The sequence below is a fragment of the Hirundo rustica genome, chromosome 17, assembly GCF_015227805.2.
Source record: "Hirundo rustica isolate bHirRus1 chromosome 17, bHirRus1.pri.v3, whole genome shotgun sequence".
Taxonomy (NCBI): domain Eukaryota; kingdom Metazoa; phylum Chordata; class Aves; order Passeriformes; family Hirundinidae; genus Hirundo; species Hirundo rustica.
In genome coordinates this window covers 13212669-13352902 of record NC_053466.1, presented here as the reverse complement: position 1 = coordinate 13352902, position 140234 = coordinate 13212669, and the positions used below count along the sequence as shown (strand labels likewise).

Sequence of the window (140234 nt, the reverse complement as noted above, 5' to 3'; positions counted from 1 at the left end):
AGGACAAGGGGAAAAAATTTGTGCTTATTATTTAATTAGGGCACATTTTGGGGGCTGTTTTGGGGCCGGCAGCTTTTTAAAATCATTGTTGGTTGTTGTCGTTGATGTTCCCATCCGCAAGTTTTTGGTCAGTCATTTTTCATTGTCTTTTTTTTAGTTAGTTAAGTGAGTCTTGGTGCTGCTCCCTCCTCTCCCACACATCCCATGCACCCATTTAATGACTGCATGGGATATGTGGGAGATTAGACATATAGATTATAGATTATAGATACAGATCTGTGGAATTAGATATATTAGATATATAGAATATATCTGTATAGAATATAGATTTATCTGTCTCTCTGTCCATCTACCACTCTTTTTATCTCTATTTATCCATCTGCGGTGTCAGTTTGGTTTCTTTTATCAGATCTAATTTGTAACTTCTGTTTCCTCCTGGTACCCAGAGGTTTCTCCAGCTCAGTGCCTCTGCTGGCTGTTCCCTCATTAGTGGGAAGATCCGTCCTTAAAAAGGTTTGCACCAGTGGGCTGTGGCTGCTGCAGCCCCTCCTGGGGCTGGGGGTGTTGGTGGCACCCGGGGGAGGCAAATGCCGGCTGAGAACCGGATTTGGCACAGGATGGAGCTGGGGACACACTGCGGCACCTGCAGGAAGGAGCAACACAAGAGTGACACAGCCTTTGGGGAGAGTCAAAGAGAAAAAAAGAGCCTGCAAGGAGAAGGAGGTGGGACAGCAGGAGATGGGGCTAGAAAGACTTGTGGATGAAGATTGGCTGAGCCTGGACAATCGTGGCACTTGGTGGCTTCAGGCAGCGTGGGAGTAGTGGCCTTGCTCTGCTGGGCTGGGTTAGCAAAGTGCTGCAGAGCCTCTGTGCCTAAACCAGAAACAGAGCCCATGAGGGGAGGCTTCAGCCAGCCCTGAACAAAGCCTCAGGAGCGGGAGGAGGCAGCTGGTGCCGCTCAGTTCAGGTTCTCTTCTGTGCAGGATGGACACAGCTCTGCTCCCCTGAGCTGTGGCACAGGAGGTCTGGAGATGTCCCTGAGGCAGTGACCACGGGACAGGGAAGCACCTCTCATTTCTGGGGGAACTGGTAGGTGGGAGCCCCTGGGTGGGAGCTCTGAAGGGTATAGGAACTCAGGGAACCTGGCAGGTGTTCCAGGAGAGCTGCCCCAGCAGGAGAATGATCCTTTCCAACTTTCAGGAAAGTCACAAGTTCACTTTGGCTACAGAGGAAGCTCCTGCCTGAGCTCTTGCACAGGAGGACACTCACAGGAGGGGGAAGGGCTGGGAAAGGTGGGATGCAGAAGCACTGTCCCAGGATGCAGGTGAGGTGTTGGGAAAGCCAAAACTCACCTTGAACTGAAGGCTCCAAGGGATGCCAGGCATGACTATGGAAAGGGCAGGAGACTGGGAATGGGCTGGATCACGGAGTGAAAGGGACGCAGAGGAGGCTCAGTCAATGCCTCCTTTCCATCTGTTCCCATTGGCAAGGACTCCCAGGACTCTGGACTTGGAGAGGGGTTTCCAGGAGAACAGCTCTCAGCAGCAGAGGGGGATGAAGTCAGGAATGCCTTGCGGAACCCAAACCCACCTCAGTCCGTGGGACAAAGCAGGGTGGTGCTCAGCAGGCAGGTACCAGCACTGTCAGACCACTGCCGCTTCTCTGGAAGGGGAAGGAGCTCAGAGAAGACCCCCAGGAGGTGCAGGGAGCCTCCTGTCACAGCCAGGTCCGGAGGAGGGGCTGCAGGAGGAGCTGGAAGCACAGCCTGCTCAGACTCCCTCTGGAGCAGGACGTGAAGCTCCAGGGCCTGGAGACCCTGCACTAGGTGCTGCCGGCCCCGAGCAAAGCTCACCTTGCAGAGCCCCTGGGGGCATCAGGAGGGGGCAAACAGCGTCACTGCCACAGCCCGGCGCTGGCACCAGGGACAGACCAGGGCAAAGCCTGCACTTTATAGCACGTGTGAGACCTCTGGGTGATGGAAAAGAACCAGGTGGGATTTGTCAGGAACAAATCATTGCAAATCAGAGCCCTTTATTTGACTGTAACTGGCCCAGTGGATAAAGAGAAGCAATAGATGTGGAGTGTCTTGGCTTTAAGGCTGCTAACAGAGCACAAGAGGGTGTTCCCTGAGCAAAGCAGGGAAACAGACCCAGATTTCACGAGAGGATGGTGGTGCAAGCAGGGGAAGGCTGCTCCCAGAGAGCTCCTCCAAAACTCTGTCCGAGCAGGAGGGCTGCTCAGACAGGGCCAGCCTGAGACTGATCCTGTTTCCAGCTTTAATTCCTGGTTTACAGGATGGAATTGGGAGGCTGAGCCCTGTGAATAATGCCCAGCTGGAGAGAGGGGCAGGATTCAAACTAGAGTGGCTTGGATGAAGTGCAAATGCTCTAAATACAGTCACCTAAAAGGGGCTTTGGAGAGGATGGAGCCAAACCCTTCTCAGGGCTGCATAATGAGGTTTAACAGAGAGCGGGCATGAGCTGCAACTGGGAACATTTCCAGGGAAATATTCTTCACTTTCAGGAGCAGAGAGGTGGGGAAAAGCTCAATCCCTGGAAACTTTCCAAACCAAAACTGAGAAGCCTGGTCCAGGTTTAGAGTTAGCCCTGCTCAGTGCAGAAGAGGGAAGGAGAGGCCCCTGGCAAAGGAAACCTTTCTATTATTCCAAGACAACGACTCAGCATTTGCCACCCTCAGCTGCTCTGGGCCAGGTGGGACACTGGGGCTTGGAGCAGACTGGGACAGTGGGAGGTGTCCCTTCCCAGGACAGGGGTGGCACTGGATGGGCTTTCAGGTCCCTGCCAACCCAAACCGTTCCAGGACTCCAGGATTCCACAATTTAGGGCCTGAATAGCCCAGGAGAGAAGGAGCAGCTGTGCAGAAGGCAGAGACATTTCAGAGGAGCTGAGAGAGGAAATCCAGTGCCCCCCAAAAGGGACAATCCCTCAGACTGGCTGCAGGATTCTGTTTCCTTCCCGAGGGAAGGGATCCTGGTCCCTGCTCTTTGACTAACCCTCTCCAGCAGATCTAACAGCACCCCTGCTTTGGAAGGCCATGGGTGAGTGTGAGTGGATTCATTATCCCAGCAGAAGATGTTTTCTAGGCTGTTGCTCCTGGTTTTCACACGTGTGAAGGTTTTAAGTTGTTTTCCCTATTTGCATGACAAATATCTTACCATTTTTGGACACAGAGCTGTGTCCCCAGACTTTTCTCAGGCTGAATGCAGCTGCACAGCAAAGACTCTCTCCCTGAGCCCGCTTCTCCCTGGGATTAAACAAAGAAATTTTCAGTAATGCACAGATACCTCTCAGGTAGATATTTTATTTTACTTTCCACAGTGCTCAGGATTGTCCACAGGGAGAAGAAAGGGGAGGGGAGGGGAGGGGAGGGGAGGGAAGGGAAGGGAAGGGAAGGGAAGGGAAGGGAAGGGAAGGGAAGGGAAGGGAAGGGAAGGGAAGGGAAGGGAAGGGAAGGGAAGGGAAGGGAAGGGAAGGGAAGGGAAGGGAAGGGAAGGGAAGGGAAGGGAAGGGAAGGGAAAAGAGAAGGTTCCTCGCTGGGCTGGACCAAAGGTGCAGCTGGGTTTGGAAAGGCTCCCTGGACCTCAGCAGGAGGGCCAGAGAAGCAGAGGCTCAACCAGCTGCACTTGGCTTTGGGCTGGAGAGCATGAAGGAGCCCTGGAGTGGGATAAGGGGCTGAGGGGAGGTGGGAAGTGGTGGCTCAGTGCTGTGCTCAGGCGTGGCAGGTCTGGAGGAGCAGCCAGGCCTCTCCTCCCAGGGCTCCACCTTCCACCACCCTATTTCTGTTCATATTTGCCTGGAGCAGAGGGCAGATAAATTCCTGGTGAGCTCTTAGAAAGTTATCCATGTTGGGACTCGGAGTCGCCTGCACTGAGGGACATCCCACTTTTAGTGGCAGGGTTGGACATCAGTGCCTGTGTCCAGGCAGGCTGTCTGTGACAGCCCTGAGCTGCCAGGGATCTCACTGACCTCCATGTCGAGGGCTGAGACAAAATGCTCTGGCTCATCCTCACAAGAGGCAAAGAGCCTGACCCCTCCAGGAATCCATTCCTGCCTCCCATCTTGCTCACACACCTCCAGGTTGGCTGTTGGAGACTCAGCCCCAATTAATAAATCCCTGCCCAAGGTCTCGGCTCCTTTTCATCTTTTCGTTTGGCCAAAAGGACAACAGCAAACTCTCCAAGGTCCTGTGTCAAACCCTGGTTGATGCTTTATCTCCATTTCCTTCCCTCACTAAACAGTGGTGAGAATAATCCTGGATTTACACAGCCTTCCCCATATTCTCAGAATAATGGAATGGGTTGGGTTGGAAGGGACATTAAATCCCATCCAGTGCCACCCCTGCTATGGGCAGGGACACCTCCCACTGTCCCAGGCTGCTCCAAGCCCCAGTGTCCAACCTGCCCTTGGGCACTGCCAGGGATCCAGGGGCAGCCACAGCTGCTCTGGGCACCCTGTGCCAGGCCCTGCCCACCCTGCCAGGGAACAATTCCTGCCCAATCTCCCATCCAGCGCTGCCCTCTGGCACTGGAAGCCATTCCCTGTGTCCTGTCCCTCCAGCCCTTGTCCCCAGTCCCTCTCCAGCTCTCCTGGAGCCCCTTTAGGTGCTGGTGTTCTCCTGAAGGAGCAGAGTTGCAGCAAGGAGGGGTGGGTGCCATGTCCCCTGCAGGCTCCCAGGGACAGCTCAGCTGGCCTTGGCACAGGGAATTTGCTTCCCACCTGAGGATTACAAAGGAGGTTAAGGAGGTTTAGAAACATTTGGCTGTGGGAGTTTCTTTAAATCTTTTGTATTCTGCTCCAACGGTGCTTCTCTCCGAGAAGAACGAGCTTCCCCCATGAAAAAAAAAAAAAAAAAAAAAAAAAAAAAAAAGAGAAGGTCAGGCCAAGCTTGTGCTTGGATGAAATCCCTGGAAGAGCTGGGCTGATTGTGCAGTTCAAATGCTGCATTTGCCTAAAACATGGCCTCTCCTGACAGACTTTTGCACGGATTCAGGAGCTTAAACTGTATTGCCACCGAGGACAGGTGCTCTGAGAGGGTCCCCAGCGCTGGGAGGGAGCATTGCACTGGGGCTGCAGACCAGCAGGCACCTCCTTTGCCTTAGTCACTTAATTCCTGCTCAGTGCAGGCAGCCAGCAGCAGTGTGGGCTGGGAGCTGCTCCATTAACATTCGCTGGGCTCTCTGCAGCGGGCACAGAAAGAGCAGGGCAGGGACAACGTAATTAAAGGGCCATTCATTCAAATGTTACATTTCCATCTCCTTGAGTGCTATCAGGAGCTCTGGCTGGGCACAGGACGCCAGTGCTTGATTAAATGTTCAGCTGTGACCGTCTGGCAGCCGAGCCTGGGAACGATCCTGGCCCAGCAGCTGGGTCCGAGCAGGTCCCAGTCAGTGCTGGGATGGGAACGGTGTGGGAGCGACCTCCTCAAACCAGGCACAGATGGGCAGCTGGGGAGCTTGGAGAGGGAATGTGCGCTCAGAGGGGGAGGTTTGAGAGGATTTTCACAGATTCACAGAATGTTCTGGGCTGGAAGGGACCCAAAGCACCACAGAGTCCAACTGCGAATGGCCCCTGTGGGGATGGCACCCACTGTGGGTTATCAGCACTGACAGCTGAGCCAATCCCAGCTCATCCATGGACAAAAGCTGCACTGGGTTCCACCCCTGGTGGAATCATCGCTGTGAGAGGAATCAGGATGGCAGCCTGAGCTGAGCTGGGATGGGCAGAGGGAGCTCCCCAGCTCTGCCCTGGCTCTCTGCCCATCCCAGGCCTTTGTGGGGATGGAGCCAGGACATCCCACGTGCACAGGGTGTCCCAGTAGGGCCTGAGGGGGCTGATGAGGTCAGGGAGATGCTGTCAGCCCTCCACACGGGGCTCAGGGAGATCCCCAGCAGCTCTGTGCTCCCACCGGTGTCCAACCCTGCCACGACACAGCGGGATGTCCTTCAGCGCGGGGTGACCCTGAGGCTGAACGGGGATCCTTCCCTGAGAGCTCACTGGGGGCTCATCTGCTCATCCCAGTCCTTGACGGGGATGAAGACAGGGCATTCCCCCCGCAGGGTGTCCCAGTGAGGCCCCAGGGGCTGGAAGGATCGAGGAGCGTTGGGAACAGGGCTTTGTGCCCCGTGCTGACTCGGGATTTTATTATTACCCCACAAGGCGGGCACAGGGAGGGGAACATACCCCAGCCTCCCCAGGGCACAGAGGGCTCTGGCCACCTTGACAGGTCCCTGCAGCCTCTCCAGGCTGGCTGCTGGCCCAGTTTCACCTCTCCAGAAGTGCCTGCAGAAACAACCATGGGCATTGGTGTCCTGGCGGCATCAGGCTCCGGGTGCTGAGAACCAGTCGGGATTCCTCTGGAGCTGACCGGGCCACGCTCATGCTGGTGGGTGCCAGGTGATTTCTCAGCTGTGGTGGCTCCTGCCCAGGGTCACATCAGCATGGACACAAGGGCACTGCCTGGGAATCTCCCCAGCTATAAAATCAGAGGCCTCAAAGCAAGCGAGCACTGACCGTGTCAGGAGGCAGCTGAGATGCAGTTGGTGTTTTCAGCTGGAAAAAAGACACCATGGGAGTTCTTCAGCTCACAGAACATTTTCCCACTTCCAGGCTCCGTCCCAGGGATACAGGCAGTGACACATGGCTACCTTGAGTCTCTGCTGCTCCAAGAGAAGGAGCTGGATTAACAGGAAACACCCCCTTGACTTCTCTGTCATCCCCAAGAGACACAGCTCTGCTTGGAAGGGCAGGGGGCAATGCTGGGTGCACTGCTGGAAGCAGCACAGTGTGTGGGGAACGGTCCCATGTGGGATCCAGCAGGAACCAGAGCAGACACCGCAGCCACTTCATAGCTCCAGACACTCTGGGTGACAGCATCCCGGGAGGGCTCAGGCTGGAAAGGGTCTCTGGGAGTCACTGGGAGTCACCTGGTGCCACCTCCCCGCTCCAGCAGGGCCATCCCAGAGCAGGGGCACAGCGCTGTGTGCACACAGCTCTGCCACAGCCCCAGCCAGGAGAGCCCACAGCCTCTCTGGGCTCTGCTCAGCGCTGGGCACTGCCCAGGGCACAAGTTCTGCCTCCTGGGCAGGGCAATTCCTGGGCTCAGGGCCATTGCTGCCCCTGGCTCTGGTGCCATTGCTGGGCCTGGAGCAGAGCCTGGGCCTGCTCTGCCCTCCCTGCACACAGGGACAGACAGACAGACAGACAGGGACACACAGGGACAGACAGACAGACAGGGACACACAGGGACAGACAGGGACACACAGGGACAGACAGACAGGGACAGACAGACAGACAGGGACACACAGGGACAGACAGGGACAGACAGGGACACAGGGACAGACAGGGACAGACAGACAGACAGACAGGGACAGACAGGGACACACAGGGACAGACAGGGACACACAGGGACACACAGGGACAGACAGACAGACAGACAGACAGACAGACACACAGGGACAGACAGACAGACACACAGGGACAGACAGGGACACACAGGGACAGACAGGGACACACAGGGACAGATAGGGACACACAGGGACAGACAGACAGGGACACACAGGGACACACAGGGACACCCAGGGACACACAGGGACACACAGGGACACTCAGGGACACACAGGGACACACAGGGACACACAGGGACACACAGGGACACTCAGGGACACACAGGGACACACAGGGACACACAGGGACACTCAGGGACACACAGGGACACACAGAGACACCCAAGGACACCCAGGGCTCAGGGCCCCTCTCAGCTGAGCTCCTCTCCAGGCTGAGCAGCCCCAGCTCCCTCAGCCTTTCCTGGGCACGGAGATGCTCCAGGCCCTTCCTCTCCTCTGCAGCATTTAGGTACTGGAAGGGGCTCTGGAGTCTTCCAGAACACCCCCAGCTCTCCCAGCCTGGCTGCAGAGAGGGGAATAAAGAGACCTGTCTGCAATTTCTACACACCACACAGAGCTCAGGTCTGCCACGCCAGTCCTGCAGCCCCCCTCAGCACAAGGGAAATTTTCCATTCGAACTCCTCTAGGAATCAATGTTTCCAGGCAATCCAGGGGCAGACATGACCTTGGTGACCTGAAGGACGGAGATCAGGCAGGTGAGGAACACAAGGAGCTTACAGAGTGGCAGAGAGAAGAGGAGCTGCTGGAGTCATGGCAGGGTGATGAGCAGGGTGGGCAGGGCCTGGCACAGGTGCCCAGAGCAGCTGTGGCTGCCCCTGGATCCCTGGCAGTGCCCAAGGGCAGGTTGGACACTGGGGCTGGGAGCAGCCTGGGACAGTGGGAGGTGTCCCTGCCATGGCAGGGGTGGCACTGGATGGGCTTTAAGATCCCTTCCAGCCCAAACCATTCCGTGGTTCTGTGATTTTGTGACACTCAGCTCTTGATCCCGCTTCCCTGCACACCCAACCTCCCTGCTCCCTGCCTGGCTGCTCACAAAGATGGGAGAGGCCTCATTATGCTTAGAGCAAAAGGGGATCATGCCTTTCCCAATGCCCCATTCAGCCATCAGGAACTGGGCGCTGCAGGAGCTGAGCACCAGGAGCTGCAGGAAGTGGGCACTAGGCACTAGGCACTGGGCACTGGAGGATCCAGGCACTGGGCACTGCAGGAGCTGAACACTGGCAGCTGCAGGAACTGGGCACTGGGCACTGGAGGATCCAGGCACTGGGAGCTGCAGGAACTGGGCACTGGGAGCTGCAGGAACTGGGCACTGGGAGCTGGAGGATCCAGGCACTGAGAGCTGCAGGAACTGGGCACTGGGCACTGCAGGAACTGGGCACTGGGAGCTGCAGGAACTGGGCACTGGCAGCTGCAGGAACTGGGCACTGGGCACTGGAAGAACCGGGCACTGAGAGCTGCAGGAACTGGGCACTGGGAGCTGCAGGAACTGGGCACTGGGTGCTGCAGGAGCTGGGCCCATGGGATGCTCTTCCCCGCTATTTCCCCAGTCCAGACACGTCCCATTGATGGCAGCCCAGCCCCTCCTGCCCCCCTGCTTGTGCAGTAAATGCACAAGTGCCCCGAGTGCCCGCGTGTTCCCCCAGGAGCGGAGCTCTGCGCTGCCCCGGTGGTGCCAGGTGAGCAGCAGAGCAGCAATGGGCTGGAGCAGCCTGCAGCAGGCAGGGTTGGCTTTGTGATGAGCACCCAGGGAAAGCTGAGCACCTTACACAGGGCTCTGGGTGGCCACTCCTACATGTGGCCTTCCTTAGCAGGAACTTGTAAGGGGCAGCTGCCTTTGCCTGGGTGAATTAGGGAAAAAAGGTGTGACATGAAACCTTCTCACAGTGCCACCGTTTTCCACCTAGAGCTGCATTCTTTCAGCAGGGACTGATAAAAATAATGGGCAGGTGACTCTCCTTGCAATTTCTTGGCATTTATTTTCAATGTCCTTCACTGCTTCACTCCCCAGAGTGCTGACAGCAGCGCTCACCCACTCCAGGCAGGTGTATTTACAAAGATTTTCTTTTGAGGACCAGATATTCAAGGGAAACCCTCCAGGAATTAATCTAACTGGGCCAAACACTCCTGGTTTGTGCCACTGCAAACCTGCAGAGCCGCCAGGAGATAACTCATGTAGTGAAGGTAGAGCTCAGCTGAGGAAAGTTCAGCCCCAGATCTGGGCTGTGCCTGGATTTCCTCAAACTCCACATTACAAAATAGAGTCTGGAGCCCCAGGAGAGGCTGAGGGAGCTGGGAAAGGGCTGAGCCTGGAGAAAAGGAGGCTCAGGGGGAACCTTGTGTCTCTGCACAGCTCCCTGACAGGAGGGGACAGCCGGGGGGGTCGGGCTCTGCTCCCAGGGAACAGGGACAGGAGCAGAGGGAACGGCCCCGGGCTGGGACATGTTGGACATCAGCAGGAATTTCCCCATGGAAACGGTGCTCAGGCCTTGGCAGGGGCTGCCCAGGGAGGTTTGGAGCCCTCATCCCTGGAGGTGCCCAAGGAAGGCCTGGAGGTGGCACTCAGTGCTCTGGGCTGGGGACAAGGTGGGCATTGGGCACAACTGGGACTCAGCGGGCTGGGAGGGCTTTGCCAGCCTCAGGGATTCTAGGAAATTGTCTGCGAGCACTCAACACATCCAGGGGGAAAAGGCCAGTGCCAGAGACATCTGAGGGATTTATTTGGGAAAAAATTCCTTGTCTTTAAAGCCTGGTTTTTCAGCAGCAATTTGATGTGGATTCATAGAATATCACCTTATAGGTGACCAGGCCAGAGAACTCCAGTTCCACCCTTCCCTTTCTAGGTCCATGACCAACACCCAACTCAGCCTGACAACGGCGTGGCCTCCAGACCCCATCTCTGCTCTTGTGCCATGGCAGTGTCTGACACGGCCCTCAGCCACTGCCAGTGTCCCACAGCTCTGCCTCCGGTGTCCCTGGGACCTTCTTCTCGTCCTCAAGGAGGTCAGGTATCTGTTCCACTGACCTCAGCCTGGGCCATCCTCCCCAGACACCCCACAGTTCTTCCCAGCAGCATTCATTCCACCTCTGCCCCCACAGCCTGGATTGCACATCAGGTCATGTCCCCACACTCACTGACAGCTGTCCCCAAGCAGGGACAGCTCCCTCTGCTCTGGGACAGGGACAGCACCCAGGGCACGGCTGGAGCTGGGCCAGGGCAGGCTCAGGCTGGAGATCAGGAAAGGTTCTTCCCCAGAGGGTGCTGGCACTGCCCAGGCTCCCCAGGGAATGGGCACAGCCCCGAGGCTGCCAGAGCTCCAGGAGCCTTTGGACAGCGCTGCCAGGCTTTTCTGTTTCTCTTGTGAAAGCCCAGGAAAACCTGAGAGCTCAAATATTATTTTTTTTAAAAAAGTCCTCATTTTTGATTAAAACTTCTAATTAAATTGAATAAGATTTTTTTTCAGAATTTTTTCCAAATGACCTTGAATTTTACAGATTTTTTTTTTTCTTCTGACCTCTTTCCCTCCTTCCTCCCCTGTTCCTGAGCCCCGCTAAAGATAAAGCCACTTCCCAGCAGCCGCAAATTTCCACTAATTTAACTCCACTAATTTAAGCTGTTTAAACTATTTGTAGGACTCCTGTTGACTCTGCTGATGGCAGCAGCCAGGGGCCCTGAGCAGGAAATGAGCAGCCTGTGAGCACCACGCACCAGCTGGGGAGCAGCTTCTGCGGGAGACTGGGGAGGGCCTGCATCCGTCTGGGATGCCAAGGCCAGACCATAAAAGCTCCCTGCTTGGAGCCCACCCTGGCTGCTGCTCAGCCCCCCCTTGCCAGGGAACTCCTTGCTCCTCCTTGCACCCCAGCAGCCCCCCAAGGGCAGGAGATGGGACTGAGCCTGGGTTTGCAACTTTGGTTCAATTGATGTTGGGTTAATTAGCTTGAAACGCAAAACATTGGGTTGGTTTTTTTGTTTGTTTCTGTAATTTTGTGGATTTTCAGCGAGTTCCCAGTGGCACAGTTTGCCCACAACTCCTGGGAGGCACCTGGGGTGGTGCAATCAGTGCTTTTCTCCCCTGGGATGCCCAGTGACCACTCCACGACGGCCCCAGCTCAACCCAGTGCCAGGAAAAACCCTCGAAGTGCTTGCAGCACCAGGGCTGGGGTTTGAGTCCCCCAGGAGAGCAGCACAGCCCAGCAGAGGTCACACCCCACAGCCCCTGGTGTCCCCTCCAGACTGAGCACTGCTCCCAGCCCTGCCAGGTGCCCCCTGGGCTGCTCCTGTCCGTGTCTGACAAACAGCGCTGGTGTCACTCCAGTGTTTCCTGGCTCTGGCTCCTCCTGCAGCTCCCTGCTGCTGTCCAAGGGGCCCAAAGCCAGGGCTCTGTGTCCCTTGTCCCCTGCCTTTAGACCATCCGATGGCCAGGTCTCCAGGGTTTCAATTCCTGCTCTACACAGCAACCTGCCCCAAAAGTTTTAGGTGATCTGCAGGAGACATCCCTTGACTCCAGGGCCTGGAACTGCCCCCAGCCTACCCCTGTTCCTGCTGTGTGCTCCAGGTGACATCCCATGGGCTGTTTATTCCCAGAGCCAGCTGATCCCTCCCCTCCTCCTGCTCAGGATGTCCCAGCTGGTCAGAGTCAGGGTGCAGGATGGATTGGCAGGGCAGGGCAGGGCAGGGCTGAGACCTGGCCAAGTGGGGGAGCCCAGCAGGGAAAAGCAGGATGCTTTCCCAGCCAGCAATCCAGGCTCAGGAGGCGTCCCTGAGGGGCACAACGGAAAATACGGATATCTGACTCATTGCTGGTGGAAATAACAGCAGCAGGTATTGTTATAACACATTTCTAGATCCAGGTGTGATAGAAGCCTTCAGTCAGTGTGGGGAGAGAGACCCTCCTCTGCTGGGAGCTGTGGGAATGGGAATCCTCTGATGGGAGAAGGGTTATGAGGCCCTGGCACAGAGCAGCTCTGGCGGCTCCTTGATCCCTGGCAGTGTCCAAGGCCAGGCTGGACAGGGCTTGGAGCAGCCTGGGATGGTGGAAGGTGTCCCTGTCCATGGCAGGGGGTGGCACTGGATGGGCTGTAAGGTCCATTCCCATCCAAATTTTTCTGTGATGCTGTAAAGTTAAGAACACCACACACCTGGAGAGCCCAGAGCAGTTTCTCACCTCCCTGCACTCCACTGGACCACGGGAAGTGCCCTGCCATGGAAAGATCATCAGCAGTTGCAGATAAAGTAAGTCCCATTATCCCTTAAACGTCTCCAGGCTTTATCTTGAGATGGCATCTGTGTAAATTTGTGCTGTTTGGATCGTCACTAAGCTGCTCTTGGGCAGTGCCAGGGGTGGGTGATGCTGCAGGTGAGAGGCAGATGCCCAGTGTGACAAAGGCCAGTTCCTGTGACCCAAGAGGACGAGGCTGAGGCACTGGACAAGCCCTGAGCCAGCCCGTGAGCAGAACAGAGCCCTGGAACACACTAAAGTTTCCCTGCTGTGCTGTGTGATGGTGGGTAAGTGGAGAGAGCCTGCAGCCCCAGATTAGATTAAGATTATTTGTAAAGGCTTTTTCTTTACATATGTTTGTCCTTGTGCTGCACAGCTGTGGGCAAACCCTCTCTGAGCTGCTAATCCCCTGCACAGCTGTGCAGGCTGAGGTGCTGCTCCTGCCAGGCAGCTCAGAGCATCCTCCTTCCTGCACTTGAACTCCAGCAGAGCCTTCTGCTCAGCCTCTAGCCTTTCCTTGGGTCCCCTCCCGTGGGCTTGGACTCCAGGGATGCCCCAGGTGCTTTGGGGTTCTTCCCCCAGAGGGTGCTGGCACTGCCCAGGCTCCCCAGGGAATGGGCACGGCCCCGAGCCTGCCAGAGCTCCAGGAGCCTTTGGACAGCGCTGCCAGGGATGCCCAGGGTGGGACTGGTGGGGGGTCTGGGCAGGGACAGTGTGATATATGTGCTAAAGTTAATTCGTGTTATCAAATTATAAAGGGTAAATGTTCACTGTATAAATATGAGTGTTAAAGATTCGTTCAAACTAATATGGGTAAAGGTAAAATGGAAAAACCAAAATAAAAGAATTTCCTCAACTCGGGAAGCACGGGAGGGACACAAGGAAAGTATGATTGGAATTACCAGAAAGGGGGCCTAGAAACTATCGCTGCCGGGAATCCCTGAAAAGATACAAAGGACAACGGAAAACGGAGATACAAGTCCGGAGACCGAGATAATCACATCAGATGGATATCTCTACTCGTCTCCGCCGAAATTAACATATCCACGACACACCCGGGCTCGGCCATCAGCTGCATTGTTCCACCCTACCGGTCCATTCAGACTCCCGATACCGGGACTTGAATAATTAATGAAGACGCCTCGGAGAGAAGAACGTCAGAATCCCGGGCTTCACTCCGCGATCCAGTGTAGAAAAAGAGGTGGCTGGAGACCGAAATTGTGAACTTGGGGGGATAACAGACTGGCAGAGTCTGATATCCGTGTTCACCCAGCGGCGATCCCAGGCTCGACGCTGTCCTTTTAATTGTGGCTTTCTGAGACTGATATTTTGTCTCGCAATAAAATTCTAAATTTCTGATAAATTGAATCTGGTCGATTTTATTTATAACAGACAGGCTGGATGATCCTTGTGGGTCCTTCCAGGGAAAATATTCTGTGATTGTGTGATTCTGTAACCTGACTCCAACAGGAATTCACAGGATCACAGAATATCCTGAGCTCAAGGGACCCCCAGGATCATCCAGCCCAGCCCCTGTCCCTGCCCAGACCCCCCAGCAACCCCACCCTGGGCATCCCTGGCAGCGCTGTCCAAAGGCTCCTGGAGCTCTGGCAGCCTCGGGGCCGTGCCCGTTCCCTGGTCACTGTGACAGGAGTTCTCCCGTGCTGGTTTGCAGATGCTCACCTGGAGCTCTGTGACCTCTGTGACCTCCTGCCTCTGCCCTGCTCTCTGGCATCTCTTCCCCCGAGTTTGCCAGAATTCCTCAGTGGTGCTTTATCACTTCAACGGCTGCTTCAAATGGAACATTTGCTGAATGCTTGCGATTGGACTCAGCTTTGGGGTGGTGCTGAATTACGCTCTGGTTTAAACTTCAGGTGAAAGGAGAGTGAATGTGACACACAAAATATCAGTGAGGTTCCTTCCCTACATCCATGGAATCATTAACTTGGAAAAGGCCTCCAAGATCAAGTCCAACCTTCGATGGAATCTCCCCATGGTCACTAAACCATGTCCCCAGCTGCCACTTTTCATTCTTCCACCATTTCCATAGGGACTCCACCACTGCTCTGGCTTTCCTTGGTCGAGTTCCCTCACTCATTTACCTCTCCAGACCCAGCTGAGAACTCCCCAGAGGAATCTCGAGCTCTTGTTAAAACACACGGGTGGCTTTGGCAATCGCTGGCCCGGCTGAGGTGAGCCCTGAGCCTGGAGTCCCTCCTAGGCAGCACAGCCTTGCAGGAAAGGTTTGTCACACCCCAAGGATTCTGAGAACGGTCTGTCTGTGGGGATTAGAAGAGCAGGACGTGGGTGACTGTGCCTTGCTGGGCATGAGGTGTCCTCTGGAGCCTTGGGGAGCCCCCAGCTCCTGTGTCCTGCCCAGGGGCACTTTGCCAGGTGGGATTTGGGCAGAACAGTAAAGGGGTGAGACACCTGCAGTGACAAACCCTCTCTGGCCCCTCTGTCCCGTCCTGCCTGTCCTCTGCATGGGAAATGCACCCTTAAATAGCTGAGAAGCCCCCTTGACTCTGTGCCCAAAACCACGGTGAAAGAGGCTCCATCTTTCCATCTCTGACAAATCGATACTGTCTGGGCACTGGAGATCCCAGCTAAATGAGGCGCTAATTACTAATTTAATAGTCAGAATAAAACCCTCTCAGGTTGTAAAGAGAAAAGCCACTCCCCCACAAAGGTGAACACAGCAGTGAGCAGAAAGATGGGCTAAAATACAATCCAAGAATCAGAGCATCTTAACAGAGTCTTCCCAAAAAGCTGAAGGCACCTCTCAGTCTTTTCTGTGCTCTGGTTCCTCTGTTTGTGATTTCTTAGATCCAGCAGCTTCCTGTTGAAGCCAAAATTTATTGCGAGGGAAACATTGATAACAAAAGTTCAAGTGCTGCAGTCAAAATCTGTCTTCTCTTCTTGGAAAGCCCTTGCAAAAAACCCCAAAAACCCACCAATGACAAAATGCATAGAAATAAAGCTAAGAAATGCAGCATTTGGAGCCAGAAAATGAAAGCTAAAAGCTGTGGTTGCTCTGCATCTTAATCTGACTGCCCTGGCTAAGGTTTCCTTTTCCATTAGTGCATTATTTAACAGCTAAAATGTAAGAGAGGATGGGAGCTGACAGGGAGAGCCTGTTCTGGAGTGGTTACAGGGCTGTGCTTCCTCCTGCACCTGCAGAGCTCCCTCCAGCTTTGATGGATCACCAGGAATGTGGGAGCACCTGGGGGTGGATGCAGCGGTTGGACATGGAATGGGGTGGGAAGGGACAGCCAGGACTCCTGGGGTGTTTGGGCTCTGGAAGGTTTTAGCTGTAGGAAGTCCAGCCCCTCCTGGGGTTGTCTGTCCTTCCTGGGGCTGGAACTCATAGAAGGATCACAGGATCCTGGAATATCCAGAGCTGGAAGGGACCCACAGGATCATCCAGCCCAGCTCTGCCCTGCCCAGACCCCCCAACAGTCCCACCCTGGGCATCCCTGGCAGCGCTGTCCAAAGGCTCCTGGAGCTCTGGCAGCCTTGGGGCCGTGCCCATTCCCTGGGGAGCCTGGGCAGTGCCAGCACCCTCTGGGGAAGAACCTTTCCTGATCTCCAGCCTGAGCCTGCCCTGGCCCAGCCCCAGCCGTGCCCTGGGTGCTGAGCAGAGCTCAGTGCCTGCCCCTCCTCTTCCCCAGGAAATTCCTCCTGTGGACACCTGACCTGCTTCTCTCCGTGCTGTGCTGCCCCTGGGAGCTGAGGAGTTCTGGAGAGCGATCCTAGGACAGGGTTCCTGTCAAACTGGAGAGCAGGAGATGCTGCTCTGACAGGTCCCCTCCGTGCTGGCCTGGCAGCCCCACTGCAGCCTCCAGCCCTCACCGTGACCCTGCAGCCAGGGCCGGGGAGGAGGACTGGAGCTCCTGCCCTTGTTGTTTGGTGCCTGGCACATTCCCAGCCGTTCCCGGAGCACTGGCATCCCTGCATCGGCTCCATGTGCTGGGAGATGGAGTCCCCAGTGCCAGCACAGGTCTGCACACCGGCTCTCTCCACCGGGCTCAGCAGCAGGGCAGGTGACAACTCCGAGAGCTCCTCCTGTGCCTATTTCTCCCTGAGAGCTGCTCTTGCCTCTCCTCTGGGCTCTGCCAGCCCTGCCAGGCAGGAGGCACAGGGTGGGTATCGACGTGCCCCGATATTCATGGCCCCATAAAGCTGTTTTATGGTGATACAATAACCCTAAACACGGCACTGTTGGCAATAGAGGGTTCGCAGTTCTGAGTGCTCTGTCCTCGGTGAAATAAATGCCTCCCAGCCATCAATAGCGGAGCTGGATGGAGTCAAGTAAACAGCGGCTTTTCAATCCCTCTCCCCGCCGTAGCTGCACAAGGTATCAATATATCTATTGGAGTCCTTTGTGAGCAAGACATAAATCTGGGCGTTTGTTTGCCGGGAACAAATGTTTTATTATTAGCAAATTGTAAAGCAGGGGCGAAGCGCTCTGCTAACAAGTGCCCGATCTGCAATGCTAATGGCAGCTGGCTCCAGCTCACACTCACGCCCCTCCTGTAAACACCTCCGTGGGAGTGAGCAGCATCTCCCGGTGACTGATAGCCCAGCCTTCCCCTCCCGCTCCTGCTGCCGCCTCAGCTGCCGAAAATAAGCTCTGCACTCGCTTCAGGCCTGGCAGACGGGCACGGGGAAGAGCTGGGCAACGCTCGCTTACTCTGAGTGGCAGCGGAGCAGTTTGACATCTTGCCAGAATTCCTGAAAAAGGAAGGGGGAAAATCCATTTTCTTTTTTTTCTTTTTTTCTTTCTTTCTTTTTTTTTTTTTTTTTTCCCCAGGCTGTTGTTCTCGGGAGTGAGCGGGGGAGCTGTGTTTGCCAGGAGTTGCGAGGCTGGCAGGCTGCTCACCACCCATGTGGGGTGGGGAACATGCTGGGAGATGTTCTGAACGTGCTCAAGGGCTCTCCAAAATCCTAAGTGATCAGAGCCTACTTCAGGACGCGCTGCAGTCGGGACACCTGGACAGCACTGCCAGGGAAACCCGGGGGACACCACGAGCTGTGAGCAGCTTTGGGAACTTCCCGAGTCCCACTCATCCTTCAGAGGTGCTCAGCTCAGCCCTGGATCCACAGGAAAACCCCCTCGGTCTTTCCCACCCCCCTTAGAAGGGGAACAACCCCAGGGCACTGCCACAAGATCCTGAAACTGGAGGCTAAGTGAGGTTCCCTCCTGCTTTTCTACTGTCCAGTGCATCACCATCCTTGTCTAGAGGCCGACCCAGCCATGAGCATCAGATATTCCATCCAATTGAGAGGGGAGAGAGTGCTTCCACCGTCAGCCTAAGGGCTGGTGGGATGCTCAACCCGACCTAAAGACTTCCCTGTGCTCCTGGAGCCCATCTGCCCTTCCCAGTGGCACTCACGCTGCTGCCATGCCAGGCGCCCTGCAGCAGTGCAGCTTGCAGAGCTCAGACATTCCCAGCAGCTCCTCGGCAGCGCCGCAGAAGGCTCCCACCACCCACTCCTGCCAGGGAACAGCAAACACAGGCAGATATTTGCAAGCTCCATTCGGAATGCTTTGAAACAGCTTCTCGAGTCAGTTTTGGTAAAGCTCTCAGTGATCTTCCTCACTCTGAGAATGTTTTATATTTCAGAGCACTTTGTCACACACACAGAGGAAGGTGCCCTTCAGAGGTGGCTTCTCTGTTGCTTTAGGGTGACATCAAATTGTCCACGTGATTCACAGGGCCTCTGGAGCTGGAGGAAGAGCAGCCCCTGACACGGAAAGTCCTTCCACACTCAGGCAGTGGTGCAAGATCTTCCCAGGCTGCAGTTTTCCAGGGCACAGCCTCTCTCCACAAGGCTCCACTGGAGCACAGCTGAGCATGGTCCCTGCAACAGCTGTGGGAGATGGAGGAGTTCCCAGGGGCTCCTCCTGCTGCTCTGCTGGGAACTCAGACAGTCACAGGTGGGACTGAGCAGACACACACACCTGGGCACCTGCTTAGTCCCATTTTCCTGCCCTCTGCCTGTTCTGAGGTGAGCAATTGCAGGTGAGGAGCTGAGGCTGGGTGGGATTGAGCCTCAGCCAGGCTCCTTCATGGTGTAATGGTTCTCCTTTGGCTCCCAGTCCTCGGGATTGCCGCCCAGGGGAAAATGGAAGTGGCAGGAAAGGAAGAGCAGGACTGTGAAAAGTGAGAAGGGCATTGGGGGGACATTAGCCAAAGGACCAGCTGGGCTCTGGGCTTGGAAAAACCTCAGGAGGAGGGATAAGGAATCCCTGCTGTCCCTTACCACGGAGGTAAGGTCGTCTCCTCCATACCTGCCTTGTTCCTGCACTGCTCCCTGAGCATCACTCCTGACACAGAGATGGAGCTGGGACAGGGCCTCAGCTCCATGGCCCCATTCCACAGGGAAAAGTCGCGTTCATCCCTGTCCATCCTCCCCAGAATGCCAAGGGCAGCAGCACATCTTCCACACTGCCTCTGCCTCCAGCCCATCTGCAAACCCCAGAGCTGCAGTGCTCAGCAAAAATGGCAGGCTGGATATCAGGAGGAATTTCCTCATGGAAAGGGTGCTCAGGCCTTGGATGGGGCTGCCCAGGGGGGTTTGGAATCTCCATCCCTGGAGGTGCCCAAGGAAGGCCTGGATGTGGCACTCAGTGCTCTGAGGTGGGCATCGGGAACAGGTTGGAATCAATGACCTTGGAGGGCTTTTCCAGCCTCAGTGATTCTGGGATTCTGTGAATAAAGCCAAGGTTCTCACTTCCAGCAGACTCTGGGCAAAGCCTCCAGCCCCGCAGGAATCTCTCATGGAGAAAAGAAGCCAAAATTGCGGTTCCTGCAGCATGGAAATGCTCAGGGCTGTCTTGCCTGGCACCTGCAGCAGTCTCAGCCTCGTGCTGGCTTTGCCTGATGTTCCCAGAATCTCACAGATCCATGCACAGAGCCCATGGCAGCAGCCCTGTGCCAAGCCCTGGCAGAGCTGCCCTTGGAGGGGACAGAGGTGACAGTGGAGCACAAAGCGATGCTGTCTCGTCAGCCCGTCATTCCCAACCTCACACGGGGTCCAGTGCAATTCCTGCCTCCCCTGACCCTACATTCCCGAATTCCCGGGCGGTGCAATGCAATTCCTGCCTATCCTGATCCTGCATTCCCGAATTCCCAGGCGGTGCAATGCAATTCCTGCCTCCCCTGACCCCGAATTCCCGAATTCCTGGTCAGTCAAATGCAATTCCTGCCTCCCCTGACCCCGAATTCCCGAATTCCCAGGCGGTGCAATGCAATTCCTGCCTCCCCTGACCCCACATTCCCGAATTCCCAGGCGGTGCAATGCAATTCCTGCCTCCCCTGACCCCGCATTCCCGGGCGGTGCAATGCAATTCCTGCCTCCCCTGACCCCACATTCCCGAATTCCCGGGCGGTGCAATGCAATTCCTGCCTCTCCTGACCCCGAATTCCCGGCCAGTGAAATGCAATTCCTGCCTCCCCTGACCCCGAATTCCCGAATTCCCGGCCAGTGAAATGCAATTCCTGCCTCCCCTGACCCCGAATTCCCGAATTCCTGGCCAGTCAAATGCAATTCCTGCCTCCCCTGACCCCGAATTCCTGGCCAGTCAAATGCAATTCCTGCCTCCCCTGACCCCGCATTCCCGAATTCCCGGGCGGTGCAATGCAATTCCTGCCTCCCCTGACCCCACATTCCCGAATTCCTGGCCAGTGAAATGCAATTCCTGCCTCCCCTGACCCCACATTCCCGAATTCCCGGGCGGTGCAATGCAATTCCTGCCTCCCCTGACCCCGAATTCCCGAATTCCTGGTCAGTCAAATGCAATTCCTGCCTCCCCTGACCCCGAATTCCCGAATTCCCAGGCGGTGCAATGCAATTCCTGCCTCCCCTGACCCCGAATTCCCGAATTCCTGGTCAGTCAAATGCAATTCCTGCCTCCCCTGACCCCGAATTCCCGAATTCCCAGGCGGTGCAATGCAATTCCTGCCTCCCCTGACCCCACATTCCCGAATTCCCGGGCGGTGCAATGCAATTCCTGCCTCCCCTGACCCTGCATTCCCGAATTCCCGGGCGGTGCAATGCAATTCCTGCCTCCCCTGACCCCGAATTCCCGAATTCCTGGCCAGTCAAATGCAATTCCTGCCTCCCCTGACCCCGAATTCCTGGCCAGTCAAATGCAATTCCTGCCTCCCCTGACCCTACATTCCCGAATTCCCGGGCGGTGCAATGCAATTCCTGCCTCCCCTGACCCCGAATTCCCGAATTCCCGGGCGGTGCAATGCAATTCCTGCCTCCCCTGATCCTGCATTCCCGAATTCCCGGGCGGTGCAATGCAATTCCTGCCTCCCCTGACCCCGAATTCCCGAATTCCTGGTCAGTCAAATGCAATTCCTGCCTCCCCTGACCCCGAATTCCCGAATTCCCAGGCGGTGCAATGCAATTCCTGCCTCCCCTGACCCCACATTCCCGAATTCCCAGGCGGTGCAATGCAATTCCTGCCTCCCCTGACCCCGCATTCCCGGGCGGTGCAATGCAATTCCTGCCTCCCCTGACCCCACATTCCCGAATTCCCGGGCGGTGCAATGCAATTCCTGCCTCTCCTGACCCCGAATTCCCGGCCAGTGAAATGCAATTCCTGCCTCCCCTGACCCCGAATTCCCGAATTCCCGGCCAGTGAAATGCAATTCCTGCCTCCCCTGACCCCGAATTCCCGAATTCCTGGCCAGTCAAATGCAATTCCTGCCTCCCCTGACCCCGAATTCCCGGCCAGTGAAATGCAATTCCTGCCTCCCCTGACCCCGCATTCCCGCATTCCCGGGCGGTGCAATGCAATTCCTGCCTCCCCTGACCCCGAATTCCTGAATTCCCGGGCGGTGCAATGCAATTCCTGCCTCCCCTGACCCCGAATTCCCGCATTCCCGGGCGGTGCAATGCAATTCCTGCCTCCCCTGACCCCGAATTCCCGCATTCCCGGGCGGTGCAATGCAATTCCTGCCTCCCCTGACCCCGAATTCCCGCATTCCCGGGCGGTGCAATGCAATTCCTGCCTCCCCTGACCCCGCATTCCCGCATTCCCGGGCGGTGCAATGCAATTCCTGCCTCCCCTGACCCCGCATTCCCGCATTCCCGGGCGGTGCAATGCAATTCCTGCCTCCCCTGACCCCGCATTCCCGCATTCCCGGGCGGTTGCAATGCAATTCCTGCCTCCCCTGACCCCGCATTCCCGCATTCCCGGGCGGTGCAATGCAATTCCTGCCTCCCCTGACCCCGCATTCCCGCATTCCCGGGCGGTGCAATGCAATTCCTGCCTCCCCTGACCCCGCATTCCCGGGCGGTGCAATGCAATTCCTGCCGTGGCCGCACAGATGGCGTCGGGCCGGGCCGTGAGCGCGGCTCTGCGGGGCCGGCTCCGTGCGAGCGGAGATGACCACCCCAAAATGTCGTGTTCGGACAGCGCTCAGCGCTCCGTGACCCGAGTGATTTCTGTCCCTTTCACGCCCGGCGCTGCCGCTCCTAAAATCCACTTCAGCGCTGCCAGCCAGCATCGTCCCCTGCTGTAAAATCCCTGTCTCCATTACAATCCCCGCGTCCCTCGAAATCCCCGCCGGGGGCTGTGACCGCTGCCTGCTTGAGGTAAGCGCAGTGCCGCAGCTCTGCTGGGCGCTGTCCCTGCCCCGCTGCCCTCCCGTGTCCCCCGGGGCAGCGGGGCCGGCCCCGGTGCCCTGCCAGGCTCCCCCGTCCCTGCCAGCTCCCCCGAGGGCTGCCCCGCTGCCTCCCTGAAACTCGTCCTGTACTTTACTTTGAAAGCAGCAGGGAGTCAGAATTCCGCCCACTGTTCCCTTCTATTCTTGGCCCTCCGCTTCCCTCACCTCCCAACCAAAATCTGTTCTCCTTCTGAAAATGGCTTTGATTTTCTGACGGCGAGAAAGCAGCTCTCCCACGGGGGTTGTGGGGCCGTGGGCTGGCACCCCCGAGCAGCCCGGGCCGGGGTCTGCCCTTGCCCCCCCCGACCCCTCTCTCCAGCCACGCTCGGCTGCCCGGGGGCAGCTCTGCCTGGCGGCAGCCGTTCTGCGCCTCCTCCGATCCCTGCTCGCTGCTTCTGTCGCCTGCTTTGTGCCAGCTCTGCTAAATTTACGGGACTGTTGCTGGGAATTAGCGCTTTGTCCACGTTTTCCTCCCTTCGTGCCTGCGATTGCCGGGCGGGCGAGGCGCAACGCGCTGCTTGTCCCCGTTCCAAGTGTCTCTGTCGAATCAACAAGGACAGATTATTCATCTGCTGCGGGAGGCTAATTGCAAACAGCCAGGGAACAGGAGATTGTTTGCTCGTGAAGGAATGGGTAGCGCTGGCCCTGCGCCGTTTGGCACCGTGGGTCAAAGCCCAGCTCACCCCTGAGCCCTGGTGCCAGCTTCTGATGCCTTCGGGCTCCCGCGGACAGGGACGCTGCTCAGCGAGGCAGCAGCACGGCCCCAGCAGCACCTGCAGGGCAGAAACCCCTCCAGCTCACAGCCAGGCACATCTGTAACACCTGCAGCAGCTCCCTGAGCCCCGAGCCCGCACCGGGGGGAATCCTCAGGTGCTCTTCAGGGCTTTGAGGTGTCTGGAATACAAAAACCCCCAAACCGGCATCCTTATGTTGCCCATTTTACATCCTTAGCCCAGAGGTGGCACAAAGAGCAGCCCCAGGGCAAGCAGGAGCCTTGTGGAGGCTCCCCCGGTCCGGGAATGTGGAAGGGTTTGCGGGAGATGTGGTTTGTGTGTCATTCTCACAGCATCCTCCAGCACTCCCGGTGGCACCTCGGCTCCACACATTTGTGGCAGTCACCCTGCAGCAGCAGCGTGGCCTGAGTGTCCTGAGTTCCATCAGGGAACCGGGCAGCACAGCCAGCGCTGGTCCTGCAGGACGTGGCCACAAGGGCGTTGGACTCCCAGCTCTTGGTGCTGCTGCCAGGGCTCTGAACCAGCAGCTGCTCTGCAGAGAGTCAAGCTTTCGACGAGAGGAGCTGATTTCCATGCAGCCTTCCCACAGAGCTGCATTCTGTTTTCCTGCAGCCTTCTGTCTTTTCCTGAAAACCACTTGCTTTAGGGAGCTACGTGGGCACTTTGCTTTTCCTGGGGACACTGCAGGAGCAGTTCTCAGCTGTCAGTTCAGTGTCTGCGCTGCTCTGTGCAAGGGTGGAGGGTGGAGGGGCCACCAGGAGGTGGCCTAATCCCAGGAGCTCTTCTAGGCTCAGGCCGCTGCCAAAACCACACCTCCTTCTCACTGTACTGAGCGGGTTTTTTGCCAAAATCCTCAATTCTGTGACTTTCATTTGCCACTTCCCCTGTGGAATTGGGTGCCCAAATGTTCCCCTGCCCTTTGCCAGCAGAGCAAAGCCATGGTTTTGACAGGGATGTTTCTAAAGCCTTCATTAAGAGATGGTTGAACAGCGCTGAGAGCATTTTCTTGGGGTTATTTCTTTAAGCCCAAATAGTTCATGCAAAGCCTTGAAAGTCGCAGCACATCCCCTGGAAAACCTCTGTGGTCCAGAGCAGCAATAATGCCCCAGTAATTCAGTGGCTGGTGAGCAGGGTTAGCTGGGCTCTTAACACCAGCAGCTCCAAAAAGCCAAACCCTGGCATTTTCTGGATCATGGGACAATTTGGGACAACAATTGCCAAACTGCATCAAAGACAAATCCACCAGATTTCAGCTGTTCCAATATTCCTGCACTCCCCTGAATATAGAGCAAATTTCAGGGCAGACAAAAAAAGCTTTGAAAAAGTCCAGCTTGCCATTGGTTCTCTCCAGGTGATGTCTGGGGTCAGGTTCAGTTTAAAACCTCCTTGGAGTGTGAGCAATACTTTGCTTCTCCAATCTTCTGCCCAGTTTGGCACGGTCAGCACTGGAAGATTCTGCTGTGAACTTGCCTTTCCCTGCAGTCCCACTCATTACATTTTCAGGAAAACGCACACTGGAAACGTATTTACTTGTTTAATTCCAACAATGAATTAATCTTCTTTAATTCTAAAGAAGACAGCCTCACACCCCTCTGTGAAATGCCTCAACGTGCTCCAGTCCATTCTCCTGCTTCCCACGGTGAGTTTGAAGACTTGGGACTGACTAAAAGGGCTAAAAACTAACGAGCCAGACTGTGGTACCTGGAGATCCAGAATGACAAAGCTGCTTCAACCTGGCCTGTCCCAGCTGAAGATCCTGCCTAGGAGGACCCAGGAGCAGCTCAAGCCAATCTTCACAGAGAACTGAACAAGTAATCACTGCTCTACCCCAGCTTCCCATCTTGCACCTTCCTCCAGCTCCATATGTTTCTCTTTTCCATGTGCAGTATTTTGCTCTTTAGCCAGTTTCTCCAGCACCAAGCCATGCCAAGTGCCCTGCCAGCCCCAGACTCAGCGGGGAGCTGTGCAGGGAGTGCCACCCTGGGTCCCTCACATCCCTCAGGCACAGCCTGCTCATGGCTCCCCTTGCCTGGGGCCTGGGGGGTTCCTCCTGTTATGCCCCCAGGGATTCTCAGGCTGTTCTTGAGGATCTCCTTCTTCCTCAGGGCAAATTTCTCCTCCTCAGGCTGTTTGGAAGGTTTCAAAGGGTGGCTGGGAACAGTTCCTGGTGCCTCACACCACGCCCAGCCACTCCAGTGCCCTTACCCAGGACTGCCAGGCCATGGTTGGCACATCTGTGTGTCCCACACGGTCTGGTCCAGCTTGAAGCTGTGATTTTCCTCCAGCCTGTCCTGCTCCCCTCTCCCTGTGTCCTCTCCTTCTCCCATTCCCCATCCCACACCTGCTTTGCTTCCTGCTCCAGGGTGTCTCCTTTTCCTCCTTGCTGACGGCAGCAGCAAAAGGGGAAGAGTTCCATTTTTGGCCTGGAATAGATTTACCTTCAGTGCCCTCGGACAGCCCACGGAGCCGGTGGCAAATCTCCATCAGTGTGGGGAGAGGAGCTCCGGTGCTGATGGGACACCCTGACCTGTCTCACGTCCCTGTGCCTGCCCCAACACAGCTCTGCCACAGGAGCATCCCCGGAAGTCTCTGCAGGCCCCGGAGATTTTCAAGTTAAGACATGAGTTAGAGGAGTAATCCGAAATGAATAATTTATTTTGGTGAATTTTCCTTCCCTCTGTTTACAGATTGTCTCAGAGCAGATTGCAGCTTTCGCACCTCGATTCATTATTGGAAACTATTTGCAGATAGTTCCCGGTCTGCAACTCATTTGCTAACTCTGCTGGGAGCAGTGCAGATCTGAAAGCAGAGCTGTTGTGACTGGTCAGGTGGTGCTGCCATGCTCTCATCCCTCTGTGAGCTCTCGGTGACGCTCGGGATGGGGCTGCAGGCGCGGCTGCTCCCGGTCACTAATTCCGCGCTCATTTTCTGCCAGCGCTCTCCAGCAGCCTTCCTGCAAGTCCCTGCAGCTGCCAGAACAGCCAGGGGCCTCGGGAGAGGAGGGGCCAGCCTTAAAAACACACAAGTAAACGGAAAACAAACAAACAAACAAAGTGAGGAGGAGAAGCCAGTCCCAGCAACTCGAGGCGGAGGAAGTCTGGGCAGCGATGTCCATCCCCGGCTCCACCCCAGTGGAGACACCGCTGGATTGGAGGAAAACACAAAGCTGAGCCCCCAAATAGCCCACGGGTAACACGTGGGTTACAGCCCAGCCCAGCCCACCGTGTGCTGCCCCTGGGAACAGCAGTGCCCTGGAAGGCAGAGCCCAGAGCAGCGACAGCACCTGGCAGGACCTGGCGGGTGACCCCAGCTGGGTCCTACTGCTGTGGCTGTGCTGCCTGTAATCAAAAGAGGAAAACTCTTTGTAGCAGTGCTAAAACAGTAAAATGAAAAGCAGACCTTTAATTGGAAGCTTCCAGGAGTTCCAGTGGTCATGGGCACACCCATTTATTGGATTTTTACAATTTGTATAGGTTTAACAAATTAGCATATCTGAAAAATGTTGTCCAATTAGAAGAGCAGTTGGTTCATTTTGCCCCGCTGGAGTTGGTCCAGGGCTTCTTTGCCCCAGTTCTCATTGTGTCTTCTCAAATTCTGATTAGAAAATGGAATGTTCTTGTAGGTCCTCTACTTGAAAATAAGACAAAAGAGTATTTCAGGGATGCGTTAGAAGGTTAGCTTCTTACTCTGACGTCTAAAAGAAAGGACAGGAAAAACAACAGGAGCTGTATAATCATGTGTTAATGGTCTACAAAGCCACAAATAAAGGAAAAATATACAGAAAGCAAAAATCTTCGGGCATCCACGGGGCTGGAGCAGCCATTGTGCAGCTGCTGCTCGCAGGACTCTTCCCACTCCTTGGCACTGTGTCCAATGCACTGCTGGGGTGCAGGGACACTGCAGACTGTGCAGGATGTGCTCACCAGCTGGGGCTGGAGGGTGCTGGGAGGGCTTTTCACCCCAGCACCTGCATGGTCGGTGTCCTGTGGGTGCCTGCAGGTCGGGCATTCAGGCAGGGATGAGAGTGGCCAGTGCACACGTGGAGAGGCCACGGCTGTGCTGGGTTCCCAGGCCCCTGGCATGGGCTGGGGGCACACTCAGCATTCCCAGCCCAGCCCAGCCTCCAACGCCCATGGAATGCACAGAGCTCCCCCGGCCCAGCTCTGTGGAGGGGCAGCTTTTACTGCCAGCTCTTCATTCGGGTTTTGCTGCACTTTTCCCACTCCCCTTGGCTCCCCCTGCATGTGCAGAATCTCTGGGGTGGGTTGGCCCCAGCTGGGCCGAAGCTGCTTTATCAGTGCCCTCTGCCACTGGAAAGGGGAGAGAAAATAAAGGGAGAGGTAAACACTGGGAGAGATCCCTCCCTGGTCACCATCACAGGTACAGCAGCCTGAACTTGGGGATATTGATTGAATTAATTACTAAAAAAACAGAGCAGGACAATGAGAATAAAATAAATCTTAAAAGCAGCTTTTCCCATCTCTCCCTCCTTCCTGTTCTCTCTGCTCTGGAGCCAGGCTGGGAGAGCTGGGCGTGCTCACCTGGAGAGGAGAAGGCTCCAGGGAGAGCTCAGAGCCCCTGGCAGGGCCTAAAGGGCTCCAGGAGAGCTGGAGAGGGGCTGGGGACAAGGGCTGGAGGGACAGGACACAGGGAATGGCTTCCAGTGCCAGAGGGCAGGGCTGGATGGGAGATTGGGCAGGAATTGTTCCCTGGGAGGGTGGGCAGAGCCTGGCACAGGGTGCCCAGAGCAGCTGTGGCTGCCCCTGGATCCCTGGCAGTGCCCAAGGCCAGGTTGGACAGGGCTAGTGGAAGGTGTCCCCCAAACCATTCTGGGATTCTCTGCCTGTTCCCAGCTGCTTCACAGTCAGTGCAAAGCTCAGGGCAGCTCCAAGCCCAGCGGCAGCCCTCGGCCTGGTGAGGCTGCAAAGGGAGCAGCTTTCTGCAAGAGACACCTGAATAAATCTGCAGCCCTTCCTGCACAGCCTTCTGAAGGATTCCTGGCACATTCCAATCTCAGCAGCAGCATCAGGACCAGGTGGGAACCTTTAACAGAGGGGATTGATGTGTCAGGCTGGAGCGGTGCTGGGATGATTTACGGGAACAACTCGTCCACACTGACCCCATTGCTCAGGCAGGAGAGGCCTGAAATGTGAGCAAAATCACGGAGCAGGAGCTGCCAGGGCCATAATTCACTCCTGGAGAAGCAGAGCCAGGAGGATCGCTGGTGGTGCAGGGGTGGATGCACTGACAGAGGGGGAGCTTGTCTCTCCCTGCCCTGCCCTGCCCTGCCCTGCCCACCCAGGCTCTGGGGCAGTTTTTCATGGCAGGAGGAGCAAAGCAGCCCATGGAACAACACAGACACTCGGTGCCTTTCCCTGAGCTAACGAAGTCTGGTAATGAGCTGAGCAGCTGGCAGAGATGGAGTGCCCTGCCCGCCTGGCTGGGGCCAGGCAGAGCTCACAGCAGGGCCCAGGGTCAGCAGCAGCTCCCTGCCGTGTCCTGTGTCCCTGCACGGGACCCAGGGGTGCCCAGCCACGCCTCTGTTCCCTGGGCACTGGGCTGGCCCTGCCAGGAGCCGGCCCCAGGCAGCCTCTGGGCTGCTCTGGTACCCAGGGCAGAGCTGACTGCAGGGGAGAAACCAGACCTGGCACATCCCCTGTGTGAGCAGGGAGGGACCCCCAGGGATCATTGATCCAGCTCTGTCCCTGCCCAGACCCCCCAGCAATCCCACCCTGCGCATCCCTGGAGCGCTGTCCAAAGGCTCCTGGAGCTCTGGCAGCCTCGGGGCCGTGCCCATTCCCTGGGGAGCCTGGGCAGTGCCAGCCCCCTCTGGGGAAGAACCTTTCCTGATCTGCAGCCTGAGCCTGCCCTGGCCCAGCTCCAGCCGTGCCCTGGGTGCTGTCCCTGCTCACCACAGAGCAGAGATCGGTGCCAGTCCCTCCTCTTCCCCAGGAAATTCCTCCTGTGGACAGCTGGGCTTGTTCTTCCTGTGGGAGCTGAGGTGTTCTGGAGAACAATCCCAGAACAAAGTCCCACCTGCCACAACTTCATGTCAACTGCTAAGATAGTTATGTGTAAAATATCTGTTATAAATATTTGGTGTGAGTGTAGAATGACTTGGTCTCGGGACTGTGTTCCGCTGGAAGAGTCTCTTCGCCAGCACAGAACTTCTCTGCCCACTGGAACGCATCAGTTCAGGTCCTGAAAATGGAGCAGGAGCTACTCTGGGTGCCTGGATAACTTCTGTCAGCACAGATCCTCCTGGTTTTCTCCCCTGGCCGAGGAGCCCTGCTGATGCAGAGCCTGGCAGTGCATCCCAGCCTGCGGGGGCCGTGTTGCAGCTGCTGGAAATGTCCAGGAACGAGCCGTGGTCTCGATGCCCTTCACTGAAGTCAACAGGTAGAAGGTGTCAAACATAAACTTTATCACTAGTGCAGCCGTGGTGAGTCTGGGGAGCCCTTTTAGTATTTGAGAGTCTCCCCCATGGTGTGCCCATGCCTGGCCTCAGAGCAGGTGGAGGCTGCTTTAAAAGATCCTCAGTGTCTCTGCTGGGTGACTCTTCCACGGGCCCAGAGGCGGTTCTCCACTGCAGCAGGTGACATTCCTTCAGCTCCTGATCGCCCAGGCCGCTCCATGTGCCCACGTCCTCCTGTCTGCTGCGAGCACAGGCAGTGCCAGAACTTGGCAGAGTCACAGCACAGAGGCCCAGGATGGTCTGGGTTGGAGGGGACCTTAAACAGCATCTTGTCCCCCTTCCACTAGAAAGGGCAAAAAACCTGGTCATTTGGTGCCCTTTTCTGCCTCCCTGCTCCTCTCAGAGATGTTTTCAGGTGCTCCCAGCCACATCAGACACAGGACAGGTGTGGCCACAAGGCTGTGGGGGGAAAAAAGGTGAAAAGCCTTCACTGGACCAGAGCAAGGATACACTTTATTCAATACTGCGGTTCAGGAGTCGATTCCTTTAGGCTCTGTTAAAAAGGAAAGAGGTGGGTATGAGCACAGCAAAGGTCAATGAATTCCCATTTCATGTGCCCTCTCTATTTCCCCACCTCTCTCTGCAGTGCTCACAGTCCCAGGAATGTGCCCCGAATCCTTTGGGATCACCGGGTTGAGGAGAGCAGGGAGGGACGGCACTTTGCAAACACGGCTCCAGTGCAAAGGAAGAGAATTGATCCCAGTGTGATTAAGCATTAGGTAGAGAGGAACATATAATTATCCAGTCAAAGCAGGGTGTCTTCATCTCGAGGAACACTGGCTTCTCTCCAGAGCTACTCCCACTGCAACTGCAAGCACCCCAGGAGATCTCCTGCTTGGGAGACCCCTCCTTCACCCAGTCCTTGCTGGAATGCCACATGAAGGAATGGGAAGTACAAACGTCCACTGTGGAGCATCACTGCATGCCAAGGTCACAGCCCCACGCTGCCCCACGGTGACCTCTGTAACAACTGCTGGGCCAAACAGCCCAAGGAGGTGCAGGAATCTGCAGGAAGAGTCAGCCCTGGCCCTGTACAGATGTGCTCTCTGCGTTTCCAGATTAACCTTTCAGAAATGTCAGCCAAACGGCCGCCGCCTCCCTGCTACAACCTGGAATTTTCGGGCCTGTGACTAGAGCTTCAATTAACTCCTTCAGAGCTCCTGCTCACCTTCCAGCCCTCTCCCAGGAAATTCCAGCTCCAGGGTCCTTTCTTCTGCAGCTATTTTGATGCCCCACACGTCAGTGACCTCTCTCTCCTGCTACACCACTTGGGATGGTGGAGTCAAAGGGCACTGCTGAAACAGGAGTGCTTGAAAGTTCAAAAGGGAGGAGCAGCACACTCCGAACCTGTGCTAGCTGGGCTGCCACTGCAAGAAGAGCAGGGCAGCGTGGGATCATCCTCCCTCCCAGAAGATGTCCATAAACCAACAACAGAGTGTGTTGCAGCAGATTGCACAGGGATGCTCCTTGTCTCTTCCCAGACCTCACCATCCTGGCATTCCCAGAAAACCCTTCTGTTCCTTCAGAGCACACCTGCCATGGACTGGCCGAAGCACCCACGAGTGACCCAAGTGTCCCAGCTGTGTCCCAGCTGTGTCCCAGCCGTGACCCTGTGGGCACAACGCTCCTCTGGCAGCACGTTCATTAAGTGCTCTCCTGTTCATTAAATGTGTCCAGGCCTCCTGGAAAATCCAGGATGGGCAGGATACAGCTGGGAGTCACCCCAAGCAAACAGAGGAAAGGGGGCAGGCAAGGCAGAAGGGGTAGAAAAGATCAGGGGATGCCTGAACTGAGCTGGAGGTGTGGGAAGGAGGAGGATTGGGATCTCTGCACCTTTTCATTCTGGAGGAGCAGAAAGAGTGGCCAGAGGGAGCCCCATCCCTCCCCAGGTGCCACCTGCCCTCTCCAGGGTGCTGGAGGAAGGAGCTGCAGGCCCCAGGCTGTGCAGAACTGCATATCTGCACAGTTAGAGGCTGTCTGGACAGTTGTTCTGGATCCTTTTCAGATGGGGTTTCAAGGACCTGCCCACAACACCGGGATGGGAACCAGATGAGCTTTAAGGTCCCTTCTAACCCAACCCATCCTGTGATTCTACGATTCTGAGCCCAGGACCGTGGACCAGCTGAGGCTGTTGGCACAAATAAAGCCCACACTGAGTAAATCGCCTCCATCTGCCCCAAGTGTCCAGCTGGGTGCCTTGGGTAGAGTTTCTTTTTTCCACGGATGACTGTGGGCTGGGTTAGTGTGAGGCACCCACAGCCTCTGGGTGTGGTGAGAGGGTTACTGCACGCAGGAGAAACTGAACCCTGACTCGCCTTGCGGTGATGCCTACATGGAAGTGTGGAAACTGGGCAGGCCTTGGAGGGATGTGGTTGTGACACCAACCCTGAGGGCAAGCTGGAGGAGTTGGCCAATATTGGGGTGACCAACCAGAAGTGAGGAATGAAGGCTCAGTAGCATTTCTATACCTGGTATATACATATGTATATATATATATACACACACACACAGGTAAAGATAAATACACACATTGTAGAATGCCAGAATGGATCGGGCTGGAAAGGACCTCTAAGCTCATCCATTCCCACACCTCCCACTGTCCCAGGCTGCTCCAAGCCCCAGTGTCCAGCCTGGCCTTGGGCACTGCCAGGGATCCAGGGGCAGCCACAGCTGCTCTGGGCACCCTGTGCCAGGCCCTGCCCACCCTGCCAGGGAACAATTCCTGCCCAATCTCCCATCCAGCCCTGCCCTCTGGCAGTAGAAACCCATTCCCTGTGTCCTGGCACTCCAGTTCTTGACAAAAAGTCCCTCCCTGGCTTCCTTGAAGCCCCTTCAGACCATGGAAGGTGCTGTGAGGTTTCCACACAACCTTCTCTTCTCCAGGCTGAGCAATCCCAACTTGGAGCCTGTCTCCATGGGGGAGGGGCTCCAATCCCCTAAGCAACTCCCTGGCCTCCTCCAGCCCTGCTCCCAGGGTTCATGTCCCGTATGCTGGGGGCATCGGGCCTGTATGCAGAGTTCCAGGTAGGGTTTCACATGGATACAGACATATCCACACATTGTCCATGGATCTGGTGGCAGCTGAACCTCTGACTAGCAAGGAACAGTCACCACCTCCCCATATTGTGGATGTTCAGCTTTCCCCGGCGCAATCCTTTCCTCCTCCTTTCCCCACTCAACAAATGAGTTCACTCAATAAAAATCCATCTTTCTGCTTCCCAGATGGGATGGCTGCAGCTGGGATCTGCCTGTGCGGGAGCCCTTTCCCTGCAGGACAGGGAGGGCCGCTGTAGGGCTCAGCAGAGTGGGGATCCAGCTTCACCCTGCTTCAGCTACAGTGTAACCCTCGTGTTCTTTGGGTAAACTGAGGCAAGCTACCGTCCTTCCTGCCCGCGGGAGAGTGATCCCAAGGGGCAGGGACGGCGAGAGGGCTCCGCCACAAGCTAGAGCTCTCCTTCGGGCTGTACCCGAAGGGCTCTCGGACATCCTTCCCTCGGTAAAGCAGCAGCTCCGCACCCGCAGCAGCCGAATCTGGTGAGGAAGAGGAGGCACCGCGGGTTGGGATGTCTCTCGCCGCCTCCCCGGTGCGCAAATCCAGAGCAGGGGAAAACACCCGCCGACGTCTCCGGTGCCTCCCGAGGGGCTCCGAGTCGCGGCCCCCGCGGTCCCCGCGGCTCCCGGGACGGTGCGGGCGCGGCTGCGGCGGGAGGTGGCGAGGAGGGAGCGGGCCCGGTGCCCGCCGCCGCCCGGGCGTCCCTCTCCTCCGCTTCCTTTAGGTGGCACCTCTCCTCCAGGAATGAGGCTCCCGGCCCGGCGCAGCCCTGCCCGGGCCGCGGCCGCGCACCGCGGGGGCTCCGCCGCGGAGCCGCCGCCGTCGGAGCGGCCCCTCCTCCCCTCCGCCAGCCCGTGCCCGGCTCCCCCGTCCTCCCGCTCACTCCTCCAGCCAGTAAATCCGATCTAGGCTGATTCCTCTCACGTCAAACCACATGATCCCATAAAACATTCATCGCCTCTCCATCCCCGCTCGCTCCCGGGATACAGTGCAGCCGGCTCCGCTCCCCGCCGCGGGATCCGCCGCAGCCCCGGCCCCGTGCGTGCGGCGGGCGGGCGGGCGGAGGGAGGAGGAGGCAGGCGAGGCGAGGCGAAGCGAGGCGAAGCGAGGCGAGGCGAGGCGAGGCAGGGAGGGGGAGCCTCGCCTGGATGCTGACTCCAGCTCGGGGGCTGTTCATTCCCCCGATGAGCGAGGGCGCCGGCACCGGGAGCGCCCCCCCCTCCCCGTGCGCCGCCGCTCCCCGCTCGGGCTGAAGTTTGGCACCGGGATCTGCCCCGCTTTCCCAAGGATTGTACCGCTTGCCGCTCCGCTTTGCACCTCCAGACGTGCCTTCCCCGGCTCCTAAGATGAAGAGGGCGATAGCTGAAGGTAGGTGCGCCCCGGTCCCTCCCCGCCGCCGCGGCTCCCCCGGGCAGGGCACGGCGGCCGCGGGCCCCAACTTCGCCCCGCGCCGGGAACTTCCCTCGCTGCAACTTTTTGTTTTCCCGTGGCGTCTTCGGAAGCGGCCAAGGTCCCACGAGGGGAAGAGGGGCCGGGGGGCCGGGAGAGGCGGCGGGGAGGGTGCGGGGGGAGCGGGAGCGCCGCGGCTGCGGGAACGGAGCGGAGGCGAGGCCGGAGGGGGAGCGAGCACCGGGCACGGCTCTGCTCCAGCCGCGGAGCACGGCAGCGGCATAGAAGGAGGGCAGCGGGCTGGAAAGAGAGCAGCGGGGTGGAAAGGGAGCAGCAGGATGGAAGGAGGACAGAGGGATGGAGGGAGAGCAGCGGGATGGAGGGGGAGCAGCGGGATGGAGGGGGAGCAGCGGGCTGAGCCCCCTCCAGCCGCCGCCCAGCCTCGGCTTGGCTCAGCTCGGCCTTGGGGTGACCGGGAGAAGTTGGTGCTTCCGGGGGAAGCGCGTCCCCAGCCCGCACCCCGCGGCGGAGGGGGCCGGGACGGGCAGGAGACAGGCTGGGGCAGCCCGGTTCCCCCGCTCGCAGGAGGAGCTCCGGCCCCGCTCCCCGAGCCCGTCCCGCTCGCCGTGCCTCAGGACGGGGAAGTTCGCGGAGGGTCCGGGCGACCCGAGGGGACAGCGGGTCCCCGGGTGCCGTGGGGGCTCCCCCCAGGATCCCCTTAGGATCCCCCCGCTTGGTGTCGGGGAGCCAGAGGTTGGGAAGGGCTGGGGGTGCAGGGGCTGGATCCCCTTTCCGCTCGCTCGCTGAGCCGGGGATGAGGCACGGAGCTTGCAGCCGGGCACGGCCGGAGGTCCGCGTGACCCAGCCCATTTCCACGGACTTTGGCGATAATCTTGTCTTCCCGGCCCCGGTGCGCGGGCTGGGGCTGGCACAAGGCTGGCACGGGGCTGGCACAGGGGCCGGTGGCTGCGGCGGCTCTCGGAGCCCCAGGTCCGGCCGTGCCTTGGCCGCTTGCGGAGGCTCCGGGCTGCGGCCCCGGCTCGGGAGGGACGCTCGCTGCCGGGCTGCGGGCTCAGCCCGCTCGAGAAGCGTGTGCCACCCGGGTGTGTTTGCTGGGGACCCGGCCCGCGGATTGCAGTTTTTAACTGGAGGGATCGGCCCATCGTGGGAGCTCCGGGGTTGGCCAGGTGCTGGGCAGGGGAGATCCGGGCGTGCGGAGCCTCTGGCTGCTCGGACTCCGCTGCCTTCAGCTCGCTTCCCGTTCCCCTCAGCGACGGAGATATAATTCTCTTTTCCTTTCTATTTTGGAGGGCACTCTGATTTATTTGTGACGATCAAAGGACACATCCAAGCTGTGAGCCACACCGCACACCGCCTCCTTGAGAGGCTTTATGCCGAGCTGAAGCGTGAAATGGCCAATTTAACCCCGTTTGGGGAACACCTTGGGAGCAGGCTCCGGTGCCAGCTTCTCCCGGGCCCTGAGGGGATCCCGATATCCGAGCCTCCATTTGCCGGGGCCGTAGCGGGCGCAGGGGTTGCCATCGATGCGAGCCCGGCGGCTCCGTGGCCGTGCTCAGCCCGGTGCCGGGCTGTGCGGGAGCTCTTTGTCACCGCGGTGCTGGCGGTGCTGGCACACACCAGTCCAGGTGCTGGGCGTGGTGCGGACACGCCGATCCCCCCCGCTCCCATCCCCGCCGCTGCTGCGGCGCTGCTCGCTCTGACATTCCCGGCCGCCGCCAGCATCCTGTGGAACAGCACAGGGCATAATGAAACAGAAAAACTGTGTTACAACGGCTTTATTTATAGAGCGAGGCTTGGAGGAGTCTGGGGTTGAATTATTGGCTTTTTTTTTTTTTTTTCCGCTGCAGTTTATGAATTGCTCCTGTGAGAGGCTGAGGAGCCTGGCTTGCTGGCAGGTTTGGCTGGAGAGCCCTTATGAACCTGGGGGGTTCTGTTTAGCTGAGTGTCCATCCTGCTGGATCTGGACTACATTTCCCACTGTGGGCTGCCAGGATGCTTCAAGTGCCTCGTAAGCCAGAAATAGCCACCAGGGGCAGTTGGATGTGCAGAGCTTTCCCTGTTCTCAGCACTTGCTGCCTTATTAACACGATTCATTTTTACTGAAAAAGGCCTTTCTACGCTTATTCTTTTTTTTTTTTTTTTAAACCCGAATACACACCCCTGTAATATGAGAACTACATCAACATCACCGATGCCAGAGCAGCTCTTTTTTTTTTTTTTTTTTTCCTCTTGAGAGAAAACAGCATTCATTGCATTATTCTGTATTTCCTGTCTTTATAATGTAAATTTTTTATCAAGGGGCTGCTGCATTTTCAGGACCTTGTCCCCCCCCACTTCCCAGCAGGCGGCACAGAGCTCAGACCTGTATTCCATGGGCTCATCAAAGGCTGTGTTTGGAGAGGCTTTCTAAAGAGGAATGTGCTTAAAGAGGAATTTTAGGGCAAAAAGGTGGAGGTGCTGTTGCACCACTCGGTGCCTGGGCATGGAACTGGTGCTGGCGTCGTCGTTCCCTGCTGGATCTGGGATGTTTTCCCAGACAAAGCTGGGCCAAGGAGGAGTTAATGAGGAGCAGTGAGAAAGTGAGGAGGGCTGTGGACAGCACATGCTGAACCAGCCAGGTCCCTCATGAATTCCCTCCATCCCGAGCTCAGGAGCTCCGGGCTTGGCATGGGAAATGCTCTTGGGAGCCTGTTGTGTCCATAAAGGAGTGGGAAGGAGAGGGAGTCACTGGTGGGAAGGAGCAGGGGGACAGTTTGCTACACAGCATCTCTCTCTGCTCTGCCCTGCTCCCTGCCCTGCTCCAGGGCCTGGAGAGTGGTTGTTGCTCCGTGCCCTCATCCTGTGGAGCTGGAAGCTGGCAAGGGCCGTGGGGATGCACAGCTGAGATCCCACACTCCCTGTGCCTGTCCCTGGCTGCAGACACGGGCCCTGTGCTGTGCAAGCCTCTTCTGACCCCAACAACGACTTTGGCCATTGAGCCTTCCAAAGGAATAACCCAAATCCACAAAATCCAGCAGCACAGATGTGAATTTTCCACATTTTTTCCCCTGGGAAGCAGCGAGGAGCCCGTGAGCTGGGGGCAGGGAAGGGAAGGATGCTCCAAGGTTGCTGCACCCCTGCACCGCTGGCTGAGGGCACTGGGGCCTGCCCTGGCAAGGGCTGGCTCTCCTTCCCTTCCTACCCTCCCCAGGCAGGTGGAAGGAGAGGGAAAATCGCCAGGGCCTCCCCACAAAGCAGGGGGAGGACGATTGCAGAGAGCCGAGCTCTGATCTCTGCTCGGAGCCTGCCCTCGGCCTGGCACGGCTGGAGCTGCGGCCTGGCAGTCACCCCACACGGAGCAGCAGGGAGCCGCTCTGCTCGGGCGTGCTCCTCTCCCCCTGGGATTCCCAATGCTCTCTGCTGCTGTCACCTGCATTGAGACGAACCCCCGAGTGCCAGGTGCCTCTTCTGATGTTCCTAAAGAGGTTCTGTCTCCGTGCAGGAGGCACAGCCCCAGTGGATCGGAGCATCCTGCACCGCCGCACAGAGGGGCTGTGAGAGGCGGTGTTTCTGGGGGTTTCTGGCAGGGCCTGTCCCTCCTGGCCACGTGGAAAGCTCTGTGCTGTGTCCCGGAGCCAGATGGATCCATCTGGGGTTTGTGAGTAGCAGGGTGTCAGGGCTTCTCCATCACAGACACAGGCTGGTGTGGGAGGGAGGAGTGAGGCTGGTGAGACAAAAAGCCCAGCTTCTCCTCCCCTTTCCTGCTGTGGTTGCAACTCCTGGAGGTTTCCAGAGGCTGAGGGAAAAGGGGACAATTGGACTGAAAAGTCTTAATCAGCTAAAAGAGGCCGGGGGCGGATCCTGCCGTGCGTGCGCAGAGATTCCGAAGGAACTCGTGCAGAGTTTGCTCAAATATGCAAACTCACCTGAGCCTGAGCTGTGTGTGACTGAGCCTGCTGGCACACACGGGGTGGGGCGTGGAGGGGTGGTTACCCTTTACCCTGTGTGGTGCTCAGGGGTGTGCGGGCTCAGGGCACCGGCTGACGCGGGGGGTGCTTCCCTTCGCTGTGTGCAGCCCTGCCCGCGTGGGCAGAGCGCACCTTGTGGTGTGGCACACACTCTGACCGCGCTTGGAGTGCTCCTGGAAGGCCTCTGGAGTCTGGTCTTGGCCCTGCTCCTGTCTCCTTTGTATCCTTGAGCAGGTCCATGAGCCTTTCTGTGATGTAGTCTCAGCTTTTCCAGCGCTGTCCCTCGGAGAGTGATGCTGAGTTACGTCCCAAGGGACCCAGGCTATGTTTAAATTCAGCCAGAGATGAAATGTGGAGCTCTGAGCAGTCACTGGTCGCCTCTTCAGCAGTGTCACAGTATCAGGTGACGAGGCTGATGATCTCCTGAGGGCTGTTGCTGCATCCACAGCAGGTTTGTCTCTGGGCTGGCCCACCTTCCTCCCAGCCTTCACACTGCAGCTAATCAACAGCACCAGCAGATTTTACAGCATTTATTGTCCCTCTCCTGCAACCAGGGGATTAGAAAAGCACTTGAGTTTTATTTGGAATCCTCCCTGGTTGTCAAGGAAAGCAGAAGCACGCCACAAGTACATGCAAAGCATCAAGGAGACTGGAAACAAGAAAACACAAGCACTCCAGTGCTGGGATTTTTAGTTCAGTTTCTGAAGGGCCCAGCAGCTTGAGGCATCACCCTGATGACTCTCAAGTAGCAGTGTTGGGCCTGGTCTGCATGGGGCAGGGACACTCAGGGTGGCAGCAGGGACACCCAGGGTGGCAGCAGGACACTCAGGGTGGCAGCAGGGACACCCAGGGTGGCAGCAGGACACTCAGGATGGCAGCAGGGACACTCAGGGTGGCAGCAGGACACTCAGGGTGGCAGCAGGGACACTCAGGGTGTCAGCAGGACACTCAGGATGGCAGCAGGGACACTCAGGATGGCAGCAGGGACACTCAGGGTGGCAGCAGGACACTCAGGATGGCAGCAGGGACACTCAGGGTGGCAGCAGGGACACTCAGGATGGCAGCAGTACACTCAGGGTGGCAGAAGGACACTCAGGGTGGCAGCAGGGACACTCAGGATGGCAGCAGTACACTCAGGGTGGCAGCAGGACACTCAGGATTGTAGCAGGGACACCCAGGGTGGCAGCAGGACACTCAGGGTGGCAGCAGGACACTCAGGATTGTAGCAGGGACACCCAGGGTGGCAGCAGGACACTCAGGATGGTTAGCAGGACACTCAGAGTGGCAGCAGGGACACCCAGGGTGGCAGCAGACCCTTGCAGACACTCTCCTGTCCCTGTGTTTGCTCTGCTGGCTGCTCCTGGGGACAAGGCCCCTGGCCAGTTTTATGTGGACTGGTCCCAGACGCCCCAGCCTGGATTCCCACATCGATGGTAATTAAATAGAACTCCCCTGGAGCTCTCTAGTCCTCAGATGCACCTTGTGCTGCAAGCCTTTCCTGACACCCTGCAGGGGCAGGGACCTCTCTGAGGACACACACACCTGGCCAAATTCCCCAAATCTTGGAGGTGCTGGTGGGAGGGTCCAGAACAGGGCTGTTGCACCTCATGTCAGGTCTGCTGGGGATTTCTCTATCCAAGCTTTGGAAACCTCCAACAATGAAGCCTTGCTGGCTTTTCTCAGGACTGGAGCTGATTAGAAAGCTTTTTCTGATGTCTGAACTGAACCCCCCAAGCTGTGGTTCTTGGCTGCGGCTCCTTGCTGTGTCAACTGGCCACACACAGGTGTGTTGGGCTGTGCCATCCTTTCAACCTGGAGGCTGGAATTAAATCTCCCTTCACCTTCTCTTTGTCAGGCCCAACCATCATAATTCCCTCTGCCTAACCCTGTAGCACATACTAGGACATGTATTAGGAAGGAATTGTTCCCTGGCAGGGTGGGCAGGGCCTGGCACAGGGTGCCCAGAGCAGCTGTGGCTGCCCCTGGATCCCTGGCAGTGCCCAAGGCCAGGCTGGACACTGGGGCTTGGAGCAGCCTGGGACAGTGGAAGGTGTCCCTGCCATGGCAGGGGTGGCACTGGATGGGATTTAAGGTCCCCTCCCACACAAAGCACTCTGGCACTCTGTGGTTCTCTGGTTCTATGACATCCTATAGGCTTCTGGTCATCTCTGGTCATCCTGGGCTGTGGCAGCCCTGGGGCGGCAGCAGGAGCAGGGCAGTGCCTGTCCCCTGTGCTGGGGCAGCTCTGGGACCCTCCTGACAAGAGAGACCTGGAGGGGCTGGAGCGTGTCCAGGGAAGGGAACGGAGCTGCGAAGGGAATGGAGCCCCAGGAGAGGCTGAGGGAGCTGGGAAAGGGCTGAGCCCCAGGAGCAGAACTCCCTGCACTTCCAGTCCCAGTCATGACAATATTACTTCTTAACCCCTCTCACTCACCCAGAAGGCTCTGACATTCGGGTACCCAGCACGTGATTTATCTCTTCATGGTGCTGAAGAGTTACTTATCCGTGAGTCAGAAACATCTGAAGGAGTCCAGGGTTCCCACCCTGCAGATCTCCAAATCACCTGTGGAATGGGATTTGTTCCCTGTGCTAGTTGTAGCCCAGACAGCCAAGGACAGGCGCTGGGCATCGGCTCCTTCTTCCTTCCAGGATCTGCATCCTGAGGGGATCCAAACCCTTTTGCCCCATGGTGCTGGTTTTGCTGGAGCTGACTCACAGAAACTCCCTTGTCCGGCCTTTGTGTCCTTGATCCGTGGAGATCTGGAGAGCCTTTATTGTCAGCTGTGCTCTGCTCCCCTCTCCAGCTGCAGCTCCACACGGAGGTGGGAACAGTCCAGAGAAGGCGAGTCGCTACAGCAGTGGAGGGAGGCTCACTGTCTGGATGGCAGCCTCCAGCCCATCCCAGCTCGCTTCCATCCCGTGGGAGCTGGACACATCCCCTCCGCTGGCTCTGGGAATCCTGGTGCCTTTCCAGCACTCTGTGCTTTGCTTTCTCTCTCCGTGCTGCACCTTCCGCTGGAAACAAAGGGATGTTTGCATTCCAGTCTGATGCTTCCCTTTCTTCCCTGAGCGCACGGGATAATTACAGTGCTTTACACTAATTGATCTGTTATTGGTGATAATTCTGATTTACACGGTGCTTTAGGAAGGGGCATTTCTGTGGAAGAAGTGATGCTCTAATGCCACACTTCGCAGTGGCTTCTGATGTGTCACCTCACCTCCCGTGAGCCGCTCGTGGGGGAAACGGGTTCACTTTTATTTTTTTCTTAAAAACCAATCTTTTGCAAGAACCATCTGGCTGCTAAATTCTCCTCCCGGAGCTGTGCGGTTTGCTGGGAGTTCATTTGCGTCTTTAGCTACTAAAGAGGAAGTAAAAGTGACTGATTAGTCTGAGACTGGGACCATTCACATCAAAGTGACAGATTTTGCAAGCTGGATTTGGGGAAGTGTTTAAAACTGGTGTGTTTTCATTAAATTTTGAAGACTGTGGGCAGAACTGCGCTCTCGGCGCTGCAGCTTAGCGCTCAGCCCTGCACCCTGGGTTGTTATATCACTGTGAATTGTGGGGCTGTTCAAATTTGCCACTGCTTGCTTTGATGACTTTAAATATTGATTTTAATTGTGCGTCTTCCTTCAGGCTGTGAGTGATGGTGGGAGCCACGGACGATAATCCCTGTGCACAGCGCAGCCTGGTGCCCCGGGAGGTGGGAACTCAGCCTGCCTCTTCAGCAGAGGGGAGGGAGAGGAAAGGAAAATATCTTTGGAGCCCCCAAATTCAGCTTTCCCTGGGGGCTTTGTCAGGGATGTGCCATGAGCTGCCGGGCTCTCAGAAGCCCTTTGCAGGTGCTGGGGTAAGGCTGGGAGGGATCCACACTCTGCCCTGTCTAGAGGGGTCCTTGGAAAGCCTAAGAGCAAATCCAGAGTTTGGGAATGTGGGATTTGTCTCTGCAAAGAGAAGTGGTCACCTGGAAGCCACCAGGACTTGTGGGACTTGCACTACAAGGATCTGGAGGGACAGGACACAGGGAATGTCTTCAAACTGACTGGGAGTGGGTTTACATCAGGTATCAGGAAAGATCCTTCCCTGGCAGGGTGGGCAGGCCCTGGCACAGGGTGCCCAGAGCAGCTGTGGCTGCCCCTGGATCCCTGGCAGTGCCCAAGGCCAGGTTGGACACTGGGGCTTGGAGCAGCCTGGAATGGTGGAAGGTGTCCCTGCCATGGCAGGGGTGGCACTGGATGGGATTTTGAGGTCCTTCCAGAGCCAAACCAGTCTGGGATCTGGGATTGCACATCCCTGTGGCACTGGTGTGTTTTCAGGAGCTGTGGGAGCTGTGGTGGGAGCAAATCCCTCTCCCTGTGCCCAGGTTCCTTCCCAAGCACACATCCTCGTGGAGGTGGCCCTGCTCAATGCTCTCTCTGGCCGTGCAAACACGGTTAGCATTGGCTTTACACTAGAGGGCTGTCTGTCCCTTTCCCTTCAGAGAGCATTCCGTGTGCCGGGAGCGTTCCTGTGGCAGGATCCCACACTCTGACAGCCCCGTCCTGTCGGGCGGGGAGTGTGCTGCAGGCTGGTGTTTGGTGCTCAGCTCTGCTCTCTGTGCTGCTCAGAACATCCCTGCCCTGGGCTGGAGCCACCTCGGAGCTGTTTCTGGGTGCAGTGAAGCTCTCTGTCTCTGGCCAATGTCCAGCTCAACAGGAAGCAGCAGTTTCCAAACAGATTTCCCTCCCCTCCTGTTTTTCCAGAACTCTTCTGCTGGCAGGAGTAGAGCACTCTGTGGTAACACAGGGATGCTCCGGGTTCTCCTGCTCCTGCCCTGCACTGCTGAGGATCTGCAGCCCTGAACATCTGCACATCCAGCTGTGGGGTGACTCGAACAGGAATTGCTTTGGAAATGGCTTCTGGGGGCTGGAGGAGCCTTCAGTGTCCCAGGGCAGAAAGGGATTTGGCAGCTTCTGCCTGTAAGTTCAGCTGGGACGGCTCCTCTGGCTCTCATGTCACCTGCGAGGCTGGGACCTTTGTGGGGACATTGCCACCATGAAGCCTGGCTGCTTTGGTCCACTGCTGCCATGTGTTTCATGGAATCACAGAATCTCCTGAGCTGGGAGGGACCCCCAGGGATCAGTGATCCAGATTCTGTCCCTGCCCAGACCCCCAACAATCCCACCCTGGGCATCCCTGGCAGCGCTGTCCAAAGGCTCCTGGAGCTCTGGCAGCCTCGGGGCCGTGCCCATTCCCTGGGGAGCCTGGGCAGTGCCAGCACCCTCTGGGGAAGAACCTTTCCTGATCTCCAGCCTGAGCCTGCCCTGGCACAACTTCTTGCTGGTTGAATTTGATTTATTTAATTGTGTCGCCACTCACCTTTAACTCAGGCAAGGACAGAACCAGCTGAGGCTTGCCTTTGCCTGACAGACATGGTTTGAATTCAGGCCTTCCTGGATAATTCCAGCCCCAAACACAACCCCTCGGCGTCTCCCGTGTGCCTCGTGCCAACTGCATTCGTGGCACTGCTTTTTCCTGTCCCTGGATGCCTGAGCAGTGAAAGTTTGGCTCAGCTTGGGCAAAAGTGATAATTGGGAGCAGCCAAGTCCGTGGGCCCTGCCCAAGGGTCTGCTCAGTGAGCAGGGCTGGGGGGAGTGGGGAATGAGCTGGGATGGCCTGGAGCAAGTGGAGGGGAGGCACTGGTGGGTACTGGGAGCTCTCTGGGGCTGTGCCCAGCACACACTGAAGTGAAGAGCTTGGCTCTTTGGCACAAGTCGATTTATGAACTCCCGGCTCCTTCTCCCTCCCTCAGTTTGTTCCTAATGTGCCCTGAGGGAGGAGGGGCTGATGATGGTGAGCTCTGGGTGGTGGCATTGACGCCAGTGATGGTGGTGGGACACCGCTGGGCCATGGGGACCGGGACATGGAGGTGCAGACCTGCATGGCTGGGACAGCAGCAGGAACAGCAGGGGAGCAGCTGGGGGCTGCTGTCCCCTGGGCCCAGCGCAGTGGTGTCCCCGGGCCAGGCTCCGAGATTTGCTGCTCAGGGTCACTGCTGCAGGTGGCATCTCCTGGCTGTCCCTGTCCCGTCCCAGGGACAGCTGGGGGCTGTGGGCAGGCAGAAGCCTGAACCCTGCTGGCACGGAGCTGCTGTGCCCTGCCCACGTGCCAGCCAGGCAGGGTGGCTCAGGGATCACAGAAACATGGAATGGCTTGTGTTGGGCTGGGCTGGGAGGGAGCCTAAAGCTCCTCCAGTGCCATGGCAGGGACAGCTTCCACTGTCCCAAGGTGCTCCAATGTCCAGCCTGGCCTTGGGCACGGCCAGGGCTGAGGCAGCTGCCCAGGCTGGGTTCATGGGCCGCATCTCCCACCTCAGCCTGCTCCCCCACATTTGCACAGCTCTGTGCAGAGCTGCTGAATCCCCCACTCGGCTGGGTGCCTTGATGTTTGTGCCTTGATGTTTCAGGTTTGAGCCTCGATTTCTGACATCAGGGGGTGAAGTGAGCGGAGACCTCAGCTGGGCTTGGGGGCAGAGCCTGGCTGAGGGGCTGAAGGCTCATCTTCAGGTGACCTCCAAGGTGATATCTTTGGGTTTGGTATCACCCACGAGCCCAAGGAGACATCTCTCCCAAGTTTTTAGCAAGACCCAGTTTCTACCGCGACACAAATTTTGGTGCCGAGGCCCTGGGGGCAATGTGGGACCTGGAAATCAGACAGTGGTTGTTTAAATGTAATTCCCACTATCCCAGCACCACTCCCATTTTCCTGAGGCTTCATCCTCTGCTGGGGGTGGAGTGTGGTCCCAAAGCCCTGGGAAGGGGCTCTGTGAGGGGCTGGGGGTGCTGCTGGCCTGGGATCATGTCCAGTCCATGTCCCCTTCTCTGCCCGGCTGGAAGGGAGCTCCAGGGAGAAGCACAGTCAAAGAGAGACATTGGTGACACAACAAATGACCCCGAGCCGCCTCTGGGGGCCGGCCCAGCGAGCCTCTCCTTGGCCATGGCTCCTCCGTGGGAAATGCTTTGCTTTTGCTCTGTTTATTTCTGGCTTTCCTGGAGTTTCTAAAGGCTTACAGTTAATCCTGAGCTTTGGGGTGGCCAGCTGGGACGCAGGGACAAACTCTGCCTCAGAACTCGGGGTCTGGTCATTTTCTGGGGACCTTGGATTTACTGGGAGCTTGGAAAACTTGACCTGGGGACACCTGGGGTGTGTGAGGAGGGACAGGGGAAGGCAGGAGGGTTGGAATGGGCTGGCCTTTGGGTATCTTCCAACCTAAACCATTCTGGATGTGTGATTGTGTGATTGTGTGATTGTGTGATTGTGTGATTGTGTGATTGTGTGATTGTGTGATTGTGTAGCACAGTCACTCCGTAGCTCAGTGACTCAGTGACATGACTCTGTAGCTCTGTGATTCTGTGATTCCATGACACAGTGATTCCATGAGAGAGGTCCCTGTGGCTGCAGCCTGCACAGGGAAGGGGACGAGCTGCCCCTTGGCTCTCCCTCACCAACAGGGCAGGGAATGTGCTCTCCCCAGGGAGGAGCCCGTGGGGAAGGGAACCAGATGTGTGACACTGTGCACACCTGGGGCTGTGTGTGACACTGTGCACACCCCTGGGGCTGTGTGTGACACTGTGCACACCCATGGGGCTGTGTGTGACACTGTGCACACCCCTGGGGCTCTGTGTGTGACACTGTGCACAGCCCTGGGGCTGTGTGTGACACTGTGCACACCTGGGGCTGTGTGTGTGACACTGTGCACACCCATGGGGCTGTGTGTGACACTGTGCACACCTGGGGCTGTGTGTGTGACACTGTGCACACCTGGGGCTGTGTGTGACACTGTGCACACCCATGGAGCTGTGTGTGTGACACTGTTCACACCTGGGGCTGTGTGTGTGACACTGTGCACACACCTGGGGCTGTGTGTGACACTGTGCACACCTGGGGCTGTGTGTGACACTGTGCACACCCCTGGGGCTGTGTGTGACACTGTGCACACCTGGGGCTGTGTGTGACACTGTGCACACCCCTGGGGCTGTGTGTGTGACACTGTGCACACCCCTGGGGCTGTGTGTGACACTGTGCACACCTGGGGCTGTGTGTGACACTGTGCACACCCCTGGGGCTGTGTGTGACACTGTGCACACCTGGGGCTGTGTGTGACACTGTGCACACCCCTGGGGCTGTGTGTGACACTGTGCACACCCCTGGGGCTGTGTGTGACACTGTGCACACCTGGGGCTGTGTGTGACACTGTGCACACCCATGGGGCTGTGTGTGACACTGTGCACACCCCTGGGGCTGTGTGTGTGACACTGTTCACACCTGGGGCTGTGTGTGACACTGTGCACACCCATGGAGCTGTGTGTGACACTGTGCACACCTGGGGCTGTGTGTGACACTGTGCACACCCATGGGGCTGTGTGTGACACTGTGCACACCTGGGGCTGTGTGTGTGACACTGTGCACACCTGGGGCTGTGTGTGTGACACTGTGCACACCTGGGGCTCTGTGTGTGACACTGTGCACACCCCTGGGGCTGTGTGTGACACTGTGCACACCTGGGGCTGTGTGTGACACTGTGCACACCCATGGAGCAGGCAGGGCATGGGCACAGCTGCACTGGGAGCTGCCCTTGGTCTGTCATGGGACACGGTGAATATCAGCGTGGCGTGGGCACACCGCTCCTGAAGGGGAATGGGTCATGGCTCGTTTGTCACCCAGGAGGGACGTGAAAATCAGGGACATGGATCAAAAGCAGTGAAACATAATGGCTGTGCTGAACACAGCGTAGGGACAGGCTGTGCCAGGCGTCTGGGCTGTGGGCAGCACTGCATGGGCACTGTATGAGCCCATGGGTTTGGAGCTGGAGAGAGCCTTCTCCTTCCTCCTTCTCCTTCTCCTTCTCCTTCTCCTTCTCCTTCTCCTTCTCCTTCTCCTTCTCCTTCTCCTTCTCCTTCTCCTTCTCCTTCTCCTTCTCCTTCTCCTTCTCCTTCTCCTTCTCCTTCTCCTTCTCCTTCTCCTTCTCCTTCTCCTTCTCCTTCTCCTTCTCCTTCTCTCCCACGTCTCTGGGAGGATGTGGGAAGGGGGATAAAACCTGCGTGAGGAGGAAATGGAAGGTGTAGATGTAAATCGGTGCCTCCTTCCTTGGGGAATTACAGTTCCTTATCCCCTTCTCTCCTAAAAGACCAAAAATTCTGAGGACATGCCAAGAGTTTGGCATGGTCTTGGCTCAAGGGGCTGCAGCTGCAAAGGGAGATGGAACAGGGGACGGTGTACAGGGGACAGGGTGGTGACAAACGGCACAGGAGAGTGTTCCATGGGCAGGAAAGCCCTCCTGGGCACCAAGTCCACGGCAGGTGCAGCAAGAGCCACGTGTTTGTATTTTCAGGAGACCATCCAGCCTGCAGCTCTCCCACCTCTGGCAGGGCTGCAGGAGAGCCGAGGCTTGGAGAGAGCCCTGCTCCCTGTGGGAATGCAAGGAGGGGTCACCACCACTGCCCACCAGAGCAGCTCCTCCTGCAAAACCAGCAGCTGGTGCCCTCTGCCCCTCTGGGGACCCTGTGCTCTCCTCAGGTGACAGTTCTGGGCTCAGGGGCCTCCTCAAACCCTGCTCCCCCTCAAGCATTGCCACCTCAGTCTGTGTTCCAGAGGAGCTTCCAAAGAGTTGAGACCAGGAATGGGGATCCCTCAGAGCATCACACAAACACCTAGAGGAGCAGCCAAGGCTTGGAAGGCAGAAGGTGATCGGAAGTGGTGGATCTGGAATGGTCTATTAACAGTTCAGTGGTGCCAAAGGATTGAAGGATGGACTCCATGAACTCGGAGGTCTTTTCCAGCCTCAGTGACCCTGGGGTTCCATGACTGGGGGGTCCTGTGCTCGCCCTTGAGGGGACCCTCTGCACTTGCCCCCATATGAGCTGCCCCAGGGGTCCTCCCTGTGCTTTGGGAGCTCTAGGCTGAGCCTGAGCCCTGTCCCAGAGAGCCCTCTTTGCTTAGCCAGAGCCACCCTTGCCACCCTTCCCTGCTGGGCAGTTCACTCCTGGATCACCTGGATGTGTAAGCACTCCATGAGGTGTGAGATGGGAGCACTGTGCTGCGCCTGGGGCCTTTGGAGCTCTGCTGGTCAGGGCTTTGGGGCCTCCCTGGACACCCTGCAGTGCTGCAATCCCAGGAACACTGTTGGAAGCAGATACTGTGTTAGGAAATGTAGAGGTGGCTCCATGGCCCTTCCCACGGTGCATCCACGCTGTCCCTGCCAGGGGACAGGGAGGTGATGGTGGCTCCAGGGCCCTTCCCACGGTGCATCCACGCTGTCCCTGCCAGGGGACAGGGAGGTGATGGTGGCTCCAGGGCCCTTCCCACGGTGCATCCACGCTGTCCCTGCCAGGGGACAAGGAGGTGATGGTGGCTCCATGACCCTTCCCATGGTACATCCACGCTGTCCCTGCCAGGGGACAGGAAGGTGATGGTGGCTCCATGGCCCTTCCCATGGTGCATCCACGCTGTCCCTGCCAGGGGACAGGGAGGTGATGGTGGCTCCATGGCCCTTCCCACGGTGCATCCGCGCTGTCCCTCCCAGGGGACAGGGAGGTGATGGTGGCTCCATGGCCCTTCCCACGGTGCATCCACGCTGTCCCTCCCAGGGGACAGGGAGGTGATGGTGGCTCCATGGCCCTTCCCACGGTGCATCCACGCTGTCCCTCCCAGGGGACAAGGAGGTGATGGTGGCTCCATGGCCCTTCCCACGGTGCATCCACGCTGTCCCTGCCAGGGGACAGGGAGGTGATGGTGGCTCCATGGCCCTTCCCACGGTGCATCCACGCTGTCCCTGCCAGGGGACAGGGAGGTGATGGTGGCTCCATGGCCCTTCCCATGGTGCATCCACGCTGTCCCTGCCAGGGGACAAGGAGGTGATGGTGGCTCCAGGGCCCTTCCCACGGTGCATCCACGCTGTCCCTCCCAGGGGACAAGGAGGTGATGGTGGTTTCCTCCTCCCTGCCCTGGGCTGTGCTGCAGAGGCAGGGCCACAACCATGTCCCCTCCACTGCCCATAGTCCTTGCTTTGCTCCCCCACAGAACCAAAGGCTACTGTGGAGAGTCACAGAAACAGGGAATCATTAGGGCTGGAAAAGATCTCCAAGATCATCAAATCCAACCTCTGGCCAACACCTCCATGGCCGCCAAATCATATTGTGAAATCCCACGTCTGCTCATTTTTTGATGGTGATGGGATGGTGACTCCAGCCTGTACCAGGGCATGACCAGGCTTTTAGGGAAGAAATTTTCCCTGATTTCCAACCTGAACCTCCCCTGGTGTGTGTTACAGAGACAGAAATCACGCCTCGAGTCCTCTTGATCATAAAACAGAACAGCCTATTTTATGGGAGCCTTCTTGTAGGGTGGGTTCAGAACTCCTGGGTCCAGACGCTGGTCTGGGTTTTACACTGCCCAGCTCCGTGTCCAGGGGTGTGTCTGCTTTTGGACTGAACATGATTGGCTGAGCTCTCTGCTTGGGTTTGAATCCAACCTGTCCCTGCCTCACCTGAGGACTTGTTTTACTTTAGGCTGGTTGAGTTTGGGTCTCCGATACGTCCATATCTCCCTGGTAGCTGCACGCCGGCTACAGCCGTGACAGGGGAGCAGCTTGAGGCCATTTCCCCTTTCCCACTTGCCCAGGAAGGTGCCTGGTGCCACCTGAGCCCTGCTGGCACAGGCTGTTGGTGCTCCCGTGCCCCAGGCTGGCAGCAGCTCCTCCTGGATGTCTGCCTGGCTCTCCGGAGCAGCACAGGGAATATGCAAATTTAACCTTTGCATTCACTGCGCTGTTCTTTTCCCGGGAAATGTCACTGGGGGCACCAAGCTGGGATCGCCTGCTCCTGGGAGTGGGGGAATGAGCTTCAGTGGCGTGTGCCTGGTTCCTGGGGATGATCCAGCAGGGAGCTGGCTCCTCCAGGGAGCCCTCAGTGCTCTGGGAGCCGTGGGAGCTGCCCTGCCCTGCTGTCTGCAGGGATGGGATGGGATGGGATGGGATGGGATGGGATGGGATGGGATGGGATGGGATGGGATGGGATGGGATGGGATGGGATGGGACAGGTGGAACATTCTGGTGACTGGAGCCAGTGACAGAGGGAGGGTTGTGTCCCTCGTGTGCCCATGGCTGGGGGAGCTGTCAGCAGTGACACTGCTGCTGCTGCTGGGAGAGGCTTGTGCTGCTTGGGAGCCAGTGCTGTGCTCCAGGGATGGATCCAGAGGGTGCTGCTGCAGCAGGAGGGAGCTCCCTGTTTACTTGGAAGGGAATCCCAGCTGGCAGAGCTGGCAGTGGCTGGTGGGACCAGCTCAGTCCCAGCTCAGCCTGGGCTGAGGTGAAGGGTTGAGTTTCCTGGGAGGCACCTGTGGGACAAACAAAAGGGAGGATTGCAGTGGGGGCAGGACTGACTGCGGGGAGGAGAGGAACTTCAGCACCAGAATAACCAAAGCCTTTATTAACACCCCTGAAGGTGCCACCACGTCAGCTTCGTGGCTTTTGGCAGCTCCTGCCAGGGTGGATGTGCTGATCTCCACAGCATTTCCACCATTCTCATGGAATAATTCCATGAGTCCGCTGAGGAGCAGCTGAGGGAGCTGGGAAAGGGCTGAGCCTGGAGAAAAGGAGGCTCAGGGGGAACCTTGTGTCTCTGCACAGCTCCTGACAGGAGGGGTCAGCCGGGGGGGTTGGGGAGGATGAAGCCAGAAAGCCCTATAAATATGATTGCTTAGATTCTGAGAATGTGAAACCTGTAAGTGAGATAGAATTGAAAGTAAGTTTTGATGTTTGAGAGCTACTGGATGTCTGGGAAAACAGTGATGTGACCAGCTGAAGGTCACCTGCAGCCAGACCCAGGTCAAATGGAATGTTCTGTCTCACCCCCAATGGTTCATCCCACACCTGTACCCCTCCCCTGAAGTATCAGGTATCTGTAACCCCATTGGCACAAGTCCTGTTCCAGCCCACCTTGAAGACCCCTTATCAGGGGGCTGCGAAGGTGGCTTGGCCTCTTTGCTCTTTCCCCTCTCTCTCTTTGCCTGGCACCCTTTCCCGAGGACTTTCTTCTCTTGGAATTTCCTCTCCCCTACTCCCAACCTCTCCCTTCCCCCACTCCCCAGGCCTTGCCACGAGCTGCAGCCTGGCAGCTCAGAGCAAGGCCTCACATCCCTTACAATAAACCTCATCTTCTAAAACGTAACTTCAGAGATCTCTCGTCTACATCCATCCACACCATCCTGGAGTCTGCAGCAAAGCTTTATCTACACAGGGGGGTCGGGCTCTGCTCCCAGGGAACAGGGACAGGAGGAGAGGGAACGGCCTCAGCCTGGGCCACGGGAGGCTCAGGGTGGAGATTGGGAACAATTCTTCTTGGAAAGGGTGGTCAGGCCCTGGCACAGCTGCCCAGGGCAGTGGTGGAATTCCCATCCTTGGAAAAGCTCAGAAAGCTGTGTGGATGTGGCACTGGGACATGGGCTAGTGGTGAACATAGTGCTGAACATGCTGCTGCTGGGTTAGGGGTTGGACTCAACAGTCTCAGAGGTTTTCTCCAACCCAGATGATTCCGTGACTCCTGTGGGCTGTGCTGGCTCCAGCTGTGGCTTTGGGCAGGCAGAGCACACCCAGAGTGTTGGATGACGCCTTTTTCTGACCCAGAGATGGGGCAACTGAGAGGCATTTCAAAAACTTTTATTGCATTTCCAGTCTCATACGAAAGGTGGGACAGTGCAGATATTACAATTCACATCATCACAACCAGAAGCCAAACTATTTACTTAAGTACAATACATTATAAACGTTTTTTGGCCTATCAGCTTTTGCCACACAATGCTGCTGATGCCCTAAAGCCAATTATCTGAAATTACCCCTCATGGTTCCTACTACAATGCACCTTTCACAGTTCTAGCTCTCCAAAGTATCCAGTCTATCCAGGCCATCCTTTGAAACGTGTTTCCAGTTCCTTTTCTCTCTCAGCAATGTCTGTCCTATCCCATGGCATTTCTGAGTCAGCATTCTTTGCCTCAGAATTTGCACACAGATACACAAGGCTGTGTGAGCCTTCTGTCAGGCTTTGGGAATTCTCTGCAAATCCATTTCCCACACTGGAGAGCCCCATGAGCAGCTCGGGGCGGGTGGCCCTGGTGCCGTGTCCTCTGCAGAGTGACTTCAGCTGCCACTTGGGGTCTGTCTGTGTGTGGGACAAACGCTTGGGGTCAGCAGGGCAGGAGCTCTCCAAGGACAGGACAAGGCTCTCCTCCAGGAGCAGCCTGGGCAGCTCTGCACCAACGGGATCCTGGAAAACCAGAGCAGGTGCCTTCACGAGCAGCCCCAAATGAGCACGTCCATGTGGTAGGTTCCAACAGGAGAACATTTCCCAGTTCCCAGAGGGGTTTTGGGAAGCAGTAGAGCGTAAAAAAGGGTTTTGAAGCAATGCCATATGCCCTGGAGGTGCCCTTCCCAGCAGCCTGAGCTGTTTGGGATGGCACTCACACCTCCAGAGGCTCTGGGAGGAGCGTGGAGCCCTGTGGATCCCCGATCTGCTGTGCTCCTGCTTTTTGGCTGCTCATTAGGAGCAGGTCTGTAGTAATTCCCCACGAGACTAAACAACTGCCGATGGCAAAAGAGTCTGCTCTCTGGCTTCAGATGGGATTTTACAGCTCTTATTCTCAAGTCCTGCCTGCTTTGCTGGACTGTCCCGACGGCTCCCCGGTGCCAGAGAGAACTGGCCCCTGCCCAGTCGGGGCTTTTCCCCCAGAGGCAGGGCCCAGGGGCAGGGCCCAGAGACACCACACAATAAGGGAGAAGCGGGAGGGGAACAGAGCTGGGTTACATTTCAGTGTGGGGGACGGGCAGATCGTAGGACAGATACATAGAAAAAACATGACAAATCTGATGAAATGTAAACCCAATTCATGCATTACAACACAGGTCGGAGCTGTGCTGTGTGTGCTGCACTTCTGTACAGTCAGATTAGAGCAATTACAAATCCATCATGAGGTGTATCCAAATCTCCTAAGTTAATAACCAATAAACTCATCAGTCCCTGGCAGAAGGACTGGGAGTGCTGGAGAGGGATGCAGGACAGGGATGGGCATGGAGTCATGGAGCAGTGAGAGCTGGGGGAGCTGCTGGCCCTCAGCCCCAGGAGCCAGGCAGCGACACAAAGGGAGCGGGGCAGGATCCACATGGGAAAGGTGCTGCTCTCAACAGTTCATCAGCAAATTCCAGAGCCCTTGGATCTGCCAGATCATGGAATACTCTGAGCTGGAGGGGATCCCTGAGTATCACCGAGTCCAGCTCTGAAGTGAAGGGTCCATGCTGGGGCTGAACCTTGGTGCTGTCAGCGCCACTGAGCCCACCCCTGGGGCAGAGAAAGCATCCCAGGCTGTCCTGGCACTGGGGATGGGAGCGGGGAGCAGGGCAGGGATGGGCTCCCGTTCCTCTGGAGCCCGTGGTGACACCCAGGGGACACTGGGTCACTCTGCTGGCCCAGAGCAGGGACAGCCCAGCCCAGAGCCAGGCAGGCTCTGCAAGGTGTTGGATTATTTGCACCAAGGGAATGGCCCCAAATGCAGGTGGGGATTGGAGCATTTCCAGCTCACAGCAGGGGCTGGTGTGGAACATTCCCTGCCCAGCAGCCCCTGGAGCAAGGCCTGTGATATCCATTGGATTTTCCTGGGCCCATCCATAGGAAACCGTGAGCACCAGGCTGGATTTTAATGCCTGAGAGAAGAACCTCATCCCGAAGATAACAGCAACATTTATCCCTCTCTTCATGTAAACCATTTTAAGGAGCACCTTTGGGCTGTGTTGAACGGTGACAATGGCCAAGGCTTGATTTATTCTTTACTCAGAGGGTGGGCAGGCCCTGGCACAGGGTGCCCAGAGCAGCTGTGGCTGCCCCTGGATCCCTGGCAGTGCCCAAGGCCACGTTGGACACTGGGGCTGGGAGCAGCCTGGGACAGTGGGAGGTGTCCCTGCCCATGGCAGGGGTGGCACTGGATGGGATTTAAGGTCCCTTCCCACCCAAACCATTCCATGATTCCATGTTTCACTGGCTAACCGGGGTCTGAACTGACCCAAGGACTGGATCAGGGCCTTGACCCCTGGACCAGCTTTGTACTTGGTGTGGTCCTCGCCCAGAAACGCCTCTCACACGTGGGACACCCTTTCCTGGTCATGTGTTCCTGAAACCAGCACTAATATGGTGTTGTCACCATATCCACATCTGATCAAACCTCACCTCTGTGAAGGAAACTCCTCATTCCCTAAAAAGAGAGCGTCAGGGGTCGCACTCAACAATCAGGGGCTTTGAGCTGCAGGTGTGGTCAATCCATGGTTGCCAGAAGTTGGTGGGTGCCTGGGTGGGACCCTCTGGTCCCCAGTTGTGGTGGGATTATGTCCCTGGAATGCTGTGCCTGTGTCCTGATTTACTCAAGCTCCCCCAATTCCTGTGTTGGCAGGAAGGGGGTTGTTCCCCTTGCCTGGTGGGCTCAGAGGCCTGGGTGTTCCTGCTGAGGGGATTTGTGATCATCAGCCCTGATACGGGGATTTTGGAGCTCGCTGTGCGGCGCTCTTGTCCAGGATCCCTGTGTGCCCCCACTGTGCGTCCCTGCTGTGTGCCAAGGCTCCAGTGCTGAGCTCAGGGACCAGCAGGGATAAAGGAGACCTTGCCAGGCACAGAGACTAAATCTGAACAGCCCCCAGGTAACACCTGAGAGCCCTGATGGCTCCAGACAGGAGGTTTCTTCCACAGACTCTCTTCTGCACTGCTGTGTCCCCTGCTGGCTGTGCCCCTCAGGAGCCCCCATGTCCACCCATGCCCATTCCTGTCCTTGCAGCCTCTCCTGAGCCTGTCCTGGGGGAGCTCGTGGTGCTGCCTTCCAAGGACATCCACTGGCTCTGAGTTTGTTCCTTAAGGACAGAGGTTGGACCTTGGAGTGTGGCCTGGAAACAGCAAAATACCCAAATCGCCGTGCTTTTGTGAGAAGCCTCTCTCTGTTCTGTGAGTGTCTGCGTGTCTGAGGGAGCAGGGGCTGGGTGCTGGAGGCTCCCACGGGCCCTGGCTGGCCCCAGCAGTTCCCTACAGCTGTGGGACACACCAAGTGCCACGTCCCTTATGCCAGGGGATCCCCTCTGTGGGCACCTGTGCTAACGGGGCCCAGCCACCGCTGTCACAGATCCATGGAATGGTTTGGGTGGGAAGGGATCTTTAAAGGTCATCTAGAGAACCCCTGCCATGGGCAGGGACAACTTCCACTATCCCAGGGTGCTGCAAGTCCTGTCCAGCCTGGCCTTGGGCAGGATGCCAGGGATCCAGGGATCCACAGCTTCCCTGGCACCCTGAGATTCCACAATGGATGGGCCAATTCTTCTGGCATTCAGCTGGGGAAGGACAAATGATGGGGGAGCCAACAGCTGGCTTGTCTGTGCAGAGGCACCTCCACGGGGATCAGATCTCCCTGTGCAGCATCCTGAGGTGTGGGAAAGGGAATATCTGTGCCTTCACAGCCACGTGTGCATGGAGGATGGGGGGTGGTTCCCATGTCTGATCATTCCTTGTGGTTGCACAAATCCAAACCTGGCAGACATCGGAGAGGGCCAATATAGAAGGGAATGTACAGACAGGACAAGGGGGAATGGGTTTGAGCAGCAAGAAGGTAGGGTTCGGTGGGATCTTGGGCAGGAATTGTTCCCTGGCAGGGTGGGCAGGGCCTGGCACAGGGTGCCCAGAGCAGCTGTGGCTGCCCCTGGATCCCTGGCAGTGCCCAAGGCCAGGTTGGACACTGGGGCTTGGAGCAGCCTGGGATAGTGGGAGGTGTCCCTGCCATGGCAGGGGTGGGGCTGGATGGGATTTAAGGTCCCTCCCAGCCCAAGCCAGTCTGGGATTCTGTGATTCTGAGCTCTGGGGCAGAGCTGTTGCTTCCCAAATTCCTTCAGGAGCAAACATGAGCTGCTGGTGCACATGTGGAGCTGCAGCTGGAAAGGGAAGAAGCAGAGGGTTCAGATGGTATTGCCTGTTTTCCCATTCCAGGGAGAAGTGTGTCCTCTTGGAATTGCCTGGCTTATTTGGAAAAAACCCACTGTAGTTCCTAGAAATTCAATATCGAAAGAGCTGGGTACGACCCTCTGTGGATTAATTTTGACGGGAGAAGAAGAATGAGGAATTTAATGCTCACTCTAATGAATGTCAATCTTCTCTCTTAATGAATAGGAATCACAGTTTGCTGCACATTGTTGGGAAATGAAAAGCATCCTAAGCTCCATTCACTTGCTTTTTCTTTTTCTTTTTTTTCCCCCTTCCCCTTTCTTTCTTTCCTCCCCTCTTTGAGCGAGATAATGCTGTGCACAGCAGATGTGAGCGCTCCTTTGTGAGCGCGGTGGATTTTATCTCTCCCTGTACAAGGCAAGGCTCTCCTTCAGAGGAGCTTTGTAAAATTTCCCGTCTGATCCAAACGCTGCTTCAGAGCTGGATCCTTCACAGCCAGGTGGGGTGGGGTGGGGTTTTTCCCCCCTTCCCTCCCTCCCATCCCGGGAATCCAAAGCGGAGCTGACCCAGCGTGTGCTTGGTGCGTTTGCTGCTCTTTGCTTGTGGCAGTTGCAGAGGTGAGGCTCTGGTGCCACTGTCCCCCTTGAAGGGACACAAAAGCCCCATCCCATCGCTTCCCCAGCTCTCCCCTTGCCAGAGGGATCCCCTGGGGTTGTTCCCGAGGGGGAGTTTCCAGCAGGAGCTCTGGCTCTGGAAAGGCTGGTGTGGTTAGCAGGGGCAGCCTCATCCAGGCTGAGGAGCTGGGCAGGAATCCGGGGTTCCAGCAAGGAGAGGGGAACTCCTCAGCACTGCCCAGCTCCCTGGGCCTCAGGACACGGATCTGGGAGAGGGTGGGTGATCCAGGAGCTCTGGAGGAGCAGAGCAGCCCGATTTCAGCAGGGGGAGGATTCTGTGGGGCAGCAGAGCCCTCTGTGTGCCAGGAGCCCTCCGAGTTCTCCTCCTGCCCCGCGGCAGCTCCATTCCCGTGGGAGACAGGTCAAGGGATCTCCTGGCAATCGCTGAGCTCCTGGCTGAGGGCTCAGCTCAGTCAGGCCCGACATTTCCCCTTCTCCATGGCTCTGCTTGGGTCCTGGGGACATCTCAGCCCTTGGGAGCAGCCTGAGGACAGCCCACCAGAGGCCCTGGCACTGCAGGCAGCTGGGGCTGCCAGGAGAAGGCTCTGTGGCTCTGCCTTTGGGGCTCTGGGAGGGAGCTGGGGTGTACGTGAGGTTTGGGCTGTGCATGGAGGGTTGGGGTGTACATGGGAGCTTTGGGGTGTACATGGGGGCTTTGGGGTGTACATGGGGGCTTTGGGGTGTATGTCAAGGTTTGGGGTGTACATGGAGGTTTGGGGTGGATGTGGGGGCTCGGGGTTCCTATGGGGCCTTTGGGGTTCATGTGGGATGTTTGGGGTGTACATGGAGACTTTGGGGTGGATGTGGGGGCTCGGGGTTCCTATAGGGCCTTTGGGGTTCATGTGGGATGTTTGGGGTGTACATGGAGGCTTTGGGGGGTGCGTGGAAGCTTTGGGGTGTCTGTGAGGTGTGGGAGCACCTGGCCCCTCCTGCCATTCCCAGCACCCAGGGCTCAGACACGGAAGGAATGAGTGGGTGTAGGACAGGGAAGGGGAATTTTGAGGCGCAGTGGGGCTCGGTCCCATCAGCCAGGAGTGAACCCCAGGAAAGCCCTGGGAAGTGAAGTGCCAGCAGAGCCTGGGAGCACCCCTGGCACTCTGGCGTGAGGGTGCAGAGCTGGAGCTGGGCCTGCAGGAGCCAGGGGTCCCTGTGGCTGTGCTTTGGGATGAGGAGAGGGAAGGAGGCAGCCCCCAGGCTCTGCTGCAGGACCCGAGGAGCCAAAGGGGTTTTCCATCTGTTTTCCCTCTTCAGCTGAGCGGATGCTGGCTCGGGGCCAGAGGAGTTTAGAGTTCCACTGTTTTAAAATATTTATTAATGTGAAGATGTCGTTAGCACTTAAGCCGAGGCAATACAGTAGAAGTCTCTTTGCTGGAGTCGAAGTTAGTGATGCTGAAAAGCCATTAAGCTGTAAATATAAACTATATTAAGTGCTCAGGAGCAACCTTAAATATCCCTCAGCTGGTTGCTCTGCCTCTGCAAGGCTGAGTCTCTGAGAGCAGATCATTCACAGAGATGCCTCTGCCCAGTGGCTCCAAGAGGGGCCTGAGGGGATTTGCAGGGGACATTTCCAGCTCAGGGATTGCTGCTCAGTGCCTGATATCCCCCAGAACCACAGGATGCCATGGGCAGGGACGAGAAGGGACAGTGTTCAACCCCAGTGTCCAGCCTGGCCTTGGGCACTGCCAGGGATCCAGGGGCAGCCACAGCTGCTCTGGGCACCCTGTGCCAGGGCCTGCCCACCCTGCCAGGGAACAATTCCTGCCCAATCTCCCATCCAGCCCTGCCCTCTGGCAGTGGGAGCCATTCCCTGTGTCCTGTCCCTCCACCCCTTGGTCCCCAGTGCAGGCAGGGATGAGCCCTGGAGAAGGGAGGCTGGGGCTGAGATTCTGGGATGGTTGCTCTCCATGGACATGGCTCACTGCCTGATGCATTCAGCCTCTGCTGAGAGGCTCCTGCTCATCCACATGGGCTCCCTGCCCAGTGTGGGATCAGCCCTGATCCTCCTGTCCTGCATCAGGCACAGGGGCTGGGATTTTCTCAGAGGGCTGCCGGAGCTCGGAGTGAGTCAGGGAGTCTGTGACTGCAGGGGCCCCGAGGCCTCTCTCCATCCCTCTGCTCCCAGGGACAGAGTTTTAGGGGGGTGGGTGGTGCTGGCCTGCCCTGGGGTCTGTGGGGTTTGGCTCTGTCCCCCCAGTGTCTGCTCAGCATCCCCCGGAGCAGGGCAGCAGCAGCCCCTGAACTGCCCTGTGTGTGGGGTCCTGCTGCTGCCCCAGCCCTGCTCCGCTGCCCAGGCTGTGCCAAACCCTCTCCTTTTGGATTCAGGGTAGGCCATGGGATGCTCCCAGGGTTGGAGCCAGCCTGGGAGAGCTGGGGGTGCTCACCTGGAGAGGAGAAGGCTCCAGGGAGAGCTCAGAGCCCCTGGCAGGGCCTAAAGGGGCTCCAGGAAAGCTGGAGAGGGGCTGGGGACAAGGGCTGGAGGGACAGGACACAGGGAATGGCTTCCAGTGCCAGAGGGCAGGGCTGGATGGGAGATTGGGCAGGAATTGTTCCCTGGCAGGGTGGGCAGGGCCTGGCACAGGGTGCCCAGAGCAGCTGTGGCTGCCCCTGGATCCCTGGCAGTGCCCAAGGCCAGGCTGGACACTGGGGCTTGGAGCAGCCTGGGACAGTGGGAGGTGTCCCTGCCATGGCAGGGGTGGCACTGGATGAGCTGCCAGGTCTCTTCCAGCCCAAACCATTCCAGGATTCCATGATTCCATGGGTTTTGTTAACCCCAGGGGCTGATGGGCAGCCTGGCCTGCCTCCCTCTGCTTCTGGGCACATCCTTTTGTGCCCCAGCCTAAGGCTGGCACTTGATTTAGTAAACTCTCTGCACCCAGGAGAGCTCACATTTCAATCTTTAAAACCAACCTGAATAAAGATTGCAGAACTAAGGAGCCCCTGCTCCGGCTGCTGAGAGCATGGAGTGATATGGATTTCTTAGGCAATTAAATTGCACATAATAGAGTAACTGGATTGTACAAATTTAAAGAGCACCTGGAATATGCAGGCATATTCTGAAATGTCTAATCTCGTATTTCAGCTCTAGCCCATTAATCTGTCATATTTAAGGCTTTTATTTCTTTTCTATTCACACTGCTCCAGGGTTGGGGCATTGCTGGGAAGTGCAGCTCTTCCATGTCTGCCTGGATCTGCTGTTCCGCTCGCTGGGCCATGGCATGGGCACCTTTCCCTCCTCACATCCTGTAGCCAGCATCCCGGCTTTCTGAGGTGAATGGAGCAGGGCTGGGACAGCTGCTTGGGAAGGGACAGCTCTTCCTGGGACAGGGGCTGCAGCCTCCTGTCACTGTCCCCATGGCCAACCAGACCAACCCTGACTTCTCCCTTCTTCCCAACCCCAGGCAGCTCCCCCATGCCAGCCCCGAGTGCTGTGTGCTCCCAGGATGGGCTGGAGTGTGCCATCCCCTTTCCTTCGGGCAGGTGATTTGGGAGCAGGGCCCTGCCCTGGCCCTCAGCTCCGTGCTGCCCCCTGAGCTGCTCCCCCAGGCAGGTGGGCAGCAGAGGAGCCCCTCTGGAGTGGGAGGATGCTCGGTGCTGGGATCCAGAAACTCCAGAACTGCTGCTCAGTCCTGACTGTCTGGGGTCCGAGATGCAGCCAGTGGGATCTGGGCCCTGAGTTTGGGGACAGTCTGGGGGGACGCCTGAAGAAGAGGAAATCAAGCCCTGGCACAGCTGCCCAGGGCAGGGGTGGAGTCCCCATCCCTGTGGATGCGGCACTTGGGGACCTGGGAAGTGCTGGGGGAGCAGTTGGATTTGTGGATCTCAGAGGGCTTTTCCAGCCTCTCTGATTCCAGGATTGTTTGTTTTGTGCCCCCCTGCAGCGTGGCCACGGTGCCTCACGCCCACGGGAACCCTTTCCTGCCTGAGTCTCAAATCCCCTGTGTGGAAACATTCCACCTGCAAGAATCCCAGTGCTGCTAAAGGCCCAGCAGGTGGATACCCCACGGATCTGGGGGTTTGCAGCTTTTGGGTCACAGGGTTGCCTGGGAGATCTTTTCCCTTTACAGATGCCGCAGCCCTGCCCACACGCCCCGGGATTCCTGTGGCGTGCGGGTGCCAAGGCATCCCTGGTGCAGCACACCTGCAGCCAGACCCGGGCTCTCTGCTCACCTGGAGGGCTCAAGTCAGGGCTGTGTCCCTCCCTGAGGCTGTTCTGCGGTCAAACAGGCAGAATTACAGCTCCTGCTCTTTCCCAAACCACAGGCGTCGTTTTGGGCAACCTCAGCCCTTTGTCCCTGAGCTGCAGCCGCTGTCCCGCAGGGGTTGTGGTGCTGCAGCCTCTGTCCCGCAGGGGTTGTGGTGCTGCAGCCCCTGGCAGCCTCGGGCTGCCTCCACACCCCCTACCCTGCCCTCATCCAGCTCTTTTCCATAGGGATCGTGGCTGGAGGAGCACTGAGCAGGATGGGATCTGACTTTGGTCAGGGATTCCATCTGCTTGTAAAATCATAAAATCCCAGACTGGTTTGGGTTGGGATGGACCTTAAATCTCATCCAGTGCCACCCCTGCCCTGGCAGGGACACCTCCCACTGTCCCAGGCTGCTCCAGCCCCAGTGTCCAACCTGCCCTTGGGCACTGCCAGGGATCCAGGGGCAGCCACAGCTGCTCTGGGCACCCTGTGCCAGGCCCTGCCCACCCTGCCAGGGAACAATTCCTTCCTATTAGCCCATTGTCAGGAAAGCTAATCCAGGATTCCAGAGGTTTATGTCCAAAAAGGAGGCAGAGGAGCCCTGTGACTTTATTTGAATAGAGGGAGAAGCCATGGGGCATTTCCCATGTGGTTTCTCATATTGCTAGATGTGAGAAACAGCTTCCTTTTTATCTCAATTTCCTGGCCATCCCAATTTCTCTTTCCCCATTGGCTGAGGTACCTGCAAGGTACAGGCTTCCCAAATGGCCTAATACAGACCCCTTGTAATGTGCATCCCTCTCCTTCTTTTCTTTGTGTCTCTGTTCTTTTTCTCTAAGTCCAGGGATTTAGCACGGCCTTGGGTGAGCAACAGTCTGTGTCAATTAGTGGAATTCCAATGGAATTTATGGTTCCTCCCATTGCTTCTTTCATGTCTCAGCATCTGGCTTTATCCATCAGCGGGCCCACAGTTTGTTTTAAAAACACCTCCATCCTTTCACCATCCAGCCCTGCCCTCTGGCACTGGAAGCCATTCCCTGTGTCCTGTCCCTCCAGCCCTTGTCCCCAGCCCCTCTCCAGCTCTCCTGGAGCCCCTTCAGGCCCTGCCAGGGGCTCTGAGCTCTCCCTGGAGCCTTCTCCTCTCCAGGTGAGCACCCCCAGCTCTCCCAGCCTGGCTCCGGAGCAGAGGGGCTCCAGCCCTGGGAGCATCTCTGGTGCCTCCTCTGGACTCTCTCCAGCAGCTCCAGGTCCCTCCTGTGCTGGGCCCCAGGGCTGGGGCAGCTCTGCAGGTGGGGTCTCACCTGAGTGGGGCAGAGGGGCAGAATTCCCCCTCTCCAGCCACTGCTGATGGGTTAAACAAGGAGCCCCCGGCAGTGACTGAGGGAGTTTAAACCGAGCTCAGCTGCATCCCAGACAGGTCCCAGACTGCACTGATAATTCCATCACCTGCCAGGCACTGCTGGAACATCCCCTTTGGGGTATCCCTGAATTAAGGCACCCTCAAAATGCTCTCTTTCGTTTTCTGCCTCTGCTGGGGCAAGAGGAAGGTGGAGCTCGGAGGTTGGGCTGCATCCCCGGGGAGCTCTGGGAGCTCTGGGAAGCCAGGACACGGTTCAGTGTGGGGCAGTGTGTTCCGGGGGCTGTGCCACACCTCCCACCCTCCCTGGACACCCACAGAGCCTCTGGGGCTCAGGATCTTTCCAGCCCTCTCTGGTGCAGCATCCTGCAGCCTCAGCTGGAGCAGCATCAGCCTTGGGAGCTCCTCTGAAACCCAGCCGGAGGGAAAAGAGGCAAAACCCTGACCCCCCCCTTTCTTTTGTTTTTATTTGCTGTGCACAGCCCAGGCTGCTTTAAACTCCTGGCCTCGATTAGTAAAAGCTAAATTGTTTTCCTGTGGAATTGTCTGAGAGTAAAGAGAGGTCTGGGGTGTTAATTTGCTCTTTGTTTTTGCTAAAGGAACCACGGGGGGTTGGAGCCTGGCTGCTCGGTGAGCAAGGCAGGTAGGTTCGTGTCGGTTTGTTTGCAAAACAGAGTTTCAGGGATCGACTTTGCAGAGCAGAACAAGCCAGGGTGGAAGAAAAGATGTGAGTGCTCTCTCAGGAGAGCTTTAAAAGTCTGCACACTTCGCAGATGCTTTAGAAATTCAGAGCTGACCCCACTTGCTTTGTTTAAACAAAATGAAAATATAAATAAAGTTCTCATGCACCCCCCCCCTCCCTCCCCCCGCTCCGTGGTTTTCTTTGTGAGGAACTTCTGACAGACTCGGAAATGCTCTGGCTGCTGAATAAATTATAAACCCCATCCTCGGGCAGAGGCTGCACAGCCAAAAGCAAATTAAATCCTCTTCAGTGCAATATCGAATGGAGACGTTCGCTTCAGTTTGAGGATTGCGGATTCAGAGTATTTACCTTTTCCTCAGGATGAGCAGGAGGGAGAATCTCTGCCTGGGAGCAGGGGAGGGGTGGGTGGGACAGGGAGGGCTCAGGAGCCTTTCAGAGCCAGCAGAGCCCAGGTGCCAGGGCCGGGCTGCCCCGGGCATCTCTTGGCTCTGGGTCTCCCCGCAGCAGGGACAGGCTGGGGGCAGCCAGAGCACTCCGAGCAGAGCGGGGTTCACGCAAACCTCGGTGCCTGCTGTGCTTTGGGAGCAGCCAGAAATGGCTCAGCAAAGGTTTGGGAAGGTCTCACCGGAGTGGTCCCCAGGGAGCCTCACTGGGGACATCCTGGAGCCCAGCCCTGTGTCAGACAGGCAGTCACTGCTGCTGTCGCTGTCCCTGAGCCTGCTCAGCATCCCAGACCAGCTCCAGGGCTGATGAGCACGGAGCAGCTGCGGCAGCAGCACCTCTGAGCTGGGTGTGAGCTCCTTCTGCGCACCCAAAGTGTGGAAATCCAGGGCAGAAGTGGGTCCAGAGCTGCTCCAGCTGTTCTCATTCCCCACAGGTGACAGGAGAGGCAAGAGCCAAAGGTTTATGCATTAAATTATGCAAGGATTTAACAGCACTTTATGCTGCAGAGCAATCCCGGCTCCATCCCCCTGCTGCCTGCTCCCTGCACCTGGGATGTGCCACTTCCAGCTGGGTCTGGCCCCAGGCTGGTGCCAGCAAAGGCTTTGAGTTCATAGGGAACAAAAAGGAGAACAGAATCGCCCCTGCATCTTCTCCGTGAGCAGAGCCCAGTCAGAAATATTACAGATTGATCTGTATTTTATCTGGGAGGGAGGATGGCTCCTTAACATCATTAAGTGGTGACCTTTAAAGCTCATCTTCTGCTGCCAGCCCGGTCAGGCAATGGATGGAGCGGAGACGGATGGCGGCGGTGGGGAATCAGATAAATTGTTTGCTGAGATCGGTGCGGGTGTGTTTGCAGTGCTGTCGAGGTCCCTGGGCCACTGTTCACTGTCTCTTTCTGTCTTACAGCAGAATAAATCCAGTTTGGTGCCCAAGATGAATTTTTGGGGCAGTGTGTCATGTTTCACAAGGGGCTGACAGCTGAGACTGGGGCAGAATAACGGTGCCCAGCCCCAGCTCACCTGGATGACTTTATCGGGTTCATCATCCCTGAGGAGACGAGCGAGCTGGGCTTGGGGGGGTCTCCTGTCGGGAAACTGATCCTGTTTAGTCCCAGTTGGAATGTTGGCACGTGGGAATGCTGCCAGGGCCGGGCTGGGATGTGCAGTGGTTCCTACTGGGGTGCTCCAGGTTTGGGGCTGTCCCCTGCAGCCCTGCACCCCTGCACCTCTGCATCCCTGCACCCCTGCACCCTGCACCCCTGTACACCGCTGCCCTGCACCCTGCAGCCCTGCACCCCTGCATCCCTGCACCCCTGTACACCGCTGCCCTGCAGCCCTGCACCTCTGCACCCCTGCACCCCTGTACACCGCTGCCCTGCACCTCTGCACCCCTGCACCCCTGCACACCGCTGCCCTGCACCCCTGCGGCCTGCAGCCCTGCAGCCTGCACCCCCGCACCCTGCACCCCTGCACACCGCTGCCCTGCACCCCTGCACACCGCTGCCCTGCACCCCTGCACCCTGCACCCTACACCCCTGCAGCCCTGCACGCCTCTGCCCCTTCCCCACAACCCAGGAATGCGAAGGGGTCGATGCCACGGCGGTCTGGACAGGACTCCCTTGCACCCTGTGAGCTTCTGGCAGCCCATGGGGACGGGGATCTGCTCCCTCGTGCCCTGGCTGTGCTCTCCTGTGTCTGCAGCTCCTGCACCACCCTGGTGCTGGAAAAGCCCGATTTTCTCAGGGGTGAAAGCTGGATCGTGGCTGGCAAGTGTTGCCCCATGGCAGTGTCCTCGTGCTCCTGGCTGTCACCTCCCACTCCTGCAGCCTGCGAGAGTGGAAGGTGTCCCTGTCCCTGTCCCTGTCCCTGGCAGGGGGGCTGGGACCTTTAAGGTCCCTTCCAACCCAAAAGCAATGATTCTAGGATGAATTACTTGGGTAGGAGGAATTCCCGAGGAGAGGCAAGAGGAGGGTGGGAAGGAATGAGGTTGAATGGCTCTAACTCCAGGAGGGGTTTTGGCTGCCTCAGGGCAGTGGGGGGCTGGTGGATCCTGTTCCTCTGGGGCTGTGGTCAGGGTTGTTATTCCTGCCAGCAGCCTGGAGCTGGATCCAGGAGGGTAAATCCCAGTTTGGGTCCGTTTCCGTTTGTGCTGCTCTCACCCCTGGGGCTCCCAGCACAGCCTGGGGTGGTGTTTGGGGTGTGGGGTGGAGGGGAGGCTGCGACAGGGTGGAGGGAGCCCAGGCAGCCTTGGTGCAGTGAGGGTCAGCCTGGGGCTGGATCCTGAGCTTGGACACGGCATGAGGCCACAGTGACCACTCAGCTCGGAGGAGGAGGAGGTGAAGAGTGTCTGTGCTGGCCCAGCGCTGCCTCTGCCCCTGCCAGGACACACAGCAGTGTCACTGTAGGGTGAGGTGCTTCCAGAGAGGGGCAGGGAGCTGCTGCATCCTTTTCATGGCCCTTTCCTTGATCTCTGAGACGTCAGCGAGGACTCAGTGGGACCAAACCAGGGACAGAGGAGCTGCATCCTGAGGGATGACAGGCCCTAGGGACACCAGCAATAGCTCAGACACCAGCCCTGGTCCCCTCTGGGGACAGAAATTGGGGGTTTCCCCAGCCCCTGAGCTGTTGGCAGAGCTCCTCTGCCTCCCTGGGCTGGGGCATGTTTGTCCCTTGTCCCAGGGCCGTGCTCCCAAGTGAAGTGAGGAGAGTTCCCGTGTCTCCAGCGAGGATGTGCCTGACTTTGGGATGTCTTTGCAGACTCAGACAGCTCTTAAAGCAGAAGGTTACCCTAATTTATGGGCCCTGGATTTATGGGAGGTTTATATCAAGCACAGTGTAATAGCTTTCCTGTGGGGACATCCTGGAGTCCCTGGGAGCGGGGACAGCTGTGGGAACACTCACCATGGCACTGCTTGAACTTCACCTCAGCAGCAGGGAAGGGACAGTCCTGCGCTGCCCAAAGGGATGAACCTGTGCTGGGAGGGAGCTGGGAGTGGGATCCAAAGCTCTTTGGCTTCTGGCAATGAATGGGAAACTGAAGAAGGGAGATTTCCCAAAGCTCGACCCACCCAACTCTGCGCCCTTCCTGCAGTGCCCTGCCCGTGCCCAGCCCCTCTCCATGCTCCTGTCCCCAGCACGGGCAGTTTGTCCTTCCCATCCCTCCCTGCCCGTACCCAGCACTGGTGGTGCCGCTCCTGGGCTCTCCGTGCCCCAAGGTGACCCTTCAGGCACTGTCACCTCCTGGTGCTCCCACCTTTGGAAGAACAGACAGTCTCCTCTTTCACCTCCCATCCCCAAAGCTCCCCGAGCAGCCCTTGGGAGAGTGGGGGTGGAGCTGTGGGGGTGATCCCTGTCCTCTCCCTGCCCCTGGTGCTGTGCCCTGTTGTCCCCCTGGAGAGGTGCCCAGGCAGGAGAGCTGAGCTGGGATGGAACCATCCGTGGAACAGGGTCCTGGGGGCATCCAGCAGTCAGCAGATTGGGATATTTCTCTGGGAGCTGCTGGGCGAGCCTGGAGCAGCCCAGGGCTCTGCTGGGTTTGGTGCTGAGAGCGCTGGGGCTGGAGAGCTGTGGGGGCTGAGCTGGGCTGGAGCAGGCTGCATTCCCTGCAGGATAAATCCCTTTCTGAGTCATTCCCAACGCTGCAGGCAGGGCCTGGAGCAGCTGATGGTGCAGAGGCACTGGAAGGAGCGGGGAGAGGCAAAGGCGAGAGCGTGGCAGGGTATAAGGCTGTACCCACCAGCCCCACACGGGGAAGGGCACAGACCTTCCTCACACCCCAGAAAGCAGAAATGGCTGGAGCATCTCTGCTCACTGAGCCTTCACTCTCACTGAAATCCCAAAAAGCCTGAAATCAGCAGGAATTCCTTGGATTTCTTCACGGACCCACCGGGGCAGGCTGAGCCCTTTCCCATCCAGCCACCCCCTTCAGCTGGAGATGCACTTTCAGAGCTGACTTGTCGTGGCTGTAGGAGGAGGGGGGTTGAAAATCTGCTATTCCTGGGGCCCAGGCTCTGCTGTCCTTCCTCCTCCTCCTTCCCTGCAGTCCCTGTGTGGAAATGGCTGTGCCCACTCGGGAGGTTGGCACTGCTGCTTGGAGATGTTCTGCTTCTTTAACGGGAGCCTCAGCAGTTACAAAAACTCGTCTTTAAAAATTCATGCTGTTCTGTATCATGTTAAATATTTATTCTAAAGGAACAATGCGTTCCCCCCTCCCCCTTCTGCTATGATACCTATTTTGCATATGAGCTGATTAATTATTAAGCACCTACATTTTATTTTGACAAACAGAAGATGTGCTCCAGCCGGTTGGATGCTGTTGTGTTCTGCTGAGCTGTGAATTCACCTTCCCTCTCCAGGCACCGAGATCCTCTCTGGTTGAGTCCTGGAGCTCCCTCACTTCGGGAATCCGAGCTGGCCGTGGCCAGTCCTGGACATTCATGTCCTTAATCCTGCAGAGCCCTGGCCGTGGAGAAAATGCAGGATCCCCTTTCCTTGCTCAGGGAGCCAGAGTGGTTCCTCAGCCCCAGGAGTGTTTTCCCCTGCCCTGTCACTCGGCTGTGCTCAGGTGAAGGTGATGAACTTTTCCTGATGGGGACATCCCCCTCGGCTGGGGCAGGAAAAGGAGGTGCTGGTCTGACCAGGGCAGCAATGAGAGCCTGGTGCCAACTCCCAGCGCTGGGGGACCGGGGAATGGGGGGAGAACGGGATGTGCTGGACCCAAGGCAGCTGGTTCTGAGCAGAGAGCTGCTCCGTGACAGACGTGGATGGTGGCACGAGGTCCCAGGGGACATTTCCTGCAGTGGGGCTTTGAGCTCCTCCAGAGAAGCCACTGCTGAAACCAAGACCTAAATTCCCTGAGTGATTCCTGGGGGTGGGAGGGCAGAGGCGTGCCCTTGAAATAGGGAGCTGCCCTGGGGACACAAACAGGGCTCTCATTCCCTGAGCCCTTTGGTCCAGCTCTGGAACTGGAGCCTCCTCCCAGGAATTCTGTGGGAGAGGGAAGCACGGAGTCTGCAGCTCAGTGGGACCGGAGCCCAGGTGTGTGCTCCTCCCAGCTGGAATGGGCCCCTTCTCGGGGCAGCAGCTCCGGCAGATGTGGGATAAGTGGAGAAAAGGAGCTCTGGCATCCAGGGACGGGTGCTGCTGCAGGGACACCTGATGGCACTGCCCCTCTGACCCTGCCAAACTCAAGGGCTGAGCACAGAGCAAACTCTACTCCAGGATTATCAGGAATTAATCCTGCTAAGAAAAGGGGATTACTGTTCAGGAGAGATGCTGACAACCCACCATTTGTATTCTTTGGGAGATTCCAGTGTTAGCCGCTCTACTCCCCACCCCAGATTTCCCAAGGAAGAGCAAAAATAACTCTGAAGTTTTCCCATGGAAATGTGATCTCAGCTGCTTGCCAAACGGGAGAGCATCCCTCTCTCTCTGCACTTCCCAAGCAGGCTTGGCACCAATAAAAACGCAGCCACAGGATCCATTTTGGAATTGATGTCCAGGAAACCAGGAAAATGAAGCCAATTGCCTTGAGGTGTTTGTTTGGGGAGCTCTGCCAAAAGAGATGTGATCCCTCCGTGTGTCCCCTTCGAAAGACCCCGCCAAAAGCCCCTCCTCTGGCTCCACCTCGGGACTGCAGTCACAAAATGAAGACACCGGGCAAGGCGGAGATTTCCAAAACTTTCGGATTCTCGGGGAATCTTTGTGTCGGGATGAGTTTGGAAGCTGTGTCACAGGGAGCACAGACTGCTCGGGGGGCTGTGGGCAGGAGGATGCGCTGAGAGGAAAGGGGTCACCAGCTCTGCGGGTGATGGAGGCTGCCAAAGCCGGCACGGGATGGTGCTCGGCTCAAACGGCCCGGGGCAAAGCTGGAACTTGGTGCTCTGTGTGCTGGGCATGGTGGTGCAGGGCTCCTTTGATCCACCGGCTGCGCTGCAATTCCAACAGAATCCTGGAAACCTGGGAGTGGAGAAGGCATCAAGCCTGAGCAGGACCCTTGTCCTGTCACTCCAGAAGGAGCTGTGAGCAGCGCTGGATTTCGCTGCCTGCCCCAGCACTGCTTTTAGGAATGAGAGGGATCATGAATGCTGGGAGTCCCACCTTGAAGGGGGTAGTTTTGGGGTGTCAGGCGCTGGCTGGAATAGAAACAGGGTTGTCACATCCCCTCGAGGATCCAGAGCAGGGAGCTCTGATGAGGGAGCTGCAGGCGCTGGGTCCAGCCTGGGCCTCTCATTGCTCCTGAGGGGCTCTGCTGGAAGAGGAATGGAGCAGGGGGCAGCAGTGGAGTGTCCCAGTGGAGCAGCATGACAAGAGGGGATGGATTTGAACTGCCAGAGGGCAGGGCTGGATGGGAGATTGGGCAGGAATTGTTCCCTGGCAGGGTGGGCAGGGCCTGGCACAGGGTGCCCAGAGCAGCTGTGGCTGCCCCTGGATCCCTGGCAGTGCCCAAGGCCAGGTTGGACATTGGGGTTGGAGCAGCCTGGGGCAGTGGGAGGTGTCCCTGCCATGGCAGGGGTGGAGTGGATGGGATTTAAGGTCCCTCCCACTCGAACCATTCTGTGATTCTGTGATTCTGTGCCATGCAAGAATGGGAAAACTCTTAGGAGCTCTTCCCTGCCTCTGTGCCAGGGCTGTGCCTCAGCAAACTCCGTCTGGGAGGGCAGGGCTGCCTGGTCCCCATTGATGGGGCTCAGGAGCAGGGCCAGGAATGGGCTCAGCAGGCACGGCTGCAGGGATTGGGTGCAGGAATGCAGGCTGGGTTTTGGACAATGGCTTGGAAGGCAGCGGCTGATGCAGCAGCTGCTGCTCCCCCCCAGCCTTTGTGGCCTTGGTTGATCACTGTGACTTCTCCTGAACTGAATTCCCTGGCTGGAACCTGGGTCTTGCTTTGCTATCTTCTGCTGGATTAAAGAGCCTTTCAGTGTCCACTGATTTCCTCCCCTGGAATTGCTCAAGGGCTGTTATCAGGTCACCCTTTAGCTTCTCTTCAGGGGACAAAGTCAGGTGTCTACTTCACACCATTAGTCCTGGTTCCTGACATCATTTTAGCTTCTTCTGCACAACTGGTCTCAGTCTTGTGCCTTTCTCTTAACTCCCTTGGGACAGATGTCCCCTGGAGCAATATTCTAATCCTGCCTTCGTTCTGGTGCAGTGTGGGCAGTTCCCTTCTGGATGTGCAGGAGGCCACCCAGGTGGGATTAATCTTGGAGTTCGGTCCCAGCACGATGGCTGGAGCTGGCATTGGCTGGGAGCTGCACTTCCTATGAGCAGTTGCTGGTTCTGGATATACCATGACAGACTCATGGATGTGTGCAGGAGGAAGAGCTGGATCTGCTGTGTTTGGACACAGAAAACAAAGTTTTATTTTACTTTACTTTATTCCTCTCTCAGTGAAGCTGAATCTTGGCTCGAGGCTCATCCGGGAACATCCATGGCAGGGTGGCAGAGGCAGGGCTGAGCTCCATCCCCAGCCCTGCAGCAAGGAGTGACTGCCAGTGTCCCTGAGACCCAAAGCCAAGGGCTGGATCCTGGCCTGTTTGTGGCAGCTGGAGGGAGCTGCATCCCGAGGCTGCCTGGGTGAAGGGAGGGAAATGTCATTCCCCTGGAGAAGCCAGAATTGCTGGCTCAGCTGGAGAGAGAAGAACATTCCAGGGCCTTTCCCCACCCCAGAGAGCTGTGGACCATGGCCAAAGCAGGGAACTGCTTGTGCGTTGGCTGGTGGATGGTGATCCCTCGGGAATAGGAGCCAGCCCCTCCTCTTTGGCCCAGGACACTTTCCTGAGGCTGCCAGCACTGCCTGGGGCAGACTTTAAACACTGGATGGTTTTCCCTGGGGCCTCCAGGACAGCCAGGACAACACTGAACCCCAGAATCCCTGAGCTGTCCTGCTGCCCCTGTTCCCAGCACTGGGCTGTGGGTGTCCATCTGCAGGGAGGGTGCAGAGCTGGTGGCTTTGCTGGTGTCTGAAAGGACACAAAGCTCTGGCAGCTGGGCAGGACAGTCTGATTTTCCTCAGAATGGTCTCAAATCCTGCAAAACCTCCATCCCAGGAGGGACAGCACCCACTGACCCTTGGTCCACCCAAGGGTGCCTGGTCCTGTGTCCTGCTGTGCTGAGCTGTTCGGTGTCTGTGTCCTTGGTTGTTGGAGTCAGAGGGAGTCAGAGTCCTGGACAGGGGGGTCTGGGACCCCGGCCCAGAGCCCAGAGGGACACTGGCTTTGATCTCAGTCCATGGGAGAGGCTTACTGCACTGCGGGAAGGATTGCAGGCCACAAGAGTGTGAAAGATTGGAGTTTAGCTTATCACAGGGTGAGGAAACAGTAGGTTTAAGTTTTTGTATTGAAATGAATGAGGGCAAGATGGAGGATTTGGGGTGCTGTCTCCTGCTTCTCCTTTCTTCTTCCCTCACTCCATTTTCTGCAGTGACGGTGGCACAAAGTAATTTCAAGAGATTGGGTCAAAGTAGAGATGACCTGTTTAGTCTAAGTGATAGGTATTGGCAAATAATGATAAATAAAGAATACGTAGCAATTAGTATAAAAGATAACGACTGCCCAGTCCGGGAGGAGTCGAGGAGTCACCAGATGCCCGAGCAGCTGCACAGACCTTTGTTGGGCACTGAGAAAATTGTAAGATAAGAAACAATAAACAAAGCATGCAACCTTAAAAAATCAGAACCTAAACACTCCGTCTCTTTCTTGCGTTTAGCTCAAAGCTTTGCAGAAGACGAAAAAACTCTAAAACCACCTAAATCTCAAAAAAAAACCCCGGAGACTTGGTGACTCTGAGCTTCACTTTCCCCGTTCCCTGTTTCTTTCTGTGGACGATCTGTCCCCACCATCAAGGAGCTCCACATCTCCTGATGATGGAGATGGTCACATCTCATCTCCTTCAGCCATGGGCTCGTGCTGCTGCAGGGGACACGGACACGCAGCGATGCTCAGGTCTGCACAAGCAGGCATTGCTTTCTTCCCTCCTTTCCCATGCTTGGCCACGTTTCCTGCAGGAATCCCCTCCCTCATGGGTTCTGCAACATCCATTTCAGGTGTTTCCATGGGTTTTGGGCCAGGGACGTTCTAGACAAAGTGAAGGCAGGGTAATGACTCCCTGCTCTGGAGCTGTGTGCTCCAGGCCCTCTCCTGGGAAAGCCCCCTCTGTAAATAGCAGGCTGAGTGTTTCCGAGTGCTTCAGCAAAGATCCTATCAAGGGCTCTTAGTGCTCGACCTTTCCCATCTCCCTGCAGCTCCTGAGTGCCAGGCTCAGGCTGGGAAGTGCCTGGGAACGCATCCCAGCCCAGGCAGCCTGTGCCTGGCACAGGGAAGTGCTGGGCCCCGCGGGACCGCCCTGGCACCCCCAGCCGCTGCTCCTGGCACTCTGGGGACACTGGGCCACCCTCTGCGGGGCTGCTGGTGGTGCCAGGCGCTGGCAGACCGGCACACACGGCTCTGCCACGGGCACTGCTCCGGGAAGAGACAGGCTGCTGGGTCCTACTGGGTTATACTGGGATGTACTGGGTCCTACTGGGTCCTACTGGGTTGTACTGGGTTGTACTGGGTTGTGCTGGGTCCTACTGGGTCCTACTGGGTTATACTGGGTTATACTTGTTTGTACTGGGTTACGTGGGGTTATACTGGGTTATACTGGGTTATACTGGGTTATACTGGGTTATACTGGGTTACACTGGTTGTGCTGGGTTATATTTGGTTATACTGGGTTATACTGGGTTGTACTGGGTTATACTGGGTTGTGCTGGGTTATACTGGGTTATGCTGGGTTGTACTGGGTTGTACTGGGTTACGTGGGGTTATACTGGGTTATACTGGGTTATACTGGGTTACACTGGTTGTGCTGGGTTATATTTGGTTATACTGGGTTATACTGGGTTGTGCTGGGTTATACTGGGTTATACTGGGTTATGCTGGTTGTACTGAGTTATGTGGGGTTATACTGGGTTATACTGGGTTATACTGGGTTATGCTGGTTGTACTGAGTTATGTGGGGTTATACTGGGTTATACCGGGTTATACTGGGTTATACTGGGTTGCGCTGTGTTATACTGGGTTATACCGGGTTATACTGGTTGTACTGGGTTACGTGGGGTTATACTGGGTTGTGCTGGATCATGCTGGGCAATGCTGGGTCATAGGGGGTTGTGCTGGGTTCTGCAGGATTGTGCTGGGTTGTACTGCGTTACACGGGGTTCTGCAGGGTTCTGCTGGGTCATACTGGGTCATACTGGGTTGTACTGGGTTTCACTGGGTTTTACTGAGCCATACTGGGTTGTGCTGCTGGTTTGGGTCTCTAAGTTTTCCCGGATGAAGTCAGAGGAGCCCAGTGATCCCAGGAGTGTGGCACTGGGAGCTGGAGGAGGTCCCTGGGATCCCTGCTGGGAACTCCACAGCTCCCTGACAGGAGGGGACAGCTGGGGGCTCTGCTCCCAGGGAACAGGGACAGGAGGAGAGGGAACGGCCTCGGGCTGAAGAAGTTTCTGCATGGAAAGGCCTTGGCAGGGGCTGTCCAGGGAGGTGTGCAGTCCCCATCCCTGGAGGTGTCCTGGACCTGGCACTCTGTGCTCTGGGCTGGGGACAAGGTGGGATCAGCCACTCAGTGAGCCTGGAGCTCTTTTCCAACCTGCATGATTCCATGATTCCATGATTCCGTGATTCTGGTTGCACACAGCAGGAGCAGCTCACAGCAGCACCGTGCAGAGGCAGGGGCTGTGTGGGGCAGGATCTCTCCTGCCCAGAGCTGTGGGTGCCATGCCACAGCAGCCCCAGCTCAGATTCCACCTTGGAGCTGCAGGACTTTGGAGTGGCTCAAGCACTGAGGCACCCCAGCAGCTGGAGCTAAAATCCGTGTTTGAGGAGCAGGAGGTGGCTGCTGGGACAAGACAGGGACAAGCCTGGGGCAGCTGGGTCAGAGGACAGAGCTGCCATCTCCCTCCTAACCAGCTGCGGAAGAGAATGAAATCCAGGGAGTTTTGTTGTGCCTGCTTTCGAGGAGGCCAGAGAAGCAATTCTCTGCTAGGGCTGTGCAGTGGTTCCAGGCAGGAATGCTGCAGTGGGGACAGGCTGGTGTCACCTGCCTTCCCAGCCCCCTGCTCACCCCACCACACACAGGAGCTGCAGGACGGTGCCGGGGCCACGGCTCCATCCCTGGAATGATTGGAGCTGGTGGCCTTAGAGGGCTTTTCCAGCCAGATTCCATGACTGCACGCCCAGAGGAGGAACATCCTCCCTGAAGGCACGCACCTTGCCCTGGACACTGCTCCTGGCCCTGCTGGGGGATCCAAATCAGCTGCACAATCCAGCTTTGCACAGAATTCCCTGGGCGTGAGGTGGCAGCGGCCGAGCTGTGGCCCAGGGCTTTGTGTGCAGAGGAACCAGGGTAAGCACGAAGCAACTGGGGGGAAAAAAAATTAAAAATAAATAAATGGTTTTGAAATTTTAAATTAGTTTTATTTCTTTTCATGTTGCAGGGCTGCATTTTCTCTCCCTCATTTTCTGCTCCTCTTAGAGGCTGGTACTGCTGAAGTGGTTGTTTTGTGCTTGTTCCTTTAATTAGTTTCTTAGCAGCTTCCCAGCTTTCCTATGGAGACTTGTTCTTCTTCTGAAGCTGATTTCTTAAGGTTAGGCTTAAAAAAGCTCATCCATACGGAAAGACATGAAGTAAAAGGGAAAGCCTGGCTGTAGGAATGATGCAGACACGTTTGCAGGGCCTCAGTGTCCAGTTCTGATGCACTGGGAGTGGTCCAGGTGCTGTGATTTGACATTACTGGTCACAAATCATCATAATCAATCATCAATCATCACAGAGATGATCAGAGCACTTTTCCTGTTAGGAAAGGCTGAGAGATTGGGATTACTCAGTCTGGATAAGAAAAAGCTCTGGAGAGAGCTCAGAGCCCCTGGCAGGGCCTAAAGGGGCTCCAGGAGAGCTGGAGAGGGACTGGGGACAAGGGCTGGAGGGACAGGACACAGGGAATGGCTTCCAGTGCCAGAGGGCAGGGCTGGATGGGAGATTGGGCAGGAATTGTTCCCTGGCAGGGTGGGCAGGGCCTGGCACAGGGTGCCCAGAGCAGCTGTGGCTGCCCCTGGATCCCTGGCAGTGCCCAAGGCCAGGTTGGACACTGGGGTTGGAGCAGCCTGGGACAGTGGAAGGTGTCCCTGCCATGGCAGGGGTGGAGTGGATGGGATTAAAGGTCCATTCCAACCCAAACCATTCCATGATTTTATATCCATTTAAAGTTTCCAGGTTGAACTTAATGGGACTTGGGCACCTCAAGCATTGAAACTCTTCAGCGAACCCATCCCTGTTCCCTTTGGCTGGAGCATGAGGCTGATTTTATCCTGCTCCCTTTGGAAATGTCAGCCCGTGTGCAAAGGAATTTTACAGCCGCTTTGTGCCTTGCAAAAGAGATCACTTCTTAATGCTAACAAGGAATCAATTTGTTTTGAATGTGCAAAGATTTTATGCCACTAAGAGAGAAGGGTTTTTAATATGGATATAATAAGCCTTATACCATGCCCAGGGTTTGAATAATCCACGGATTTCTCATTGTCCTGCCTTGGAAAAGATGCTGGAGTAAAGGAAAAGCTGCTGAGAAGGGCAGCCAGGGTGATTGGAGGGCTGGGGTGGGGAAGGACCCACAGAGAGGTTTTACACTTTTGGAGACCTTTTTGCCAGAGGTGTCCAGGGCAGGACAGGGGAGCACTGAGGAACTGGTCACATTCCTAACCCTGGTGGCACTCAGGGAACAGCTGAGGCTGGGACCTCACCACACATCCATCACTTGTGGAGGGCTCTGCCACAAGTGGGGGCCAAAGGACAGAGTGGGGTTGAAAAGAGGAAAGGCAAAGTGGCTTTCTGGGATCCATTGTGGCCATGGAGAGGGTGGTGCACGGGAATAATCCCAAATCTGGAACTCTTCAAAGCTCCGCCTGTTCCCTCTGCCTGTGCCCTGCCTCACCTGCTCAGACCCACGTGGAGCCTCTGCTGTGCCAGAGCAGGATGAAAGCCTCATGATCTTTGTAGTGCTTCGATATTCCAGTGCTTGTACAAGAAAAGGTTTTTAAAAAGGTTCACAGGAGCAGCCAAGACCCAGATTCCGAGCTGCTCGGGTGCTGCAGAAACAGGGATTTAACTTTTAGAAGCTGCAGATTTTGTCCTGGCTCTCGTCTCTCTTTCCTTTCTTTTTTTTTTTTTTTTTTTAAGATGGTTTTCTAAAATTACCAAAAAGCACCCACAGATGGTGGATTTCTGATTGGTTTATTGTGTGTGAGTGTGAAAATCCACAGCACGCTGGTGCTCCCTGTTTGGTCTCCAGAGACACGCAGACCCTGCAGCCAATTGGTGAAATGAATATCACAGAATTTTGGGATGGTTCGGCTGGGCAGGGACCTTAAATCCCATCCAGTGCCACCCCCTGCCATGGGCAGGGACACCTTCCACTGTCCCAGGCCGCTCCAAGCCCTGTCCAGCCTGGCCTGGGACATTTTGAGGGGTCCAGGGGCAGCCACAGCTGCTCTGTGCCAGTCGTGTGGATCACATGGCCAACATAAATACCCTAAATCATTGCAGGTGTTCTGAAACAGTGGGAATTCTTTTTAATGGGAGCTCCCAAATAGCATTATTGACTTTGCCAGTTCTCTGCGCTCTGCTCTCTCGGCTGGAAGTGTTGCTGGGAGTGGAATGAAAACAAGAACTCCCCTTCCCCAGCTTGCTCTGAGCCAGGACCTGGCTGTCACCTCCCAAGGACATTTCTGTGCTTGGGACACCTGGTGTCACCTGTCCATAATTGCAGGGTGGTGACAAATCTGTCCCAGCTTTTCATCCCCTCTCTGTGTGTGCTGGGGTAGGAGTCGCTCTGGCTGGACCACATGGCACCTTCAGCAAGATGCTGTCCCACTGTCCTGCTGTCACCACTGTCCTGCTGTCCCACTGTCCTGCTGTCCCACTGTCCTGCTGTCCCCACTGTCCTGCTGTCCTGCTGTCCCACTGTCCTGCTGTCCCACTGTCCTGCTGTCCTGCTGTCCCCACTGTCCTGCTGTCCCTGCTGTCCTGCTGTCCTGCTGTCCTGCTGTCCTGCTGTCCTGCTGTCCCCACTGTCCTGCTGTCCTGCTGTCCTGCTGTCCCCACTGTCCTGCTGTCCCTGCTGTCCCACTGTCCTGCTGTCCTGCTGTCCTGCTGTCCCCACTGTCCTGCTGTCCCACTGTCCTGCTGTCCCCACTGTCCTGCTGTCCCACTGTCCTGCTGTCCCTGCTGTCCCACTGTCCTGCTGTCCTGCTGTCCTGCTGTCCCCACTGTCCTGCTGTCCCACTGTCCTGCTGTCCCACTGTCCTGCTGTCACCACTGTCCTGCTGTCCCCATTGTCCTGCTGTCCCTGCTGTCCTGCTGTCCCTGCTGTCCCGCTGTCCTGCTGTCCCCGCTGTCCTGCTGTCCCACTGTCCTGCTGTCCCTGCTGTCCCGCTGTCCTGCTGTCCCCGCTGTCCTGCTGTCCCACTGTCCTGCTGTCCCTGCTGTCCTGCTGTCCCCGCTGTCCTGCTGTCCCTGCTGTCCTGCTGTCCTGCTGTCACCACTGTCCTGCTGTCCCACTGTCCTGCTGTCCCTGCTGTCCTGCTGTCCTGCTGTCCCACTGTCCTGCTGTCCCTGCTGTCCTGCTGTCCTGCTGTCCCACTGTCCTGCTGTCCCTGCTGTCCTGCTGTCCCTGCTGTCCTGCTGTCCTGCTGTCCCCACTGTCCTGCTGTCCTGCTGTCCCTGCTGTCCTGCTCTGCTCCGGGATCCCTTCCTTGCTGGAGCTGGTGCAGGGCAGTGCCTGGATTTGGTGTGAGGACAGCCCTGAGAGCACCCTGAGGCTGTGCTTGGTGCCGAGTGTGCTCACTCCAGCCCAAGAGCACTCAGGGTGCCAGGCTCTGGCAGTGAGCTGGGATGGAATGTGGTCAGGAGAGCTGGGATCTTCCACACCACAAAAGGTTCTGTTCGGGGTATGAACCAGCTGAGGGGTGCAGATGTGGTGATGCAGGGACAGCATTCGGTGGTGGCCTGAGCAGTGTCTGGTTGAGGAGGTCAGGGGGCTCCATGGCCTTGGAGTTCTTTTCCAGCCTTAACTCTGGGATTGTTCAGGGCTCCAGGAGAGCTGGAGAGGGACTGGGGACAAGGGCTGGAGGGACAGGACACAGGGAATGGCTTCCAGTGCCAGAGGGCAGGGCTGGATGGGAGATTGAGCAGGAATTGTTCCCTGGCAGGGTGGGCAGGGCCTGGCACAGGGTGCCCAGAGCAGCTGTGGCTGCCCCTGGATCCCTGGCAGTGTCCAAGGCCAGGTTGGACACTGGGGCTTGGAGCAGCCTGGGACAGTGGGAGGTGTCCCTGCCATGGCAGGGGTGGAGTGGATGAGCTTTAAGGTCCCTTCCCACCCAAACCATTCCATGATTCCATTGTCCTCCTGCTCAGACTGTGGCAAGTCCAGCTCAGGGGCCAGCTCCCACTCCTGCTGAAGGACCTGAGGACAGGGATGGAAGGAAATTCACAGAGTGGTGGAGTACAGAGCTCCCAGGCACCATCAGAGCATTTGTTGCAAGGAAACCATGGAAAATCAGGGCTCCAGGAAGGTAATTCAGGAATTGGGTAGCAGCAAAGCACCCACCTGTGTGCTCGCTTGTTACAACTTAATTTACATTCCAAGGTTGTCATAAATATTGAATAAACAATGATTTTGGAAATGCTCTTATTGCAAGTTCTTTGTGAAGGAGTGAAAAGGCTCCTGTGGAAAGGGAAGGAGGAGAAAAACGAGCTCAGCTGAGTGGGGACACCAAGGGCCTGGTGTAGTGGGTGAGCTGCAAAGTGCTGCAAAACCTTCCCACTGCAGTTCAACTGCCTCTTGGGAGAAGAGGCAAACGGGCAGAAAATCAGCACTTGAGGGTCTCATTTCCTTATCCAAGAGATTCCTTCTCAAATCCACTGAAGAGCAGTTCCTCAGCAGGCCCTCAGCTTCTCGAGGGGCAGCAGTAGGATGCCGATATAAGGAAGCTCCAACAGCAGTAGAATAAAAAGCTGCAGCTTAAAGAGCTTCAGCTCTTCTGGAGCCCCTTTAGGTGTGGGAAGGGGCTCTGAGCTCTCCCTGGAGCCTTCTCCTCTCCAGGTGAGCACCCCCAGCTCTCCCAGGCTGGCTCCAGAGCAGAGGGGCTCCAGCCCTGGGAGCACCAGGATGTCCTGCTGGTCTCTCCCAGGTTTCTGACTTGACATCTCCAGCAGTTTGGAGTGCCCAGGATGGGGTGACTGCTCTGCCACAGCCAGGGAAATCCATTATTTGCATCCGAAGGTTCAGGATATCTGTGTAAGCTGTGTCAGTGAGTTCTTGGTCTGGACATCCTCTCCAGGAGCCCAGGCCCAGCAAAGCCAGGTGTGGGTGCTCTGCCTTCCCTTCACCTCCCTGGTCTCCTGTGAGCACCTCTTAGGAGCCCAGCTGGCTTCTCTGCCTCTTCCCCCTGTGCACACACACAAACTCTTCCTTTGGGCTCCCAGAGGGGTCCCTTCCCCATGGACACGGCCCTCCCTGGTGCCAGTGTCTGTGTTCTGCCACCGTGGTGCCCGTGCCTCCCTCTGGGTTCACAGGTGTGTTAGGAGATGCTCCCCTGCTCTGTCCTGCAGAGGCCCAGCCTGGCGTTCTGCAAAGCAAAGACTCAAACAGCAGCACCAACATCCAGCGAGAAAAAGCTGTGCTTGGAGCACCAAAACTTTGCTGCATTCTGGGTTTCCCTCCTCTGGCAGCTGCAGCACGGACAAGATCATCAAGATTTAATTCAGCCTGTGGCTTGAACATGATCTCCTCACTTGTCCTGCAGCCCTTTCCCTTCTCCATCTGCCCCCCTGCCTGCACCTCAGCGTGGATCAGATCCCAGTCAGCTGGATGGAATGCAGCTGTTGTCCGGCCAGGAGCCACATTCTGCTCATTTTATTGCTTGAACTGCTTTTTATTGCTCGGGTGTTGTGGAGGAGCAGCTGCGCTGTCCCTGTCCCCAGCCCCACTCTGTGCCCTGCCATCCCTGGGGTCCCCAGCTCTTCCCTGGATGCTGGGTTTGCAGCGTGGGATGAGGTGTCACGAACAAGAGCTCTGAGCACCTCCCTGTGCCCTTGCTCCAGCTGGGATCATGTTTTGTCCCTCCCCCATGCTTACACTGACCCCACAGGCATTCCTGACACCTGGAGAGGAGCTGTGGCACTCCCAGCACTCCCTGCAGCTCTGGAGCACTCTGGATGAGCCAGGGCTGGGGCTGGGGCTGCCACCCCACGCTGCTTTCAGGAACAAAACCTCTCTGGGTAGAGATTTATCCCTTCCCCTTGCTCATGAACAAAACCCTTCCGGGCTGCCCGAAGGCTCCTCTGCCAAGTAAATCATATAAACACCGAATCTCCTGAGCTGGAAGGGCTCCACCAGCATCATCCAGCCCAGCACAGACACCCCAACAACCCCAGCCCGGACCTCCGTGCCGCACTGGGAGTGCCTCACTGGCAGTGTCTGCACCGGGTGTGCAGGGATGTGATGTGGCTTTGCAGTGCCTGGAGATAGAGGGAGATAATTTAAAGGGCCTGGAGTGCCAGGACAAGGGGAAAGGGATTCACACTGATAAAGAGTAGGGCTGGATGGGAGATTGGGCAGGAATTGTTCCCTGGCAGGGTGGGCAGGGCCTGGCACAGGGTGCCCAGAGCAGCTGTGGCTGCCCCTGGATCCCTGGCAGTGCCCAAGGCCAGGTTGGACACTGGGGCTGGGAGCAGCCTGGGATGGTGGGAGGTGTCCCTGCCCAGGACAGGGGTGGAGTGGATGGGATTTAAGGTCCCTTCAAACCCAAACTCCTCTGGGATTCTGTGATGATTCCATGACCTGACCCTGAGGCTGTGGGGCAGCCCTGGCAGCAGGGACAGAGCTCCCGGGGGCACTGCAGGAGCTGAGGGGCTGCATTCCCTCTGTGCTGGTGGATCCCGGTGTTGGGAAGGCTCTGAACCCACCCTGCTGGCCCCGTCCCATGTCCTTGGATGTGCCAGGCCCTGAGCAGGGCATGGCATCATGTGGCTCCCGGGAGAGCAGCTTCAATTCCAGGCGAATATTAATCCTAACGGGAGGAGGCAGAACCGTTGTTTACTCTGCTTTTGTTAATCAGTTTGTTTCCCTTTGCGATCCCACAATGAAATTAAAAGGCTCTGTTTACATTGCTGAATTATCATCTGCTCCAGCAGGTAAAGCACTTTGGTGGAGAATTAATGGAGCTGCGGACAGATTTGTGTCAAAAATATGTGCATATTTTCCCAGCGAAGGATTTGTTTAACTGAGCTGGAATCTCATGGCTTTGTGTTTAAATAAAACATCAGCCACCAGCCACCCACAAAAGCTGCTGGAGGCTGTGGCCCTGGAAGGAGCTCACCTTTAAAACAGCTGAGCTGGAGGCTTTTCTCCTGCTGCATTCCGAGGTGATGCTCCAGGAGCAAAGACACCCTTGGAGTGCAGCTGGAGGACTTGTAATCTTCTTGAAGGAAACATCCAACCCTGATACCAAGGGAACGCATGGGAGCGTGCGCAGGGCTTGTCCTGAAGCTCTTGTGCTGAATTGTGCTGGGGGCAAGGTGGGTATTCCTGTCAAATTCCCTCCTCTCATCCCACAGTGCAACCCAGCACAGGGCTGGGGCCCTTGCACCTGCCTCAGAAGGCTGAAAAATAGCCAATTCTGCTCATTTTTGCTCCAGCAGCACTAAATTTATAAGCCAGCACAAGGAAGACAAGATCTAAAAACCAATTTAGCAAAAAATAGCCTTTGCAACTAAAAATTAATGCTTGGGAAGTCCTAAATGAAGCTTGAAAATAGCTTTTTTTTTTTTTTTCCCCTCTGCAGCCGATGATTCACGTGCCTATTTGCAAACAATTCAAACGTAGTAAATGGAGAGGAAATATAAATCAGGCTCCTAAGTGAAGCTGGCTAAATCCACTCCAATAAATGACTGATGAGAGGATCCTGTTTTCAGGCGCTGCCGTCTGTCTCCATTGCTGAGGCAGAAAATATGGGGGCCTTCTCCTCTTTGGTCATGGCCAATGGACCAGGGTGCACCCACCTCTGATTGCCCTGAGGGCAGCTGCAGCTTCCTCTGTGCCCAGGCAGAGCTGCAAAAGGAAGCTGTGCTCGCCCCAGGGCCTGGCACGGATCCCTGCGCACTCTCCCCAGGGAGCAAGAGCAGGGAGCAGGCAGAGGAACTGGAGCTGCCAGTGCGGCCCTGCAAAGGCTTCGGTGGTGCCAAAGGAATGTGGCCACTGATTTCTGACAGGGCACGGAGTGACAGGACACGGGGCAATGGCTGTAACTGGGATGGAGTAGATTTAGATGGGAGATTGGGCAGGAATTGTTCCCTGGCAGGGTGGGCAGGGCCTGGCACAGGGTGCCCAGAGCAGCTGTGGCTGCCCCTGGATCCCTGGCAGTGCCCAAGGCCAGGTTGGACACTGGGGCTTGGAGCAGCCTGGGACAGTGGGAGGTGTCCCTGCCCGGGCAGGGGTGGCACTGGATGGGCTTTAAGGTCCCTTCCCACCCAAACCATTCCATGGATCTGTGTTTCCATGGAGCTGATGCAAAAGTTCAGGAGCCTGTCTGGTTCCAGGAAAAGGAGCCTGCAGAGGACCTGCTGGCTCTGCAGTAGGACCATGCTGTGTCCCTCCACGCTGGGGGCAGGTCTGGGGCTGGACTGGCCCAGGGGAGAAGCTCTGGTCCCTTTGTGCTCTCGGGGACACTGGGCTGTGTGTCCTGCTGCTGCAGGGGAGCTCCCAGCTCCCTGCCCAAAGGCAGCAGGAAGGGCGGCTGGAGCTGATGCATTCCCAGAGCTGCTGGCTCTGGCAGATGAACCGCAGGGTAAAGACCTGAAGACGCTCCAAAAATTCATCCAGGAATTGGCCCAATCCAGTGAAGGGTCCTGCAGTCTGTCCTGGGGCTAGTGGCACCATGTGGTGTCTGAACCTTTGCCTGGAGGTCGGTGGATAACCAGTGTCAGGGGGTAACCAATGCCAGGGGATCGATCACCAGTGCCAGGGGATAACCAATGCCAGGGGATAACCAGTGTCTGGTATAACAAGTGTCCGGCTCTTGTGGTGCATCTGGAGGTGCAGGGAATAACCAGGGCATGGCAGCTGGTCACCAGGGAGGTGACAGGGCCACCTGGTCACCAGGGAGGGCCGTGCCCACATCACTTTTCTCACATGAAGTCCTTGGTCACGGATTCCCAGGATCACTGAGGCTGAAAAAGCCCTTGCCAACCACTGAGTCCAGGCTGTGCCTGATGTCCACCTTGTCACCAGCCTAGAGCACTGAGTGCCACATCCAGGCCCTCCTTGGACACCTTCCTTTGGGGACTCCAAACCTCCCTGGGCAGCTGTGCCAGGGCCTGACCATCCTTTCCATGCAGAAATGTTCCCAATCTCCACCCTGAGCCTCCCCTGGCCCAGGCTGAGGCCGTTCCCTCTGCTCCTGTCCCTGTTCCCTGGGAGCAGAGCCCGACCCCCCCGGCTGTCCCCTCCTGTCAGGGAGCTGTGCAGAGACACAAGGTCCCCCCTGAGCCTCCTTTTCTCCAGGCTCAGCCCTTTCCCAGCTCCCTCAGCCTCTCCTGGGGCTCCATTCCCTTCCCAGCTCCGTTCCCTTCCCTGGACACGCTCCAGCCCCTCCAGGCCCGTTTGAGCTGAGGGGCTCGCAGCTGTCCCAGCCCTGGGGGTCTCAGCAGTGCCCAGATCTTCCTTCTCTCGGCGTGGCAGCGGCTCGGTGAGCGCGGCTGCGGCGATGGGGTGTTCGTGCTCCCAGCCGGCTCCGGCCCCGGCCGGAGCTCCTGCGGGAAGGGCAGGGCAGTCGGCAGACCCTGCTCCTCCAAAACCCCTCCAAAACCCCTCCAAAACCCCTCCAAACCCCCTTCCAACCCCTCCCGAGCTCCATCCCGTGAGCTGGTGGCCGCTGTGAGCCCAGCCCGCAGGGTGATGGACCTTGGCGGCGGCAGCTGTCGGAAAACCCCTCAGGGCGGAGTGTGTGGGAAATGCAGATTCCAGCGGCCAGCGCCCTGCCCCCAGCCCGGGGCCGATCCCGCAGCATCCCCGGTGCCCTGAAGTGCCCTGGGTGCCCGTCCTGCCGGGATCGAACCTTTCCAGAGGCACTGGCAGAGCGGCATGTGTCACACGCCGCTGCAGCGGCCCCGGGGCGCCTCAGGAGCAGCTTTTTCCATCCCCATATTGATGAGAGCATCGGGAACGGAACCCAGCTCGGAGGAGTCGCTCTGCACGGTAGTTTTGGGGTGCCACCTTTTCCATGGGTCTCAGAGCCCCCTGAGGGCCAGCGGGGACCGTGAGGGCAGGGCTGTGCCCGCCAGATCACCCTGCTCTGTGCACAGCAGGTCACCCTGACAGAGCTGTCATCGCACTGCCCTCATCCTGCCCCACGGGCAGCGTCCCAAAAACGTCAGGGGAGCCAAGCGCAGGCAGCAATGCAGGCAGCAATGCAATGCCAAGGTGCCGGGAAGAACCTGAACAAAATCCAGAGCCTTGGCATTGGGAGGTTCAGCCACTTTTTCAGCATGTGACAGGCCAAGGCAGCTGCTACCGTCTCCTGCTCCCAGCCTGGCATAAATCAGCAGCAGAGGAACAAGGTGACTTGTCTCCACTCCAGGTTGTCCCTCTTTGGAGCTGGCACCGACACAGCTTTCATGAAAATTTTATTTTGCAAGAAAATGGATTTTCAATCAAAGCAGGCGTTTCTCTATGAAATGTTGTTTGCATTGACATTTCCCCATTTTTTTTTTTTCCAATGATACACTTCCCTTCCTTCCTTCTCCCACTTTCTTCCAAAGAGATAAGCCCAAAAATAATTCAGAGGCAGTGTTAATTTTTCAGTGAAAGTGTCTGGCTTTGGGTAACAGAGGACTGCATATTTCGAGAGAAAATCAAATATTTTCCCTCCAAACTGATGAAAAGTCAGTTTTCATAAATTAAACCATCAACCGGTAATGGAGTGGGGGCATCAGAACGATCTGGGGCAGGGTTTGCCGAGAGGAACGGGGGATGCTGTGTCCCACAGCCCCGAGTACGGGGAGGGGACAGCAGTGTCCCTGCCCTCGGGGCCATCCTCCTCCTCATGATCCAGAGCCCACGATGTGCCAGGATTCCCTGTGCCCATCTCCTGCTCTCTGCCCAGTCCTAGGCTGGATCCTAATGAGGCTGGATGAGGCACCTAACTAATCCACTCTGGTGGCAGACGTGTTGGGCACAGGAGGGAGGGGGCACCCCTGGGTCCCTGGGGACACCGGCTCCCAGAGGAGCAGATTCCCACAGGTCCCACGTGGGCTGGCTGCTGCTGGGGCCGCGCCAGCCCCTGGTGCCCTGGATTCAGCTTCCTCTGCCCTGTTTCTGCCTGGCACATCGAGGTGCCAAGGCAGGCAAAGCTTTCCAAAAATGCTCCACAGGCAAAGGTTTTGCTTCTGTGAGCCATAGTGGATCACCCCTGGATGTGCCTGGGAGCAAGAGAGCATCACCTGTGGGTTCTCCATCCTCTGGGTGCTGGGCTCAGGGCAAGCCTGGGGGGCTCCAGTGGCACTTGGGATGTTCAGAGGAGGCTGAGCTCAGTCCTCACCAGGGGCTGCAGCTCCTCCCGAGGGCAGCTCTGATCTCTGCTCTGGGACAGGGGCAGCACCCAGGGCACGGCTGGAGCTGGGCCAGGGCAGGCTCAGGCTGGAGAGCAGGAAAGGTTCTTCCCCAGAGGGTGCTGGCACTGCCCAGGCTCCCCAGGGAATGGGCACGGCCCCGAGGCTGCCAGAGCTCCAGGAGCCTTTGGACAGCGCTGCCAGGGATGCCCAGGGTGGGATTGCTGGGGGGTCTGGGCAGGGACAGGAGCTGGATCAGTGATCCCTGAGGGTCACTTCCAGCTCAGGATATTCCATCATTCTGTGATTCTGTGGCCCCACAAGCTGTGATCCCACAGCAGCCCTGAGCTGGGTGTTCCTCCCTTCTCCCGGAGCTGCTGGGGAACAAAGGTGCTGGAGGCAGAGAGGGTCTGAGGCCGTGGCCGTGCAGAGCAGCTGGAGCTGCAGAGGCAGCGCTCCCTGTTCCTCCTGGCTGCCCTTCGGAGGAGCAGAGCCAGCTCCAGAGGGGCCTGGGGGAGGCTCTCCCTGCCAGCTGTGGCTGGCAGCTGGCTGGGCACGAGGCCTTGGGAAACTCTTGCTATTTTCCAGCTCTTGCTCTTTTGCAGGGCTAGCAGAATTTCTCAGTGTAGAGACATTTGTCAATTTGCATAATTAAAGCACTGCAAACTCATCCAGATTCACAGATCCCTGCGCTGGCCTCCCTGGAGACTCCCCACTTCTCTGCCATGAATTATTTATCGGCGGTGCTGGTTCTAACAGGGCCCTTTGTCTGCGCCTTTGCTCCACATTTCAGCGCTCCCAGGCGGAGATGAGGCAGCTCCCCCGAGGCAGGGCCGGGGACAGGAGCAGCTCCGTGTCCCACAGCCCTGCCCTTCCACTCTGCCGGGCGGGAACAACAGGAATTCCGGGGAGCTGCGGGGCTGCCGGTGGAGAGGGAGCTGAAGGTGCTTGGTCCAAGGCTGGACTCAATGATCCTGGAGCTCTTTTCCAGAAGCAGGGATCCTGTGAGTGAGGTTCCCGTGGAGACGGAGGTGTCTGTGTCTGTCCCGACACTGTTTCGGGCCTCAGGTGCATCCTCAGCTCAGGGCGCCTGGCACCTCTGTCCCCATGTCCCACCCAGTCCCTGCATGGCACCTGAGAGCTGGGAACATCCACACATCCATCCCCTGTGCTGGCACTGCTGGGGCACCTCCAGTGCTGGGGCAGCTCTGGGAGCCTCCTGACAAGAGAGCCCTGCAGGGGCTGGAGCGTGTCCAGGGAAGGGAACGGAGCTGGGAAGGGTCTGGAGCCCCAGGAGAGGCTGAGGGAGCTGGGAAAGGGCTGAGCCTGGAGAAAAGGAGGCTCAGGGGGAACCTTGTGTCTCTGCACAGCTCCTGACAGGAGGGGACAGCCGGGGGGGTCGGGCTCTGCTCCCAGGGAACAGGGACAGGAGGAGAGGGAACGGCCTCAGCCTGGGCCAGGGGAGGCTCAGGGTGGAGATTGGGAACACTTCTGCATGGAAAGGTTTGTGCAGCCCTGGCACAGCTGCCCAGGGCACTGCTGGATCCCCATCCCTGGAGGGATTTCACAGCCGTGTGGATGTGGCACCTGGGGACATGGGTCAGTGGTGGCCTTGGCAGTATTGAGCTGGCAGTTAGACCCAATTGTCTTAGAGGGCTTTGCCAACCTTCATGACCCTGGGATTCCATGATTTCAGGAAGAAAGGGACAGTCTGAGTGGTCACCCTGACACCCCTGCGTGCTCCCAACCTCAGGGGCTGCTTTGCCTCAGGTGAGAGCACCCAGTGATGACTTTCCAGAATCCACAATTCCCTGGATCAGACACAGAAAAAATGGAGATAAAATGGGGGAGAAGCCAGAGGGAGGGAGAAAGGCAGAAGCAAGTGGTGAGTACACAGAAACCTTGCCTGTGTTTGCAGGCTCTCCCTGCTGGAGTCGAGTGTGTGCTTGTAAATCCCACAGCAGAAGAATACAAATATTTGTGCTGCAGAAAAACTTCCCATGAACTCCTGGAGCTGCCCTGTTCAATTCCTTCTTGACTTTCACAGGCCTGTTTTACTTCCCGGGCTGTGGGGCACAGCGCTGCTTTTGCAGGGACAGGAAAGGGGGGAAATGGATTTGAATTTAAATAGGAGAGATTTAGATCAGATGTTAACAAGGAATTGTTCCCTGTGAGGGTGGGGAGGCCCTGGGACCCTGGCAGTATCCAAGGCCAGGTTGGACTGGGCTGGGAGCAGCCTGGGACAGTGGAAGGTGTTCCTGTCCATGGCAGGGGGTGGAACAGGATGAGCTTTAAGGTCCCTTCCAGCCCAAACCATTCCATGATTCCATGATTTCTCTGGCTCCCTAGATCTCTCAGTGGTATCTGCAGAGCAGTGTGGGGCTGAAACAAGAATAAAACCAGAACTCAGACCCAGGGTTCAGTAATTCCAGGTAAATTCCAAGCTTTGCTGGGCAGTGGTGCAGATCCTGGGATGGATCATGGGAGCAGGGGAAGATGCTGGCACATGGAATGCTCCAGGGACACCAGAATGGCACTTTCCAACACCCTGGGGCTGGAGCTGGATCTGCTGAGGGGGTTGGCAGCTTCAAACTCAGCCCTGAAAAGTGGCAGTGTGTCCAAATTCCAGGTGGCTGTGCAGTTCTCATGCCTCCCTGCCCAGGAATATGGATTCAATAACACAAACACTTGCTCCAGGAGCTCCTGAGGCTGTGCCAGCCCCGGGGCTGCCACGGGCAGGAATCACCCAGCCCTGCCAGTGTCCAAGGCCAGGTTGGACAGGGCTTGGAGCACCCTGGGATAGTGGAAGGTGTCCCTGACCACAGCAGGGAGATGAAATGAGACGAGCTTTGAGGTCCCTTCCCACCCAAACCAGTTTGGGATTCTCTGGGAGCTGGCACTGGCTGGGAATTCATGGAGGGGTCTTTTTGCGATGAGGCCCCGTGGCCGTGGCAGCAGGGCTGGGAGGTCTCCTGGGAATCTGGTGGAGGTTTCCCTGGATGTAGAGCTGCAGGCTGGGCTCTGGGAGGCTGGAATGTTTATTTTGGCCAGCCCGGCACCGGCTGTGCTCATCACAAGGTGTGATCACGCCTGCAGAGAGAGGCCCCCAAGAATAATTTTCGGCTCCCATCCCCTTGGTCGCAGCAGACAAGGCGAGAAATGGTACAATGCAGTTGGGGGCTATTGTGAAAAGCCTCTGCAAAGGATTTCTTACAGTGTGATGGAAGCTGGAATACTCATCTGGGCTCCTGTGCTTCTTTTCATTTATTTATTTATTTATGTGTTCGGTTTTCCTGGAGCCGGCTGTTGCTGATGTATTATTTATACAGCAGGAAATTAGACTCTGAGGACTCAAGTATTCTTCAAATAAGCTTCCTAATTCTGTCAATTAAGAATGCACAGGCTGCTGGGGCTCTGGCAGAGGATGAGCCGTGCAGGAGTGAAAGCTGCCCCTGGTCATCGCTCTGATGTGCTGCTGCAGAGATTTTCAGCTGGAGGAAAAAAATCTCTTGGTCCCAAAATCAAAGGTGTGAGATGCTGGGAGCGTTATGTGGAGCGGCTCTGGCTGATCCCAGGGGGACAGACAAGTTCCCTGTGCTCTGGCAGGGGAATGCTGAAGTGCTGAGTGTGTGGTCGCTGCTTGTTCTGCTCTGCAGCGAAATCTGGGCCTTTTCCCTGCTGGTAACAAACGGCTGCCAGGGCTGGGAGCCTGTCAGGGATGAGTTCGGGGTCATTTACTCCCTAATTAATGCAGTAATTCTTCATGTGCTCCCCGTGTAGCTCTAGAGCAAATTAGGTAATGTGTAATTAATACATAAAAGAGCATCTTCTCTCCTTCACTGCCTTTCTTTAAGCAACCATTTGGAAATGAGTTTGGAATTCTCCTTCTGCACCGGGGCTGGGGGTCTGTTCTGGAGCAGGACTGGGCACAGGGCTGCAGGACGGGCTGTTCCCACCTTCCACGGGAAGGGGAATTCATGGGGCAGAGGGAGCAGGAGGAGCCTGTGTCCAACATCCAGCTGGGAAACAGAGTGTTCCCTTCACCTGCAGGGAGCTCAGCCCCAGCTGAGCCCCAAATCCAGAGCCAGGGAAAAGCCCCAGGGTAGCTGGGCTGAATTCTCGCCAGCACATTGCCAGTGTTCCGGTGCATTCCTGCACAGGAATCCAGCAGGGGAAGAACTGGAGGCTTGTCCTGCCCTTGGGCAAGCTGTGAGAAAGGTGAGACCTCTCAGAGGTCACTCGTGTGCCCTGCTGCCTCTCCTGGCCCGGACAGTGTCCCTGCCACCGCAGGCGCTCCCAGGGCTGTGCCTGAGAGAAGGAGCGTTATAGCTGCAGCACAGTTTTTCTTTTTTATCATTGCTGTGGATTTAATGTCCACTGCAAATGCAGATCTCTGCATCTGGAGGAGGGGTGGAGGCTGCTCTGCCTGCTCTGCTCAGGAACCCCTCAGGAGGACATGGACACAGCCCTGGGGTCCTGCCCAGGGGACAGGACAGGACTGTCACACTGCCCCAGGGCAGGGCTGCCGGGGTGATCCCTCTGCTCCTGGACCAGTCCAGGAGAGGATGGATTCCCGTGTGCACCTGGGAACGAGGGACCAGCCCCTGTGCAGGCAGAGGTGTCCCCACCACCCTGAGCCCTTCCCAGCCCCCAAAGCCTCACAAGGGACACTGCAGGGCCTGCCTGCCACAGCCTGTGCCAAGTGAGCTGGGGATCCCCCGGCCACAGGGCAGAGAGAAATAATTCCCACCAAGGGTTCTGTGACCCTTTGTGGCCTTGGATCCCTCTCCTCTGTCAGCTGAACAAGTGTCTCCTCCCAGCCCTCTGCAGCCCCATCCTTGTGGAAAACTGGAGCTGCTGTGATCCTGGCAGCAGTTTGTGATCCCGATGGCAGCGCAGAGAGATGGGACAGCCCAGCCCTTTGGACCCCCACACACAGAAACACAGCTCAGCACAGGGGAGCCGCAGGAGCTGCCATCAGCTGGGTGCTGCTCGGGGAGGTGGATGTGGGAAGGTTCCTCCCCCGTTTCCATGCAGCCAGAGCCAAACCCACAGGTGTGTCCCTGTGCAGGCAGCTTGGCACGAGTGCTGGAGGGTGGCAGTGACCCTGCGGGGCTCGGGGAGCACGGTGCGGCCCCTGTGCTGCTGCAGGAGGGGGAACACCCTGGGCACAGCCTCAGAGTCCCTGGGAGAGGGGTGGGACAGAGCAGAGCCATAACTGGAGTGTCCCACCACCCTGGTCCAGGGGCTCTCACCTTTTGTGGCCCTGGCAACACCTAACCGCTCCCTGGAGGTTTTCCAGGGTTCATCCCTGGTGCCTTGTTTTTCCCTGCCTGCCACAGGACTCGGCTCTTTTGGCTATCTCCATCTCCCCTCAGTCCCCCCACACCTGCCAGAGGTGCTGGTGCCTTCGCTGCCTTTTGTCCAGAGCAGGTTTCCCTTCGTGCCTGGTGGGGCAGGAGCAGCCCATCCTACCCCTGGGCACAGCCTCGGGTCCTTCGGGAGAACAACAAACCCACCAACAGGGAGCAAACCTCGCAACCACAAAGGCTCCAAGCCCCGCATTGAGCTGGAGAGAAAAGCTGCCAGCAGGCCCTGGCTCAGGGGCTCTCCCTGCTGTGAGGAAGCTCATGGAATCTAAACCGCACGTGGCGCCCGAGTTCCCCGTGCCCTTCATGCTTGCGGAGGGGATAAAGGCTTTTCTTTTCTTCTCAGCTCTGCCGAACCTGAGCCTCTCCCTCTGCGAGCGTTTGCTATGGAAACCAGGCCCTGCTCCGACAGCTCCAGCCCTCAGCCAGCCAGGAGCCAGGGACAAGGCTCCAGGGTGGGCAGCAAGGAGCAGGAGAGAGGCTCTGAGCCTCTGCTGTACCTCGCCGGGGTGCACGGGGCAGCTCCTTGGCTTTCCGGCCTCGCTCCCAGCTTGGGAGGGCAGGAGCAGAGAGGGGGACTGGGCACAGGGAGGGCAGGACAGCAGAAATCTGCTCATTCCGAAATGGATCCTTTTCTCCTCGTCTCGATGTTTTCCAGCCCCTCCAGACAGGGATGCACAGAAATATCAGGCGGTGTCTTAAAGAGGCAGCACACTTCCAAACCAGGAGATCGGTCATTAAAAGTTTGGATGATTCCAGCTTTTCTGCTTCTGCCAGGAGCGGGGCAGGGACCTGCCAAGCAGCTCCTGGGAATGTCAGAGGCTGTGGCGGAGAAGGAAGAGCTGGGCACTCCTGGGATCATTTTCCTGGCGTTCTCAGACACCTCTGTCACGGCTGGAATGTCCTGCAGTGCTCAGGGATAGGGGATCCCATCGGGGCTTTGCCTGCCCACATTCCCAGCCTCTGCTCCAGGGCTGTCCCGAGTGGAGCAGCTCCCTGCAGAGCCAGGAGAGACCGGGAAGAGGCTCTGTAAAACAGGGGGCCAAAACCTCCTTCCCTCAGGGCCTCACTGGAGGCTCTTGCAGAGGTGTCACTGTAAAAAACCAGAGGTATCAGCCCCACGGGGATGTGTACATCCAGTCTCCTTGTCCAGTGATGTTTAGTTGATCATTTGGAAGTCCCTGCAGGTCACCTTTGCACTCAGTGGAGCCCAGGGCGCGGTGTTTAGTCCTGAGCAGCAGTTTCCCAGAGTCTGGAGCCCAGACTGATGCCCTTCCCCAAATCCGAGTGGTGAGGTGCAGCTACAAACACGAGCTGACCTCTGGCATCTGTGGGGCACAGCAAATCCGTGCTTGAACCAGAGCTGGCCCTTGGAAAGGGGGAAAATAATTTCTCCTCCAATGGATCAGCTCCAGGAGCGTTTCTGGGGAGCCCCTGGATCTCCCGTTCTCCAGCCAGTCCCGCACTTCAGGCAGGAACGCCTGAGCTGCCTCTGCGGCTACACCAGCTCTGTAAATCACCTCCCCCACCTGCCTGCCCGCCCCAGGAGTGCTTAAATCAACCCTAAATGAGCTCTTTTAAGGAAATGCGGGCAATCAGCGCTGAGTTATTGCGAGGCACAAGGGCTTTCTTAAAAGCGACGAGCACTTATTGGTCATCTGTGCTCCAGGAGGCACAGCCCTGTAAATCAGAACCAGCGGGCTGAGCCTTGTGCTGGAGGATTGTCAGCATTGTCCTCCCTCCCTGCTGGCTTTTCAAACCATCCCCGGTCCTGTCACACTGTCCCCTGTCCTTCCAAACCATCCCCGGTCCTTCCACACCATCCCCTGTCTTTCCACACCACCCTCTGTCCTTCCAAACCATCCCCTGTCCTTCCACACCATCCCCTGTCCTTCCAAACCATCCCCTGTCCTTCCACACCATCCCCTGTCCTTCCAAACCATCCCCTGTCCTTCCACACCATCCCCTGTCCTTCCAAACCATCCCCTGTCCTTCCACACCATCCCCTGTCCTTCCAAACCATCCCCTGTCCTTTCACACCATCCTCTTCAGTGCTCAGGCTCTGTTTTCCAGCCCTTCTCCTGTTCTTTCCACCCTGCCCTGCTTGGAGCCTGTCTAAAATCAGAAAATCGTGGAAAATGGTGCCCTGCTCCTGAGGAAGGGGTGTTGCTCTCTCCAGGGGTGATATGATTTGGGAGCCTGTCCCTGAGCCTTTCCTCACCCACCCTGTTTGCAAACTGCTGCAAAGCTCAGGAATAGGGAGGGAGATTCCCAGAGAACACAGCTTGAAATATTTAATAACCCTCCTTCTCTCTGAGGTTCAGGTAGAGTTCATGTTTTGATCTCCTTTTCCAGAAAAATAAAGTAGCATTATGAAGAAAATCGTGAGGAGCCCCCGAATCCAGAAGCTGGCACCTCAAAAAATTTGCTCAGTACCTTGAAAGCAGTGGCAAACCTTGAAATGTGGCTCCAGCATGGGAGTGCTCATTTCGAATGAGCCTTTGGGCTGAGCTCAGGGGGCTCCTGCCCTCTGCCTGCCTCTCCTCCTGTGCCTGAGCAGGGCCAGGGAGGGAGCAGCCTGTGTTTAACAGGAACACGGACACTCCCCGGCAGCCTGATCCCATCATTTCCCTCTCAGCCCTGGCAGTCAGTGAGTGACAGCTCTGTAATCTCACCGGGGGAAGTCATCCCATGGGTCAGCCTCTGACAAGGAAACCACAGGTGATGTTTGGAGTTCCTCCTCTGAATTCTCCTGCGTTAAAAGCATTTCACAGTTCCCTCTTGTCTGCAATGTCAGGGGAGTGGTGAGGAATGTCATCCCTCCCCCAGCATATCATACCTGCAGCCAGGTGTGGGTTTCTGACAGGCCGGGGTGTTTCTGGGGTGCAGAAAGGGGAGCAGGAGGTGGAGTTCAGCACAGGGAGAGGCTGCAGGAGCAGTGGGAGAGCAGAGCTGAGTGGCAGCTGTCAGGAAAACAATCCTTAGGATGGCAAATGCTCAGTGACCTTGCTCTCTACTTTTCACTCAAGTATTTATTCACTTCCTCCACTGAGTGTGGCTTCTCGGGTGCCCTAACCTAGTCATGGTCACCCCATCAACCCCAGCTCTTAGGCCCTGCCAGGGGCTCTGAGCTCTCTCTGGAGCCTTCTCCTCTCCAGGTGAGCACCCCCAGCTCTCCCAGCCTGGCTCCAGAGCAGAGGGGCTCCAGCCCTGGGAGCATCTCTGGTGCCTCCTCTGGACTCTCTCCAGCAGCTCCAGGTCCCTCCTGTGCTGGGCCCCAGGGCTGGGGCAGCTCTGCAGGTGGGGTCTCACCTGAGTGGGGCAGAGGGACAGAATTCCCCCTCTCCCCCTGTCCCCAGGTTCAGCTGTCCCCTGTGTCAGATCCCAGCTGCTGATCCCTGAGCTCTGATCCTGGGAGCATCTCCATGGGCTCCTCTGGCCTCGCTCCAGCAGCTCTGAATCCTTCTGCTCTTGGAGCCTGAGCTGGTCACAGTGCTCCAGGTGGATCAGGGGTCAGCAGAGAATGAACTCCAAATGATTTGTGACAGCTTGCTGGTGACACGTCCCTGTGCCTTGCCATCAGGCTCAGCGGTGGGGGAGCCAAGGCTCAGGCTGGAGATCCATGGTCGAGGCTGCTGCCAGTGGCCAGCCCAAGTACTGGACAATTGGGAAGGGAGAGGGGAGGGAAGAGATGCTGTGCAGCTATTCCTTCCCATCCCAGATGCATCCAGCAGTGCAGGGATCCCGAGGGAGCAAGCAGAGGACAGCAGGAGCATGCAGGAGGGGAAGGAGCCCTTTCCCCCCAGCCTTCTCAGCGGAGCATTTCTGGTTTTTAATTGCCAGCTGTGTCATGTCAGATGCAGGAACAGTCCTCAGAGCAGGGCCTGAAATAAACCTTCTCCTGCTCTCTGCCCTGCTCTTGGGTTCATCTCCTGCCTCATTTTGTGCAAGCTCTGGTTGTATTTGTTGTGGCAGAGCTGTTTCAATCTCCAGTCCTTCTTGACCAAGTTCCTGCCCCAGCGCTCCTCTCAGATCCACTTGGATGTGGCTGTGAGCTGGAGACTTCTATGCCTCAGTGGCCCTCCTTCCTCTGGAGCCTCCCACCAAGCGCTGAGACACCCAGGGATGCACAGGCACAGCTCGAAGCTTGGGAATTTGCCTGGGAAGTGCAGGCAGACACAGGGTTTCATAGGACACCAGGGCTGTGGAGGAGCCTCTCCTCGTGCTGGAATGCTCCTGCATCAACATTATCACTGTGGGTCGATGCAGGGGCTCTTTTGCAAGAAATTGGTTATTTTTAACCTGCACACAGGATTTGACAACTCTGCTCCCAGGATTTATGTGCCTTGGAGAGCACCTGAGGGATGGCTCTTCTCACCCAGCAGTTGTGAGAGTGTGTGTGCTGAGCTTCATGCTGTGGTGCCAGGACAGAGCTGCACCTGACTGTCCAAGAGGGACTTGGTTGTTAAAAGATCATGATTTACACCCTGGGGCTTTGCTTTCCACCCTTTTCATTCACCTCTCCATTTTCCAAGGATCTGTCCTGTGCTGTTGTTAACAGCCTCTGAAATATTTAGATCTCTTCATAAGCAAGAATTTCTCAGTTTACATCTCCACTCTTAGTGACAGAGCCCGTCAGCATCCGGGTTTGTCAGTGCTGTGCTTGTCCCCAGCCCAGCCCAGACTGTCACCAGCGCTGGGACTGGGACTGGGACTGCGCTGGCACCAGCCCTGGCTGTTCCGTCAGCCGAGGTTTCTGCAGCTGATGTAAACTTTCCTCGCAGTCTGAAGTTGTTTTCTCTCTCTGTAATGTCAGCGTGGCCGCAGAGGCCGTGCTCTGAAATGTCACACTGTCTGTGCCTCCCCCAGGGGATCTCGGGGCAGCGATTGCAGCTGAAGGTCACTCGGACCATGCCTCTGCAAGGCCGGGCCCTCATGCAAATGTTGGTAATGATGTGACCCCTTCCCTCCCCTGCTGTCATTCCAGACAGTCCCAGGGACAGGGTGAGGGATGGAAAACTTATCCTGGGCTCCAGCTCCACACCTCAGGTGAGCGGGAAAATGCAGAAGAGGCAGAGGTGTGGCTGTGCCTTTTTCAGCTGATATCCCACTCTCTGGAAAGCTGGGTGGGATCCTCTGCTCCAGCAGAGCCCATTCAAATGCTCTTTAAAGTGCCAGACATTGTCAGAATCTCCAAAATCACAGTTACAGGATCCCAGCTTGGTCAGGCTGGAGTGGAGCAGAGAGGGTCCCCGGTGCCACCTCCCCGCTCCAGCAGGGCCATCCCAGAGCAGGGGCACAGCGCTGTGTGCACACAGCTCTGCCACAGCCCCAGCCAGGAGAGCCCACAGCCTCTCTGGGCTCTGCTCAGCGCTGGGCACTGCCCAGGGCACAAGTTCTGCCTCCTGGGCAGGGCAATTCCTGGGCTCAGGGCCATTGCTGCCCCTGGCTCTGGTGCCATTGCTGGGCCTGGAGCAGAGCCTGGGCCTGCTCTGCCCTCCCTGCACACAGGGACAGACAGACAGACAGACAGGGACACACAGGGACACACAGGGACACACAGGGACACACAGGGACAGACAGGGACACACAGGGACAGACAGGGACAGACAGGGACACACAGGGACAGACAGACAGACAGGGACAGACAGACAGACAGACAGGGACACACAGGGACACACAGGGACAGACAGGGACACACAGGGACACACAGGGACAGACAGACAGACAGACAGACAGGGACACACAGGGACAGACAGGGACACACAGGGACAGACAGGGACAGACAGGGACACACAGGGACAGACAGGGACACACAGGGACAGACAGGGACACACAGGGACACTCAGGGACACCCAAGGACACCCAGGGCTCAGGGCCCCTCTCAGCTGAGCTCCTCTCCAGGCCGAGCATCCCAGATGTTCCAGGCCCTTGCTCAGCTCCAGGAGCTCCACCCCAGCTCAGCTAAAGCCCTTTGGTCTGTCCCTCTTACCCTGGAGGGCTTCTCCTCTCAGATCAGGGAGTTTATAGAAATCTAGAGTTTATAGATTATATCTGTATATATCTATAGTCTATAGTTTATAGGAAGCTCGGAAGTCAGAAATGCTGATTTCATGCCTTTTGTCTTTAATTTCATTCTGGCTCCGAGTTTCTCGTGCTGGGTGAGATCTGATCTGTGGCGACACAACGTGGATTCAAATGAGTGCTTGGGAGCTGACAATCTCTTCATTATATATGGGTTTATTTTTTTAATCAGAGCCCTACACGACTGATTTATTAATTTCTGCACGTCTCAGATGCGCCAAGGCTTACAAGCATCTCAACAGAAACCTTTTGTGTCCCTGTTTGCCAGGGCTTTTCAATTCTTTCTTTCTCATTTAGATTTTCTTCTCAGTCTCCTGTAAATGCCACTCAGCCATGGGCTTTGCTCCTATTGTGATTGTCAGGAAGGGCTGAATTCCCACCCCCGAGCAGGAGGGATCCCTTCCTTCTCCAATTGTGGGGCTGCTCCTCCCAACATCCAGGGATTATTTTGACAGCTTAGAGAAATTGCTTTGATTTTGTATATTAATGCTGCTCTCAAGCCTTAACACTTTTTTTTTTTTTTTTTTTTTTTTTTTTCAAAGCGTGCTTTGTTGCCTCTCTCTGCTCTTCAGGAGTGGCTTTAAATAGTCAGACTTCCACATTTGCTTTGAATACCTTCTCCCTCTTGTTTGAAGTCCCTGCTTTTAGAAAAGGGTTTAAAGTTAAGTCACTTTGTCTTTCACTGCTGTGGTTTCAGAGAGCACTTGGACTGCAGCTGGTTTGAGTTGGAGGATTCCAGGGAAGTTCTGACTCTGGGGAGTGCAGAACTTGGGACAGACACACATTTCTGCCTTGGAAAGGTGACATTTCGTTGTCTCCTCTTCTCCAAGCACTTTCTCCTGAAATACTTCTTTTTGTGGAGCGCTAAATGTCCTTTCCTTCCTTTCCCTCGGATAGGAATGACAAAAAGGAGGCCAAGCAACGCTGAGCTGTGGCGCTGTGCTGGTCTGAGGGATGATTTTACAGCCAAATTACAGAATCCCAGAAAGGTCTGGGTGGGAAGGGACCTTAAAGATCGTGGAATTCCACCCTCTGCCAGGGACAGGGACGCCTGCCACTGCCCCAGGTTGCTCCAAGCCCTGTCCTACCTGTCCTTGGGCACTGCCAGTTGCTGCGTCCCAGTGTGACACAGACTTCAAGCTGGGACTATTTTGCCCATAACTTCCTGAGGTATTTTGTTTTCCCAGCTCTCTGAAAGCTGCCAGGGGCTGTCCTGGTGTGTCTTTGCTGTGTCCTTGTGGTACCACCCCACACGGGGTTCCCTGACATGGCACAGGTCAGTTAGGAGGTCCCTTTGAACTGCAGAGGTCACACAACAGTTTTCTCTGCTCTCTTTGGGTATCCCCTTGCTGATGAGTCCTGGATGCAAGTCCTGGAGCTCTTCCCCTCCAGAGTAGTTAATTCACTGTCCCACACTGCTTCCTCCTGTATTTCCAGGATCCTCAAGCTCCTTGGACACACAATTAAGACATTTCCACCTGTGCTGCTCCTAGTTCACCTGTGGATAAAGCTGTTTCCCTCCCCCTTTGGTGTTTTGGCTGAGGAAGAACATCAGCCCCTAAGAGCTGTTGGAACAGGGATCAATAACAATTGGATTCTTTCTGATCGGCTCCAGGAGCCCCGGGCAAGGAGTAACATTTGGCAATAAAAGCTCAGAGCAAAAATTCCCTCCCAAGTCCCCCACCTTCCCTCTCTCATTATCAGGCATCACCTCTCAGCTCCTGGCAGCTCCTCTTTTATCTCCAGCCCTCCCTGATGAGGTGGAAGGAGGCTCATTTTCCCCACAAGGAGCAGTTTTCCAGCCTGGAACAATCTGCCAGCTCTTGCCACAGCCCTCCCTGTCATTTATCCACCCCCACTAACGCTGAAACCTTCCCCAGCTCAGGAGGGGCAGATTTAATTAACCTGCTATTTTCTGCCCTTCTCATTAGATCATTAATGAGAGTTCTAATGAGCGTGGCGGTCCCGGTGGCCTGTCACAGCACGTGTCCTCCTCTCCATATATCAGCCACTCAGCACTGATTGGGATCTTCCAGGCAGAGGCCGGGATTCCTCCATGGAATGATGTGGAGAAGTCATTCCCCCAGTCCAGCAGGAGCTGTCAGGAATGAGCTGCGTGATGCTGCGGCGTGGTGTGGTCCTGTGCGGGGTGAGGGCGAAGGGCTCTCCCTCAGGCCAGGCTTTGGCAGGATGAAACAAACAGATCTCGCTCTCCTGTGCTCCTGGGTGCCTTAGGGACTGCTAAGGAATGGTGACACACCCCTGGATCCCTCTGGAAGCCTCCATGCCCAGCTGGCCAAGCAAATCCTGCAAGCTTCTTCGGCACCTGGGGATGGAAACAGGCACACTCACAGAATTCATGTGCCAGAAAAGTGCCTGAAATTTCATCCAAATTTCACACCTGAACTTCCCAGGGAGCTGGGATGAGTGTGAGAGGTGCAGTGGCAGCTGCAGGTCAGGTGCTGGCAGCTCCTGGTGACATTCACCACTGCAAGAGATCCTCTTGTCCTAGGACAGGTCACTGCTGCTGCTTCACTACTGGAACCACAGAACAGGCTGGGCTGGAAGGGACCTTTAAATGTCACCCAGTGCCACCCCTGTCCTGGGCAGGGACACCTCCCACTGCCCCAGGCTGCTCCAAGCCCCAGTGTCCAGCCTGGCCTTGGGCACTGCCAGGGATCCAGGGGCAGCCACAGCTGCTCTGGGCACCCTGTGCCAGGGCCTGCCCACCCTGCCAGGGAACAATTCCTGCCCAATCTCCCATCCAGCCCTGCCCTCTGGCACTGGAAGCCATTCCCTGTGTCCTGTCCCTCCAGCCCTTGTCCCCAGCCCCTCTCCAGCTCTCCTGGAGCCCCTTTAGGCCCTGCCAGGGGCTCTGAGCTCTCCCTGGAGCCTTCTCCTCTCCAGGTGAGCACCCCCAGCTCTCCCAGCCTGGCTCCAGAGCAGAGGGGCTCCAGCCCTGGGAGCATCTCTGGTGCCTCCTCTGGACTCTCTCCAGCAGCTCCAGGTCCCTCCTGTGCTGGGCCCCAGGGCTGGGGCAGCTCTGCAGGTGGGGTCTCACCTGAGTGGGGCAGAGGGACAGAATCCCCTCCCTTGGTCCCCCTCTCTGCAGGATCAGCCCAGGACGTGCACAAAACAGAGCAGAAGTTTTCCCTGGTTTCTTTGTCACCCTGATTTGCTGCCACCTTCCTCCAGAGCTGGTCCTGCCCCATGTGTGTCTGACCAGGCTGTGCACAAGGGAAGAGGGTCTGGGCTATTTTCCCAGAAAAAGGGCTGTGTGAGGGGGCTGTCACCCCAAATAACAGCTAAGGAGGAAGGCAGGAAGGGAGAGGCCACAGGTGGTGAAGCAGAACCAGCAGCATCACGTCCTGGGAGGAAACATTTCCATGAGTAGTGATGTAGGATTTGGACGCTGGAACTGAGGGGAGACTGGCTGAGTTTGCTCTGAAAAAGTCCTCAAGGAAGGGAAGACAGAGACAGAGGCACCGGAAATAAGGATAATTTGGAATTCCCAGCTTCACTCCAAAGCATTCCCGGTTTTCCTGTGAGAGGTCCCGGCCTGGTGCCCCACATGAGGCTGGGAGGGGATTTGCTGGGTAGTTTTTGTGGAGTTTTGGGGCTGGGAGGTGGGAATACTGAACAGGTTTGGGAACCAAGGCTGGCACCAAGAATATTTTTGGGAAGTGATGTCTGGAGAATTCCCGCTGGAACCAGCAGGGTTTGTGCTCCTTGTCCTTGCTCCTGTCAGAAGTTGCACAAATTATTTCCCCACGGAAAGGACAGCTGGTTTTCACTTTGCCAGAAAAAAAAGAGCAGGAGAACATGAAGAGATGTTTTTTTTCCGTCTTCAAATCCACAAGATTTACTCTCCTTTCCCCTTGAATTGCATTATATGAGAAATACCCCCCAAAACCCCCGTGAATATGCTGGGATGAGGCTTTTCCAGGCTGGAAGAGATGGGATATTCTGCTTGGAAATGAATATATTACCCATGAGGTGCCATTTGGGTGCTTGATGTTATTGCTCCTGCAGGTTTGAGCTTTCCCGTGGCATTTCTGTGATTCTGCCGTAATTTCTATTCATAATTTGACCAATTTCTTCCCTTTTTCCCCTTGAGTTCATTCCTTTGACAAGATGATTCATATTTCCCCCACATCAGCAGTTGGTCCTCGGTTTCCCTTCCGTGCTGAAGGAGGTGAATTAAACAAAGATGGCAAATGAAATGGAAAGAAATTCACTTAGCCCCATGAAATATTAACAGGCACTTATTGGAAGTGAGCCCTGCTGCTCTGGAAGGGCTCTGCTGGAGGGAGGGACCTGCAGGGTGGGAATTCTCTGCCTCCCTGGACATTTGCGGGGCCCCAGGAGCTGAACTCAGGGACCTCCTGTGCTTGGTGTGGAAGGGGAAGGACAGGTGGCCCTGCCACCAGGGTGTGGCGGGTGACAGGGACGCCCACTCCCGGGGACACACATCTCCCACGGAAAGGAGGAACTGTTCTCATTCAAGGAAATATTTTCTTTCCTCTGCAATGATCCTGGATGTTTATATAACTTGTCTGTGAAGAGGGATGCCCAGCTGGGGTGCGAGCCCGTCCCCCAGGACGGGTTATGGACAATAACCCCCCGTGGATGGACGCTCCAGCCCCTTTCGAAGGAGCGTGTGTGGGAGCGTGGCCAGAACTTGCTGACAAGATCCTGGTTCTAATTCCTTATAAACCTGAAAACCAGAGGATCCCCAGAGGCAGGGAAGGCCAGGGAAGGTTGGAAGCAGCAAGTGTGAAAGCCCCGGAGGTGAGGAGAGATCCGTGCTGTGGAGAAAGAGGGGATGTTAACAGAGCTAAGGATCAAAGGCATAGAAATGCAGAGAAAAACACCTGGAAAAGCACTGGAACAGGCTGTCCAGAGAGTCACCACACCTGGGAGTGCTCCAGAAATATGTGCCCCTGGCACCTGGGGACGTGGTTCAATGGCACTGGGTTGACACTTGGAAATCTTAGAGCACCTTTCCAACCTTATTGATTCTACAATTCCATTAAATACATATGATTTCCACTGCTGTATTTCCCAGATTTTTTTTTCTAAACCCAGTTGTTTTGGTTTTTTTTTTCCTCACATTGTTTTCAAAGGTACTGCTGTCACAATTATTTATTGATGGCATCACCTTGGTGCCACAAACCCCGGGCTCGGACCGAGGTGGATGAGACGTGCACGAATTCCCACAGCCTCTGCTCATGGATCTGGATTATCATAATAAATTCAGATTTATGTCAGGCGCTTGATTTCCACGGTGGAGAATATCCTGTCTATGGAATCAATGGACAGTTATTAAATGGATTAAGAAACAGGCAGCTTAAAGCCCTCAAAATGCGATTGTTGGTGGAGGATCAGTGCAGAACAAGCTGCTTGCACAGGAGCTTTGCAGGATTCAGCTTCCACCCTGCTGTATTTCCCTATTTTCATGAATGATCCGGAAAACATCTATAAGTTACTGCCCGTGAGGTTGGCAGCTGACGGAGATTTTGCCCTGATAAATAAAGCTGAAGGCAGGGCTCTGATGCAGAGCAACTGCAAGAGGCTGGCAGCAGGGAAGGGAGGGATCTGAGTCCAGCCAGGGGCTCGGCCATCCGCCTGGGAGCAGGGAATGAGGGCCTCTCCAGCAGACTGCGAGCTGCAGGAGCTAAAACTGAGGTGATTATGGACATTTAATGCCCTGCAGCGGGGAAATGCATGGGCACAAGGGAGAGGGGAGGCTGCAGGTGCAACAGGAGCTTTTATCCACCTGGAATGAAAAGCCTGCAATTGAGACCTTGAACTGAGGACTTTGGGCATGGGAATCTGGTGTGAATTCCTGGTGGGATTCTGTGGGATCTCAGGGTGGGTGTGAGGTGAGGGAAGCTCAGCCCAGCACCGGGGGCTCCAACCCTGCTGGGCTGCAGGATCCTTTCACATTGCTCACTTCCCTATTTCCAGGAAAGCAGGAAGTTGTATAAATTATCAGCCTGTTGTGGCCTTGCTCAGCTTGGCTTCACGAAGCTGCACGTTTCAGAGGAATATGTTTATTTGTAGAGTTGTGGGTGTCGTGCTCCTCACCTGGGGAGTGTGGCTGAGTGAGCTGCGCTCACCTGAGACACACACTCTGTCCAAAAACCAGTTCCAGCTTTCACTGCTTCCCTGGCAATGCAAGAACCAGCCAGGGATGTGTGCCAAGAGCTGGGAGAGATGCTGAGGGAAAAGAGGAGAAGAGGGAGAGGAGGAGCATGGCCAGGTGGGAGGGGCTGGGTGGCCCAGGGGGGATGAGGAATGTCCTGAGCCTGCTGAAGGCCACGCTGAGGTAGAGAGAGACCTCACAGATCAGGCACAGCTCTGCTCCTCCCCTGCTCCAGGTGACAAACCCTGGGATCTCCGGAGAGCTCTGGTCCTCCAGGCTCAGCAAGGGGAGCGGCAAGTTGTGAGCAGGGCAGAGAAATCTGATCTCCAGTCCCCCGTGTCTGCTCTCTCCTGTGGCCATTTCCAGCTGTTCCTGGCTGTGTCTGAGGATGGAGCTGGAATGTTCTCCCCTTCCCTGAGCTGCCTGGGGCTGTTTTCTCACTCTGCATCCACACACACCACCAAGCTGAGACCACGGCAGGATGTCTGGAACAACTTTCCCTTCCAGGCTCTTTCCTGAACTTCATCCCTGCACTCCACACGATGCAGATGCTGGGGCTGTGAGCAAAAACTGAGAGAATGTTACTTTAGAGGAAAACTGAGGGAAGCGCTGCCTTGGGCAAGAGGGCTCTTCCAGAAGCTGTGGGGGTGGGATTTGCAGCTGGCAGGGGGTGCAGTCCCAGATGGCTGGGGGGAGCAGGTGTAAATTCCATCTGGAGCTTCACCTCTCCTCTCCCTGAGTCACTCACACACAACAGCCACCAACGCCAGGTTTGCAGCTGCAGGAGACTCCTTCCTGAGAAGGTTTTGAAGCATTCCTGAGATACTCTGTGCCCCATGAGAGACCTAAAGCATCTCAGGAACTTGAGTTTCTTTCCTTTGGACACCTGTCTGTCCCTGATTTTCTACAGATATGGCACAGATAATCCTGACTTCGGGAGGAGCTGCTTGTGATTCACAGTGAATATTTTCTCACTTCATTCTTCTCAGTGTGGGGAGGGAACGGTGGCAGGATCACACATGATCCTGCTCTTGCAGCGTGCTGGATGCATCCCATCTGGATCAGATGGGAATGAGGATTGGGACCTCTCAGGATGCCCTCAGCACAGTGCTGGAAGCAGGAACATCGGGATTAGGGATCTGCTGGGTTTGGCTTTACTGGGCTGGGTTGTGGTTGTGGCCATGGGGCTCTTGGCAAAAGGCAGAGTGACAGGGACAGATCTGGGGGAAAAAATCCTTCTCTGGGAGGGTGGGGAGGCCACCAGAGCAGCTGTGGCTGCCCCTGAATCCCTGGAAGTGTTCCAGGCCAGGTGGGATGGAGCTTGGAGCAGCCTGGGATGGTGGGAGGTGTCCCTGCCCAAGGCAGGGGTGGAATGAGCTGGGATTTAAAATCCTCCCCAGCCCAACCATCCCATAATCCTGTGATGGCCACTGGTGGCTGTCACTTGGAGAAAGTGCAGCTGTGACATTTCACATAACCCTGGAATGGTTTGTGTGAGAAGTCACCTTAAAGATGAACTCATTCCAGCCCATCTGCTTCTCCCAGGCTGAGGAAGGAGCCCTCCCTCCTCCTCCTCCTGGGCTCCCTGTGCTTGGTGTGGCTGGCCCAGCCTGGGAGGTGCCCAGTGCAGCCCTGGGAAGTGGATCAGGTTCTCAGCAGCCACTCAGAGCTGCTCTCCAAGAGAAATTCAGTGGGATTTGGAGAGCTCAGCAAGCAGGCTTTCAGGGATCTCCCACTGTCCTGCATCCTTCCTGCCCATTTTTCCCAGGAGTGCCTCAAGTTCTCCAAATGCACATTCCAGGCCGTGTGCTTTCACCTTCCTTTTGGGCACTGGGCTTTTTCTGCCTCTCATCCAACTCCCACAGCCTTGGGCCCCTGCCTCTGGCACAGCCAGCCCCTGCTCTGTGCATCTCCAGGAGATTTTGCCCTCTCCTCCCGCTGTCGCTGTGGAATATGGTACCTGGCAAAAGATGGAGTCAAGCTCCCTGCTCTGATCCAAATCCCCACAAATCCCGTGTGCTCCATGGAGTGCAGAGCCTGCTGCTCTGGTGCAGAGGCTCTGTGGTGTCACACTGCAGGAGAGGACACCGGGACAAGACTCTGCATTGTGTGCTCAGGAGAGCTGGACATATCCATGGTTATCCCAGCTCCAGACAGGATCACATCCTGAAAAGGGCCAGACTCCTGCATGCAGTGGGGAAACCACTTCTAAGAAAGGAGAAGGGAGTGAGTTTGGATGGGCCAGCAGCATCTGAGACCTTCACTGTCTGCACAGAAAGGACCAGGGTTGAACTGTGTCAAGCCCAGGTCTGGAGTAAACCCACCTACGAGGCCTTTTCCACAGGAATTCTCCATGTTTGACTTCAAGCTCATAATCTTCTCCCTTTAAAAGGTCAGGAGCTTCCCCTTCCAGGTGTGCCACAAATGGAAAGAGGACAGGTGGCAACCGTGCAAATTTATCCTATATTACATGAGAACAGTTGAAAATCCTGCTTGTGCTGATTGACCTGGCAGAGAGAGCCCCACCCGGTGAGGGGCAGGAGCACTCGCTGCAAGATAAGCAGGTGTATCCCTAGGATTTTCCAGTGCCTATCCATGGGAAACAGGGATAACTAGGTCAGGTTTTCAGTGCTCAAAGATTATTCCTGATTTCATGAAAATAATTTTAAATATCAGCTTTAAGCTGTGTGGGCCAAGTCCTTATTTACTGTTCCCTGTGAGGGAGGGGAGGTACTATAATGGAATTTCCAGAAAAGCTGTGGAACTTCTGTGAAAGTCCCTCTGAACCCCTGCATAAGTCTGTTTAAACCTCTGCAACTATCCATCTAAACCTGTGCAAAATTCCACCTGAATCTCTGCAACTGTCCATCCAAACCTCTGCAGATGTCCATCTGAACCTCTGCAATGGTCCACCTGAAGCTCTCTGCAATTTTCCACCTGAGCACCTGGAAAATTCCATTTAAATCTTTGCCATGGTCCCTCTGAACATCTACAAAGCTCCATGTAATCCTCTGCAATTTTCCATCTGAACTTCTGCAAAATTCCATCTAAACCTCTGCCCACGCCTCTGCCATGGTCCAAGCTGCCCAAGTATGGCACTTCCACCCCTGCAGCCAAGAGGAAAAGCTGTGGAGTACAGCAAAAATGTCTGGAGCAGCATTCCTACAGGGACCTGGGGCTTGGAGGCATCCCAAAGCGAGGAAGGAAGTTTTGTGCCTGGAGCTTGGGCAACTCTGCCTCAGGCCACTGCACAGGGCTTGGAGAAGGTGCCAGGGAAACCATTCCCACTGTTTCCAGCTGCATTCCCACCCCTATGAGCTCATGGATCCCACCTCAGCCCAGCCCAAATGTCCCTGGCCTGGCTTCCTGCAGCTTTTCTCAACTTCTTTTATTGGAATCAGGACTTCTCCCATTCCCTGACCTCCCAGGGCACCCCTGGTCTGTGATAATTGATAATTGTTATTGTTAACCAGGGACCTGATGACTCCCTTGATATTTCCCCTCAGAAGGGTTCTGGTGACCTTTTCTCTGAGCAGCTCTCACACCTCTGTGCCTTTCAGCAAGCCTTGGGAGTTCAGCAGGTTGAAAACCCTCTGGCTACGGAAGAAACTTTAATTTTTCTGCTTGTCGTTGAGTTCTCATTGAACTGGGCTGAAATACAAACGGTTCGCTTTCCCCTTCTCCTTCCTCTCCCTGCTGCTGCCGAGCAAAATGCTGGCAAAGCACCAAAAGCATAACCCTGACCAAATGTTCTTAGGCTAAATCCAGGCTGCTGCCAAAATTTTGGGAGTGAGGGAGAGCCACTGGCAGGGCTGGGGAGCCCCACAAGTGGGAGCTGCTTTGGCACATCCAAGGAAGGGCTAGAGCTGTCCCAGGGAAAGTTTGTGCTGCCCCGAGCTCCTGGAATGAGCTGTGGAGCTCAGCCCTGAGTGATGCTGAAGAATCAGTGTTCAAACACCCTGGAGGTTTGGGAGGCTGGGGTGGAAGAATTGCACGAGACATAACTCGTTTTTACCTTCTTCCCTTCAAAATATCCCTGCAATACGAAGTCCAAAAATCGCATTAGGGGAGTGTGATTTAAGAGGGAAAGATGAACACCCGAAGTGAGGGGGTGGCACAGCCACCGCCCGCCGCCCTACCGGGATGCATTGCGGAAATGATCTCTCAGCCCTGACCGCAGCCAGCATTTTTCCTGCTCAAACCCTGTTCAGGGCACAGCCTGGATGTTCCAGAGGGGCTCTGCTGCCAAAGGCAAGGAAGAGCACCTCAGTCCCAAAGGTGAATGGGGCTGGATGCAGTCCCAGAGGATGTGGTATCGGGGACAAGTCAGGGCTGGGGTTCAGGTGCCCACATTGCTGCCCCTAATGCTGCTCATATCCCAGCAGGGCTGGAGTGGGTCTCACAGGGAGCTGTGCCAAACCTGCTCACACCATTCCTGCTGCCTCAGGCCCCCAAGGGTGACCAAAAGGGAATTAGCTCCCTATTTTTGGGCCGCTGGGATTCATCACCAGTGTTTTGGTGTGAGCTGGGCCACGAGCTCCAGCCCCTGGATGTGCAACATCCCCAGCAGAGCCTGGGGAGCAATTCAGAGCCCCAGCGCTCACTCACCCCAGTGACCTCGCTGACTGTCCCACCTAAGAGGGGTGTCTGACACACCAAAATCCCCATGGAGATGCACAGGCGCCCAGGACCTCCTTCAGCCCCAGAACGTTGCGCTGCAGCTGCCTGAGGGTGGCAAGGACCTGCTCTGCCCCACAGCTGTGACCCTGGTGCCTGTCCCAGGCGTTTCCCGGTGGCAAAGCTTCGCCCCCCTCCTCCCCTCCCAGCTGGAGCTGCTCCAGCCGCACCATCATGCTCCATCCTTCCTCCCCGCAGCAGAAGGGAGGGAAACTCCAGACTGCTCCGAGCCAACTGTCCTTCCTCACTGACCTCCCGATCCACCTCCCCTTGAAACGCATCCAAGCGCTGCCCTCCTCCCTGCGGCACAGGCACTGCCCCACCTTCGGCCACAGCACAGAGCGGGAGCACCGGGAGCAGCCCAGTGCGGAATTCCGAAGGATGCCCACGGAATTCCGAAGGATGCCCACTCTGAGCGGGGAATTCGGAATTCGGCAGCTCCAGCGTGTCCCTACTATAAACAAAAGGCAAAAGGACGTGCGCATCGGCAAAAGGCTTTGTATTGCGGAGTGCTCCCTTTATGCCCGAGCGGGAGGGACTTCAGAGGGTTATTGACCCTCCGCTGCAGGAGAGCCGCATTAGAATATCTCCAAATCAATCGAGACAGAGCGGAGCAGCGGGGAGAGGCCGTGGCTCTGCAAGCGGCACCACATCGCTGCTCGCTTTGGCCTCCCGAAAAAAAGAGTTTGCAAAGCATCTGTTGGAGGCCCCCGGAGGCTTTTCTTTCTAATTGCCACGTTTGACAAGGCGATGGCCCGGGGGAGCTGCGGAGAGGCAGATAATGGACCCACTTTAATTGCTTCCAGTTCCATGAGTCAGAACACGCGGGGACGGCAAAGGGGAAGCGCTGCAGCTTCACTGAAGGAGCTTTCTGGCTTTTAAGAAAGCTCTGGAGGAACAAATGCTAAACTCAAAGCCAAAGTCTTGGAGGGACTGAAGGTTCCAGTTTCTGGAATTCTTTCATGTTTTGCTTTTGACAGGAACTCTCGAGTTAAGTTTTAATCATGTTCTGAAAGAGGGAGGAATGGTTTGTCAGCTAAGAGAGGAGGGGACAGGTGTCATTCCAAGAGCCTTTTCCTCAGGGATGGGCACTGAGATGGGTCCTAAGGTGGAAGGATCCAGCGTCCAGTGGTGGTGGGAGCTCACTGCAGATACAGAAGTCGGGATGGATTTATCTGGAAGGTGAAGGGAGGATGCTGTTCCCCGCTGGGAGCTGAGTGTGGCTTGTTCCGGGAATGAGCAGACAGGGAACCTTCTGACCTCTCTCCTCCCTGAATCACAGAATCCTGGAATGCTTTGGGTTGGGAAGGACCTTTAAGTTCTTTTTGTTCCACCCCCTGACACCTTCCAGTACCCCAGGTTGCTCCAATCCCCATCCAACCTGGCCTTGAGAGTCTCCTGTCCTTCTGGCCTAAGGGCAGGGGGTGTTTTTCCTGGAAAAGGAAGGAGCCCATGGCCAGAGCCAAACGCAGTGCTCCAGAAAAACAAATTAAAATATGCTGCCGCAAGATCTGGATAGATTGTGGCACTTGGTGGCCACTGGGCTCTGGGACACTTGAGACCAGGCACAGCTGCTGGCTGGACACCAGCCACTGGAGAAGGATTTTGGAGCCTGGCTGGGGACAAAAGGGTCACCTTGGCTTCCCACAGCTTCATCCAATCCTGCCCTTCCCCCTGGCCCTGCCCTGCCTGGGGATTGACAGCGGCTGGGCTGTGTCACGGATCAGGCAGGGCTGCACGGCAGGAAAGCCGCTGGAAAAAGGCTTTGGGGGATGATTGACAGGAACTGTCTCGGTGGAAGGAGCTAATCCGAGCAGCTCATGAGCACCGGGTCCCTAATTAAAGCGCACAGCCTGGCCCTGCTGTAATTAATTTCGCGGTGCTGCTGGCTGGCAGCGCTCTCAGTGCCACTGACTCACCGCTGCTGGCAGCCTCGGGGCATCGGAGTGGGACAGCGAGAGCCGAGCCCCGGGGCGAGCAGGATGCGCCCTTCCCTCCTGGAGCTGCAGCGCTCCAGCCCCGGGCACAGCTGGGACGGGACCCTGCTGCCTGGCCCGGGAGCTTCCCACGGGAAGAGAGATCCCGTGGATCACCTGTGCCCGCCCAGCTGTCGGGATGGGTGGCACAGGGCAGGATGGTGCTCATGGCACATCCTCTGCCAGCCTGCTTCCTGTCCTCTCCTCTCTCCTCTCTCCTCGTGTATACATGGATGTACATGGATTTATCCTGCCCTTGGCTGGAGCTGGGACAAGGACGGCGTCACTGCGATTCCTCTCACTTGGGAATGGGTTTTTGCATTCCCTCTGCTGTTTCCCATTTATTCCTAAGGCCTGTGCTCCGTGGCCGGATTTTCCCCAGGCTGTAGCAGGGAGGACAGCTGAATCCTGACCCAGCGTCCCAGCCCGAGCTGTTCTGCTGGAGCGGGAGGTGTTACCTGAGGAGGTGACTCCCACTGCCCCGGCGTCACCCCCGGCCCCAGGTCACGGTCACGGAGCTGACAGAGAGGCTCCAGAAAGTCCCATTTCTCTGCCCACGGGGTTTCATTATCAGCTGCAGAGGGATGGCCGGAGAGCGGCCAGCACGGTTTTAATTTCCCAGGAGGCTGCTCCTGATGTGCCGTGGCTGCAGCGGGGAGTTTCAGCCGTCTCGTTTTACTGCGCTCCATGCAATGGGACGTGACATGTCAAAACATGACAAGGCAGCCAAAATGTGTCACAACACTGCGCTCAGACTCTGCCTTGCAGGGTTGCTCAGCAGCTGATAGCATCAGGCTCCAATTATCTCTGCATGCTGAGCTGTTTTTTTTTTTTTTTCTCCTTGTGGAATATGATATATGGGAGTCTCCTGCCTGTACTGGACTATTGGATCACACCAGATTTATTAACCACACACAGTGAATCGTTTTGACCAGCCTGACACCCAAACCTGGGATCCCAGCCTGTTCTTGCAGGGACAAGACTTTCCCAGCTCGGCTTTTCCAATTGTTATTCCTTCAGTAAAGATTTGGTGATGTTTCTGTGTGATTTAATCAGTTGTTGTTGGTATTTGATGTGGTCTCACTGGCCATGTGAGCACCTACCAGGCTCTAAGGGAGGTGCAGCCACTGCCTTCAGATTCCCCCTCGGGAATTTACAAGGCTGGATGTGGCTCCAGTCTCCCCAGTTCATCCCATTCTGCACTGCTGGGCTTTCCTGTCTGCCTTTTTGAACTCTGCTTTTCCACCTCACTTTGTAATGAGACGCCAACATTCCGGAATGACATTCTAAGTTTTTCCAATCCCTCCCACAACGGCGGCAAAGCCCTCCCACAAGAGAGGCAAAGCCGCTCTTGTCCCTGGGCTGGAGATTCCCAGCGATGGGGAGGACGTGTCCTTTGGCCAGAGGTGTTGTGACAAGCTGGGAAGGAGTCACCGTGTCCCTGCTCACACGTGGCATTCCCAAATGGAGCCTCCTACTGCTCTGGCTGCTGTCCATTCATTTTATCTCCCGTTTGGAGGAATCAGACTAATTACTGGCTGCTAATTGCTAGGAAAGCACTGCTGGCACTGCCTCCCTTCCCACCAGGAGCAGGGAACAGCCTGGCTCTCCTCAGGTCTCTCAGCAGGACCTTCAGGGACCCTTGAGGTCCCTTTGGAGAAGGTGCTGCTCTGTCCATTCCTTCTCTCCCTCCAGGCTCATTCCCAGCTCCCCAGAAGGGGAATTTGGTGAACCAAAGTACTTCCTTGTGTGCTTCCTTCCTTCCTCCAGTGCAGCTCCTGGGGAAGTGAGTGGGCATCACCAGGAAAAAAATGTTCCTCTTTGGGTTTTCCACCCCCGTGGGGCTGCCAGCATGCTTGGGACACAGGGAATCTGTTCCTGCCTTGTACACTTGGTGGGATCCCTGAACGAAGGACGTGTCTTTTTCCTACAACAGCACGATGGAAAATCCTGCTGTTTCCTCCTCTTCCTCTGTTCAAAGGAAGAAAGATATGGGGAGAGAGGAAGCAGGTGTAGAAATTGCTTTGCTGCTGCTGCTGCTGTAGACTCTAGGACAGTGTAGATAAATGTAGACGAGAGATCTCTGAAGTTGGGTTTTAGAAGATGAGGTTTATTGTAAGGGATGTGAGGCCTTGCTCTGAGCTGCCAGGCTGCAGCTCGTGGCAAGGCCTGGGGAGTGGGGGAAGGGAGAGGTTGGGAGTGGAGGAGAGCAAAAAGCAAAGAGCAAAGAGCAAAGAGGCCGAGCCACCTTCACAACCCCCTGATAAGGGGTCTCGAGGCGGGCTGGAACAGGGCTTGTGCCAATGGGGTCACAGATACCTGATACTTCAGGGGAGGGGTACAGGTGTGGGATGAACCATTGGGGGTGAGACAGAACATTCCATCTGACCTCTGGGTCTGGCTGCAGGTGACCTTCAGCTGGTCACATCACTGTTTTCCCAGACATCCAGTAGCTAATACATCTCAAACATCAAAACTTACTTTCAAATCTCACTTACGGGTTTCTCATTCTCAGAATCTAAGCAATCATATTTATAGGGCTTTCTGGCTTCATCCTCCCCAACAAGCAGGAATATGTGGCTTAAAGTTTTGAGCAGGAGAAGGAAAGGATCCTCTTGGCCCTGAGACTTCTGCAGGCAGGTCTGACCTGAAAGTTATTCTGGGAATGTCTGAGTTATTTCTCCCAGGAGATCAAATCAGTCCAAAATTATTTGTGGGAAGTCAGAGTTATGTTTTGGGAGCAGCTTGTTTGGAAGAGTTGTTCCGTGACCCTGCAACGAGCTGGTGGCACTGCTGGGATGGGATTTGGGGTTTCCTGGTACATCCCAGGCGCTTTTCCAGTGGCTGAGCTGTGCCAGGCATGCCCATGGCAGAAATGCCCAGAATTCAGTCCCTTTGCTCACAGGTAAGGTCTTGGGAACAGGGCTGGTGTTGGATGTGCAAATCCAAAGTGCTGACCCCTTTCTTTCACCTCCTGAGGGAGCAGGGCAGAGGAGGCACTGGGATTTCAGCTCTACAAGTGTACATTGATTTAAGCTCTTGAGCTGAGTGGCAGAATCTCTTTTTTAATCCTACATTTTAATTGCTGGCTGCCCTGGCATCTGTACGGGGTAGGTGGTGCCACACTCGGAGGGGAAATTTCAGGCTCCTCTGCAAAGAGAAGCGCTCTTCATGACTCTGCCTAATTCCCACCCTATTTCTGTCATTCCTCAGGAAGCAAACTCCTGATTTTGGTGCTTTGCTTGAACATCCCGTCAGAAGCGGAGTCCTGCCCCGGGGCGTGTGTATGCTACAGTGAACCCAAGATCACCATCAGCTGCCAGCAGCAGGGGCTGACAGCCATCCCCACGGAGATCCCCATCCAGAGCCAGCGCATCTTCCTGCACAACAACCGGATAACCCTGGTGAGGGCCACCAGCTTCACCTCCTGCCGCAACATGACCATCCTGTGGATCCACTCCAACAACATCAGCCTCATCGAGCCCGGGGCCTTCTACGGGCTCACCAAACTGGAGGAGCTGGACCTCAGCGACAACACCAACCTGAAATCCATCAACCCCGTCACCTTCCGGGGGCTCGTGCACCTCCACACCTTACACCTGGATCGCTGCGGGCTCCTGGAGCTCTCCACGGGGCTTTTCCGAGGGCTGTTCTCCTTGCAGTACCTCTACCTTCAGGATAATAACCTCCAGATCCTGCTGGATGACACTTTCATCGACCTGGCCAACCTCACGTACCTGTTTTTGCACGGGAACAAGATCAAGAGCTTGTCGGAGAACGTCTTCCGCGGGCTGATCAACCTGGACCGGCTGCTGCTGCACCAGAACAGGGTGAGCCTGGTGCACCGGCGCGCCTTCCACGACCTGGGGAAGGTGCTGACCTTGTACCTGTTCAACAACAACCTGACCGTGCTCACGGGGGACACCATGGCCCCCCTGGTGTCCCTGCAGTACCTGCGCCTCAACGGCAACCAGTGGATCTGCGACTGCCAGGCCCGCTCGCTCTGGAACTGGTTTAAGCAGTTCAAGGGCTCCTCCTCGGAGCTGGAGTGCCACCTGCCCCCTCGCCTGGCGGGGCGGGACCTCAAGCGGCTGCAGAGCTCCGACCTGGACAGCTGCGTGGACTCCTTCAACCAGATCCGCACCAGCGTTTTCAGCACCAAGACCCGGTCGGGGAAGCTCCCGACGGGGCTGCCCCCGCTGGGCTCCCGCGACGGCTCCTCCAAGTGCTGCCAGCCAGAGATGGACAAGTCTTTTATCTACGAGGCTAAGGGCAAGGCTGGGCCCTCCTCCCACAGCAGCCGCTCGTCCAACAACCACCTCAAGGAGAAGGAGAACATGTCCAGGCCCAAGTACATGGAGACGGACCCTTCCAAAAATGGCAGCAACAAGCAGATAAACGATTCCCCCTTTGGGACCTTCCCCAGCATTGTAGACCCTCCTTTGACCAAGTTGAGACCCGAATTTCTAGAGCCCATTGAACCCTCCACAGTCCCAACCAAAAAGAGGCAGGGCTGCTCTAAAAAGAACAGATCAAAGGCGCAGTGCCGCCTCACCCAGCAGGGGAACAGCTCCACGTTACAGCTCAGCCTAAGCCTTTTGATCCCCCCCTTGGTGTGGAGCTTACTGTTATTCTGCTAAAATTAACTCTTTTCCTGGGTTGATGACACTTTAATACTCGACTTTTGCTGACCTCCATAAATGTTGCAAACAAAAGCGGGACTCCCATCTACCCCGAGAAAGCTTTGTTACACAAAACTTAACTGGATGCCTTTATTAAAACAAACAAACAAAAAAACCAACAAAACAAAAAGACAAATACTGAGATGTACATAATTTATTTGTCCTGAAATCTGTGAATTATACCTTTGGTCTTCAGAACTGCACTTGCCCACAAAGCAGCTTTTGCTACAGCAGATGGTAAAGAAATATGGTTTATTTACAGGAAAAAAAAAAAAAAAAAAAAAAAGAAGTGTAAGAAATGCTCTGAAAAGAATGTCTGAAATCTGTTTGTAAGTCGCCATCACACTGAACAATGTTGCAGGTTTCCATTTGCAGAGGTAATGGATTCGATGCTGTTTTAATCCTATGTTGATGACTCTTGCATTTTTTCCGTCTCCATTCCATCCTTCACACCACGTTTACGGGCAGCATTTGTTAAAGAATGCTGCCTTCCTCTTCACAAGATTGCAGTATATATAGATATGCATTTTATTTTACTTGTGTACAAGTATACAAAAAAAACCCTATAAAATAAAGATTTCTTTTTCCTAAGTGGTTGTCATCTGCGAGGGCTGAAGAGCATCTAAAAAGCTGAAGATTTAAAAGGATGTGGAGTGTGATCTGAACATTTAACACCACAGTGATAAATAAGGCATTTTTGGATGGTTATGCAACATTTAACTGATGCCAGCAAAGGGTTTGGTTGTGTGAGACATGCTCTGCTTATGCTCCTGTTTCCCTTCAGTGTCCCACCTTCTCCCAGCATCATTCAGATTCCAGGATGATCCGAAGAGCAGGAAATGCTGGCCCAGCCCCTCGGAGCTGGGGCAGAGGAATGTCAGAAACAATCCCAAGATTTGGGCAGGGCCCTTTTCCTCTTGCTCTGCACAGATGGGCTCAGCTCTGTGGCAGGTCCCGAGTGGATCTCCGCAGGAACACAGGGCCTGGCAGCTCCGGGGCCCGTCCCTGGAGGTATTTGGCTTCACCTCCAGGGTGACCTTGGGATGCTGAGAAAATAAACCGTTGCTGTCCACATGTGGTGGATGCCACCCCGTGGGACCCATACGGTAGAGCTGGCTGTGCCCTCCTGGCACTGCAGCCAACCCCTGGACCAGGCCAGGAGGGGTTGGGCACAGAGCTTATCAGGAGGCTGCTTTTCCTTATCAAACAAGAGAGATTCTCCTGTGCCGCTCTCCCCTGCTGGGGTTCAGAGGACCCTGAAGGCAGGAGCAGCCTGTCACACCCGGCTGGCAGGGGATGGAGGCCGGAGAAGGGCAGTGGCACAGCCCCAAGGGAAGGTGCACTCCAGGATTCTGTGTGAAAGTCAGACTGGGGGGCTCCAGGTTGCCTCTTCCCTTGGGGGCCCAGCGCTGGGAGTGGTGCTGAGCTTCCCAGAAGGAGGGAGGCACTGCCAGCCAGGGGTGAAGGGCATCAGCAGGGCCACGGCTTCCTTCCAGCCTTGCCCTAGCCCTGAGGGCTCACGAGGAGGGAGCAGAGACCGTGGGGAGGAGCAGGAGGATGCTTGGATGGCTGATGGAGGCAGGGGCAGGGTGCCCTGTGGGGCAGGGTCTGTGCCCCACTCCGGGGTGCTGCTGCCTCTTCTCACCTCTGCCACAGCCAGCTCCCACCTGGGTGAGTGACAGGGAGTGCCCAAAGTGCTGCATTTGTGATCTGTCTCCAAATCCATCCCTGGGCCTGCCAAAAAGGTGTGGCTCACACTCCTGGGAGTGAACATCTCCCTCATGTCACCGAGATGAGGACCGGCTTGTCTCTCCCAGCTGGGCAGGAGCTGGTGTGCAGAGCAGCCCTGGGATCCCAGCAGATCCCGCTCCTGCCAGCCCAGCTCCATGAACCGGCCTCTTCAGAGGCTCCAGGTGTGTTTGGGTGCAAGTTCATTGTCCTGCCGAAGGATGGAGCAGGAAATGAGTGCCTGTGCTGGGACAGTGCCGGAGTGAGCTGGCCAGCCCTGCCAGCCCTGCTGCGAGTGCCCAGTTTGGTGTGCACTTGTCCACCTCACAGGCCACTGACTGGGACCTTTCAAGCCACTTCCTGCCATTCCTGCTCAGATTTGTCCCATCGTGCCAGTGCTGAAGGATTTCCCAAGGTCCTGCGTTCTCTGTCTCATCCCAAAAAGCACCATCGAGACTCTTGAAGGATTCAAACCTACCATGGGATTTGAAGCTCAGGAGCAGAGAGCAGCTCGGCCATGGGGTCAGCACTGCCCCAAAGCCCATGGAAAAGCTGGAAGATTTGCTGGATACTGTGACAGGCTCCCATGGAACCTCCTGTTTGAGTCACAGGCCCAGTGTGACTCCCTTGTACAGCAATTAGTGAGTCTTGTGGTCCGAATTCCTGCTCCATGGGCGTGAGGAAGCCGTACCAGGTGGCAAAAATACAGGATGAACCTGAAAGGAAAAAACGGAGAAAGAAGAGAGCATTGTGGCATTTCCCCCAGCAGCTGAAGGGCAGAGCTGGGAGCTGGGCTTGCCCTGCCCAAAGCAGATCTCGGGGAGTTTGGCTCCCGGTGGACAATGCAAAACAGAAGGAATTCCTGTCACTTATCCTGAATGGAGCAGGAGCTGTACTCTGCCAACCCAGTGACACAGTTCCTGCTTTCTAGAGCTCGGCTCTGCTGTGCTTTCAGTGGCTCCTAGGACTATACATTGGACACAAGCCCAGAAGAGTCCCTCGTGCTATTTTCCTAGATTTCCTGCTGTCCAGATGCCAATTTCTGTGTTTACAGCCATTAGAAAGCCATTGGAATGACAGATATTGAAGAAGGGGATGCAGTGGGCAGTAGGAATTCCCACAGAAGCTTGGTCTTCCAGAGGCTGAGCTCTGGTGTTGGTGAGGTAGGAAAGGAGTTCAAATGAAGGGAGTTTCACTCCTGCTTTGTGCTTTGCTGGGGTTGGCACAACTCTTCCATATATTCCCAGACTTATTTTACACTCGGATGTCACTGGGTTGTGTGGGATTCACCCAGCAGGGCCCAGGACCTTGTTGGCTGCTCCCCATCTCAGGATCCTTCCTCTCCTTTCCTTTGTCACCGTGCAAGTCACACTCAGTTTTCTGCTCCTGTCACTGATGCCAGCAGTGAAAAAGAGACAAAGTCTGCAGCAAGGAAGCAGGAGGGATGAGGGACGGGATCCCTGGGAAGAACAGGCATCGGCAGCAGAGGGCTGCAGCGCTCAGCACCCACTGTCCCCTGGCGCTGTCCCCACACAGACCCCAGGCAGTGCTGAAGAGGCAGCAACACCACAGGCCCTCCAGCAGTGGTGGGAACACACCGTGCTCATCCTTAATTCTCCAGAATCTGGCTCCGTGGATTGCTGGCTGGTAGTTCCAAGCAGGAACAGAACCAAAGGAGAAACCCTTCTTCCAGGTCTTCAGGTCCATCCGGAAGGACAACCCAAGCTGGCAGTGAGATGATTGTGCCCCTCCTTGTCGTGGTCACATGGAAGGGTGTTTATCCTCTGCCCCTGCCTGCCCCTTCCCACCCTCCTGCACAGGGGATGGGGCTGTTCCTCTGCCTCTGGATGAGGAAGTGGATCCCAAAGGCCTGTGCAGGTGGGGATTTGTCCCATCCTGAATGGGGTCCCTGACACACAAGTGTGGTGACCCCCACTCTGGGGGACTCCATCTCTGCTGCCCACCTACAACACCTGATGTGGACAGATTTTATACTAGAGGAAATTCATCCAACTGGTTTTGAAAGGTTTTCTTTTTCCTTTGCTAATGGATAACTGTGACTCAACAGAATGAAAACCTCATGGAGGGATGCTATGGCTGTGATGTAATTTCCATCAGTGAGACCTTTCCCATCAAAGCTGGAGGCAAGAGAGGGGTAATGCAACATGGAAGAAGCCCCCCTGATGGCCTGGTTCAGCAGATGTCCTGGCCATGGATCCAGAAGGACTGAGCTGCTCTGACACCTGTGACTCAGGCAGTTTGAGGTCAAGCTGTGTTCTCCTGAGGATTCCTCCCTGTTCCTGTCCATAGCACCTCCAAGCTTCCGGAATATGAACAGTCTGAGTCTGGGCAGTGACACTGCCCCATGGGGCTGGAGCTCACGGCTGCAGCTGCTGAGTCAGTTCTACTGGGAACTCTCCAGCAGGCGACTGGGAGAGAGCGGGAGCAGGATGGGGCAGCCAGAGGCACCAGGGACAGGCAAAAGGGGCACATCCTCTGTCCACTACCCACAGCAGGATGTGTCCCCAGCAGTGTGCCAGGCATTTTGCTCCATGCAGAATGACAGAATCACAGAATATCCTGAGCTGGAAGGGACAGGGATCATGGAGTCCCCCCTGGCCCTGCCCAGACCCCCCAACAATCCCACCCTGGGCATCCCTGGCAGCGCTGTCCAAAGGCTCCTGGAGCTCTGGCAGCCTCGGGGCCGTGCCCATTCCCTGGGGAGCCTGGGCAGTGCCAGCACCCTCTGGGGATGAACCTTTCCTGATCTCCAGCCTGAGCCTGGCCCAGCTCCAGCCGTGCCCTGGGTGCTGTCCCTGTTCCCCTCGGTGCCTGCTCTGGTGGTGTCTCAGCTTCAGTCTTGAAGAATCCACAGTTGCCTCAAATGTGTTTGTTTCCCCACTTCCCTCTCTTTCACTGGATGTGGGAGGAGCTGCCTTTGCCTCCCCTGCCCTTCCCCTGGGACAGGGAGCTCCCATTTCCGAGCTGTTCCCCTGACAGCGGCACTGGGGCTCGCTCTCCCCCTGCCCAGCTTCCTGAGCTGGAATCCGCTCCTTAACGAAGCTCACCTGACTCCTGCTTAGCTGCATTCTGCATCTGGAGACCCTTTTCCCAGGCTTTTCTCATCTGAGGCTGGAGTCTCCCCACTCCACCTTGGAGCTGGGGAACCAAGGGAAAAACCCCAAATCCCACAGCGATGAGGAGAGCACTGAGAGCTGTGTCAGGGAGCTCCTGTCCTCACCCATCCATGGGGACTCCCGGGCTGCAGGCAGGTGGCATCTCTGCTCCATCCTTCCCCAAAAGAAGATCCTGGGGCAAATTCCCAGCTGGCTGTGACTCCACAGGGATGAGATCTCTGCTCCTGAAGAGACTCCCCATAACCCTGTGAGCAAGCCGTGTTTCCATGTCTCTCTGACACGGAGCAGATCATCCGAGCTGCTGAGTTTTGCTCCAAACAAACATGATGCATAGAAATAATAAAGGCTGGAAGGGTTTTTAATTCCAAGCTGTGTTTCTGGATTAGTTCCCCATCATTAGGCAGTCAGGGAGTAGGGTTATTGCTGTTCTGCCTCCTTCTCGAAATCAGGAAAGGATAAAAAAACCCGGAGCCATTGAGAGCTGGGGGTGGGCAGGAGAGCAGAGAACAGGCAGGAGAGACAAGGGTTTTTTTAGGGATGATATTGGACGACGGTGCGTGATTGCTGGTGGGAAGCTCTGGAGACAGAGCTCTGCCTACGACCATGGTGAGGGCAAGGAATCTGTGAAAACCTTTCTTATAAATCCAAAGTCAAACATTTGAGTCTGGCTTGGGCCAGAAACTCTAATTAGAGCCCCCTTGATTTGTGCCATAAGTAGGACACTGCAGGGGGAACTGCTGAGGCAGGTGAGACTTATTGGAATTGCATCCCAGGGTATCTATAAATAGGGATAACAGAGGCTTGGCAAAAAGAGGCACAATGAAAATAACGGTGCACCCTGCCCACTCACCGAAGGATGAGGCACTTCAAATCTCAGAGTGACCCACCTTCCGTGCCGGTGGAGAGACTTGTTCTAGGTCAGCAGGTACCAAAAAGGCCCAGCTGTCATCAAGCACAAAAACAGGGCCATTTTTTGGGATGAAATCATCGCTTTTGATAGCCTGCTGCACTCCACATGGCAGCGACACGGGCGCTGCTCGCATGACTCACGGGCTGGGCTCCTTCACAGCCTCTCACTGGTGGGCGGCTCCATCTGCACGGATTTACTGGTGTCAGGGTCCTCCTGCAGGGCCTGACTGGTGTCAGTGTCCATCTGCACAGATTTACTGGTGTCAGGGTCCTCCTGCAGGGCCTGACTGGTGTCAGTGTCCATCTGCACAGATTTACTGGTGTCAGGGTCCTCCTGCAGAGCCTGACTGGTGTCAGGGTCCTCCTGCAGGGCCTCACTGGTGTCAGTGTCCATCTGCACGGATTTACTGGTGTCAGAGTCCTCCTGCAGAGCCTGACTGGTGTCAGTGTCCATCTGCATGGATTTACTGGTGTCAGGGTCCTCCTGCAGGGCCTGACTGGTGTCAGTGTCCATCTGCACAGATTTACTGGTGTCAGGGTCCTCCTGCAGAGCTTCACTGGTGTCAGAGTCCTCCTGCACAGATTTACTGGTGTCAGGGTCCTCCTGCAGGGCCTCACTGGTGTCAGTGTCCATCTGCACGGATTTACTGGTGTCAGGGTCCTCCTGCGGGGCCTCACTGGTGTCAGTGTCCTCCTGCAGGGCCTCACTGGTGTCAGTGTCCTCCTGCAGGGCCTCACTGGTGTCAGGGTCCTCCTGCAGGGCCTCACTGGTGCCAGGGTCCATCTGCACGGATTTACTGGTGTCAGTGTCCATCTGCACGGATTTACTGGTGTCAGGGTCCTCCTGCAGGGCCTGACTGGTGTCAGTGTCCTCCTGCAGGGCCTCGCTGGTGCCAGTGTCCATCTGCACGGATTTACTGGTGCCAGTGTCCATCTGCACGGATTTACTGGTGTCAGGGTCCATCTGCACGGATTTACTGGTGTCAGGGTCCATCTGCACGGATTTACTGGTGTCAGTGTCCTCCTGCAGGGTTTTATTTGTGCCATGTTTACCCTCAGGGGTTTATTTGTGCCAGGACCCAGCTGCAGTGGTTTGTTCCCTGTCAGGGCTGCGGGCAGTGCTTTGTTGACTGCTCAGCTCCCCTCTGCTGGTGTGGCTGGGGCTGGGTCCCACTCGCATTTGTTGTTCCATGGCTGGTCTGGAGTGTTATCCCTGGAATTTCAACTAGGAAGAGCACACCGGCAAAGCCTGGTGTGAGGAGGGAGTACCGGACTTGTCCATGGGAGCGGGCAGCTCACGTTTTTGGAGCAGGGAGCCTGCACCCCTCGGGTGGTGGTGATTGCTGGGTTTCAGCTGGAATTCCCGCAGCTCCCTGCTGAGCTGGGACATCCTGCTCTGCTTCCTGCACCAGCCTCTCCCGTGCAGGTTGATCCAGCACCTCTGGAGAAGCAGCAGGAGTTTCCTGGCGTGGGCAGCAGAGCACAGGAGCACCTTTCTCCAGGTGCCCCGCCAGGCTGGGCCCCTCCTGCCGCCCTGGGCAGGGGCTGTGCTGGGCTCTCACACGGTGGCACCGCGGGTGTTCCTTCACTCCCTGCCCAGAGCCCGCCTGGCTGCGGTGGGCTGAGTCCCCAGACACATCCAAGCCTCTCCCAGAGCAGGAGAAGGGCAGGATGCTCGGCTGCTCGCTGTTGTCACGGGAGCCCAGCCCTGGAGCGGCAGCCCGAGGACTCGGGTTGAGCTGCACGCTGCTGAATAAGGGCAGAGCTGCTCTTTTCTCCCCGCTGCGTCCATTCAAACCGCAACAGCAGCGGAGGCTCCCGTGGAATATTTATGAGCTGTTTGCAGAAATGTCAAGAGGAACCAGCGGTTGTGTGAACACCCTCTCGGAGCAGCGGGCCGGGAGAGTTATCCTGTGGGATTCTCAGTGCGAGTGCTGCGCTCGGTGGTCACAAGGGCTCTACAAACCCCTGGGACACTCCCGTGTCCTGACAGCAGGACGGGAATCGGCCACCATGGCTCCATCACGAGCATCCCCACCTCTCCCGGGCCAGCACGGCGTCCTGGGGCTCTGCCTGCCGGGGAGGCTGGGCAGCAGCAGCTCCTCACCCTCGCCAGGCGCTCGCACCGATTCCAGGTTCACTTCAAGGCTCCGGGACTAAATGTTCCCGTTTGCTTTGGGCAGTAAAAGCTGGAATTCTAAGGAGTCTTCCGAGCCCGGCTGTTACATTCTGTATTTCACTTAAATGCCTTTTCTTTGCTCTTTCCCTGCCTTGCTGCCGGACTGACCTTGCTGGGATGTGGGGACGAAGGAGAAGCGACCTGAATTCTGGGAATGAATTCCCACACACGCCTGATCTCTGTGACTTAGGGATGGGAGTGGAAAAAACCCAGGATGTTTAACTTTTCTCTGTATGTTTTGTGTGTCACTTTTAGGAATTTTCCAACAATTCCAGCTTACCAGAGGTGCTCAATGCCAGCTTTCTCCATGCTCCATGTGGGTAAGTTCTAAACTGTTGGTTTGGTAGGACCTGAGAGGTGCTTTGGACTTTGACCACATTGCTCTTGGCCAACTCTTGTCAGCTGGAGGGGTCAGGAATACATAGGAGATGTCAGAGGAACCTTCAGGTTTTGATTTGTTCCCTCCCTTGGAATATATTCTTTATTTCCAGCAGATTTGTGGGCTTTAAACAACCTAAGAGATGATTTTCAGTCACTGGGGGAAGCGGAGCCGGCCCAGAAGGAATGGAGGTTTTGTAGAATCACGGAATATCCTGAGTTGGAAGGGGCCCACATGGATCATCAGTCCAACTCCTGGACTGCACAGACACCCCAACCACCCCACCCTGGGTTTGTGGGAAAAAAAAAATTGGGAGAAAAAGTGGCCTGAGAGTCCAGGGAAGGAGCAAAGTGCCCCTCAGCAGCCCCGTTTCCCGTTGTGTTGGTGGTGCAGCTCCCACCTTGCCAGGGCTCTGACTCTGGGTGCTCCTGGCTCTGGCCAGCCTTTTGGTGTCTCCACCCAAACCCTGGGCCCAGGAGCTCCAGCTTTGTCCAGCCTGGAGCCCCCAGGCTGTACTGGGGAGTGCTGGTCTGCACTGGCCGCTGCCACGTCCCTCCCGGCTCCTCCATGGACGGATTTCACGGCTTCCCCTTGGAGCTGTGTGGGCTCCTGGCTGGACCTGGCCACTATCCCTTGGTCTGGCTCCCTCACCCAGCTCCTGTGGGAAAAGCTCTGGCTGGAGGGGCTGGAGGAATCCTGACCTTCCCTGAGGGAGCAGCCATGCTCTTGTTGCTCCCTGACACATCCCAAACCTCCCAGGCTCCAGCTCAGAAAGGGTGAGCAGAACAAAAAACCACCCAGGTGGCCAAAAACTGGTCTAAAGCAGCCTTAGCTTTCTCCAGAGCTGCTAAATTTTGCTGCTTGCAAAACCTTTTGTGTGGTGCTGGAACAATGCATGCGTGTATAAGGGGACTCTAGGCAAGATTTCTACTTTCCAGGTTATTTTTGGTTTGCGTGGAAAAAAAAAAAAAATAAGAAGGAGAGTGGGCTCCAAACCATGTTCCAAAAGCTGGAAAGAAAGCATCTGGTGTGCCCAGGGGTTGTCATAGTGAAGATGAGTGACACATAATAATGATGAATCCAGAAACTTTCACCTTGATTTCCCTGCCTGGTGGAGCTTTGAAGTGAGCCTCTAATATTATGTTAGCAGTTTATTGTGTGTGCTTCATTAAAAATACATCACAGGCCTCTTGGAGCTGGAAGGGACGCAAATTAGGTCAGCGAGTCCAGGCTCCTGCTGCTCTGCTAGGGCTCTGATCCTGCTAATGACTCCAGCCCAGCCCTGGCAGGTGCTTGTGTGCTGCCAATTCCGGCTCTGGGCTGACAGGGAAAACACGATTTCACTCTTTAAAACTTTCAGTTCTTGTTAAAAGGGGTTTATTTCATGCTCCCTGCCTGGCTGGTGTTTAAGTGTGAGGGGGGGCAGCTTTGCCCCAGCCCTGAAACCCCCTCAGCCCCGGGCTGAGCCCCAGCGTGGGCAGCAGGGGAGGGGATTCTGTCCCTCTGCCCCACTCAGGTGAGACCCCACCTGCAGAGCTGCCCCAGCCCTGGGGGCCAGCACAGGAGGGACCTGGAGCTGCTGGAGAGAGTCCAGAGGAAGCACCAGAGATGCTCCCAGGGCTGGAGCCCCTCTGCTCTGGAGCCAGGCTGGGAGAGCTGGGGGTGCTCACCTGGAGAGGAGAAGGCTCCAGGGAGAGCCGAGATGTCCTGCAGCTCCCTCTGTGCTTTCAGCCAGGCAGAACCAGGCTCTGGAATCAGCCCTGGAGCAGTGCAGGTGCTGGGGGTGTGATATGGAGCTGCTCTCCTGTGGGACATCTCCTCCAGGCTGGAAGCACTGTGGTGGAGGAGTGAATCCAGGGATGTGGCTGTGGTAGGATTTCCTCATGGCTTGTCCCCAGCCCTGCTGCTCCCTTGACCACTCCTTTGGGATCTAGTGCAGGTTTAGGTGCCTCAGCACCCCAAGGGAACAGGAATCCCTCTGTTGTGAGTTCTGTGCGATCAGAAGAGAAGGGTTTGCCTCCAGTTCTGCCACTCTGAGCTGTAGAACATGAGGGACTGATAAACCCCAGGGCTTGGTGCCACCCTATTGTCCTTCTGGGCTGACTCTGGAGGGGGGAATCTCTTGGCGGCTGGTGGCACCCCATTTTGTGTCTGCTGTGACTGAGCCCAGAGTTACATGTGATGTTGGGAAGAAATTCATGGCTGGGAGGGTGCTGAGGCCCTGGCACAGGGTGCCCAGAGCAGCTGTGGCTGCCCCTGGATCCCTGGCAGTGCCCAAGGCCAGGTTGGACACTGGGGCTGGAGCAGCCTGGGACAGTGGAAGGTGTCCCTGCCCAGGGCAGGGGCTGGGATTGGATGAGATTTAAGGTCCCTCCCAGCCCAAACCATTTTCTCATTCTGTGATTCCATGATCCACCAACTCCATCAGCTCTCCCCTGGGCAATCCAGGGAATCTGGACGCCGAGCCCTGCACCCGGAGCTGTGGGTCCTCCCGATGTGGGTCTGGCTCTCAGCCACCTGGGAGATGCATCTGAGCTGTGACTCAGGGGGGAACAATCTGACCCAGAGCTTGCTGCTCCTGGAATAAGGTTTGGCCCAGGTCGGTGTGGGGATAGCACCTCTGGGGAGAAACAGCAGAGCTGCAGAAAAGGCACCAGGGGGTTTGTCCTGCGGGACCATCACACTCCAGGGCTGTTGTGCGCTGAGGCCCATGACCCGGGATTGATCCTGTGGGGAATCCAGAGCCCCTGAGAGCCCAGGGACCCAGCAGGACCTGCCGAGTCCCAGCACCCTGAGGTGTCCACCCTGCACTCGGGCAGAGGACACTTATCCCAGCTTGAAGATGCTGCTGTTTTCCGCGGGGAAGGAGAGCACAGCCAGCCCTTCATTAGCTGTAATGAGTGTCTGTCCTAGGCTGCGGCCGCGGCTTCGGGCTCTGCCAGAGCTGTGCTGAGCAGCCCGGCCTGACCTAGAAAAACCCCTTCATGTGGTGTTCGCCTCGCAAGGGGCAAGGCTCTTATCTAATCACCAGCCACATCCTTCAGCAGCGCAGCCACTGCAGCCGAGTTAACTCAATTAGGAAATCACCGCGCCGAGCTGTTTACGGGCTGGCTTTAATGGCTGTAGCAACAGGAGGACAAGGACGGAAACGGAGGGCGCAGTGTGCTGCGATGGGCTGCCGGGCACAGCCCTGCACCCCCGGCCGTGCCAAAACCCCGCTCCCCCATTTCCATGGGGCTCTCTCCTTCCCACCCAGCCCCCCTCCCCGGGGCTCGCTCTTTGTCATCTCCCTGTCTCTGAGAAACTCGCACACTTCCAAAGCGTTTCACTTGGAGAGGGGGCGTGGTGTGTGGTGGGGTTTTTTTGTTTGTTTGGGGTTTTTTCTGGTTTTTTTTATGTGTGTGTGTGTGTGTGTTTTGGCGGCGGGGGGGGTTGTTTGTTTGTTTTGGTTTGGTTTTTTGGGGTTTTTTGGGGGGAGTTGTTCGTATTTTTTTGTGGGTTTGTTTTTTGTTTTTTGGGGTTTTTTGGTTTTTTGTTTGTTTGTTTGGGTTTTTTTCTGGTTTTTGTGTGTGTGTGTGTTTTGGCGGGGGGGGTGTTTGTTTGTTTTGGTTTTTTTTTTGGTTTTTTTGGGGGGAGTTGTTTGTATTTTTTTGTGGGTTTGTTTTTTGTTTTTTGGGGGTTTTTTTTGTTTTTTGTTTGTTTGGGGTTTTTTGTTTGTGTCTGGTTTTTTGCTTTGGTTCGGTTTGGGTGGGGGTTTTTTCTTTGTTTTTTGTTTGTTTGTTTGTTTGGGTTTTGTTTGTTTGTTTGTCTTTTGGTGTTTTTTTTTCCAGCCGTCCACCCCCTCCTCCCTGCTCCAGGTTTGTTTCGCCTTGTGTTGTCACAGACTCGCGATGTCACAGCTGCCCCCGGGCGGGGATGGAGCCCAGGCGCTGTGCTGGACACGGGAGGTTCCCCAGGGAACGGGGTCAGTCCCTGCAAGGTGTTCGCACCCTGGGAGGCTGCTCCAAAGGCTGGAACGCCCTGGGATTCCTTCAGGGTTCCTGGGTGCTTTCCTTCCCACCTGCAAGAGCTAAAGGTAGCCAAAGCAGAGCCACCAGAGCGTCACAGAGGAAGGCAGAGCTGTTCATTCCCTCCGGGAAGGGCTCAGCCCTGCGCTGTCACTGCTCACACAGCAAAGGAGGCTCTGGGTCAGCGAGATGCCTCAGGTGGCCCCAAAGGGTGAGAGGAGAAGTGGGATTTGGCCACAAAATGCTGTGTTTTCATCCTCGGTCACATAATATTCCGAATTTAAATGCTGAACTGAGCAACGATCAGCATCTTTCCCAAATATATAAATTCACTTAAATACGGTTTCTGCTTTGCATTTCGTCTCATGTCTCGTTACCAGAGGAATATATCGGGTCCGAGTGGGTTTTGGAGGCATTTCCCCCGTCGGTGTGGGCAGCTGGAGCTGGAAAGCCTGGCTTGGGGAGCGACCTTGTGTGGGATGAGGCAGGAATTCCAGGGCTGCTCTGCACGGGGTCAGACTCCTGGCAAACATTCCTTCAGATGAGGAATGCAATGATCTCATCCTTCCCCCCCTGCCCCGGTGGCCTCACCTCATTCAACCTCAAGCGCCGCGGGGGTGCAGGAGCAGCTCTGGTCTCTGTTCTGCTTCCCACAGGCACCGTTTCATGTGTGGCCTCTTTCCCCCAGCCCTGCCCTGGATACAGCACTAAAAGTGGGCACAGCTCATCGCTGTGCTGCCCAGGCACTACCCAGCCAGCCGGGAAGGTATGCAAACGCCGCAAAATAGCGAGGTTGTTTTATCAGCGCTGGAGGCAGTGGTTTTTTTCCCAGGTGATTGGAGAGCAGGGCTGGTGTTGGTGACCTCTCCTCTGCCCAAAATGCACCTGGGTTGTTGGGTCGTTAGAGCAGCAAAGTGCCAGGAGGCTGCACCCAAACTCCTCCTTTTCAGCAAACGAAATATCCGTGATTGGACGGCTCTGAGGATGACATAAAAGTTAAAAAAAAAAAAAAAAAAAAAAGCACACAAGCATAACTAAAAAAAAAAAACAAACAAACAAAAAAAAACCCTCGAAATTGTGACATTTCTATTCTTTCCATCCCGACCATTCAGCTAACAGGCAGCATTTATAAAATCATGGGTTTGTGTTGGGAGGGGCCTTTAAAGGACATCTGCTCCCACCCCCTGCCCTGGGCAGGGACACCTCCCACTGTCCCAGGCTGCTCCAAGCCCCAGTGTCCAACCTGGCCTTGGGCACTGCCAGGGATCCAGGGGCAGCCACAGCTGCTCTGGGCAAATTTCTCAGGTGTCTCTAATGAAAGTGCTTTGGGGTGGAGGTTCATTCCCTGGATTTGAACCCCACACCAACCCTCAGCATTTCCATGACCATGTCAGTGTCTTGAAGCTTTTCCAGCATTTTTTTGTTCCCAGTGCTACTTCCCAGGGCAGTTTGGAAGTCTCAGTGTTCCTGTCTCAGTAGGGAGCTGAGCCACCCAACATCCCAGTAATCCTTGAGGCCAAAAGAGTTGGACCCTATGGAAGTATCAGCATTTTTCCAATTTTTTTTTTTTTTTTTTTTTTTTTTTTTTTTTGCCTCACAAGGACTGAAAAGACAAAAACTGTGTGTTCAACAGAAAAAAAGCTGTGGGATTGATTCTATTTCAGGTTTGACATTGGAAGCAGAAGCTCAGTAACAGCAGCCTGCAGTGAGGTGCCAGTCCCTGAGAGAGGTGGGTGGAGGCCACCCCCTGTCCCCCAGGCCAGCCCCGGGAGCTCTGCCAGGGGTGGGGAGCACAGGCCTGGTCCCTGCTCTGCTTCTGCCCCTCTGAGAGCCATCTCAGCAGTGGGCAGGCAGGAGAGAGGACACTGGAGGCGAGGGGAGGTCCCAGGGCATCCCCACTGCTTCTCCTCATGGAGCACCTTGGGCTTGGTGTGAAATCTCTCAGCTCCCTTCTCCACTGGGAGGGCACTGCCTCAGCTGCAGCATCGTGCCAGGCTCTTCCCATGGAGGGCAGGTGAGCAATCCCACTGTTCCCTGTGCCCTCTGCAGCACCTTGCCCTTCCGTCCCCTTTGTCCAGAGCCCTGATTTTCCACGCGGAGCATAGACAGGCTTTGTGCCTCTTCCCACACGGGACTGCCCAGTCCTGGGGTGCAGGCTCACCCCGGCCCAGTGCCACCCTCAGCATTTCCATGGTGCCCTTGGAGGCTGTAGAATCATGGAAACAATCACAAAGTCCCTGAGTTTGGAAAGGCCTCCAAGACCAGCAAGTCCAACATCTGACCACGCTGCGTAGTCCCCAGGTAGCAGCTGTGCTGATTTACTGAACACTCCACCACTGCCCTGCCAGCCTGTGCCAATGCCTGGCCGTCCTTTCAGGGAAGAAATTTTCCAAATAGCCAGCCTGAGCCTTCTCTGAAAGCTGGAAGCTTTGCAAACATTTTTGTGCCCAGTGTCACCACGCGTGGAAGCTTGGAAGGCTCAGCGCTCCCACATCAGTCTCAGGGAACTGAGTCACACAAAGACTAGAATGTCTCCATAACATCTCAGTTCCTTTCAGGAGCTTCTTTTTTTTCAGCCTCAAGAAATGTTTTGCATGTTGAGAACTGCCTCGGTGCCTCCTGCCTGAAATCAATGGGTTTTTGGTCAAGATGGAGCTGAAGGAAAAAAGCCGCCCAAAAAATGGGCTTTTGCCCAAAATGCCTGTGGACATCTGTGAGTCTGATAAGAGTCTGGATTCCTTTTCCTCAAATTTTTGCAGGAAATATTTGCAACAGGAACATGCTGATGAATTTCTCACCAGGGCACAAAGTGACAGGACAGAGGGAGTGGATTTAAGCTGGAGGAGAGGAGATTTAAGTTGGTTGGGAATTGTTCCCTGGCAGGGTGGGCAGGGCCTGGCACAGGGTGCCCAGAGCAGCTGTGGCTGTCCCTGGATCCCTGGCAGTGCCCTGGCTGGCCTGGCTGGATGAGGCTTGGAGCAGCCTGGGACAGTGGAAGTTGTCCCTGCCCATGGCAGGGGGTGGCACTGGATGGGAATTAAGGCCTTTTCCAACCCAAACCATCCCATGCTTCCACAAATCCATAACACTGCGACTGTCACTGAAAAAAAACCCAAAAAACCCCAGAAGACAACAGCTTTAAAAAATGAAAATTTTAGTGGAAAACCGCAATCCCTGGGTGATTTCCTTTCCCAACACTAAGGAGAAATGTTGAAAAAAGTGGAATTTTGCTGTGAAGGAGTGGGAGCTGTTGCTGTTCCTCAGGCAGCTGGAGCATGAGCTCATAGAGGCAAAATAGAAGTGGAGCCTGTGCTCTGGGGGCGAAGGCGTCTGGGGAACAGGAGCAGATTGTTGCACCAGGGAGAAGCATTAGGATTCAACAAGTGCAAACTGACAATCACGAGGAAGGAGCAGGGAGGGAGAAGATCAGGTTAATTAGCAGCCCGGAGGAATTGGAGGCCACGAGCTCAGCAGAACTTTGTGGAGGAATTAATTAAAGGTTTGTTTGGAGCTGAGCTTGACGATAAAGAAAAATAAAAAAATCTAAAAATCCCCTGTTGCATCCTGACACTGGAAGCTGGTCCTGGAGCACTGCCAGGCACTGGCACGGCCCCTGTTTACACCTCCAGGAGCCGGCGGACAGGAGGAGAATTAACTGCAGGGAGGCAGATGAGGCTGTCGGAGGGAGCCCGGCAGAGCTGCCTCATCCCTGCTCCCTGCTGGGTGGGCAGGAGGGGCAGAGGGAGCCGAGCAGCCCGAGGGGATGGTTCCAGGGATCCTGGGTGTGCCAGGCATCACTCCGTGCTGCAGCCACTGGGGACGGGGACAGCATGAGTTTGGGGGCAGGGCAGGAGCCGGGGGGACTTTGGGGACAGAGCAGGAGCAGAGCTGCTGACCACAATCCCTGCAGGACTCCATTCCCTGCTCCCAATGGATAATCCACTCACCGTGCTGGAAGGAGCACAGGGCAGGTCAAGGCCTTGCAGGAAGGTTGTGCTATTGCTGGGACACCATGAGAATTCCCTCAGGAGGAGCTGTGGGAGTGCAGCTGCTGGGCTTCAGTCCTCAGGGCAGAGAACCCCAAAATGGTTTGGGTTGGAAGGGGCCATAAATCTCATCCAGTTCCAACCCTGTCTCAGGCCAGGGACCCTTTCCACTGTCCCAGGTTGCTCCAAGCCCTGTCCGGCCTGGCCTTGGACACTGCCAGGACTTCCATTTTTGCTTCTGAGCTGCTGCGAAGTTCAAGGATCTTTGTGTGTGGTGTGATTAAGCCGGGCACAGTGATGCAATACTGGACTCCAGGCCACTGAAGTCCCTCTCAGCTGGGAGTTGACAGATATAACCATGAAAGGGACCTGACATCATCCTCTGTTTTTAAACATCAATATTGGGCATTACCTAATCCGTGTGAAGTGGGTTGGGAAGTGACAACAGACTCCCGAACACAAGTAATCAACACAAAACTGTCACTGAATGGGGACATTTCTGCTGGGACTGCAAGAAAACATTGAAGCCTTTGTACTTTTCAACTTTCTATCAATTATCTAAAAATAAATGCAAAATTTTCAGACAGCATCGGGCCTGGAAGGATGGATGTACAGATAAAAACAGGCAGCTCTGCAGCCCGAGATAATTCCCAGGAGCAGGATGGCTCCATTAAAATGTGTTTTCTCACCAGCAGATGAGTGTTGGGTGGTTTGGGGCAGGACACCTGGAGCTGCTGGAGGCTCCAGCTCTGGCAGGGAGCAGGGGAAGGGGACGGTGCTGGATGTCACTTCCAGGCCAGCACCTTGGGGTGGGATTTCACAGCATCCAGGACAGGGAAGAAAAGGTGATTTTGGCTTTACATGAGGCACCAGTGGGATGGTAGAAAGAAGATTTTCCTTTGACACTCTCGGCTTAGTGAATTCCAGGGAATATTGATGCTGTGGGGTTAACTGGTGTGTAACTGCTGTAACTGGTGGGCAGTGTGCTGTCAGCTCACAGCCAGACTGGGGCACTGCTTTGGACAAGTCCCCGTGCCCTGGGGGTGATGCAGCTCCCCTAAGGCAGGAATCACAGGGAAATTCCATCCCAAATTCCTGCAGGATATCCCTGGAGGGGTGTTTGGTGCTGGGCTGTGTGCCAGGGAGTGCTCAGGGTGCCCCACACAGATCACTGGAGGTGTTTCCACCAGGACACCTCTGCCAGAGCCCACCCAGGTGTGACATGGAGCCCTCGGTGGGACGCAGCTCTGGGGCCCCTCTGCAATTCCTGGACCAACAGAGGGAAGAGTCAAACACAACTCTTCAGTTCCTTTTCTCTTCCTAAGGGATGTGTGCCAGGTTGGACCCCAGTGGACTCCAGGGTGGGATCCCTGAGGAGCAGCAGGGCTTGGGAACGCTCCAGCCTGGTGGTGTGGATGCAGATGATTCTAAAAATGTCCCTCAGTGCATCACAGAATCATGGAAATGCTTTGGGTCCAAGGGACCTGAACGAGGCTGTGGGATGATCTATTTAGTCTCAGCTCTGTTGCATTTAAATAATTTCAATTTTACACCTGAGTAGGAACAGCCCTGGCTGAAGCTGTGTCCCAGGGACTCCTGCAATTCTGTATTTCAAACCTGTTCCTGCTCCGTGCAGGTTACAAATGTCCTGTGAGGGCATTTATGTGACATCAGGCACAGCCTGTCCAGCTTTGAGGCGAGAGCTGCACCTTCCCTCTGCCCGATCAGCACAGGGATGGAAAGAAACTGCCATTTCCACTGATGGAGGGCCCCAGGACAGGCAGGTGCCTAGAAAAGAAATAGCAAAGTGCCTCTGGAAGAGGAATTTTAGTAGGAATATCACGTTTTGCAGGATGTGTCCATTCAGCCTTGGAGGTTACAAAGGAGGGGCAAGGTCTGGCTGCAGCCACTGCCGTGAGAACTGCTCAATCAAACCAGGGTGGGAATCCTTCCCCAGCCTGCCCAGAGAAATAAATAAAGGGAGCTGAGGCCAGAGGAGAGGAAGGTGGGAATGCTCTGGGATGTTGGGCTGGTTTCAGCTATGCAAGGAGGCTTTTCTCAGTCATCTGTGCAGAACTAATGATAGATGTAAAGAGGGAGCTGGAATGCTACAGGAATCCTGAGATCAGAGGGAAGATAAGCAGATGTAAACATCTCAAATTCCTACAATAGGGGGATTCTTTTTCTGGAGGTGTTGAAGAGAAAAGAAGAATTTTACCAGCAGCCCTGGAGCTGATTGGGGGTGAGACAGCAGCCCCGAGCCCCCTGAGAGAGGGGGATTTATTTAGAAGACAACCACAGGCAAATATGTTCTTTTTTCTCTTCCCTTGCTTTTTGATGAGGAATATTGCTGGAATCAGCTCAGGGGAGGGAGGCTTTGATCATCCTTTCGGAGAGTGAAAAAGCTGCTTTGAATTCTGCTGCAGAGCAGGTCCCAGGAGGGGCTGTGGGAGGGATGCTCACCCTGAGGCACAGCCCCTGGGCAGGTGTGGGGCTGTCCCCATCCTGCCCTTCAGACAGACCTGCAGGGGCAGGGGAGCCTTGAGAGGAGAGAATTATGGAATTGTTTGAGTTGGAAGGAACCTTAATGCCCATCCCATTCCCACCCCCTGCCATGGCAGGGACACCTCCCACTGTCCCAGGCTGCTCCAAGCCCCAGTGTCCAACCTGGCCTTGGGCACTGCCAGGGATCCAGGGGCAGCCACAGCTGCTCTGGGCACCCTGTGCCAGGCCCTGCCCACCCTGCCAGGGAACAATTCCTGCCCAATCTCCCATCCAGCCCTGCCCTCTGGCACTGGAAGCCATTCCCTGTGTCCTGTCCCTCCAGCCCTTGTGAGCACCTCCAGCTCTCCCACCCTGGGTCACCCTCTAAGTCCTGCTAACAAGGTGAGGAGCTAAAGGTGCCACACAAATCTAAGCTGCTCCTTGAGAGGAACACAGAGCACCAGGGACCTCCAGAAGACAGCACAGACCAATCACCTCCCTTGGTTTGGAAAGACAGGTGTCTTCCACGGAAAGCCGGAGCCTCCCTTGGAATGGAGAATGTAAACAGCCTCCCTCTGAATTATTAAAATTTTGGAATTTCGGGGCTCTCAAGCAAAGATATGGGAATAGGAATAAACAGTTCTTTACTAGGAATATTAAAATTAAAAATGTAGTAGTACAAAAAAGAAAAACAAGAAAAGAAAACACTGTCAGAGTCAGAATACAACCTGACACCCTGTTGGTCAGGGTGTTGGGAGCAGTTCAATTAAATCCTTCTGCAGTGACAGATGTGGTTCTGTTGGAACAGAGATGATCCTGTAGCAGGGTGTCGTTTCCTCTGAAGGTCCAGTGGTGGTGAGATGGGTCTGGTCTTCCACTGGGAATCCAGTGCACACAGGCTGTGCTGGTGTTCTGACTCTCAGTTTTTATCCAGGTGGGAATGCTGGGCTCCTCCTGCTGGGTGGAACGTCTCCCAATGGATGATGTAACTGTATCAGCCATGCAGTGAGCCTCGATGGCCCATTAACAGCAGATATCGCTCTTGAGGGAGGATGGGTCCTGGAGGAGATAAGAACAGTGCCCCAGCTGGTTTAACAGCTGGCCCATGAACAGATGAGACCCGCCCCCTCCCCCGTGGAGCCATGAGGAATGGGTCATGGAAGGGAAAACACCTCCCCAGATGGTTTTAACAGATGGGAATAGAATACATCTTGCATTGAACCCAAGACACCACCTCAGGCCCTATTCTAAGATAAAACCGTACAGAATCCAATCCTGGTATGGAGGAACCCAAGGCTGAAGTGGCCAAGGCTTCCTTGGTTTAGGTAAAACCAGTGCCCAGATGAGCTCTTCAAAATGAAGGGAAGGGAAAACAAAGGGTTGGGAACAGATTCCCGGCAGGAGCTGTTAAATCCATCCATACTCTGCATGGAGAAGTTGTGGCATCAGGAAATGTCCCAGAAGAACAGAACTTTGTTTTGAAGTGGGTCATAAACACCCTTCCCCCATGAAAATGTCCTTGGGATTATTAAAGAGTGGCTGAGGACAGAGAGGAGCCAGATCCAGTGCTGTGGGAATGTAAAAAACCCAACATTTGTGGGTTTGCTTGCTGTGTCCTGCACTCAGTAAGAAGTGTTTGTTTAGACGGTGCTAATCAGAGGAGCATGAAAAAATTCCCAAAATAAATGTCTTTCTTAATTGAAGAGACAGTGTTTCTCTGAAGGAAATGGCTTTGAGGGACTGACACTAATTTTCAATACTTTTTTGGTGGTTTTTTTCATTCTCTGCTTCTATTTTAAGCAAACAAAAAGAAAACTTCGCAAGACTTTGAAAGTGCATTTTGTTGAGTGGTTTTTTGTTTTTTTTTTTTTTTCTTCTCTTTGGTCACTGAAAACCACATGAGAATGGAGAAAACTCAGCTTATCCCATGTGGATATTGGCTCCCCCCTGATAAAATCAGCTTTTTTCCAAAGGTAGCTTTATGAAATCATGAATATTTAAACCCCAAACTTCACTTTTTAAACATGAGGAGCTCTCCTCTGCTTGCCCATGGTTTTCAAGTGGACAAAGTTCAAATCAGAGGGAAACTCCATGTGGGAAAATGAAATCCTCCTGTGAAAGGAATGGTAAAGAGATTTCTTTGCCTCCTGAAAATGCTGTAATTGAAAACAAAACAAAACAAACAAAACAAACAAACAACAACAAAAAAAAAAAAAAATCAGAGGCCACCTCATTCTCTGATCAGCTTTAGTCTTATTATTTCTCTGAGCCATTTTCCAAGATTTTTCTCTGTCTGCTGGTGGAGACAAACCAAGGAAAATTTATTCCCAACACCTGCACTGTGTGGGAAACTGATCCTGATAGGCATCCCAGATAATTGCTAAGGAATGGTTTCTTTTTGGGAAATGTCTGCTCTGGCACCACAGCTTTGAGCACTAAATCACATTTATCTTCCCCCGTGGGATTAAACCCTGGGATGGGCAGTCTGGGAGTAGCCCCAGGAGCAGAGCTGAGCAATTCCAGGGCCAAGCCTGGAGAAAAGGAGGCTCAGGGGGAACCTTGTGTCTCTGCACAGCTCCCTGACAGGAGGGGACAGCCAGAGGGGTCGGGCTCTGCTCCCAGGGAACAGGGACAGGAGGAGAGGGAACGGCCTCAGCCTGGGCCAGGGGAGGCTCAGGGTGGAGACTGGGAACATTTCTTCCCTGAATGAGTGATTAAACCTTGGAAGGGGCTGCCCGGGGGGGCGGTGGTGGAGTCCACATCCCTGGAGGTCCAAGGAAGGAGCAGATGTGGCACTTAGGGACAGGAGTCAGTGGTTGAAGATTGGACTTGGTGACCTTGGAGATCCTTTCCAGCCCTAATGACTCCATTAATGGGTGATTCCATTCTGTGTGGGGTTGGAAGCAGCTGGGCTGTGCCACCAAGATCTTCCTCACCTTCCCACAACAACCTTTACTGGAGCTGATCCCGGAGCTGCTGCTCAGAAGTGTGGGAAGAGCAGCCAAGGACAGCCCAGGGAGCCCAGGAACTGCAGCTCGTGGATGCTTTGGGTCCCACCGATTCACCCTCTGCCTCCAAACCCAGCCCTTCCACCGGGATCCTCCTGGGCCAGGCTGCTCTGCCACAGCTGATGTGTTCCAGCTGTGTCCCCAGCTCTGTCCCAGCTCTGTCCCCAGCTCTGTCCCCAGCTCTGTCCCAGCTCTGTCCCCAGGCTGTGTCCCAGCTCTGTCCCCAGCTCTGTCCCCACTGTGTCCCAGCTCTGTCCCCAGGCTATGTCCCAGCTCTATTCCTGCTCTGTCCCAGCTCTATCCCCAGCTCTGTCCCAGCTCTATCCCCAGCTCTATCCCCAGCTCTGTCCCAGCTCTATCCCCAGCTCTATCCCCAGCTCTATCCCCAGCTCTGTCCCCAGCTCTGTCCCCAGCTCTATCCCCAGCTCTGTCCCCAGCTCTGTCCCAGCTCTATCCCCAGCTCTATCCCCAGCTCTATCCCCAGCTCTATCCCCAGCTCTGTCCCCAGCTCTGTCCCAGCTCTATCCCCAGCTCTGTCCCAGCTCTGTCCCAGCTCTATCCCCAGCTCTATCCCCAGCTCTATCCCCAGCTCTGTCCCAGCTCGGTCCCCAGCTCTATCCCCAGCTCTATTCCCGCTCTGTCCCAGCTCTATTCCCGCTCTGTCCCAGCTCTATCCCCAGCTCTATCCCCAGCTCTGTCCCCAGCTCTGTCCCAGCTCTATCCCCAGCTCTATCCCCAGCTCTATCCCCAGCTCTATCCCCAGCTCTGTCCCAGCTCTATCCCCAGCTCTATCCCCAGCTCTATCCCCAGCTCTGTCCCCAGCTCTGTCCCAGCTCTGTCCCAGCTCTATTCCCAGCTCTGTCCCCAGCTCTGTCCCAGCTCTGTCCCAGCTCTATCCCAGCTCTATCCCCAGCTCTGTCCCAGCTCTGTCCCCAGCTCTGTCCCAGCTCTGTCCCCAGCTCTGTCCCCAGCTCTGTCCCAGCTCTGTCCCCACGGCCCCATCCCCGCAGCCTTTGCACTTTGCCGCTGCCTTTGTTCTCCTTTCATCTCGCCTTTATCATCGCAGCCAGGCAGCGCTTCCAGCCCGGCAATTAGCAGTGGCAATTAAGAGCTGCCGAGGTAGGTGTTTCCCCTCCGAAGGGACCTGATGTTTTCCATGCTGAGCAGGAGAGATTCCCACTGAGGGAGCTCCTTTGTGCTGATTAGGAAGTGTTGTCCTTGCTGGAATTTGAGCTGGGGATAAAAAGTTGCAAAGCATTGAATTGGTTTTGTTTGTTGGTTGGTTTGTTGGGGTTTTTTGGTTTTGTTTGTTTGGTTTTTTTGGTGGGGTTTGTTTTTCGTTTGTTTGCTTGTTTGTTTATCTACTGCCAGTCCCAAATACCTGTCAAAATATGAAAGCACATACATTTCAGTTGATTGCTGCCCAGTCTGTGCTTTTCAGAGTTCATAAAATCGGGTGAACATTGAGGAAAAGCAGCAGTTACCCAGGAAAGGCCTCTTCCCACATCCATTGGAAGGGAATGGTTGTTATGGAAAGGGAGGATATTAGAGTTGTCCATAGGATGCAGCCACTGCTAAGTAAGAGCTGTCTCAAAAGGTGTTTGTTGAGCCTCTCAAACCCTTTAGTGAATGATAAAATGGAAAAGGCTGGGAAATAATGGGAAAAGATAATCTCGACCCAAATGGAAAAACCCATCTGCAAAAATCTAATCAAGCCACCAGTGACACTGAGCATTTCCCGTGACTTTTAGCTCAGAATTCAAACACTCCTGGTGTCCAATAATGACTTTTTCTGTCTTGTGCACTGAGTGCCAGTGTGGAATTAACAGGGAAAATATGGATTTTTATAAATAAGGCTGGCTTTCAGTACCTGGAAAATAAGTTTAGGTCTCACCCTGCTTGTTCTCAAAGCGATCTAATGTTGAGAGGGAAACAAGGACAGCTTCCACCAGTGTCTGGGTGCTGATGAGAAATTATTAATCCAGTCCTGGCTGGAATAGCTTCCCAGGCATCCCCAGGACAGCTGGATGGATGGGGCACTCCACGGAGACGGAGCCCTGTGCAGATAAAACAATGAGGAAATAAGGGAATGTTATAGATGGAGATTATTTCTCCCCTTACTCGATCATAACAGTTTTATATCTGTGTAAAAATGAATTCTGCCCCGTAATGTGGTCTCTGGGAGTTGTATTTATCCTGTTTATTGCTATCAGGAACTTATTCCTTTGCATAAATTATTCATGGGAATTAGACATGAGGCCTCATTTGTGTGAGGAGGGATGGGGAGCGGGAGGCAGCAGGAAACTGCCTGCTTTGGGTTCTTTGGAGGAAGGGCGCTTGGAAATGATGGGAAGTGAGGAAAGCCCAGTGGGAATGGATCACAGCGCCAAATTCTGCTTGGCACAGGAGCCGCGGGGCTGTTGGGGTGTCCTTGGCACTCAGGGCAGCAAACCACGAGAGAGGAGGAGCTGCCCCCTTTCAGACGGCACAAAGCTCATCCCCAGCCTCCAAAGGAGCAGCATTCCGTGCAGATAGCATTCAGGGGGAGAAGGAATGCCCTGCTGGAACGTCTGCGCTCCCTCAGCCACAGAGAGGGGCTGGATGGCCGTGGGTGACCAGTGATGCCCCTGTGGGGAGGAGAGGGTGGCAGGGAGCACAGGCACTGCAGTCAGGCTCTCCTCTGGAAGGTGCCAGACAGGAGGAGCTCTGGGATGAGGGACAAAGCCCTGGGATTGTTCTTCAGCTCTGCCGGCCTGGCAGGGCAGGGCTGCTCCTGGCCTTGGCCACTGGGGCTCTTGCAAACCAATTCTCTTCTATTTTAAATGCATTATTATGCTTAGAAGCAAATTTCTTCCCTAATGTGATGATGGGATTATGATTTAAATACTGTCCCAGTGTGGTTTTGGTCTCAGGAGCTGGGTTTGCAGGGCTGCTGCAGCAGGATGGGACGGAGATCTCTCCTCCCCTTGGTTGTTCCTGCAAAAACCTCTCCCAAGCAGCTGCTGTTTCCTTGTCTCTTTCCAAGTGGTAATTCAGGAGGCCTGGCTAATTTGCATTTTTTGGGAGAGTTCCTGGCACTGCTGGGGTGTTTTTGTGCCCACGTGAGCACCCCAGCACAGCTGGGTCTGCGTGAATCAAACCCCAGGGGCAATGCTCTCAGCAAAGCTGCACAGTCTTGATATCCCACCCGGAGCAAGGCTGGGAACTCCTCTGGAATTTCTGCAGCTGCTGGGTGGATTTTCTGAGCCGCATTCACAGAATGTGAAAGTGTTGTGGTGCACACAGAGCCATGGCCCGCTCTGGGTGAGGAGCAGAGCCCGCGCCGAGGCTCCTGTGGATTCATCCTTGGAAAAGAGCGGCTCCCTGTGAGCCCCACAGGCACCAGATTGCAGCTCCAGGGCCTGGGTGTCACTGTGGAGCTGTCAGGTGGCTCATTCCTCCTCCAGAAGCCTGGGCTGCTGTGAGGAAAGTGGCCAGGTGCTCTGGGACTTGCTCTTTTCCATTGGCAAGGGAAGAATGGAATATCCTGGCAAAAACCA

The 140234-nt window shown here is 56.0% G+C and overlaps 1 protein-coding gene across 1 annotated transcript; it reads left to right on the top strand.

The window, feature by feature from the left end:
- The first annotated feature begins 33709 nt into the window (after positions 1-33709).
- Positions 33710-115469, top strand: RTN4R (reticulon 4 receptor). The gene is made up of 2 exons (XM_040080919.2): positions 33710-33954; positions 113410-115469. Exons 1-2 carry the CDS (start codon positions 33933-33935, stop codon positions 114834-114836), a joined length of 1449 nt encoding a protein of 482 aa, XP_039936853.1. The 5' UTR covers positions 33710-33932; the 3' UTR covers positions 114837-115469.
- The last annotated feature ends 24765 nt before the right edge of the window (positions 115470-140234 follow it).

Coding starts and splice junctions, on each gene's coding strand:
- RTN4R (XM_040080919.2), top strand. CDS start 33,933: ATGAAGAGGGCGATAGCTGAAG. Junction 33,955..113,409: donor GAAGAGGGCGATAGCTGAAG/GTAGGTGCGCCC, acceptor GTCATTCCTCAG/GAAGCAAACTCCTGATTTTG.